Below are 121,896 nucleotides of genomic sequence, written 5' to 3' on the forward strand. Positions count from 1 at the left end.
AGACTTTCAATATATATTGTTGAATATGTATTCATGTATGCGCAAATATGCATATGTTATATACATATATATATATATATATATATATATATATATATATATATATATATATATATATATATATATGTGTGTGTGTGTGTGTGTGTGTGTGTGTGTGTGTGTGTGTGTGTGTGTGTGTATAAATTTATATATGTGAATTACCTTTGAATTTTTTTTCTTTTTTTAAAAACTTCCCAATTGATGTTTAACAGAGCATTAAATCTTACAAAGTAAGTCTAATATATATATATATATATATATATATATATATATATATATATATATTTATGTGTGTGTGTGTGTGTGTGTGTGTGTGTGTATAAATTTATATATGTGAATTACCTTTGAATTTTTTTTCTTTTTTTAAAAACTTCCCAATTGATGTTTAACAGAGCATTAAATCTTACAAAGTAAGTCTAATATATATATATATATATATATATATATATATATATATATATATATATATATATATATATATTTAACTTCTGGAGAAGGTCTTATTTGTTTTATTTCAGCTGCTTTCACAGTTTTAAATTTTTAAAACACCATTTAAGGTCAAAATTATTTGCCCTTTTAAGCTATATTGGAGCTTGGAGACGTGAGTTTCCAACACAATCTCACAGCAATTGGTAACTTTTTAATAAGTGGCTAATTCGTACGATCTAATTCGTACAATTTAGTACAATTTGCTCATCCCCCAATGACGGTTGGGGTTAGGGGTGAGGTTTGGTGCTACGCCTCCTTTTTAAAAATCGTACAATTTCGTACAACTGAACTCGTACAAATTCGCCACTAAACTGGCAAAACGTAAAACACTTACGTTTTCTCGTGAGATCAAGCTGGAGTTTCTGCAGATTTTGGCCCAATTCCAATTTGTTTTGCGCGTTCCTGTGAAGGGGTAGGGGTGTCCAAATTTTCTTTAGCTTGAAGGCGTAGGGCTAAGGGGAAGAGGTAGATAGCCCTTCGAACTGAGATTTTTGAGGACCACACTCGAAACCAAGGGGTAATAAAAAAACCCAGAATGCACCAGCCACAACGGCATCATGACTGCACCTGAAAGTAAGGAGATCCACAAAATTTATTATATTTTTTTTTGGCATTATTACGATTTTTTACAACAAACAAGTATGTGTTAATACATTTATAACCGTGTACATGTTTTACTTTCATGCTTAAAAAAAAAAAAAAACGCCAAAAATAAAAACTGCTAAATTTCGCTATCTATAATCCATAATAAGTTATTATTATGGATTATAGATAGGGAAATTTATCGGTTTTATTTTTGACGTTTTTTTTGTCTGTATAGTCATCCCACAACATTCTGTGACACTCGAATACCCTGTCAGAAAAGTCTTGTGGCTGGTAATGTGCTTTTTACAGTGTCTGCTATAATGCTAATGTTGTTTTCATGCGTTTACATAGATGAATATAGCCACTGTGTAAATGCACAGTGGAGTTACAAGCTTATTGCCACAATAGATTGTTATGATAACATGATATATGCCTTCAATGATTTCCAGAAGATAACTACCAAAAAATAACAAAATTGGAACAACTACCGCAGTCACGATTGTCTAATTTCATAAAGCAAGAGATCTCGATGACATATGATGATGTGTGCAGGTGCTTTAGTGCTGTCCCAATTCTTAGGGGTAAATTTTAAAGCCCTTTCCCTTCACACTCAGTTTTACGGTCCAAGGGGAAGGAGTAGGGGTTAAAAAAAGAATTGGGATTGGGCCTTTGTGTGATTTGAACATTTAGTAATGTAAGTCATGAGACAGTTGTTGTTTAGTTTTATTGGTGAATTCTAAAATTAAATTCAATAATAAGCTTGGCAAGTAGTTTTGAAGAATTTGATGTTTCCCCATTCAGACAGAAGGCTCAAGCATACTGCCCAAGAGGCGTTACAATGATGGCTGCTGAATAAAATGACTTGCCATAAAGGGACTTTGGTATTGCTTAGATATTCTAATGAGTCATGAGTAGGGCCAGACAGAATCTGTGGACACTTTTTGCTATTTCAGCAAAGAGTTTTGTAAAAAATCTGCTAATTGATGCGGAATGATTTTAGGAGTATTTTAGTATAACTAAAAACGTACTATAATACATTTATACAAAAAACAAACTATAATAAATTTTTTTTACATTTATTTAAGGTTTACAATGCAAATCCAGTTAGATCCACTTATTTGGTAAACAAATCAAGTCTGTTATATAATGTATCTAACAAAAGACAGAACATTTTTCTTTATTAAGTGTATTATAAATAAATTAGATGAACATTTTAATATTACAATTATTATATCACACTAATATTGGTGAAGTGCATTTAAAAACCAAATAAATATAAATTCACACAAGTAGATACATAGACTCAATGATGGGCTGAATATCTGGGAAAATCTGCGGATTTCAGATTCCGTGTGGGCCTAGTCATGAGACCGTAGCATTCTAATGAAACACTAGACGCACCTGATCACTGTTACCCTGATGAAAGCTGTTGTTTGCCAAAACGGTTTATCATTTGGGAAATATTAAAATAAGAAAAAAAAAATCACAGAAGGGCTAATAATTTTGACTTCAACTGTACATGCAAATATTTCAATATGCATACAGTAAAGTCTAAAACGAGAACACAAAAAGCATAATTCGTTATTTTAACACATGCACAAGAGATGCACTATGCTCTGTCTGCCTAGTATACTGGCATAAGATAAACACAGCACACAATGTCTGCTGCTGTGCAAAGGAAACCACAGCGCTTTTACAGCTCGCTGCCAGTTTGAATCATTTAAAGCTGCATTCCAGAGGGCCATCAGATATTGATGATAATTTCCTGCCCCCAGTTTGTTTGCGGCTGCTCTGCGACAGACTGCTTGATCAAAGTTTGCAAGTGATGCAAGTTGCTGCTTATGTGAAGCAACCCTCAAGTCGACAGGAGGGCGAATAACACTCAGAAGTTGAGGAACGGTTCACTAAAACGTGCATTTGGTAATTTACTCACAATCCTGCTATATTAAAGCTGTATTTCACTTTTCTTTTTAAATATGTAGACGGCATTGATTTTGTCAACTCCATCTCTACAGGCAATAATGACACTGAAAAAATTAGTTTGTCCAAACTACTTACACTCGCCGGCCACTTTATTAGGTACACCTGTCTAACAGCTCGTTAATGCAAATTTCTAATCAGCCAATCGTATAGCAGCAACTCAATGTATTTAGGCATGTAAACATGGTCAAGATCATCTGCAGTTCAAACCGAGCTTCAGAATGGGGAATAAAGGTGATTTAAGTGACTTTGAACATGGCATGGTTGTTGGTGACAGACAGGCTTGTCTGAGTATTTCAGAAACGCACAAGCATCTCTAGGGTTTACAGAGAATGAAAAAGAGAAAATATCTAGTGAGCGGCAGTGCTGTGAGTGCAAATGCCAAGTTGATGCCAGAGGTCAGAGAAGAACAGACTGGTTTGAGCTGATAGAAAGGCAACAGTAACTCAAATAAAGTCCAATTTCGCTGCATGTAAATATGTGTGACAAATAAAGGCTTCATCATCATCATCATCATCCAAAAACCAATTGTTACAACCAAGGTACGAAGAAGACCATCTTTGAATGCACAACACATTGAACCTTGAGGTGGAGAAGTCCACACCGGATGCCACTCCTGTCAGCTAAGAACAGGAAACTGAGGCTACAATTTGCACAGGCTCACCAAAATTGGACAATAGAAGATTGGAAAAACTTTGCCTGGTCTGATGAGTCTCAGTTTCTGCTGCGACATTTAGATGGTAGGGTCAGAATTTGGCGTCAACAACATGAAAGTATGTATCCATCCTGCTTTGTATCAACGTTTCAGGCTGGTGGCGGTGGTGTAATGGTGTGCGGGATATTTTCTTGGCACATTTTTTGGCCTATTAGTACCAATTGGGCATCGTGTCAACGCCACAGCCTACACGAGTATTGTTACTGACCATGTCCATCCCTTTATGACCACAATGCACCCATCTTCTGATGGCTACTTCCAGCAGGATAATCCGTCAAAGAGAACAAAATAATCACTTTCTAATAACCTGCTGCCATATATCAAAATGTAAAAAGGTCTGATGAAACTTGATGTGATAGGAGCCACCCTGGGCCTTTTTTTTATATAATAAATGACTTGCACCTCATAAGACAAAGACGCAATGCAAGAAAGTTCTGGAAGGTAATAATGCTCAATCACATTAATGAGGGACTTAGGGTAAGGGTTTTTAGAATGACTAAAACAACAATTCAAATATTAATTTCATCTTATTTATCACATGATCTGAAGAGGTTAGATGCAAAAACCTTTCAATACCATCTGAAATGTTCTCCTAAAGTGACCATTTTTGTCAGTCTCCTATGCTTGTGTTCAGTTTATTCACATTAAAGGCAATGTAAATAATGTATTCATCACTATAAAAGTAAAATTACACACAAGAGTTGGAGAACATGCTAATTTTAGAAGAAAATAACAGATGGCTTTTAGAGGTTTTTGCATCTAAACTCTTCATCTGTTAAAACAAAATCTTTTTTGATGCGCATAAAAAGTTAATTCTATTCAGTTGTGAACATACAATCAAAAATGAATTTTACTGCGTGCTTAAACTACTTATTTAAAATGAATTGAAACAACACAATTCTTAATTTAGTTTTTGAGACAACTGTTTTATGTTTACTCCGCTTACAGTAAATTTGTACATACTATTAACTTAACCATTTCATGTTGTCCCAATACAAAATTGGTAAATGTGTTAGGTTATACAAATGTTTTCATAATAGATATAAAGTCATTCCTATTCAGTTGTGAACATACACTCAAATGAGTTGAAATAACATAATTCTTTTTTGGAGACAACTTAATTGTTTCTAAAATGTTCAATCCACTTAAATTTTTAAATAAGTTTACTTAATCGATTTGTGTTGGAACAGCATGAAGGAATTGTGTAGAACCCAGCATTTTTTACAGTGCATGTACATTATCTAATTGTATGCACGTCTTGGCATTTCCAGCAAGCATTTCTTTATGTGATATTCCAAAATGTTGCTAAAATTGCTTAAAGGAAACATAGCAATTATCTTTAAAAAATAAAATACTGCCACACATTAGTCATTAATTTTGGCTATTGTGACCTTCTGGTCTGGTCTTTAGTTTTTTTGTTTTTTGTTGTTTGTTTTTGTATGCGTTTTATCTATTTGTGCTTCGTTTCATTTCATTTCATTTCATTTTGCTTCGTTTTGTTATTTTATTTAATTTCATCTCATCTCCGAATAGTTCACCCAAAAAATGTAATATTTACTGACTACACTTAAAAAAATAACTCATTGGATGAACTCAGTTTAACTGAGGGCAGGATTTTCATCCAATAAATTTATACAGCACCAACTAAAAAAAAAAAAACTATTTACACAATTAAATGCAATTGGGTTGGTGCAACAGGATTTTATCAAATAACAGTTAAAATACATTTCTATTTTTAGTATTTGTATTTTTTGAAGTCTCTTAGTTTTATTTGAAGTTATCCCAAATTAATCAAAAGAGCCATTTTGAAGCATATTTTCTGAGTTACACATACAGTTGATTGAGACTGATCACAGAACTCAGTTTAGAACAGTTACAGCTCACTGAGTTGGACACAATTCCTTCATGTTGTCCCAACAAAGAACGCTTAAGTAAACATAATGGTTTACAAATTTAAGTAGACTGAACATAAAACAAATAAATTGGCCAATGTAACTACAAGAATTGTGTTGTTTCAGCTTATTTTAAACAGGCAGTTTGAACAAGCAGAAGTAGTAATTTTTTTTTAAGTGTACTTACTTGCCCTCAATAATTCAAAACCTTTTTGAGTTTCTTTATTCTGTTTAACACAGAAGATATAAAACATGGAACAACTGACTTCCATAGTAGGACAAATTAAAAGTAAACTGTTACAGATTACCAGTATTCTTCAAAATAGCAGAAATAAACTCAAACAGTTTTGAAACAAGAGAGTAATATTTCATTTTTGTGTCAACTATTGCTTTAAATTTGATAGTTTGAAGTAGAATGATTGAAACAGTTTTAAATAAATGAAGCATTACTGCATTGCGTTTTCAAAAACATGCTAAAGTTAAATCCTTTTACAGTCTAATGACAGAACTTTCATATTTAGCTGACTTATTCCTTTGAGTCGAGTCTAAACAACCACAGCGCAGTTCACTCAGCTTTTTCTCTTCAGATTTGTTAAGCGTTTGCCTTACAAACACAGCTGACCTGTCAGCCCAGACATTACACATTACCACTGAATGAAGTCGTTTACACAACCTCCGCAATTATCCTACACTTTTAAAGTGTGCATTTACAGCCTAGTGTTTTTCGCTGCGTTTTCAATCCCGAGGCCTCCACATCTGCTTCTATTGATAGCTGCCAGTGAACTTGAGAGGGAGAGAGATTGGTTGAACTTTCACTGTGACACTCTTAGTGCTGCTTTTTAGTGGAGCGCTTTGAAAATGAATGAATGCCAGAAGAGTGTCTGCAATGCAGGGGTTTTTAATTGACGATATGGTATCGGAACAAAGAAAGGCTCCATTCAGGTTTTCCTAAAGCAGGACTCAGCGATGCATTGGGTTGCCCATCTCAGCACTTCAATATGGGATGTTTTGGAGCCTTCAACTCTAATTACTTATAAGCGAACATCATTCCGTTCAGAGGGATTGCCATAATGCATGCCGTGTGGCCAAATCTGTACACAACTCCAATAATACTGTAGACTTTACAATGATGGAATGCTAGCAATTTAGCCAGCAGGAGCATTCCCAGTTGAGTCGCTATCAATATCCAGCGAGCTTTTAAGATGGGCCTTTATGGATTGGTGCTGTGAATGAGACCCTCATAATGTGGTTGCAACTCAAAGAAAGGATAGATATTTGTTGTTTTCTCATATTAGTCATCATTCTTTACAACTTAATAATAATAATGAATAATTCCTTACATTTATAAAGCGCTTTTCTGAACACTCAAAGCGCTTTACACATTGGGGGGGATTCTCCTCATCCACCACCAGTGTGCAGAATCCACCAGGATGACATGACGGCAGCCAAATTGTGCCAGACCGCACACCACACACCAGCTGATTGGTGGAGAGGAGACAAAGTGATAAAGACAATTAAGATATGGGGATAGTTTGGAGGCCATGATGGACAGAGGCCAGTGGGCAAATTTGGTCAGAACTAAACCGCTACTCTTTTCGAAGGACATACTGGGATTTTTAACGACAACAGAGAGTCAGGATCTCACTTTAAAGGTTCAGGACACCCTGGAGACCTTTTTTTTTTATATTAACAGATGTGTGTGTGTTGAGCATCAGTTAAGACAATGTTAGCACCTGTCAGCTTTAATTGTGGGGAAAACAGGATAATTTAGAGCTTTTGTCAGCTAATTTCAGCTTCCGGGTTTAAAATGATTTTTGGGGCGGGATCAAAATCGGCGACGTAGCGCAGAACTGCAAGTGCAATGATGACGCGTCGGTTTCTCATTATTATTCATAGCGGAGTTTCCTTATCCTATGAGAAGAGCCGGCTGCTTACTTATTCATGAGAGCACGTGCTCTCCGAAGGCAGACCTGCCAGTTTCAAGCAAGCTGTGAGTGAGACACAGACCAACGGCACGCAGTAGCCGTTCATGAAGGCTCGTATGTGTTTGTTTCCATGATCCACGGGGTTTGTTGCATGTTTTTTCTCCGCGATCCTGTCAGGGCCGATCATACAGCAAAGCTGTGTGTGTGCTGCAAGCATTTTTGTCGGGAGAGCAGCACGAGAATTGAAGAATGGCGGACGTTGATTTTATCAGGAGTTCGTTCACATTCAGACACATTGCCGTGCTGCTGTGTTTGCCTAAATCCTCTATATTACCAGCAGGGCTAATGGTTAAAATAGGCAGGTCAGGAGACCTGCTGCACTGAGTCTGCATTCAAGATCTATAAATTACACACGGGGATCGAGGAAGAATCCTCATTTATAGTGTTTACATGAACACACTTATCTTTATAATGATATAAATTGTGGTTATGTGTATATGAAATTACGAATAACAAATGTAGCAGGGCATTAAATTACTGTTTATTTCTTTGCATTTTAACTTTGTGAACAATAAACTCATGTGTCTCCTCAGGGTTTGTGTCTCAGTATGTGAGCTAACTGTCAACAACAGTTATTCGCTCCCCTTCTCCCCTGCTGGCCACGCCCACTCCTGCCCGATGCTCGCGGAGCTCCACGCCCATTAATCATGCATCTTTTGAAAAAATTCTGAAGTAGACTTTAACCGAAAGTGGGGGGTGTCATGGCCCTTTAACAGTGCTCACGGAGCATTGTAGAGTGCCCTCCACTATACTGGGGCATTAGGACCCAGGTTGAGCACCCTCTGCTGCCCTCTCTAACACCACTTCCGGCAGCAACCTAGCTTTCCCATGTGGTCTCCCATCCAGATACTGACAATGGCGCAGCCCTGCTTAGCTTCAGTGGGCAGCTGCCAACTTGACTACCTAAATTACTTAGTTCAATTTAGTTTGGAAATGTTTTGGCATGACTTTTGTATTGCCAAAGCATTGCAGATTAAACAAAACAATTAATAAAATTGTAAAGAGATATGTATACATACAGAAAAAAACACAATTAGATTTCTGACAAATACATACACAAAATTGAAAATAATAATAATAATATGATTATTAAAAAGATAATGGAAGCACATTAAGTCAGCTTGGGACATGGATTTGAATGAAGAAGTGGCTGATGAGATCTGGGAAGAAGCCCTGTTGAGAATAAAGACAGGTTTGATAAAATCGAGACTGAAATTAAACCAATTTAATGTTTTACATCACCTTTATTTCTCTAAACCTCGATTAAGTAAAATATTTGCACCAGAGCACACGGAGGAAACCCACACCAACACAGGAACAACATGCAAACTCCACACAGAAATGCCTACTGACACAGTCAGGACTTGAACCAGAGATCTTCTTGCTTCTAGCTAACCCCTGAGCCACTTTGCCACCAGTAAAAATTTGATCTTAAGTTAAAGTTACCTGATCAATTTAATGTATTTTAATATAAAAATAACAATAAAAACAGAACAAGTAAAACATAAATACTAATTAAAGCTGCAAGCAAAGATGAAAAGGGCCCTCACACCTGGGCTCACCGCCACTCAGTCAGGATGACAAAGAACAGTGAACAGTAATTTAAGCTGATATACTGTACATAAAAAAACCTAGGACTATATTGGCATGAAGATGTCTTCAGTAGAGGAATCTCATCAAACCGGTGAATTTTCAGGCAGTTCGGACATTGTATGACATTGAGTTATAAGTACCTTCTCCTCCATGGCGAAGCACTGAACTTTGTCAGTCTGCCACGGACACGGACATCTAGACCTTTACAATTTCACATCTCAAAAGCCTTTGGATTTTACTGAAAAAATCATGGATGCAATCTGATCAAATTTGTTGAAGCAGTTTGTTACACTGTAAAACATGTAATTTGCTGTTGCCAGCAGGAGGGGCTATAACTGTAACTGATTATTGGTATGTAAACTTCAGGCTTCAGGTCAGGACTGTTATCAAATGTGTGGATTTTGAGGCAGATCAGAGAATGCATGCCTGAGTTATAACAACTTCATGTTTCGTGCCGAAAAATCGAAGTTTGAGAGGGCGCCACGGGCACGCCTTTTGACAAAAACTTTAAATCTTCAAAATCGCCAATGTCTTTAGATAACAATGCCGTTTTTGGTGTTGATCGAATAAAATGCCCAGGAGGAGTTTGTTAAAATAAAATACCTGCTAAAACCTGCACTATTTCAGCAGAGTAAGTTGAAAATTTCCGACATCGTGTTGGATTTGAGATTCGCTCCAAGAGCCTTTTTTAAAGTATTTGGCATGTTTGACGTGTGTGCCAATTTTCGCATGTATGCGTGAAACATAACTCGGGGGCCACTCTGTCAAAAGTGGCACTGTCGAGTCATTTTGCCACACCCACCTCCGAAACCTTCAACCAATCTTTGTAACTTCTGGCGTGTGTTAATTTTTTAGGCATGTTTATTACCTCAAAATCATGATTTATTCTAGAGAAGGATGAGGAGTAGGAGTAGGAGAAGAACCACTAACAAACTGACACTAAACAATTCTAACACAACAAAGCAGTCATTCGTCAGTTTGTCTTTCAGAAAAAAAAAGATGTTTTTGTTTTTTGACAACACAATAGTAGTTTCAATATTAACATATGAGGTAATCTGGGTGTGATTTAAGTTATAGACACTATGTTCTACTAATTTCAACCGCAGCATTTAGTTTATTTATTTATTTTTTTGCACTTATAAACTGAAAACTACCAATAAAAAAAAAATCAACTCTAAAAAAGAAAGCCCATGCCTAAAAAAAGGCCAATACACTTCTGGTATAATGACTATGAACAGCTCTATAAAAGAGATTCAAGCCTCCCAAAAAAGAGCTCATTATTTGTACAGTACAATCTCATCAATCCCCTGCATCACCCATATTCTTCCTTGTTTATAGCCCTGTTGTTGCCGAGTACAGCGAGCATCCAGATGGCCAGTTAAAGCTGACAGGACTAAATTATGATTAGGTTTGGCATGGCATAACAGGGGTTTGATGCACTCAGAACATCCATAACACCCCCTCCCCGAGAAGCACAATGACAGAGCCCATTAGGCCAATTTTTTGCTCCTTTCTTTTTTTTTCCCTCTCCCTAAATTCCTGTTCTCCGAAAGCATTTGAATCAGGGCCTGACCTCTCCTCCCATTACGGTCATTTAGCGCTGCTTGCTATTGCACTCCAGACAGACCGTCTTTAAGTATTAATGACTTCATCAGCAGTTCTTTTAAATTACCCATTAAGATGCAGTTTTGTCCGATCCGTTACTGCTGGGTCTGCTTCCTCTCAGCAGCAGCTACAGAGGAGAACAAAACCTGATGTTTATTAGAGAGAGACGAGCGCTTCTTTAAGGCTGCGTCTCTGCTGAAGAATTATTTTTCCAATGAAGCGGCCAGAATTTGTACCATGCCAGGTCAGTAATGCAACTTTTACTAAATGATTAGGGCTGGTTTTGTTCTGTCTGATAAAAGCGAACTGTAAAAATGCAGAGGAAAGTGAGCGCTTTGCTTTTCTAGACTAGTTTATGCACCACGTTTTTTCCCCCCTGCTAGTTTATTGCTTTCTCTTTTCAGAAATCAGTAGGGCTCACAAAAAAAGGCATTTCTTTTTCTAAATTACTCAGGAATGGAATGGAAATCTAGCTACTTTGTAGAATGTTTCGTCATTATAGACTCATTATCTCTTTCCTGCTTCGTAGCTTTTATTCAAACTGTACATCACAAATCAAGAATATCTTTGAATATCTTTCAAACTTGTAATATTTGTTTCGTATTTTAATCTGCTTTACCAGAAAATAGAGACTGAAAATGTATATTTATTCACACAAATAAAAAATGACAGTCAGAATTTTGTAATTATACAATTTATGCTATTAACAAACCATTAAGACAGACTTTTAGCTCAATAAAGTACTAATTAGCTGCTTATTATTAGTTAAAAATTAGTGGTTGGGTTTAGATATTGGGTAGGAGTGCTGCAAGATTATGCATGTCCACAAATTATGTGAACAGAATCTGCAAGGGCCGTGAATAACAGGTTATGAAGTTGTAAATAGTATTTAGTTTGTTGCAGAGAGATCGTTTGTGAGCCGCGCAGAAAGTATGATTTGCATGTATGTTTTTATCCTTAAAGTAACAGTAGCCATGACATTAGCACATTTGGCAGTGAAAGTAAAATCGTGCACATCACTTAAATGATCATATCGCATTTTAGAGTTATGATTATGACAAGGATTTGGATACGTCTTCTTTGTGTGCTTGAGAATAAATGTTTAACAGTGTCAGTAATTAGTCTAGCCCAGGGGTGTCCAAATTCAATCCTGGAGGGCCGGTGTCCTGCACAGTTTAGCTTCAACTTCCTTTAACACACCTGCCTGGAAGTTTCTAGTATACCTAGAAAGAGCTTGATCAGCTGGTTCAGGTGTGTTTAATTGGGGTCGGAACTAATATATGCAGGACACTGGCCCTCCAGGACTGACTTTGGACAACCCTACTCTAGCCTATATGACGTTGAATATAATGCAAGAGGGAATCTGATAATGACAAATTGTACCAATGAAAAAAATGGTCTAATATTATTGTTGTGAGAAAAAAAGTGATTCTCATTTTAGCCAGAATCGTGCAGCCCTTAGTAGTATTAAGGATGTAAAATAAGACCATACTTTATAAGTGCTAATAAACAGTTCATATCTTAATAATAGGCAGGTAATAAGCCAGATGGCTGCCAAAATAACACTACGAAAATCGAACAAATTAGTACACATGGGACTGGATTAGGCGAATGTGCAACATTTATATAACATGGCACATAGAAATTATAGTTTAGTAGATTTCAAAAGTAGTCATTTTCCTAAATTAGTTCTTTAAAACCATTCATGGATGGAAGTCTTGCAACTTTGTTGAACGTTTTGTGATTATAGACTCATCAGCTCTTTTCTACTTTTTTTGTAGCTTTTGTTCAAACTATACATCACAAACCAAGAAAGGTAAACAGATGATCTAAAAATACAAACAAACCTGCATATCTTTTAGGCATCTATTGTTTGTTTTGTATTTTAACATGTTTTATCAAAAAATAGAGACTGAACATGTATATTTATTTACCCAATTAAAAAAATAACAGTCAGACTTTCTTATAGTTGTACAATTCATGCTATTAGCAAACCATTAAGTAAGACTTTAAGCTCAATAAAGTCTTAATTAGTTGCTAATTAAGAGTTAATAATTAGTGGTTGGGTTTAGGTATTGGGTAGAACGCAAGGCTGCACGATTAATCAAAATAAGATCACGATCTTGATTCGACCCCGCACACGATCGTAATCCAGCATCTCTACAATTCGACCCCGCACACGATCGTAATCCAGCATCTCTAAAATTCAGCCAATTATATTGTCAAGTTCGGGAGAAGCATAAAGATGGTCGCACAAGTCTTCACATTGTTTTACACATGTTGCTCAGCAATGTGAACACCTCCAAATAGTGTTAAAGAGCTATATACTTTATTTCTGACATTACATTTCTGTCTTAATATAACGATGTATTCATGGCCGCAAATGACATGTGAGCAGACGCGCAGTTTGTTTACTACTGAAAGGATGCCTGCAGTGGCGCAAAAAGGGGGTATGCAGTATATGCGGCGCATAGTGGCCATTGTGCCAAAACTATTTTTGAAACTATACATATTATTGTACATATTAAACAAAATAAATGCATATTTTTGGTTAAAAATGTTTATCCTGCATTTCATATATATATATATATATATATATATATATATATATATATATATATATATATATATATATATATATATATATATATATATATATATAATATAATATAATATATATAGAATGTGTATGTGTGTGTCTGTGTGTGTGTGTGTGTGTGTGTGTATGTGTATATATACATATATATATATATATATATATATATATATATATATATATATATATATATATATATATATATATGTGTGTGTGTGTGTGTGTGTGTGTGTGTGTGTGTGTGTGTGTGTGTGTGTGTGTGTGTGTGTGTGTGTGTGTGTATATGTGTGTGTGTGTGTGTGTGTGTGTGTGTGTGTGTGTATACATACATACATACATACATACATACATACATACATACATACATACATACATACATATATATATAAAATCATTTGGTGAGGAAAATGGAATTAAGAAGAAATTTGGGTAGGAATGAAATGTAATTCTTTGTGACTAAACATGCTTAATGTAATTATACTTTTACTATTTCCGTTGCGTTCAGAACTTCGACATATTGATGAAGAAATTAATATGGGGGGCGCAAAACTTGAACTCGCATACCCCTCAGTAAATGTGCAGTTGCAACCCTGGATGCCTGCATGTCCACAAATGATGTGAACAGAATCTGCAAAAGCCATGAATAACAGGTAATAAAGTTGTAAATAGCTTTCAGTTAGTTGCAGAGCGATCGTTTGTGAGCTGCGCAGAAAGTAGGACTTGCATGTTTGTTTCTATGCTCAAAGTTACGCAGCAATGACACGAGTGCATTCAGCAGAGAAAGTGAAACCAAAAGCGTGCACATCATTTAAAACATCATATCGCATTTTAGAGTAATAATTATAACAAGTAGAGCTGCACAGTTGTGGCTTAAATGAGAATCACGATTTTTTTGCTTAAAATAAAGATCACGATTCTCTCACGATTCTGTAGATGTAAAATATAGCTTGGTATGAGATTACTATTTATTCTCAAACATATGGTCAAACAACAATATTAATATTATGTGTAGGTCTACTGGTTTCTATAAATAATTATGTTCTACATATAGTAATTTTGATGTTGAATTATGTTTGAGATATAGGCCTATGCTTGCAATCTGTCATTGAGAACATTATTAGACCATTTAATACACTGGTAAAATCATTATACGGGCTATTATATAGGCTAGAGCAGTTATACTAACACTGTAAACATTTATTTTCAGGCACAACTGTTTGTTCGCTATGAAAGAAAAAACATATCAGATGCTTGTCGTAGTCATTACTCTAAAATGTGATACGATTATTTAAATGATATGCTTGCTTTCGGTTTTATTTTCACTGCTAAGTGCAGTTCAAACTTCGTGCGCGGCTCTCAAACGATCACTCTGTGCCAAAAACTGAATATTATTTACAACTTTATTACCTGTTACTCACAGAATATGCAGGTTCTGTTCTCTAAAGTATACGCGCGCGCGCGTCTGCATTAAGCAGGGCGTGTGCCCGCACAGTCAGCAGCTTACGTCATGTGTGATTTCCCGGACGCGAATACATCATTATATGAAGACAAAAAATACATTTTTGGGTGAATTATACCTTGTTAATACAGTATGAGACTCTTTTAAAATCATTTGGAGGTGTCCATGTCGCTGAGCAACGTGTGTGAAACAATGAAAAGACTCGTGCGACCGCCTTTTCTTCTATCTTGAACTTGAAAATATGAATGGCAGAATCGTAGAAATGCTGGATTAAGATCGTCTAGGGGGTCAAATCGAGATCACAATATTTTTTCGATTAATTGTGCAGCTCTTACGACAAGCATTTGAAATGTCTTTTGTGCGTGCTTGAGAATAGATGTTTAACAGTGTCAGTATAATTACTCTAGCTTAAATGAACTGTATTTTACTGTAGGACAGTTATGCCGTATGTTGCTGTATTTAAAAGTTGCATTGTGAAAATTACTGTACATTTTACAGTAAAGATATACAATACTGTAAAAACATATAGAGCAAGATAAATGGTGCTGAAAATACAGTATTTTGCTGTAAATGATTTACAGTAAGTTACTGTCAAATTGCTGCAGTTACTGTAGATTCCAAGGGATATTAGTGCATGTAAAATCAAAATTTATGATTATTTTACCAGCGAACATTGTTATTCTTTAGGTCAGGGGTCACCAATCTCGGTCCTGGAGGGCCGGTGTCCCTGCAGAGTTTAGCTCCAACTTGCCTCAACACACTTGCCTGGATGTTTCAAGTATACCTAGTAAGACCTTAATTAGCTTGTTCAGGTGTGTTTGATTAGGATTGGAGCTAAAATCTGCAGGACAACAGCCCTCCAGGAACAAGTTTGGTGATCACTGCTTTAGGTGAACAATTAATTTGTGTAAGTTAATCACTCACATACACACACACACAAAATTATTTTTTTTAAATAATTTAATAATTAATTTTTACAATTAATTGTAGTACATTTTTAATAATCTTTAATCAAATTTTGCCAATTTGCTACGGCGTCTAGACTTGTGGTTTTTCTCTGATGTGGTCAGTTTGACGATTTCAGACACAATATTCTTAACCATGCCCCTTATACCATTAGTTTGCTACAAGCAAATGATCCACAAAAAGAAAGCCCCACCCACTACTCAATATTCCATTTTAGGTAGAAGTACATCAACATATAAAAATAACATCTGAGCAACTTCCGGTCCACACAGTCTTTACAGTCAAAATTATCAAACAACTCAACCTTGATTCCTGTCAAATCGACTTTCGCTTTCAGATTTAAAGGGCTAGCGTTGCACCAGACCCCCGTAAGTGGTGTCGTTTGAAAGTGTAGAATCTATATTTTATGCACATATGCATCACTTTTGTTTTTATTCTACTGTATAAAAGTTATTTACACTTAAATACACTGTATTTTGGATACCCGAGCTGGGTATTTTACATTGGTTCATTTTCATATTTTTTATATGACACATGTACAAGTTATAGCTCAAATGAAAGCTCTTGCCGGTGCTCATACAGTTCTAGCATTCTTTTTACTGAATCATATTCACATAACAAACAGTTGTTGAATGAATTGTGGTGTTTCCATGGCGCAGAAATGTAAATAATACATTTATGATCAATAAGTAGCCCCAGAAAGCACAGACAGCTGTCTTCTCTTACCTTATGCTGTGCCCTTTAGGGCCATTCTCCTCTGTTTTTGAGGTGATGTGCATAAGTAATCCTTTTATATGTCTGATGTGGTCCAAACACAGTGAATTATGTTTGATCAAACAAAAGAATAGTGAAATATATATACAAGGATCGGTCTCTGTGGCTTGTACAGCACCTCTCATAAGTTGGAATGCAATAACTTTTGCATAGATTATGGTAGAGACTTTTTTCTTTTTTCCTATTATTACAGACATGTGGAGGAACCACCAAAATTAATTACAGCAGGCTAGACCACACAGAACCTAAAAGGTACACTTTCAAATTTGAGTTTATAAAAAATTTTTTACAAAAAGCACCTCTTTTTTTAGGTGTTTATTATAACACAGACAACATATAAAGTTATTTTAAACACTTTTAATAGTGTTTTATGAAAATTCAAAGGGTTTTCTTTAAAATTATATGAAATTTTTGCATTTACACCTCTGCATGTGGATTTGGGAAGCTTTTAAATTTGGGTAGGCAAAATCCAGGCGGAAATCCCCAAATAGCAGCAGGGTTTAAGTGGTTAAAGCCACGACTAGTTATTCAACTTCCACTTTTCTCCTATGACAGCAGTCCCAAAACCACTGACTGAGCCGTCTGCAAAATACAATGCTTTATTTATCCCTTTTGCACCACAGATAGAGATGCAGATAGTTTATCCAAACCCTCTGCAAAGTCTTGTTTCATTTCAGGGCCTTGAGAAGCTATTCACAGAGGCAGCATTTAGATGTAAATCTGGCTGATATAAAACCCCGCTATTGTGAGATAAGGGGGTCACAGATGTCATCGCAGCGTCTTTTATGTGATAGCTGTTCAGAGACGACGAGCCAGGATTGAACCCTGAGGTGACATAGCGGTGCACTAAACAGGACAGAATGCATCTGCGTCAACTTTCTTTCCCAGCATGGGCTCCGCACACACACAAACACGCTCACATGTGAAAAACACCCGCGATTCACATCACAATGCCAGTCATTTTTGCTCCTCATTGCACCCGATTTCGTCAGACCTGCATGTTTCATCCTGACCTGCAAAAGGGTTGACTGACTACGACAGCAATGCAGATGAGTGGGTGAGAAGTGCGAAGCTTCTTTTGCATACTCTGCTCTTAAGGGACCTGGAGAACGATTGCAAGTTTGTTTCAGAGCATATGGGTCTTCCAATAAAATTTGGGAGGGAGATTCGGGAGTCTTCTTTGAGATTGAATGTTTTCAGCTATTTCAGCTTTAGTTTAACGGTGAATGGTCTAGTTTATACACATCTAACCGTAGTTTACTTATGGACAATTAAATTTTTTCCTGTATTCATTCATTCATTTATCTTTGGCTTAGGTCCTTATATATCAGGGGTCGCCACTGCAGAATGAACCACCAACTATTCCAGCATATATTCTATGCATCCTTCCAGCCACAACCTAGAACTGGGAAACACCCAGACATACTTATTCACACACTCATACACTATGGCCAATTTAGTTCACCGAATTTACCTATATGTCTTTGGACTGGAGGGCAAACCCACGCAAACACAGGGAGAACATGCAAACTCCACACAGAAATGCCAACTGGCACAGTCAGGATTCAAATCGGCAACCTTCTTGGTGTGAGATGACGGTGCTAACCACTGAGCCACCATGATGCCCCATTTAAATTTTTTGTATTTAATTATTTATCATTATGGGTTTGTACATGCAAACAGCATACCCAAATTTAAAGTCCTCATTCCCTTTGGTAAAAACGTTTTTACACTATACCAAAAGTTTTAAACTCAAGACCTCAAGGGAAAACATGTTGTCATTTGAATCCATAAAATTGTTATTATTATTATTATTATTACATCCATTACATTTGTACTAATTTGCAGTAATTTTGTCAGGTTTGACCTATAAAGCAACTGGTCTATTGGTTTTCTGGTCTTCTGCAGGCTACGTTTAGTTAAATAACATAATAATAATGATATGGGTATATTAGTAGTGTGGATATCAGAGATTGTTTCACATAATATGTACTTGTGTATGTGGTAGTATCATTAAAACCAACTGGAGCAAAATACAATCAAACTGTGAGGTAAAATACTCAAAATGAATGAGAGGATTAGAATTAATACTTTTAAAGTACTATATGTCATTAAATTAAAAAAATAATAATTAAAAATTTAAATCAGGTCAAATTATAAGCCCCTTTAGGCTGTATTTTTTTCCGATGTCTACGGAACAAACCATCGTTATAATATAACTTTAGAATAACCCTATAGAATAACCCTAACCTGCCTAGTTAACCTAATTTACCTAGTTAAGCCTATAAATGTTACTTTAAGCTGTATAGAAGTGCCTTGGAAAATATCTAGTATAATCTTATTTACTGTTTTCATGGGAAAGATAAAATAATCAGTTATTAGAAATGAGTTATTAAAACTATTATTGCTAGAAATTTGTTTTAAAAAAATCTACCCTCCTTTAAACGGAAATTGGGGAAAAAAAATAAACAGGGGGCTAATAATAATTCTGACTTCAACTGTTTATATATTTTTTTCTTTAAGTGCGTGCAGGTTTTCCATTTGTACTACTATACTAAATTCACTGGTCTTTACCAATGTTGCTTCATTTTTTTACAGTTGTAAAGTTCTTATGCTACACGATGATGGATCTTTTTTACCCATATTTTAATTTCATTCATTTATTTTATTAAGAATTTTTTAAATCATCAGAATTTTTTTTAACGATTTATGGATTGACTAGATTCTTAAAACTGCTTGAGTAATAATTATTCATTTTAGAATGTAGATTTTTAATTTCAAAATTGCTCATCAACTTCTTTAAAATGAAGCTGTATAACTGAGCCAAACCTAAATCTTCTAGTTTTAAATGAAAGAATGTAATGTTAAAATTGCATTTCTTTTGCTTTAAGCATGTATTGAAGGGATAAATCAGCAAAAAAAATTAAATTCTGGAATTGGAAAGAAAACTATTTCAATTTACTATGTTTTTGCAAATGTAATGCAGCAGTGTTTTATTTATTTGAAATTAAATTTAAAAATAAAAGTTCTGTTATCAATTACCCACCATTTACTTGTTTCAAACCTGCCTGAATTTATTTCAGCTATTGAACACAAAAGAAGCTGGTTTAAAGAATGATGGTAACCTGTCACCATTGACTTTCATTGTATTCGTTTTTTTTACAATGAAAGTCAATGATTTCAGGGTTTCAGCTTTCTTCGAAATATCTTCTTTTGTGTATAACAGAGGACACAAACTCCATATCCATATCCAAAGATATAGAACCACTTCAGAGTGGGTTAATAGTACAAACATTTTAATTTTGGGGTAAACTATCCCTTTAACTTTAAGGTCACATATATTCTCATATGCAGCTTGAAATTGGCATCAATGAAAAATGATGATGACTCATTTAGCGTTTGTGGCCAAAATTCAGTCCAATAAAATAATAGATGTAATGTGAGAGACTAGAAATCGAAAATCTCAATAATAACAAAACACACCTGATTCAGACCACCAGCTCATTAGCAGAGACTCAAAGACTTGTAATGGGTGTCACAGACAAAGGAAACATACAAAACATGCAGTGCTGGTGGAGCTTCAGGAAAGTGGTTGAGAAACACTGTGCTAAATGACGATGGAACATTATTTTACCTATAATTTCATCTATTTATTTTGAGAAAAGTTTTGTGTATAACAGAGGAAAGAAACTATGGAGCCACATGAGTGTTACTTAATAGTGAGTACATTTTAATTTTGGTAATAAACTAATCGCTTAAACTTTTAAGACTGCCTTTATCTGCTTGATTTAAATTAAACGTTATGACGACTCATGTCCTAAATTCGGTCCAATAAAATAATAGTTATAAAGTGAGAGCATGACTAGAAATAGAAAATCACAGTAATAAATAGTTATGACATAAAGCCGTTTGCCTATTCCGGTCATATAAATGAATAAATATTCCGCCCCAACTTCTTGTTTTAATAGAAAATACATAAACCTTAAAAACCAGAAAGAAGCCCCTGCTCATAATGCAATTTCATACAACATTTAACGGTGAAAAGCACAGTTATACTCTGACATCTCTTCCTATTCCCTGAAATACAGAGCAGGTAGAGCTGAAAGAACAAAATGCTATTTGCTTTTTAAAGGTCAGCTTTCTAAATGTTCCATTTGCACGGCTTATGAAAAAGGTTTCGCTTGATTTGCATGAATATTTAACAAGCCGCCGTAAACAGCTTAACCCGAGTTTATCACGGGCTCCGTTTCTTACATGCATTCATTTACTTGTGCGCCTTAAAATCTCGGCCACGAAATCTCCATTAAAGACATCTTTATACAGTACGCCATGCTTTTAATGTATAAAGTGGCATATTTCATTATGCAAATCAGCAGAAAACGCTGCTAAAACGGATTAAACGGCACATTTCTGAGGTGTGCTTTGTGGTGTGTGGTTGGTTTCCGCACACATTCACCCGATGACAGCCCGACTCCACTTCAGGGGTAACACCCCTGGCCTAAAAAGGCAAAACATAATGCCGTTGCTGCCGGGGACTCTAAGAATAAACCACACAGTCCACTCACAGATAAGGTTACCTTGAAACCCGTCCTCCCTTCTCTCCCATGTTTCCTGACCCCCACAAATACACACATCATAGGCTGCTAACAAACATAAGGACAACCTAGGGCTTGATTTGCTCTTTTGACAGCCTAGCCGTGTGTTTTTTCCCTTCCCTGCTGGTACTCGGTCCCAGTTGGTGGTGTATTGTTTTTTCTCATATGTCACTTTAAGCAACAGGTGCCATTTTTTGCTGCTTTGTAGGAGCCCTGGCACAAGCGCGAGTTTTATTGGGACTCTAACAGGAAAGGCACACAGAGACACAGTGGTGTTTCGATTGGAAAACTATTCTGGACCCGGGGAATTGACTCTTGAGATTGTGTTTTCAGCCTGTTAGTGCATGAGAGAGATGGAAGGTACTGTGAACTTCATTTTCGGTTATGTTTTTATGTGTGTTATAAGATGGTTTAAGTCAAACATATGTTGTATGCTACATAAATGATGCTACTAATTGTATAAATAGTGAGATACCTTAAGTTAAACTGAAAAGATTCTCTCTTTCTCAAATTGTTCCAAACAAGTATAAGTTCCTTTCTTCAATGGTTTTTGATAACCTTATACATACAGTAGAAGATAATGGCTACCATGTTCATTGCTCAGCATTCCTCTTAAACATGCGAATATCGTCTTTTTTTCTTCAGCAGAAGATGACAGAACTACTCCTTTAAATTTTCCCCCGAGTAAAGTTAATTTAGACAGAAGCAATCTGCTTTGCAGGGGAATTTTGTGCTTGAAAGCTTCTAAAAATACATCATATCATATGGCTCTATGGGAGTCAGTAGTCCTTTGAAGCAGGCCTGTGATGTTAGCGCAGCTTTTTTTAAGGGTTTAGGAGTTTTTATAGTTATGAACTGCAGAAGTTCAATCAGCTAGAGAAAATGTAGTTAAAGGAACAGTTCATTCAGAAATGTGAATTACTGTCATTCACAGTGCAAATGATTTATGAGCTGTTTTACTTACCCTCATGTCATTTCTATAACCACTACATCTTTCTGTCTTCCGTGGAGCAAAATAGAAGAAATTGTGAAGATCCTAGTTACTTTTTGTGCAAAAACAATTAGACTGCAGCTTCAGATTGGATCAAATGACAGAATTCAAGATTATCAGTAGAAAACAACTTGCATCTCGGTAGCTCTTTTATATACATTTTGGCATTTGAAGATATAAAAAGCACCTATTTTACCTCTTTTTCAAGATTTAGGATGCATATTTTATGTCTCCAGAATGTGTCTGTAAAGTTTCAGCTCAAAACACTGATCAGATTATGTATTATACCTTTCAGAATGTTGGATTTTCTGCTCTGAACACAATGTAGCTGTTTTTGTTGCCCTTGCCTTTAATGCTAGTGCTCCCCGCCCACCGTGCCCACTGGCCTGTCAGAGTGTGCCTCAATCTCCGCCTCACCTGCGTCAGATAAACAGTGATGTGTCAGATAACACAGTGATAGACATGAAGAAAGCAGATCTCACCTAAGAACTTTTCCAATGATTATTTGATATATCTGCTGTGGAGTTAATTCAAGCCTTTCTGCAACGATGAGTCACAAACAATGTTGCTACAAATTTCATGCACACGAACACAGACAAACACACACACACACAGTGAGCAAGTTTACCTTGGACATTTTTTTCACTGCAAATGTGAAGGGATACACGTTAGTATCCACTGCTGTATGGATATCCGTTATGTTAAAGCACAAAATTAACCTGATTTAACGTCCACAAACCAGGACTGAAGCATCTGACATGCGGCTGTGGTGATAAAAACAGTAAAAGTGCTGTAATTCATTACAAACATGCATTGTTTAAAAAAGTTTTAAACTTGTAAAAATCACTCTTGATCACATTTGATGATGGCTGATGATCACAGAGAGCTGAACAGATCTTTTAATCCCAGTTGCTTTGCGCACATCCTGTCTTTTTGATATGATTATACACGTCACTACACAGACATGTTAATATGCGGCTGTCAATTAATTCAGTGGGTGAGGAAACAACACTCCTACATTATGTTGTGGTCTACCTCAAAATTGGAGGGATTTGGATCCATTTTTAACGTCAGAAAATAAAAATAAAATAGACTTATTGTGTTTATATCATGCCAATATGACTGTGGACCCACTATACCTACACACAGTTCTGTCCGAACAGCTTACAAAAGATGATTTTCATTCTAGGTGCCCTTTAAGATACCGCAAGGCCACTTTTAAGGCTCCTGAAAAGCCACAATCCTCATAGAAAGCTTAAGGTTGAACTGTATCTTACCATCTACAGTATATTTCCACTGACAGCTAATGTCATTTAACTCCTAGATTTAGAAGTGCAATATTCTCAAAGGATTTTCAAACACACTAAAATCCTGTCAGTTTCTGAAGGGAATAAAAAATGTCTGTAAAAAGCACAAAACCTTTTTAGTTATTTTCAATGACTTGCGCTAGACCTCCCCCTAAAAAAGCCAATTATTGACGTCAAGGGCCTGCATAAATGAGCCTCAGTCTTGCGTGAAATGGCTTAATGTTGCAAAGACTTAAAAGTAAATCTGAAATTCTGATTAAACGGTGAAAAGACTCTCAGATCAGCCCGAATAAATCATATTGAAAGTGATACTTCAAAATTTTTTTATTTTTGCTAACTTCATTGTCTCAACAGCTTGCTAACATAGGATTAGTTGCCACCAGTGTTGGGTAAGTTACTTTAAAAGTAAATAAAGTAATAGATCATAAAATTGCTGACTACTACTGGAAAATTGTAATCTAATTCCATTACTAAGTGAATTTTATTTATAAACTAATGTCAAGAGGATCACATGCTTATGATTGCTTCGAGCCAGTCGCGTAATATTCAATTTGTTCACCAATCAGACGATTTCTAAGCCACTATAAATACCCTAAGTTCCATATAACAGCCATCTTCGTTTTAAAGAATCCCACCTTCCACCCCTTCTCCTCCTCCTTTCCTAGATGGGTGGCACAGTGGCTTAGTGGTTAGCACTGTTGTCTCACAGCAAGAACGTCACTGGTTCTAGTCTTTACTAAGCTAGCCGACATTTCTGTGAGGAGTTTACACATTCTCTCCATGCTCACGTGGTTTTCCCCAGGGTTACCAGGTTTTCTCCCACCGTCAAAATACCGGCAACTTAAGCTAATTGACTAATCCAAATCGGCTTCATAGACATGCTCCTAGTTAGTAGTTAGCTCTTAAGAGCAATCACTATCTGTTCATTAGCTACTATAGCAGGGGAGTTCTCATGATCTACCTGAGCCCAAACTCCCCTATCGCCTGCAAATGGGAGGGGGCCCCAGGCTCGAGGATCTTATGAGCTTAGGGCTCTCTCCCGGGACAGCATGCCAAACAAGCTTTATAATCAATCATCAGCTAACTGTGAACTCTTGAATTACTTAATGTAAAAAGCAATCAGATTACTAATTACTTTACTTTGAAGTTACTTTTAAAACATATGAAATATACCTATAAAATACTAAATAAACTGCAGCTCTTTCAGTCATTTAATATTCACTTTGAATCTTTATATGGGTTGATGAGCTTGATATATTCACTTAAAGACTTAAAGAGTTCGCCCAAAACTAAAAGATCTCTCATCGTTCACTTGTTCCAAACCTGTTTATCTTTTTTTAAACACAAAAGAAGAAAGATATTTAGAAGAAAACTGGATACCTGTTATCATTAGCTATATTTTCATCCAAAAATGCAAATTAGCTTTATGCGCAAAACTGGAATATTGCATAAAAGATGTGTGAATAAAGCAGCGTTTCCATCCATCAAGTAAAAGTAAACAAAATATTATAAAAAAATATAAAATATAAATTATATTTTATATACAAAATATAAAAAAAAATTCCTGATTATCTGGTGCCAAATATCAACAGTATAAATGGAATTTGCTTAAGTAAGAGAAGCTGCATGAATCTTGTCTTTATTTAATAAATGTTCTAAAAGACAATCCCGACACGCAGTGAATGTGCGGTGGCATTTGAAGGCGTGAGATACGGAGCACAGACGCTTTTGATTCTGGAGGTCATTAATAACATAATAATACTAATACTGAGATGGTTAAGGCATTTTAGAATGACCAAAACAACATTTCAGATGTTTTACAATGTGATCAGCCAGCTGGTTTGTCCATTCACACATATTTTTTATCATCACATGATCTCTTATATAAAATGACATGACCTTTTTAATGCGCATACTGGAATTTAGTCAGTAAAAGTATTTCCATTGTAATTTATGCTCATCTTTTCTTATAGAATAAAAAGTTTATCCTACTCAGATATGCACATATGTTTTTATGCGCATTTTCAAAATTTATTAGCATCTTGCCGTTTCCATCAACTGTTTTTATGAGCATATACAAAATATGAATTAAAAAAGGTGAATTGAAACGTAGCTAGTGACATCCATAGTATGAAAAAGAACTGCAGTGTTAGGGTGAGTTTGGGTCAGTTCTTGTTGTGTGACTTGCGGTTTTCAACTGGTGCACCTGAAAAATGCGAGTGCGCAATTTGTGCTCCGAATACATGTGCATAAGCCAAGCACCTACATTGGACATAACGAACTTGAGCGAGCAAAAGATACGATATGTGAACGGCTTCATCAGCAGCTAAGCTTCTCTTTACATTTACAAGATGCCTTCACTTCCGATCCTGCACAAAAAATCTATTTAACCTGTTTAGGCTGAGTTGGGACGCCTTGTTTTTGGTTGCCGGTGTTCTCCTTGGTGATGAGTTTTGTCCTAGAAGTGCTTGAACAAGTTGCTGGTCGAGTTAAAAGCAGTCAAAAGTTCTTTAGAGACTGGACATAGACAGCAATATTTTAGTTTTTACGCTCAATGAAATCAACGTTTTTTCACCTGTTGAAGCAGCCTCTCTCGTCAGCAACCATTTCAGCTCTCATTCTCCAGCAATTTAAAAGCGCTTGCTCATTAATTGATGTTGCAGTGGAACACATTATTTAAATGAAGCATTTTTTTTCTTCTAAAAACTATATTTGTAACATAAGAAATGCATATACACTGACTTTGCTAACTCTGATCAAATTACACAAATTTAAAATGTTTGTTACATTACTGTGTTCCTCTAAAATGTAATTAGAATACAGTAACATGTTACTGTGAAACCCGTTACACCCAACAGCAATATGAGGAGCACAATATTCATTCATTCATTTTCTTGTCAGCTTAGTCCCTTTATTAATACGGGGTCGCCACAGCGGAATGAACCGCCAACTTATCCAGCAAGTTTTTACACAGCGGATGCCCTTCCAGCCAAGATGGAAACATCCACACACACATTCACACACACTCATACACTACGGACAATTTAGCCTACCCAATTCACCTGTACCACATGTCTTTGGACTGTGGGGGAAACCGGAGCACCCGGAGGAAACCCACGCGAAGGCAGGGAGAACATGCAAACTCCACACAGAAACACCAACTGAGTCGAGGTTCGAACCAGCGACCTTCTTGCTGTGAGGCGGCAGCACTACCTACTGCGCCACTGCGCCCTGGAGCACAATGTCTTATATTAAAATAAGAAGAGTCAATTCCTGGACCAGCACCATCCACCTATTCGATTTACAGCACAGCAAGGGCTGAAGTGGCATTTGCGCATAATGTTGCCATGGAAAGATTTCCCCCGAGCCTTTTGTGGACCTTATCAGCAATCTTACATTTCTGTACAATCAGATACTAAAGCTTGTAGACAATCTGCAGGGGCAAAACCCTGATAACACAGAGAAAGACGCACCAAAACCAAACCAGATGCAACTAAGTATATGGCGTCTGCAGAAAGCTTCTTGAGTCAGCATTTGGAGGGGACGTCTAATCCTAAGTTTGACAACAGGGACCAAAGTGAAGATCTGCGACAGGTGGTCTTAGCTGACTCCTTTGGTGCGTGACGTCTGTATCCGACCCCCACTTACACACACGTCATTATACATACAAGCCAAGAGTATAAAATACTGTTCTCTGAGCAACAGGGCCAACATAAACAAGACCCAGTGACCTGGTCTTGACTCAGACTCACAATGGATCATCCACAAATACACTACTGTAAACGCAATCACAACGGACTGAGCAAGAATCAATCATTTGCCGTGACTTATATCAACAATATTGGCGAAGATCAATAACGGGGGCTCATAGACATGGCAGAGAGTATAAAGGTTACATGTGGACTCTCTGAGCAGCAATTCAAACTGAGTTGCCGCAAGAATTTATATCCATTTAGAAAAGAGGCTTTTAAAGGGGCTCTGACCAGCAGATGACACAGAGCCAACATTCCTCGTGCGGCCTTGGAGATGTTTTAATGATGAAACATTGCCACTGCAGATGTGCACCCTATATACAGACAACAAGTTCAATTCAATCTTTCTCCCAGGCAATGCATTGATAAAGATTGAAAAAAGCAAACATTCATCTCCTGTCCACCGGGTTTTGTCTTCATCGCTTTTTGTCTACACTGAGAGCGAACGATGTGACAAAACTAGACAACTTCCAATGTAATGTGCACAGTGTCTATTACTGGCCACGATTACATGGCAGTCAAAACATTTGTTAGTAATTGGACTGAAAAGCCTCCCTGTAAGCACATCTATGGATTATTTTCACATCCTAAAAAAATAGGTGTAGCTAAAAAAATATAATGTCATATAATTTGACCCTTATGCACTACCCTTTTGTTATGTTAGGGATGAAAACATCCACTAAATTAAACTGCTGTAAAAATGCTTTAGATAAATATTATCTTCAAATTTAGAAAAAACTTTATTGTCCACACGTGTGGAAATTCATTTTTGGCCTCCCCAACATCACAAATACAAAACACAAACACAAACACAAAGCTTCCTACACCACAGATTACCAACACACAAATCTAGACATGCAGTCTACTTCATGGTCATTTATTCAATATGATAATAGCAGACGGTTTAAAAGATTTCTTAAAACTATTTGTTTTTGCTGTGGGTACTCTGTATCGTCTACCAGAAGGAAGCTTTTCAAATTCATAATAAAGAGGATGAGTTGAGTCCTGAACTATCTGTGAGGCTGTCCGTCTGGTTTGGTTTATAAACAGTTCCACAAGCTGCTTCTGGGGGTCCATTATGATCTTATCAACCGTGTTAACGATCTTTGCAAGTTAATACTTGTTTCTAGCTCCAAGATTTCCATACCAGCAAGAAATATTATAGGAGATAACACTTTCAACCAGACTGGTATAAACCTCCATCAGAATAACCTTACTAACATTAAAACTTTTTAATTTCCCTAAAAGAAAATATCTGTGTTGCCTTTTTATAGATATAGTCTGGGTGTTCACCATAATATAAGCCACTAATACAATCTAATCTTTTAGCATCTAATACAATCTCCACGTTAACGCTCAGTAGTAACTGGATGACATACAGGCTGCCCTTCTCTACTAATAATTAGTTCCTTAGTTTTCAAAGCATTTAGTGACAAAGCACTCTCCTTACACCATGTCACCAGATGTTCCATGTTCTCAAAGTAGGTCCTCTTTAGCTCTTCTTTTTCCTTTGACCATAAGTCCAACCACAGCCATGTCATTTCTTTGCAGAAACCTGCATAATCCGTCTTTCAGATGAGATGTTAAACCGAGGTCCCGACTCTCTTTGGTCTTTAAAAATCCCAGGATGTCCTTCGAAAAGAGTAGGGGTTTAACCCCGGCTTCCTGGCCAAATCTGCCCACTGGCCTCTGTCCATCATGGCCTCCTAACCATCCCCATATTCAATTGGCTTCATCACTGTCTCATCTCCACCAATCAGCTGGTGTGTGGTGTGCGGTCTGGCACAAAATGGTTGCCGTCGCGTCATCCAGGGTGATGCTGCACACTGGTGGTGGATGAGGAGATCCCCCTACCCCCACCCCCCCATTGTGTAAAGCGCTTTGAGTGCCCAGAAAAGCGCTATATAAAATGTGAGGAATTTATATGATTATTATTATTAATAAAGCTCTATGCTGATCAAAAAAATTACAGAATTTTAACTCTTTAATTGTCAAATACACAAATGATGTCACTGATTTGAAGAAGAAACACACGCAAAATGATGTATTTTCAATATAAAAAGCAGTTGTGGACTGGATTTATTTTTTCAACCTTTTATTACAGTCTTAAACGATTAGTAACAACACTGGCATAAATGCATTGTTAGATTTTGATTTTTTTCTCACTAATTTACTGTTGGTGGCTGTTTTGCCCCATTGACTTCTATTATAACCACATTTGATGGTGCATAAATACACAGTCTTTGTTTTTGTTTACTCCATGTAGTTCTGAGAGCTGAGATGCATATTTTGATTTTGTCAGACACACCAAGGTAATTGCATAAATGTCACTCTCAAAGCCACACATAAACATACTTTAATTTGCTGTTATACTCAATATAAACTCCAGAATCTAAGCTTTTTTGCAGCTATCTAAAGAGTTGATGGTGCCAACTGATGACCAACAGTAAAATTACAATGTTTACTTCTTCCCAATAGGAAAAACCACCAACAATCAAAAATGCACAATTATATGCCGTCATGGTTTTGTAATAAAAAGTGTGGTTATAAAGGTCAATGGGGTAAAAACAGACACCAACAAATTAGGGAGAAAAAAAACAAAAAACAAAAATAATTAAAAACAATACATCAAAGGCAATGTTGTTTCACATCTCCAAGACTTTGATAAAAGTTTTTTTTTTAAAGTCCAGTCAACAATTACTTTTAGAATAAAAATGTCATTTTTTGGTGTGTGTTTTTCACCAAATTAGTGACATCATTTGTGAATTTGGCAATTAAAGAGTTAAAAACCTATCTCGGAGGTCTACAGACAATTCCTTTGTCTTTATGCTTGGACGTGCACTGTCAACCCTGGGACATTATATTGACAGGGTATGCCTTTTCAAATCATGTCCAATCAGCTGAAGTTACTTCATGTAAATGGGGTAAAAAAAACATGTACATTTTTAAGGTTTTTATTTTTAATAAATTTGCAACAATTTCAAAAAATTTTTTCTTACAATGTCATTATGGGATAATGAGTGTAGAATTTTAAGGAAATAAATGAATTTAATCCATTTTGGAATACGACTGTGACATTAAAAATGTAGTAAAAGTGAAGCGCTATGAATACTTTCCGGATGCACTGTATGCATCATTGGATATAACATTCGCTCATCTCAGATGTATAATTCAGGCTTAACTCTATGTTCACCAAAGCAAAGGTGTAAAACAACAAAGATGTCAACCCAATCAGCCACTTCAACAAAAACAGGAAAGATAGTTAATATACATGGTATGGATTCTTATAGTTGCAACTTTTTGTACTACAAACTACTCTGCTTTCATTATTTTTCTTCGGTTTGCATTTCTGAAGCTCTGTTTATCTCTACAGCACGGTCCACCACCACGACTACCATAGTAGAGGCCAAAAATGACGTGAGCTCACATTCAGTACGTTCGTCCAAGCGCACCATGACTGATGACCTCTACTCCACGTTCAGCTCCCCCATGGCCTGGATCCTCGTGCTGGCTCTTATCATAACCTGGTCAGCCGTGGCCATCATTATGTTTGACCTGCTCGACAGCAAGGGTCTTGAAGGTAGGTCCAGCTCTCTTATCATTGCCTAATTCACTTCGATGGGGAGTAATTTCGGAACACTCGTCCTGAAGAGATTGTAGGTTGGGCGAAGCAATCGATTATTATAAAGGCTCCCCTATTGGGGGGTTTTAAAGCAAAACATTGGCTTTAAGGTAAAACAGGACACAGATGAGGAGTAATTGGATGCTTGAATGTGTCTTCACGATGTGATAAAGCTCCGAGTGTGTTTTCTTGTTGGAAGTTTATCAGCTGTGCCACAGGACAAACTTGTGAGGCTTCTAAGAGCGGGAGGGAGGGATATTGACTTGTTCCTGATAGCATTGACAGTGACAAGGATAGATAGGGTGTCCCGTTGGCCGGGTCGCTATCAGTCACCTATCATGTGGAGTGCTGAAAAAGTCCTTGTAGGACAACAGTTTACCTTGTGCTACCACCTGATGAAACATAGTTGATGCAATTTGAAGGCAACCAAACTGTTGTTTATTGTGCAGAATTGCTTGAAGTTCTCTGCGTGATTCTGTAGCTTAATAATGGCAATTTTAAACTGTTTAAAAAATTGTCATTGTTTAGACGGATTTATCACAGCCATTAAGATCATATCACATCTCATTCACAAATCATTCCATCAAAAACTTTAAAACGCAAACACATTAACCCATTTTGAAGGTATTTCACAGAGAAAGCAATAGACTTTCATATCATGTAGTTCACTACATGATTGCACCCATTAAGAGTCACAATTACATTATTTCTAATAAATTTCCCTCCTTTTTCCACCCTGTCCATCACCATGTGTCATCCTGTTGCCATCCAATAAAAAGCCCATACATTATACTGTGACGACCCCTGTTTACCACCTGGTAAAGACTCTCTGCCTGCAGTTCAGTGCTAATGCCTGTTTTCATGTGTGTTTGTGTGGTGTGGTTGTGTGGTTTTCCAGCATGCAAACAGGGAGCAACTGTCACTCTCATCGGCAACATTCATACGGACATGCAAATTTACTGAACCATCTAATCTGTCTGTCATGAACACGACATCACTTCCACTAGACTGTCATGCACTCCATTCAGTGTGACAGCAAACCTTTGACTTCATCGTAATGGTAAAGGGAGGTGTGAGACTGAGTTCTCTGTGGAAGCAGATGCACTTGCTTTGCAGTAATAAAAAAGGCGATTGCTTCAGATTTTAGGCATCTGATCAGATTTTACTCCCATTTCAATGACCTCCGCAAAACGCAAAATCCACCTTGGAATGCTTATGTTATGTATGACAAAGCATAATTGTATTTTAGTTTCTCGATACATAACAAGCAAAGATAGCATTTTATTCTTGATATCTATTAACAGGGATGAGCAAAAATATATTGAAATGTATTTTTAAATAAAATACCAAATACCTCAATTTTACGTGCATCAAAATAAGCTACAAAATACAGCAGCCAGAAATGTATCAAAATAAAATACTGCATTTTGTTTTTTTGAAAATACTACAAAGTACTTTTACAAGGGAGCATGACATTTCTTCGCAAACCATCCATCAACAGGTCTCTTCGATCAATCCTGATCAAATAAACGAAATAAAGCAAAACAAATAAAATTAAATTAAACAAAAACCTTAATAAAATATTACTAAAAAATAAATGTAATAAAATAAATTAAATCAAATAAAGCTAAACAAATTAAATATAATTAATAAATGAAATAAAGCAAAACAAATCAAATTAAATTAAACAAAAAATTAAATTAAATAATACTAAAAATAAATTTAATAAAATAAATCTAATGAAATAAAGCAAAACAAATCAAATAAAATCAAACAAAACAATTAATAAAATAAAATAAAATTAATTTAATAAAATAAAATAAATGAAATAAAGCAAAACAAATCAAATACAATCAAATAAAGAAAAAAAATACTTAAAAATAGAATAAAATAAAATGAATGTAATAAAAAAATAAATGAAATGAAGTAAAACCAATCAAATAAAACTAAAAATAAATAAAGGAATAAAAAAATAAATAAAATTAATTTAATAAAATATCAAAACAAATTAAATTAAATAAAAAAAACTAATCAAATAAAACTAAATAAAACAAAAAGTTACAAAATAATAATAATAAAAATTTAATAGGATAAATGAAATAAAAGCAAAACCATTTAAATCAAATAAAACAAACAAATAATAATGATAATAATAAATAAAATAAAATAAAATAAAATAAAAATTAATTTAACAAAATAAAATAAATGAAATAAAGTAAAAACAAAATCAAATAAAACAAAAATAATTAAAAATAATTACAATTGAAAATAAAATTATAATAATATCTGCACCTCATTCACCTACTGTACATGTTTCAAAAAAAAATAAATAAATTGTGTTTCTTTTTGATTTTAGTATAGATTTTGTATAAATTTTATACAGAAAGTCCTGTCCTAAAGACGATCCCTTTATTCACAGTAAAAATCATTCCTTTAGAGCGGCAGCGGTACATGGGCGAGGGTAATGGCCATATTAAACTCTCACCCACTGTATATTGAGCTGGAAGATAGTACTATAAATTTCTCTAGCTCTATCTTTTGTGAAACTTGCCATCATCTCATAACAGTCTTATATTTTAAAATGGTAATACATAAAAAGGGTATTTGAAGTTTTTGTTCACATTATTTGCTAAATTAATCTAGTTGATTAAAAAGTAAAAATGAAAAGTCACGATTGCTGAAATCTACTAAAATCTTCCATAAATCATGTTTTGTTTTGTTTTTTGTGGGCCACATTTTTATGATGTCATCATTTAGACTTCTTACAAAGTATTTTACAGTATTTTAAAAATACAAAAATACAAGACACTTATTTATTTTGGTACAAAATGTTCAGCCATTTTCATAAACCCTATAAAATACAACTTACTGTTTTGTATTTAAAATATGTATTTGAAATACCTGTATCATAAATACTGCCCATTCCTGACTATTAATAATACTGAAAATCGTTTCAAACTAATTTACTTTAAAGAAAGGCTGTTGTTTCACCTGAATGCATATTCCTTTGCAAACAAAAAAAGTTTAATCGTCTCAAAATAAAATATATTCCCTTTGCACAAATTAAACTGTACTGTACATAATTATCATCACAAAACAATTACAAAGAAAAATCTCTTGTATACATTGAGCTACACACTAAAATGCAACAAGAGACAAATACAACCTTCTCAGCAGTTATATTAAAGTAGAAATATCTGCATTTCAAATGTGATTTGGATAAACCTCATATCACAGCATGGCTTGATATGAGTGGCATAATGCAGTATGTCATCATCTAAATGCTCGCGGCACTGATTTCATCATCCTTACTAGGATGAAATAAAGGCTATGAACAGCATTTTAAACATCGAAGTGCTTCAGAAAAGAAACATAGATGCTGCAAACATATTAACAACAATCTCATATTCCCAGAGCTCAACTTTTTAATTCAAAACGGTATATCATCTGAGGAAACTTTAAAGCATGATTTTATTTGAGCCAGCATGACATTAATAATCTTCGTGCCAATTGCTCCCTTCCACCCTATGATTTCCAACATCCATGTGTTGACGTCTACTTTGCGATACTGCTTTCAGTGAGCCTCAAATTATTCACTTCAATCAATTCATTTTATTCTAACATCGATAACTACGCTTTGAAAGCATTGTAGCGTGACTTCGTTCATTAACGGTGTGGTATTGAACGGCAACTCCTCCTTGCCATGCAGAATGATTTGATTCTTTTTTTTCCAATTAATAATGCACTGAGCAAAAACAGTGATATTTTACCTGTAGAATATTAATCCAGTATTCTATGTTGCAGATTTCTCGTGTTCTTTTCAGGAGAAGGGATATAAACTTTAATTTCCCTCAATGCACAGCTAAGTCTTCACGATGTGGAATCATGGGGAGGAAGTTGACGCTTTGGTCCATCTTAACACAGCCTTGCATTTACAGAGTCTTTACCGTTTGTCTTCAGGTGGTCTATAAAATGGTGGTTTTCAACTGGTTTTGCTTCAAATCCCAGATTTGACAGTGGACGCCAAGCGGAGATCCAAGCCAGTCTACAAAAGAAAACAACAAAACACAAATAGCTCATTCATATTTATTTTACAGTGTGTAGTTTAATGGGTTTTTTTTTAAATGAAGAGACATAGTTTCTGTCATAAAGGCCTGCATTAAAATAATACTATAGTTATTTATAGTAAATACTATAATGTTTTTAAATTATACTACAGAAAGGTACTTGAAGTAACACTTTAACTGCCTGCTCAACCAAATAGTTGACCATATTTTGACTGACTATATCTTATTGAAAGGAGAACCTAATTTACTAAACCTAATTGAGGCATCTCTACCATTTGGTTTAAGTATGTTATACCAAAAAAAAATCCACTAGTTGTCACTAACTCAATCAACAGCACTCATCACAACATTGCTTTTACCATTGAAATCAAAAACAAGAATATCTGACATGTGAACTGTTTTTGATGAAAATTTCCAAGGTAGGCATATTTTTTTTTTACATATTACAAACAAGACCTAACTTTACAACTTGGTGCCATGGAAAATATTTAGTATATTTGTAACAATTTTTTAAAAACATGCTTGACCGAATAGTTGATTTGTCACTTTATGGTTTGCATACAAAAGCAAAACTAATGTTTTCATATTCTGCATTACTGGAGTCCGAATGGACTGTTTGCTGAGAAATATTAACTTTTGAGGATTCACAGAGTATATATCACACAGCTTGTTATTTATTCATGAATATACTGAGATAATTTCTTAAGTATATATATTTTTAGACCCTTTTAGGACATTTAGGAGTAAAGAAATGCAGTCCAAAAATTATCTATTGTTTTTTTTTTTTCTTGGTGTGGCAGTTAAAGGGCTAATCTGTCGTCTTTATTCTATAGTTGCTATGGCAACACAACAACTATAGTAATGTAAACCACAATATATGTAGTCTTCTACATCTATTGAACTTTTGGCTCGAGACCTCTGACCTCATTCACTTCCATTTATTTGTAGACATTACAAACAGCCCGTTATGCTGATGTTTTTTACTTTATATTTATATGCAAGTAATTTGATCGTTTTCTGCCATTTATTATCCCTAATCATTTCTCCCATAGTAAACTGAATCAGAACTTAATTCTAAAACAAGCATAAAAACAAGCACACTTCCACATTGCAGAATAGGGTATGTTAAACTACAATACACCACAGTTTACTGTAGCAATACCTAAAGTATGCTATGACCATTCTTCTGTTAACTATAGTTAATACTACAGTATGCTGTCTCAATATTTTAAATATAAACAGTATAAAACATTTAAGTATGGTTAAATAACACTATAGTGTTTAATAGAAATTACTGTAGTATTTTTTTCGTGTTTATTTCAGCCCAAAATGAAAATCCATCAAATTCTCATTATCATGTCATCCCAAACCCATAACAATTGCTTTTATCTAGAAACACAAACTAGTGTATTGTTGAATGAAATCTGAGTGATTTCTGTTCCTCCATTTATACTCTATTCACCAAAAAATCAAATGCTTCACAACATTCATAGACAGACCAAAATAATAAAAATAATTATAATCCATACGATTTAAGAACTACAGGTATGTAAGAGATTCATCTAAGATACATGATTTCTTTGCATGATTATCAGACTTTTTTGGCATATAAACATACACATTTATCAAACCTAACAGATTCACAGCTATGACACTGGAAACTGGAGCGTGCCACATGAGATGCAAGAATAAACTTTATTGGTTCTTGCGTGTCAAGAAAGCATGCTTGAGCTTCTGTGATCAAACCTGAATATAAACAAAAACAAAGTCAGTTCTTAATATTAACAAAGTGCATAGAATCACCAAGAGGCGATACTCTAGTGCGATTTGGGAAACAGCCACTAGATGACGCGGCGGCCATTTTGGAATGAAGATCCCAATAGAACAACAGCCCATTATAAGTCTGTAAATAACCTATTAAAAGTGAAGATGATTGTGATAGTAAGTGTTGTATTGTCATCTTTCAGGTTGTATCTCAGCTTTATGCGCTTTTTAAGTGAATAAATAAAAAACAAAGCAGCTGCTTGCCATTGCAACAACAATAAGATCCAATGGACAGCCAATCGCTTTCAGTCCAAAATGGCAAAATCCGGGGCTGTTGCTGGGCGCTGCTGCTGCAAGTGCTTTATTAAGTGTCGGGATTCTAAGCTCTTTGATATTAATTCACTGTCTCTTCTGTTCGGTAGGTCTTATTTTTGTGCTCTTTTTAATTTCAGTCTTTGCACTGTAACAAAAATTATTGCTGCCTAAAATGTACCGTTTAAACCAAACAAACATTTCTAATGAACTCAACTTACATCAACTAAACTACTGACTAAGTATATTGAGTAAAACTTTGTATAACTACAAATTTAGCTTAAACCTGAGTAACTTCAAGTAAGTTAAAGTAACATTTGCTGTCATGACTTTTGTCATATATATATATATATATATATATATATATATATATATATATATATATATATTTTAAGGGTGTCACGATCCTCCAAATTCTCGATTCGATTACATTATCGATTCTAAAGGCACGATTCGATTCGATTATGAATAATTAGTTAATTAATTAATTACCAATTAATTATTTGTAGCCTACCGTTTAAACTACCTGACCTGCATGGACTTTGTTTTACCCATAAACAAATCATACAGTAAATGAATAAAGGCAAGTTACACACATAATTACCACCTGTCAATCACTTTTTCTGCGGGACTCGTGAATAGGCAGTGATCTGTGTCGTTATAATGGCGTCGGTAAAAAAGACGCACAACCAACAGGAACCAGCCAACAGTATCTGAGGTGTGCGCTAAAATGACTAAGTACAAGTGAGTGAAAGATTGAAGCAGTCCTCTGACTGCCTGGACCTGCTGTCTCGAGCGCATGGCTGTGAGTGCGTCTGTGTCTGTGTGATCACGTGATGTGCATGTTCAGAGGTAGAGAGGAAGGAGAGCTGCTCAGAAATGCTACACGCCACTGTGGATGTCAAATCGTTGCCGTTCTAAAATGTCATTTAAAAACAAAGACAGTGTAAACAGGGTCTGAGTGTGTACTTTTCGCGAGCGGATTTGCAACGGGGGCGGGCGGAGGATCACGTTGGCCGGTGTTGTCTATCGGAGGAACCGTACGTTATACATACATAGCAGAGCTTGCAAAACTGTGTTTTTTTTTTGTCGACAACACGAAAGTTGTTAACATAACTCACTGGAAATCCAAAATGCTTACACACCAGCGACTTCATTGAAAGAGGAGAGGGTTTAAGTTCTGTCGACGGGTCTCCTGCTTCCAACACAATCTCACGGCAATTCGTAACTTTTTCATTTAGTGGCTAATTCGTATGAATTCGTACGATCTAATTCGTACAATTTAGTACGATTTGCTTATCCCCCAATGACGGTTGGGGTTAGGGGTGGGGTCAGGTGCCACGCTTCCTTTTTAAAATCGTACCATTTCGTACGACTGAACTCGTACGAATTCGTACGAATTAGCCACTTAACTGGCAAAACGTAAAATACTTACGTTTTCTCGTGAGATCAGGCTGCCTGCTTCTGCAGTTTAACAAGCACTTCAACAAAAGCGTTTTTTTTCCCGCTTGGCAAGCCAAGCTGACGTGACATGGGGGCGTGGCAGCATCAACGATTCTATTTTTTGATTCGATAATCGAAATTGAGCATAAATTTCGATCGATTTCGATTAAAAATCGAAATCTTGACACCCCTAAAAAAAAAAAATATATATATATATATATATATATATATATATATATATATATTTTTTTTTTTTTTTTATTTTTTTTTTTTTTACAGTGTATGAACGTTGAAGCATCATACTTTCAAAGGAGCAGACTTTCAATAAAGCAATAGAAATTTGTCATATTTATTTAAAAAGTCTTAATTTGTGTACAGACCCAAAAATATTACGGCAAGATAAGTATTTATTTTTATTTTTGAGAAAACAACCATTTTTTTGAAGGGATGGGGGTGGCAATAAGTGTCTAATCTGCACCAGTTGAGAGCCACTAGTCCACAAAAAAAATTATATTATATATAAAAATGAGTACATTGAACATCTAACATTTATATTGAATGGCAACAATACTTTGATGGGATTTTTTTTTAAATGGATGAAATACTGTATATCAGGACTAAACCAACACTTGCACATAACAATAAATGCTGCCACATGCACAATAAACCAATAAAAACCAACACTTTGCTCAAACATATAATACACACACATATAGTACATGACTGATACACACATGTATAATTCCCTTTACTGTTGGAGAGCTGAAAAAGAGGAGAAGCGAGCAGAAGACCGAAGTGAGAGCGAAGGGTGAAGCTTCACTCACTTTCAAGATGGGATTCAAAGACCACTGTGTTCCCCAATGCAGTGACTGAGACCCTCTATTGGGAATCATTCCCCCTCATGCCTGTGTTTCTGAGATCTGCAATAGTTTAGTGTCTTCTTTTTGCCCTGGAGCCTTAGTCAAATGAATGCTCCATCAATGCAATAGAACATTTTTAAGGGACAACGTAACAGAACATTCTGTGAAATTAAACATGCAAAAGGGCTATGAATAAAGACTGAATGGGGAAAAAAGTTAGTTATGATTGTCAAGAATATCTTAGTTTAGATCGAAAACTAGATCAGGATTAGTGATTTCTGCATTGATAAAAACAGCAGGCATAAGATAAGATTAAATCCCACGCAAACAAATTTAAAGGACTGTGTAAAACTGCACTGAACTCTGTAGATTCTTCTCAAGATGTACACAAGACATTCATTCAGCTCATTGTGTCTTGTGTAAGGCTTTCTGCCCTTTAGGTTGATTTCAGTTGTTTATCTGTGTATTGTCTGGATATATTTCACAGCTCAGAAAATGTTCTTTGTCTTTAGTTATCTGTTATGTAGAAAGTCTCTGATAAAGTTGGGAATAGGGCTGTGCGATATGACAAACATCTAATATTATAATACAAGTCTTCTCATATCATGATAAAGATATATATAGTGCTCAGCATACGAGTATACCCTATTTTAAAAATGAATATATTTATCCATTTCTCAGTGAAAATAGGCAATGTATTTTGGTGCATTTGAACAAAACAGATCTATTTAAATTCAAAAGAGTTAATAAATCAACATCTACTGGAATAATACTAATTTTTAAAAGATAACATTCTTTGAGAATTGAATAGTGGTCTTAATTTTTTCAGAGATGTATACAAGTACAGTTGAAATCAGAATTATTAGACCTCCTGTATATCCCCCCTCCCCCCAATTATCAACACATTTCTACACATAATAGTTTTAATAACTAACTTCTAATAACTGATTTATTTTATCTTTGCCATGATGACAGTACATAATAATTTAATAGATGTAAAATGGCTTCAAAATTATTAAAATCTGCTTTTATTCTAGCTGAAATAAAACAAATAAGACTTTCCCTAGAACACAAAATATTATAGGAAATACGGTGAAAAATTCCTTGCTCTGTCAAACATAATTTGGAAAATATTTGAACAAAATTTAAAATGAAATAACAGGAGGGCTAATACTTTTGACTTTAGCTGTATACAATATTTCAAATGACTGGTCTTATTTTGATTTGCTATCTTGACACATTTAAGAAATCTAGAGGAGTGATGTAAGATTATACGGTCTGTCTATAAATGGACACATAAGCAGAAGCCATCAACAGCCTCCATCTGCTGACTCCATATTCCAGTCTAAAGATATTAAATGTATAGAATTTGAAATGTTATTTTCTTTACATGAGTTTACATCTCACATTCAAGCACTCAAATATGTACAATGCTGTCAGTTTTAAGAGAGAGCGAGAGCTTAGAGGGCAATACTGAATTTCCATAAAGTGGGTTAAAAAGTTAATCAAACAAATGTCACTGAATTCATCAGTATTGCATTAGCATCTCTATGTAAAGGAGATGTCACAATTGCTTTACGAGGCTTGAATTTTAATTGAGCTGGAAGCAGGCATGAGAAAAGAGAAAGTGTGACAATTTGATTTGCTGTGAATCACTAAATGCTGTAAGAAACATAATACACTGACTGACGTAAGACTTTCACGCTACATACTGTACATATCCTGCCTTTCTGTACATGTTTATTTGACACAAAATGTTAATGTTTGCATTTGTCATTATCACTTTAAAATGTCTCTTCACACCTTCCTTGTGATTTCGTGTCCAAAGTGTGACTGTGTTTTATCTATACTGGTGGCTAAATGTGTCTGTTTATCCTGCCTATGGTTCCGAGCATGCTCAGTGAGGATGACCCAATGACAGAACGGTAGGCGCGTTTCCATTACGAATGTGCACAAAGCTTTAATGATTCTTCCTAGATATATACCAACGCAAAAAAATGACACAGTTTACATTGCCCAAGTATTAAGCAAGTAATAAGCTAATTAGCTAATAAGCTAATAAGCTTATGATTTATGATTGGAACAAAGCATTTCATAAAAAAAATGAAGTAGGAACAGTACTGCTCTAAAAAATTATATAAAGTGCTCAGCATATCCGATTACACCACATTTTGAAAATGAATATTTTTATCCATTTCTAAGTGAATACAGGCAATGCATTTTATTTATTAAAAATAATATTTTAGTCACCAAACATATTTAGAATTAAAAAAAAAATTTATACAATTAAATTCAAGCAAAATATTGCAAAAACTTTTTATAACCTACAAAATTTCAATATTTTTCTATAACATAAAATGGGGTGTACTAGTTTTTGGACTTGCTGGATTTGACTTCTGTACTGACTAATCTAACGTATATGCACTAATATAATATTGTATAACTTCTTATTAAAAATATGAATTCTTAAGATAGATTTGTGAGGGGTCTACTTATATATACTGATCACACGTCATGTATTTCCTGGGAATGATATTTCAAAATGGGCTGTTGACATGGAAGTGAACCAGATTTGTGGTAAAATCTCAAACAATACAAATATAAAAATAAAACAAAACTAAAAAATGTTGCTGAAATGTCCACCCTGATCTTTATAATCCTGATCATTTAGATGTTGGGCTGAAGCAATTAATATTAGTTTACAGAGACGAAGGGCAGAGGGTTGCTGAAAAACTACTGAGAGATTTCAGCCTCTGTCTGGGCTTTCACTGCCTTTCTACGCCTCCCTTTCTTCATGTGTTCAACACTTTTTCCCTTTTTTTTTCCCTTTTTTTCACTTTTCATTTAATTTTATTACACATAACTTAATTTGTAAACTAATTACTTTTGTTTTCTTTGCCTATATGGATTTCTTTGGTTGTTATCAACATCTAGGGAAAATTTTAAGTCAACAGCACCTTTAATAATATGTTTTCTCAGAAAAATTGTGACTTGTTCAATACTTATTTTCCCCACTGTATGTAAAGCATATATAATGTTTTAGGTATATATGGGATTATTATCATTATTAGGTATATACCGCAAATACGGAAACAACACCTGTGGTTAAAAAATAATAATTATGTTGGTGATTTTTGAGCTGTGGCTTGTCTACTTTGATTCTTTTTTTTTTCATTATTTGGTAGTGCACCCACATTAGGACTACTGAATTAGGACTGTTTTTGTCGAACAAAAGTTTTAAGTAAACAAAGCCCAAGGCTAATACAAGTTATATCAGGTCTATGCTGTTTTAGAACAGTGTTCAATAGGTCTCTGGCCAAGTGGGTGAGTTAAAAAGTTAATCAAACTTCTTACATTTTGGTCGAAATGCTTAAATTTTTCATATTTTCTCTCCCATATCACTGCTTTTGCGAAGTTTTCTCTTCTTTGAAAGATACTTTTGTTTTAGTTTTCCATTTATACCATAATATTTTCCATGACTTTCCAAACTCCTTCCTTTTCATGTCTGTTCTGCTCCTTTGAATCTAATTTCCCAGAACATTTTCTGTTTTTATTCATTCATTCATTCAGCTTAGTCCCATTATTCATCAGGGGTCGCCACAGCAGAATGAACCGCCAAGTTATCTAGCATATGTTTTTCACAGCAGATGCCCTTTCAGTTACAACTCAATACTGGAATGTTTTTTAATCAATTTAAGAAAAAACTCTGTCTCGTCTTCAGGCCAGAAATATGGTGACATCTTTAAAGAATGACTTTTTAGGTGACCTGTAAACAGGGAAAAAAAATCCATTCGTTTTTTTTTTTTTTTTTCCCTTTGTAATAAAATTGTCTGAAAAACAACATCATTTGAGCTCAAAAACTTTATCAGGCATATTTTCGACTCACAATCTTAGTTTGCGGAACATAATGTGATAAAAAGTCTGTTATGTTTCTTGAAATCTAATTTTCCCATCTTTATTCAGACTTTAATCAGTTTAAAAAAAGAACTCGGTATCATCTTCAGGCCAGACATTTGGTGCCATCTTTAAAGAATAATCATATGACTTTTTAAGTGACCTCCATATGCATAAGGAATAAACATATTATCATTTTGCTAATTCTTGTGCGAAAGTGCCTAAAAAACCACAATTTGTTAAAAAACTTAATTAGGCATTTTTAATTCACAATTTTAGTTTGTGTAATATAAAATGTCTGTTCAAATCAAATCAAATTTACCCATATTTATTGCAAATTTAATTGGTTTAATAAAAAAATCTGTCTTATCTTCAGGACAGACACAGTGCCATCTTTAAAGAATGATCATATGACTTTTAAGGTGACCTGTAAACATTCAAAATGTGTATTTAAACGTATTCCTTTTTAATAAAATTGCCTGAAAAACAATCTCACATGAGCCTTCAAACTTTATTAGGCAAATTTTCAACTCACAATCTTAGTTTGCGTAATATAAAATGGAATAAAAAGTCTGTTTTGTCTCTTGAAATCTAATTTTCCCATCTTTATTCGGACTTTAATCAGTTTAAAAAAAGAAATCGGTCACATCTTTGGGCCAGACATATAGTGCCATCTTTAAAGAATGATCATATGACTTTTTAGGTGACCTGTAAATTCGAGAAGAAGAAAATCCACTGCCATTTTGCTAACACTTCTGTGAAATTGCCTGATCAACCTCATCATGTGTGCGTAAAAACTTCATTAGGCATTTTTTCAATTTACTGTTTAAATGTGCTCAATATAAAAATGTAATGGAAACGCAGCCTATGTGTGTGTGTGTGTGTGTGTGTGTGTGTATACAGTATGTATGTCGCTGTCCCACACCTGTGCTTCTGTGTCTCTCATCCAAACAGGACCTCAGCCACATCGTGTCAGGAAAACATTAAAGGAAGCAGGCAGCCTTAGAGGCAAGCCATCTTACAATATATCTTACATCTTACACATACGAATGGAGACTATATAGTGGATCTGGTAGCCAACAAATGTGAAGTACAGCAGTTGCTTACAATTAATAAACCAAGGTCATTGCTAGTAATGTGGGGAATTTCAGTGTAATTTGAAGCATTTCAGTGTCATTTGAAAGCAGTCATCCTGAATGGCATTTTTAAGTAGCATTAGGGCACGAGGTGAATGTTTTGTAGATTTTTAAAGGTGATAAGTGTCACCTTTACAGTGATTTCTTCACAGTAGAAAAATAACTAATTTCCCAATTTAATCTGTGGAAATAGCTTTTAATACCTTAAAGTGTTCACATATGACTTCTCCGAGAAAACTAAGAGTTTTGTTGTATTCAAAAACATAAATAAAATAAATAATATTTAATCATTTAAATGATATTTTACAGCACATACAGTTAAAGTCAGAATTATTCAACCCCCTGAATTATTAGGCCCATTTTTTTCCCCCAATTTCTGTTTAAAGGAGAGAAGATTTCTTCAACACACTTCTGAACATAATAGTTTCAATAACTCATTTCTAATAACTGATTTATTTTATCTTTGCCATTATGACAGTAAATAATATTTCACTGGATATTTTTCAAAACACTTCTATACAGCTTAAAGTGACATTTAAAGGCATAACTAGGTTAATTAGTTTAACTAGGCAGGTTAGGATAATTAGGCAAGTTATTGTATAATGATGCTTGTTCTGTAGACTATCGAAAAAAATAAATCTTAAAAGGGGCTAATAATTCTGACCTTAAAAATGTTTTTAAAAAAATAAAACCGAAATAAACTTTTAGCCGAAACAAAACAAATAAGACTTTCTCCAGAAGAAAAAAATATTATCGCACATACTGTGAAAATTTCATTGCTCTGTTAAACATAATTTGATAAATATTTAAAATAAAAAATCAAAGGGGGGCTAATAATTCTGATTTCAACTGTGCATTTCACATTTAAGGGGTAGTTCACCCAAAAATGAAAATTTTGTCATCATTTACTCTCCCTTGACATGCTCCAAACCTGCTTGAGTTTCTTTCATCTGTTGAACAGAAAAGAAGATATTTTGAAGAATGTTGAAAATCAGTAACCATTGTATTTTTATTTCTACAATGTTTGTTTGTTTAGACTTTATTAACCCCAAAGGGGAAATTCACATCACAGCAGAGCTTTCCATATACTATAAAATACATTACATAAATGAAAAAGGCAATAATACACTGTAAAACCCAACAGTCCACTTTATCAAATTAAATAAGTGGTTAACTCAAAATTGACTGAAAGTTAATTCTACTCATTTGAAAAGAGTTTTGAACTCAGTGTTAAAGCTATTGAGTTAATGAAATACCTCTACTTCAACTTAAATGGAGTAAGTTCATGGTACCCAGATTAGTTCTTTAACTCAAATGGCTTGCAGCAATCGAGTTTTACAGTGTATAAATACATTCATACTGCACACTTTAGTTTCAAACAACGAGTAATCCATATCTACAGTATTAATGCTATTAAAATTTAGCATAATTCATCTAGTATGACTTTAATTATACAATCTGATCCCTGGTGGTCTGATCCTGTATCGTTCCCTGTAACACAGAGGCTGAATTAATTTTAAGCTAAATAAGCTTGCACACGTTTAGACTGTATCCAGGGTTCAAAAACATTTTTACTACTAAAATTCCATTATTTTCCAGAACTTTCAAGTACATTTACATGACGTAATGTTTCACGTAATGTCTACATACAGTACATGGCAAATAATAAGAAAAACAATGACATTCAAATTCCTTACAGCAAATCATAGAACATTCAACAATCTATTTTGTTTAAATTTGTTTTTATATAGATTTTGATCATGCTTACACAGCACTAACAATGTGGGAGCAAGTTTTTGGCCAAGGACATAAAATTAGACAACTAACCAATATTGAAGTTAGGGCTGCACAATATATTGTTTCAGCATCGATATCACAATGTGTGCATCCGCAATAGTCATGTCGCAGGATATGCAATGTGGGGATTATAGTTTAATATAGTGTTTAATCATAATGGAGTAAAAGTTTATCATTTGCATGCCTTTTAAAGAGATAGTTCTCCCCAAAATTACTTGCCATTTTCATTACACCCATTACTTGTCTCAAACATTTATGAGTTTTCTTTTTCTTTTTTTTTTAATGAACACAAAAACAATATAATTGAATAGCTCTTAAACTATTGAAACAAGTCAAGTGAGTAAATAGTGAGTACATTTTAATCTTTGAGTAAACCGTCCCTTTAAGGCCTGTGACTGTGTGAACATTCCAATATTTCAAATTTTAAAACATCCGGCTACAAGAAATTTTTTGTAACTTTAATAAAGATGAAATAATATACAATGAAGACTATGCAGTGTTGATCATTCAATATCTGTACTTGAAAAGCGAATACCTGAAAACTATCATTCACTTTTATTTTTATTATGTTTTATCTATGCTTGTATTTTATATTATTCAAGATTCACTCCTCTACAAAATCCCCCCAATCAATCCAAATAAACCTGTTAAATCATCTGGTGAAATTGTATTCACATCGCAATTATATCACAGAAATCCAAAATCTGGTAATGTCAGATTTTCCAATATAACACTCCCCTAATTCAAGTATACAGATATTTGTTAAACTAATTTCCATGACTTTTCCAAAACTTTGTGGGTTTTTCTGTTTTTCCAAGCCTGGAAAAATGCCATGTCAAAATTCCATGACTTTTCCAGGTTTTTCAAGGCCTGTGTATCAAAAAGGGGATGACAACCGTGGTTCATCACTGACAATCATTTGATCATGCGCAGTCTCTTCTATAGTGAGTAATACACCCCCCACAACAGAACCTGCCCTTTTTATACGCTTATTTAATTAGTGTTTCTCCTTCTCGTCTTAATAAATGAATGCGATTCTGACCCTTCTTGTACAGCTGAATTGTATTTTAAGACCAATTGAACTTATTTTTATTCAGATATACACCCAGTTACTTGCAGTAAATGATGAAAGGGAAATCAATGGTTACAGGTTTTCAACTTTCTTCAAAATATCTTCTTTTGATTTCAACAGTATAAAGAGGTTTGGAAACCCCTGCATGCGAGTATAAATAGTGAGTAAATGTTCCTTTATGGGGGAAATATCTCTTTAATCTTATGTGATTAACATAATGAAGCAATTTAACAATTCATCACCAACCTACTGTAATAAACGCAACTAAAATAGCTGTGATGTTCATCTATAACTCCTTTATGAGCTGATTTTAACACCTTCTTGCGAATGTTTCAAAACGCTACAAATTAAAGTAACAGGCTGTCAGAATATATCATAATCAAATACTAATTTATTCTGGTGGCGGCGGCGAACATGAGAGTGTTTAGAGGCTATAATGGAGGTCTGAGGAGTCTGGAGTCTGTGCTCGCTGTCACGTCACCCTCTGCATAATGGCTTCTGGTAAAACGGTTTTGACTCGGGTCATGCTGTTCGCCTGCTGATAACCACCACAGACACACAGAAACTACACGGAGATGTGTGGAGTCTGATGAGTATTCCTGACGACGGGCGCTGGAGAGCGGGAACACCCAAATATCTCCAGAAACGAACACAAGATTTACTGACTTTGCAATTTTTATCTGTAGACGTATATACGACCATATGGGTTTTTTTTATAGACATGGGTGCTTGCTAGTCTTTCTCACTGCTACATTTGAAATCATCAATTTTTCTCGATGAAGATGTCATTCAGGATGAACGGTACACTGAAAATCAGGAAGTAGCATATACAGTTTGTGGCCAAAAGTGTGTGAAAACCATATTCAGGATTTCTGCAGATTAATAATCTATCTATCTACAAATCTATCTATCTATCTATCTATCTATCTATCTATCTATCTATCTATCTATCTATCTATCTATCTATCTATCTATCTATCTATCTATCTATCTATCTATCTATCTATCTATCTACAAATCTATCTATCTATCTATCTATCTATCTATCTATCTATCTATCTATCTATCTATCTATCTATCTATCTATCTATCTATCTATCTATCTATCTATCTATCTACAAATCTATCTATCTATCTATCTATCTATCTATCTATCTATCTATCTATCTATCTATCTATCTATCTATCTATCTATCTATCTATCTATCTATCTATCTATCTATCATCTATCTACAAACTGATTCTATCTATCTATCTATCTATCTATCTATCTATCTATCTATCTATCTATCTATCTATCTATCTATCTATAAACTGATTCTATCTATCTATCTATCTATCTATCTATCTATCTATCTATCTATCTATCTATCTATCTATCTATCTATCTATCTATCTATCTATCTATCTATCTATCTATCTATCTATCTATCTACAAACTGATTCTATCTATCTATCTATCTATCTATCTATCTATCTATCTATCTATCTATCTATCTATCTATCTATCTATCTATCTATCTATCTATCTATCTATCTATCTATCTATCTATCTATCTATCTACAAACTGATTCTATCTATCTATCTATCTATCTATCTATCTATCTATCTATCTATCTATCTATCTATCTATCTATCTATCTATCTATCTATCTATCTATCTATCTATCATCTATCTACAAACTGATTCTATCTATCTATCTATCTATCTATCTATCTATCTATCTATCTATCTATCTATCTATCTATCTATAAACTGATTCTATCTATCTATCTATCTATCTATCTATCTATCTATCTATCTATCTATCTATCTATCTATCTATCTATCTATCTATCTATCTATCTATCTATCTATCTATCTATCTATCTATCTACAAACTGATTCTATCTATCTATCTATCTATCTATCTATCTATCTATCTATCTATCTATCTATCTATCTATCTATCTATCTATCTATCTATCTATCTATCTATCTATCTATCTATCTATCTACAAACTGATTCTATCTATCTATCTATCTATCTATCTATCTATCTATCTATCTATCTATCTATCTATCTATCTATCTATCTATCTATCTATCTATCTATCTATCTATCTATCTATCTATCTATCTATCTATCTACAAACTGATTCTATCTATCTATCTATCTATCTATCTATCTATCTATCTATCTATCTATCTATCTATCTATCTATCTATCTATCTATCTATCTATCTATCTATCTATCTATCTATCTATCTATCTATCTATCTATCTAATCAAGTGCCTGTAAACGAAACTATTCTGGCCGTACAGAAACATGTGTCTCAAGATGCCTTGTTTAAAACATGCTCTTAGGAGGCATTCACCACATCAGCCCTGAAAAAGCAGTGAGCGAAGCCATGGATGACTCTTCCGACTGGATTACATCCATCTTGACTTTTATGACTAATTTGGTAGCGCCGGAAGAAGAGGAGGATGAAGGTATATTAATTTGCCATGGGATTTTTTTTTTCACAATAGCAGCAACAAAGTGTGTACTGTGAAAATAACATAATCTCTAAAACCACAGACTAACCACAGCGGTTTGATCTGATGAGCCATGTGTATAAATAGGTCTTTTTGGAAATAGGAGCTGGCTTTTATGGTCACGTTTTTTTTCCTCTCTGCTGAATAAACCTGGTTTGGTCTCCCAATGGGATTGGCAAATAGCACTGATTATGTTTGTGCACATCTATGTTTATGCAATCTATGGTCTGATATAATATTATAAGATCTGCTCAATGATGAGTGTTGTTATTGAGGAATATATTTAAGGATGGGTCACTGTTTTACAGCTTTACACCACTATGAAGAGTTTTGAGAAAGAGGATGAGGGATTTCTGCAAGGAACTGTCCACCTAAACTCTGTGTGATTCTACAAAATGACAATAAAAATCAAACAAAATAGTATCACATCTCTGTCATTAATCTTTGTTAAATCATCTTGGTTTCTTTAGTATATATTAAGTTACTTTGTGTTGGATTCAAAGGGAATTATGCACAGTAATATAATATTATTGAAAAAAAGTTCATGTGTGTTTATGTAATTCCTTTAGGACAAGTAATGCTTCTGTACAAAATTTCCATTGAGTACTAAAATAATTGTTTATATTCTGTATGTGGGGACTAAAACAAATAAAATAATTAAATTTACTTTAATTAACTAAGTACTAAAATAGTAGCTCATATACTGTATGTGTGAAATAAAATTGATATTAAGTAGTTAAAACATATAAAAATAAATGAATAAAATAAATAAATAAAATGTAATTTAATTAAATTTATTGAGTACTAAAATAGTAGCTTATATTCTGTATTTAGGGAATAAAATCAAATAAATTGTAATTAAATTAGTTAAAATTAAATATAATAAAAATAAATAAATAAATAAATAAATTTCAATGATTAATTTAAATTAATTGAGTCCTAAAATAGTAGCTTACATACTGTATGTGGGAAATAAAATAACATTTTATTTTATTAAATAAGTCAAAACAAACTAACACAAATAAATAAAATATAAATAAATAAACAAATATTAAATAAAAAGTTATTTTATTTAATTAACTGAGTACTAAAATAGTAGCTTATATTCTGTATGTAGGGAATAACATGAAATAAAATGTAATCAAATTAGTTAAAATAAAATTTTATAAAAATAAATGAAAATATAAATAAATAAATAAACTTCAATATTCAAATGAATTTTTTTATTTTTTTAATTGAGTCCTAAAATAGTAGCTTATATTCTCTCTCTCTCTGTGTGTGTGTGTGTGTGTGTGTGTGTGTGTGTGTGTGTGTGTGTGTATAATAACATAAAATGTAATTAAATTAGTTAAAAATAAATGAAAATATAAATAAATTTACTTTATTTTAATTGAGGACTAAAATAGTAGCTTATATTCTGTATGTAGGGAATAACATGAAATAAAATGTAATCAAATTAGTTAAAATAAAATTTTATAAAAATAAATGAAAATATAAATAAATAAATAAACTTCAATAATCAAATGAATTTTTTTATTTATTTAATTGAGTCCTAAAATAGTAGCTTATATTCTCTCTCTGTGTGTGTGTGTGTGTGTGTGTGTGTGTGTGTGTGTGTGTGTATAATAACATAAAATGTAATTAAATTAGTTAAAAATAAATGAAAATATAAATAAATTTACTTTATTTTAATTGAGGACTAAAATAGTAGCTTATATTCTGTATGTGAGGAATAAAAAATTAAAATGTAATTAAATTAGTTAAAAATATAATAAAAATATTAATAAATACATTAATTAATTAATCTAAATGAGTACTAAAATAGTAGCTTATATACTGTATGTGGGGAAATAAAATGTATTAATTAATTTAGTTAAAATAAAATAATACAAATTTATAAAAAAAATAATTTAATTAATTGAGTACTAAAACAGTAGCTTATATTATGTATGTGGGTAATAAAATAAAATGTAATAAGAGTAGGTAAAAAAATACATGAAAAACAAATCAATAAATAAAATAATGAATAAAATGTAATTTAATTTAATTAATTGAGTACTAAAAGAGTAGCTTATATTCTGTATATATGGAATAAAATCAAATTAATTTAGTTCAAATAAAATATAATAAATTTAAAATAATTATTATATATATATAATATAACATAACATAATAAAATATAATATAATATAATATAATATAATATAATATAATATAATATAATATTGGTCAAAAAACTAATCAGGACTTCAGGGCAAAATAAAACTACTAAAATGCTTTAAGTAAAAGTGCATAACTTAACTCTTATTTTTAGATAATATATTTTAAAACTTTTTTCTACATCTTTTTTTTTGTTTTAGCCAGCAACCTTTTAAAAACTGAAATAAATGAAAATAGTCAAATAACAAACCATAATATTAATAAATTAATACCATAATTAGATGATTATAATAAGCCATAATTATAATCATCTAACTAACTATCAAACAAACAAGCAATAATTCTTAAAGGTTTAAACAATATAATATAATATAATATAATATAATATAATATAATATAATATAATATAATATAATATAATATAATATAATATAATATAATATAATATAATATAATATAATATAATATAATATAATATAATATAATATAGTTTAAAATCTTTCATCTTGTACAGCTGCCATTTGTTCTTGCTTTAAACATAGAAAATATTATACAAAATAAATACACAAAAGTACTATTAATTCAAAACAGTTCAATGTTCAATCTGATCCTGCTTTTTTTAAATCACATTTAAATTTTACTTTCAAGAAACTGTCTTTTAAAAGAAGACTATAACATCTTTTTAAACACACCTCTGCAATGCAATCCAAAGGAACAGATGATGGATTTTATGTCATAACAAAGCAGAAGTCAACAGAACTTAAAAAAAGTAATTATCAGGAGAGAACAATAAATCTCACTCACACACACAACAACCTGAGACATCTTTACCTCCCCTCTTTCATTTTGGATGCTAATTGGCCACTGTGGTCTCATTGAGAGCTCCAATGGCCTGGTGTTCAACCACAGATGCACTTAAAAGCTCATTCAAAATGTTTATAGGTGCTTTATGTCCCCTTTATCCTGATTTTGTATCAAGTTTTTGTGACTCAGTGTCTGGGAAAGGTGCTATATAAATAAACCTTTACTTACTGACTAAGTTTAAGTCAATAGAGTTAATTTTAATCAACCTTAAAAAATGTATCCCATCAACTAAACCAACCAAATGATAAGGCTGGTACAGAATAGTACAGTAGCAAGTTAGCAAACAAAGCTAACTGACAGTTTTGTTCATTTTCCTTTTTTTTTTTTTTTTTTTTTAATATTTTTAATAATGCGTAATATTAACTACATAAGCTTTGGTGCAGGTGTGTATATTTATTGGAATTTAAATAGCTCACCCTCATTTACATTAATTAAAATACACAGTTTAAAACATACACATTTTTGGACATGGATATTTTTGTCCATATTATGTTATTTTATGTATCAGAGTATTTTAAGTTTGAAAAAAATCCATAAAATGAAATACATTTAACAATACAAAACAAAACAAAAGTAAGATAAAACAAAAAAAATAGTAGCTAATATATGTGGGAAAAAATTAATATGTGGTATAATTAAAATAAAAAGAAATAAAACAAAAGAATAGTAGCTTATATATGTGGGGAATTACATTAAATTAATATGAGGAATAATTAAATTAAATTAAAGATAAAACAAAAGAATAGTAGCTTATATATGTGGGGAATTACATTAAATTAATATGAGGAATAATTAAATTAAATTAAAGATAAAACAAAAGAATAGTAGCTTATATATGTGGGGAATTACATTAAATTAATATGATGAATAATTAAATTAAATTAAATTAAAGATAAAACAAAAGAATAGTAGCTTATATATGTGAGGAATTAAATTAGTTTTAATAAAATACATTTAATAATGTAAAATTAAAAAATTAAATAAAATTATAAATGAACCAGTCACAACCAGAAATTCTGTCCTGATGACTAACAAGACAAACAAGTAATTGTAATTAGAGATTAGTTTTTAGTCATAAGCATAAATAAAAAGTGACCAAATGGTTTGTTGTTTTAAAAACGTATAATACTGATATAATAATGAATTATTCAATTATATATGAATAAAATTTAACTATAAATATATAATAATATAATATAATATAATAAAATATAATATAATATAGTATAATATAATATAATATAATATAATATAATATAATATAATATAATATAATATAATATAATAAAAAAAATGATCAGGGCTGAAATTCAAAACTGATTTTGTGCGTTTCAGGGAAAAATAAAACTAGTAAAATGTATTTAATTTAATAATAATACATAAATAAAAAACACATAAATAAATATACAGTAACACTACATAAAAATAAATGTCACAAAATGAATGTTGTTATTTGTATTTATCATTGATACATCCAAAACTGTAATTAACAAAACTAAATCTGCGTAGCATATGGGAAAATAATTACTATTTTACTTTTTTTTTTTAAATAAAACAAAACACCTGCACCAATTTGAAAAAAAGAAAAGACAAAAAGCATAATTTAAATGGTTAAACATCTATAAATGCATGAATATTTGGTAATATTTGTTAATTTGGTAATTATAATTTTAAAAATAAAAATATCTTTATGACATTTTTGAACATATACATTTTAGTCCATTATACACTTTAGGTCCATGGTATGTGTAACTTTTTCTAAAGAGTTAAAACTGACAAACATACAGCTACCGTATTTGCTTTAATCATCAGTCAAATCTCCAAAGATGAATCAAGCTTATGACAATTAAACAAGGCCCATGAAGTACTTTAATGAATGACATTTACTTTAATTAATTATCAGTGACCAAGAATCTGCTATCAATTAACTAAACCCCCACAATGCCTCAAGAGTCATTACACAAATGTTTCAAGAGCTAAAACATACAGAAAATACAGTACAGTACAAGTGTCTGACACCTTCTGAATTACAAAAGAAATATTTGTGTAGCAGTCAGAGCACAAATGAATACATAAGCACAGAGAACACTTTAAGAAACATTTATAAGGAGAACTCAAAACACACACTGAGAGAGAGACAATTGTGACATTGCCATTTGCCAACCAATAACACGCTTGGCTAGGATTCCTCATAAGTCACCTTGAGGTGCTCATTTAAAATAAATGCGTGCGGATTGACTGCTACATCGCTTCAATAGCTCCAGTTATCAATGAATGCTTTTCACATTGACGGTTACATCACACACCAACAAAATATATCATCTGCAATGTATACAAACTGATAACAACACTGTAAAAAATCTATACATTAGCCGTGTTTTTGAACTTTATGATTTATTTTTTTTATGATTTTAGTTTATGTTTTTAGATTGCATTATAGGATCTTAATCTTGCTTTTAACAACTTTTAACCATAAAAAGGTTGAAAAGGTGACTTTTAATAACATTTTTAATACCTTAAAGTGATATATTGTTTGGGTTGGTGTTGTATGTTGCACTACAAAACCTTTTAATAAACTGCCAGGACATTTTCTGTTATTTTACAGGCTTAGACATGATATTTCAAGCTACTAAAATGTCAATAAAAGTCACTTTGTTAAACTGTAGAGTTAAATTCATAACATCAAACATCATTAGAGCAGAGATCAAGCTTTCATAATGCAATTCACAACCGTAAATCAACAGAAAAACACTTGTGTTTGGAAAATATGGAAACAGATTAACTTTTTGTTTAAAGTGCAGACACACTATACAGCTGAAGGCAAAACTAGCACTAAATGCTATGGAATAAAATCACTGTCATAAATATTTTGTGCGTAAATAAAATTCATGCATCCGTAATTATAAAATCGTAACGGAAAACGGAACGTAGAAGTAATTTTACGAGTGTACAATTTCTAATTCCTAATTTTGATTCTGTAAAATGTCCAAGAAACACAGCGAAAATGGACCTCATTACGTCTCAACCTTTATTACAGCTCATGACAGACATTTCTCAAAGAGGGAATAACAAAACTTTTACCTGAGACGGTGTGTGGGGGTTCTGAGTGCCCAGGAGGCACGCCGTTGTGATCGATGACTCTTGCTTGTTCATTAATGCCTGTGACAGCAGTGACGTAATTTTGACAGTGGAGTGTTGCTGTTTGATTGGTACTCGTAATCAGGACTTGTGTCCGTGGTGAAACTGTGTTTCGTGTTTGTAAAGTACACACATCACAAATTTATCTGTCATATACAAACAGACAAAGAAAAGGTTTTATCTGTGTCTGTTTTAATCGCAGGTTTTGGAAATGTACCCTCGTAAAATTACGAGTACGTTCAGTTTTCTTTTCTGATTTTATAATTACGGATTTGTGAATTTTATTTACACACGAAACATTTATGACAGTGATTTTATTTCATAAAAAGTTTAATTCAAATATTCATCTCGTGATTTTTATTAGAGCAAAGACATTTTCAAAGTATTTTCTATAATATTCATTTTCTTCTAGTATTGGTGTCATTTGTTTTAGTTTGGCCTTTAATAAAAGTTGTTTTTAAGGTCAGTATTATTAAAAAAGGTCACACTTTATTTTGATGGTCCGTTTGTTACATTGCACCTACATGTCAACTAATTCTCATTAGATTATTAGTAGACTGTTAGGTTGGGATTAGAGTTGGGGTTAGTGTAAGTTGACATGTACTTGCAAAGTTTTGTATTGTCAGTTAAATGTCTGTTGAAGGAGCGGTATCAACAGATATTAAGTAGACAGTGTACCAATACTCAAATGGACCATCAAAACAAAGTGCTACCTTAAGAAATTATATAAATAATAATAATAATAATATATAAAGAATTTTGCCTTCAACAGTAAATTTATATACTACTGGTCAAAAGTTTGGGGTCCGAATGATGTTACACAAACCAAGACAACACAGTACTAATAAATGTTATTAAATGTTTTAAAATAAGCTTCTCCTGCTCACCAAGGCTGCATTTATTTAATCAAAAATACAGTACAAATTGTAACATTGTGAAATGTTATTGCGCTATAAAATACCTGTTAAAAAGTAGTTTATAATTTAATTTAATAATAAATTATTATTTCAGTGATTTTAAAGATGAATTTTCAGCTTCATCACTCAGTGTTCAGTCAAACAATCCTTCAGAAATCACTCTAATATTAATAATTATTGTTGTTATTAGTAGTATTGTAATTACTATTGAAGGTAATAACAAAAGCAGCTAACGACTGGAATATTCGTTTCATTTTAAACTACATAAAATAAGTAATAACTAAATATTTAATAAATATGTATTTAACCATTTTTACTTTTCTTTTACATTAAATAAATGCCGCCTTGATGAACAGAATAATTGCATTTAAAATATTAAATAAAATTATTAATAATAATTATAAAAAAAGACCCTTTGACTGGTAGGGTATTTTTTTTTATCCTGACCTTCACAAAAGGGCTAATGATATCGTCTTCAACTCCAAGTGTACATAAAATATTAACTTTAACATGAATTTATTGTTAAAAAATATAAGAAGTATAATTTTACTATTCATAAGTGGTAATTATAGGTGGTCCTTTCGTCATTTCATTGTCAGCTAAACAGCTCTTAAGGAAAATAAACTTTTTAAAATAAGAATAAAAAAAAATAGATTTTGTGGTTAAACCATGGTAACCAGTAATCAAAATGGTAGCTTAACAATGGTTTTGATTTGCAGTAAAAAATCTTTGCAGTGTGGTTAGACAAATAGCATTCAATACAATCAATACACCAATAAAACCTGGGTACAATTTAACCAGAGATTGAACCCACTCTCACTTAAACACAAAATACAATTGTCTTAAATACAAAAAAAAAAAAAAAAAAAAAATATATATATATATATATATATATATATATATATATATATATATATATATATATATATATATATATATATATATATATATAATTAAAAAATAAAACAAGCCAATCATAAATAAAAAAAAATGTTATCTCTGTATGATCCTTGTCACTTCAAGGCCTCCACTGTAAACAATTAATAAATGAGCTCAAAACTTTTATTTTATTTTTGTAATTTCTTGGATAATTTATAGTCAAAAGTGACAACAAATAAAAAGAAACGTTTAATTGACTTAAAAAATGTAACCATTGTTTAAATAAGAAAAAAAATGTTGCTTTTAGTTTTTTACCCTAAAAACAAAACATTTTATGAGTTTTTTTAAGGCAATCTCACAAGAACGTAACTTTTTGATTTAGCAGCTAATTAGAATGACTTTATCTTAACTAATCTTATTCATACATCTTTAGTATGATTTGTTTAAGCCCCAAATGATGATTGTGTTTAGGATAGTGGGTTAGAGGCTGTTTGTGCCTCATTGGCTTCCTTTATAACCACATTTTTTGATTGCAAAGCCTTGACTCCAAATAACCATGCATTCTTGATTGTTGGTGGCTTTCCCTGTCAGGATGAGGTACGATTTATTATTTTTACTGTTGACCATCAGTTGGCACCATTAACCCTTTAGATGGGCCAATGAAAAAATGTTTCTGGCTTTAATATGGAATTCTTTGGAGTAAAACAACAAATTATAGTGAGTGTGCATTAATACACTTACAATGTTTATGTTCTGAGAGCTGAGCTGCTTATTTTTTTATTTTCTCAAACATAATAAGGTAAGTGTGCAAAGGTCTCTCAAAAAAAAAAAAAAAAAAAGCCAGAAACTAAGCTTTTTTTTTTTTTTGCACTGTGATGAACAACAGTAAAAAAAAAAATTTTTTACCTCTTCCCAGCAGATAAAGCCACCAGCAATAAAGATAGCATGATTATATGGTGTCATGGCTTTGCAATCAAACCATTTTGTTATAATTGAAGTCAAAAGTGCAAAAACAGCCACCAACAAACCAATAAAGTTGTGAATTTGCAAACAGTGCTGATTTTTTCCCTAAAAAATTAATTCCCCAGCATTTCCCTAAAATGTGTCAAAATAAGATTTGCCATAAAAAAATCATTCCATTTTCTGAAACACAGAGACAATTGTGGTTGAATAAAGCCTCAGAATCACACCAGATCACCACCTTAAAACATCCACAAGAGCACACAAGGGTTAATATTCCTACATAATTTCTAATTGTGTGGAAAAAAGTTCTTTAAAGCACAAATAAAACAAAAACTTGAGGGGCAACTACATGAATGTTTTTTGATTTTTAGTTTTATCTTAAAGTCTATTATTTTGGCTTTGTTTTAAATCATTTTACTTTTTGTAGAGCACCACAGCTCTATACAAAACCAGCAATAATTTATCCTCTTCATTCTAACCCAGATGGGTGTATTTACAGATCACACTGCAGAAAAACAGGCTCGCCAGATCAAATCGCTCGACAGTCAAACAAGCTGATTAATTAATCATTTTACTTTATTTACAAATGTAAATGCATCACCAGTTATAAAGGTGGCTGCATAATTAACACTTTCTGAGTGTTCTTGCATGCAAATGAAATGTGTGGGGGTGAAAGACGGAGGTTGCAAGAAAACACTTCTGCGTATGCATGTTTGTTTATGTGTGCGTGTGTGTGTTGATGCTGGCATGCCTTTTTTTGCTTCCACAGAAGATCTTAAAGGCCAGAATAAAGTGCTATGAATCGTAGACAAGCCTTTTCCTCTCTTTGATCCACATTTATAATTTATTCAGCCCTCATCAATGTTTCAAAAGATCTATTTTGTAGGTTCTTCTCTAACACTCTTGTCTTTTGTATTCCTTCCTCCTTCACCAATTTAGGCGAGCGTCATTTTGTGAAGAAAAAAGGTTAGTATCAAACTCTGTCCTCCTTCACTTTCATTATACACAAATAAGAGACGCATTGGTTAAAAGGTGAAGGCAGACTCATATGGTATAAAGGCAAACCTGTGTTTTAAAAAAAATCATTATACACACTCTTCTTTTGAGATTAGGCCTACATATTTAAAAAAAAAACTACATGTTATTTTTAGGCACCTACACTACAACTTAGGTACCTATACACTACAATTTATGAATTACACTTTTAAAAATTTTTTTTTAAAAATGAACTAATTAAAATTGTAGGGGGATTTGCTGCATAGATATTTTAGAGTTTATTACAACTTTTAACAAAAAATATGGGTTGAATTTCAGTTAAAATGGTAAATTTCAGTGAACTGTGCAGTAAGTTGCCTTACAATCCTAAGTTGTCAATGTTTTTTACATTTACATATAGTCATTTAGCAAACGATTTTGTCCAAAGGGACTTAAAATTGAGGAGGTATTCAGCAATTCAACAACAAGAGGCAATACATACAATAAGGTGGTTTTGGTATCATTCACCGGGGTTCAGGGGCCTCATGTATCAATGCTGTGTACGCACAAAAACTTTGCGATTGGGCAGCTGAAATGCCGGTTGCGCTGCCTTGATAAGAGCGGAGGGGTGCTGCTATACTGCCCTAACAAAGGGTTCCTCTAATACATCTGTGTCTCCCACAGACACAGATACTACTACAGACAGAAAAGTGTTGACTACAATTGGGGCAACTCTCTCCTCAAAGGGTGTTAGTTGAGCATTCCCTGTTACCCCGTCTGTTCGGTCCACACTTTGACGTTGCACGGCTGTTCTCCTCTTAACCTGCACCTTTACATCGGACCATTTCTTTTTTAATTTGTTCACAGTGCGATGTTCAGACCCCACTGCGTTAACCACGTCAGCTTAACTCTCCCACTTTATTTATTTTTTTTTGTTTGTTTTGTTAGTAATTCCGGAAAACAAACTTGCAAATAACACAGTTTTTCTCCGGTCTACCTCTGATAGGAGCACCTCCAATTTACATTCTGTAAAGTTTCTCTTCTTGCTTGCTTTTGCCATTATTTTTTCACTTGGTTTTGCCAAAATTGAGTTATTACCATATTTATTAGGGGGAGGAGACAGAGAGGGGTTTTGTGCTCGTGCACGTGCGCTCAGTTTCACGTTAATTCGGGATGTACAAAGAGAATATGCGTGGGATTCTGCGTACGCAGTGTTTCTAAATTTTTTACTGCGTACGTACATTTACAGCTTTGTCCGTCCGCAATGTTTTAGTGTGAATTCAACGCAAGCATTTGTTCATGAGGCCCCAGATGTTTTGGGAAGAGATGGATTTTTAGTTGTCATTTGAAGGATACCAGTGAGTCTGCAGTCTGAGTTTGGAATCGAAAGGTCATTCAACCAGCGAGAAACATTGATTGAAATGGTTTTGGAATATGACTTATAGCCTCTCTGTGATTTTTTTAAAACTGTGTTATATTAGATCCCAAAATATTTTGTCATTATTGATTGTAACAATTTTATCTCATTATTCACACCTGCTATTGCATTCATCTTATGATATGCACTACACAAAAAATAACAGACTAAAATATCAAAAAAGATTAAACTAAAAACAAAAAATAATTGTTTTGTAGACATGTTTTTAAAGAAATTTTCCTAGAAAGTTTAAGCTTATTGGTCCTCAACTAAAAGAAAAAAATATGCTGAAATAACAAAAGCAAATTCCACACTCTAACTTTAAGTACAACTTAACTGTCATTATCATTTAAAGTAGAAATGCAAGAAAATATGGAATTTTTGTCCGACACCGATAACCGATTTGAAGAGCGATAGCCGATATTAGCCAATAGAAATAAATAGTAAATTTTCTGCATGTTTGTAAACATTTACATTCAATAGCTGATTTTATTTTTAGAATGTTACCTCCAGAAAAGTTTGAACTGATCTCAGAACTTTATTAACCAACTATTTTTTAATATAAATAAAATTAAAAAATATTTCAATATGGCCACCAATAAAAAAGCATCCTTAATTCAAGGTCTCCTTATCACAGAAAACAACCTCAATAAATAAATACTTAATCGTTTTTCTATCAAGAACCTTGCTTTAATCAACATTAAGCAAATCCTGCATTGTAGATTATATTTAGTCATATATCATTTATTCTGAATGTCCACAGTATAGAGCCGATTTAAAAAAATACAATTTCAAGAACTAGTGACATTTTCAATGTGAAAAAGTGACGTTTTCACTATCTATTGAATACACAGAAATAGAGTAGAGTAGATAATCAAGTACTAACAAGTAACTTATAACTAAGTGTTTGTCTCTATTTAACCGGTATTAGCGTAATAACAAAAAGAGAGTACATTATATAATAAGTACTAGTATCTAAGAATTAAGTATTACCTAATGAAAGGCACTAGACCCAAAAAATAAGTACTGATAATGTTCAGATTAATCTGTCTATCATTAACAATACCACATTCCAAGTCTCTTAAAGGGGACGTATACAGTATTATGCCAGTTTTTACAATATGTAAAATAAGTCTTTTATGTCCCTAAAATACGCATGTTTCAGCTCAAAATACCCCACAAATAATGTTTTGCAACTCTTTGAAGCTGCCCCTTTTGGGTTTTGATGCTGATTGTGCTATTTCGGTGACTGTCACTTTAAATTCAAATGAGATTGTGCATGCAGCCCTCTTCTTAAAAAGTGGAGCTAAAATGCCTGTGTGTCAGCATAGTGGAAACAAGACTATATATGCTAATGAGTGAGATATCACTAATGGGTGGGATTTTCCCCATCTGATGATAGGTAAAATGTCAATCAAAGTGTTTCTGTAGACTAATTTTAGTATTAATACATGAATGCCATTAGAAGCTGGCTATTTTAGCAAGTGGTTACAACACAACTGTGTTTAAACCCGTTATAAAGGTGATTTTTGCATAATAGGTCCACTTTAAATTGCCTTGATTTCATTTTGATCCGCATTTTGAACTTCAGCAGATTGTCTTCACATCGTCAAAGTTTATTTTTCCCCCAGTACTTGAGTTTTTTCCCATCTATATTGACCTTGTAAGCTGCATGTCCTTTTTTTCATGGTTTTCTGAAGCATTTATTAAAGTGGAGCACAACAGCACTTGGGTGTCAAGTGGTGTTTGGTGCAAATAGTCATATTCTGTCTGTCGTTTTGAAAACTGACACATTGCTGAACTAAATAAATATGCAAATCTCCTCACAAAATGCTACTCACATTAGGCCTGTGAGACTTTCAGCTGCTAATTGAAAGAGTATTAAAAGCAATATTTAAAAGGCATCACTTCAGGTGCCTATGAGGGGGAATATTTTGACAGGCTCCTGAAAAAAAGTCTTAAATTAAAAAAAAAAAAAAAAAAGGAAGGAGCTGTGGGTTTTTGCTGGATTTGAAGGACCACGTTCAAATTAAAGGGTCCTGAAATGCCCCTCTTTCGGTTCAAGTCTACCCTGGATTTTTAAAAGGAAATGCATTATAATGGGCGTGGAGCGCTGCGACCAGTGGGAGGAGTGGGTGTCACCGGCAGAGCAGGGGAAAAAAAGAGGGAAGCGAACAATTGTTGTCAGTTGCCTCACATAAAGAAAGACAAACTGTGAGGAAACCAATTATCTTATAGTTTATAAAGATAAAATGCAAATAAATAAACAGTAATTTTATATCCTGCTACATTTGTTATTTGTAATTCCATATACACACAACCACAATTTATAATATCAAACAGATAATCGTGTTTATATAAACACTATAAAGGAGGCACTCCTCTTCTCCTCAATCACCGGGTCAGACACAGTGGATAGCTTATAGCAGTGCAGCAGGTCTCTTTCCCTATCTATTGCAACCATTTGCCCAGCCCTGTAATCTGAAGGATTTTAAGGCGAACACAACAGCACGGACATGGGCGATGTGTCTGAATAGTAACCAACTCAACTAATAAAAGATAAAGTCCGCCATTCTCCAATTCTCGTACAGCTCTCCTGACAAAAATGCTTGCTGCAAACCAACAGCTTTGCTATATCGACCCTACAGCATCACGCGGAAAACATGCAACAAACACCGTGGATCATGAAAACAATCACACACGACCCTTCATGAAAGGCTAAATACTGTGTGCCGCATGCAGAGTCCGTGGGCGCAATCTCACCCAGTCATTGGCTCTCACAGCTTGCCAGGTCTGCCTGCCTTTGGAAAGCACATGCTCTCATGAATAATAAGGAAGCAGGGTCTTCTCATAGGATAAGAAAACTCCACAATGAATAATAATGAGAAACCGATGTGTCACTTTACTAGCAAATTTGCGCTACCGATATCCGTAAATACGTCACAAATTTGATTCTACCCCAAAAATAGTTTTAAACTCTGAATATGAAATTAGCTGACAAAATTATCCAGTTTTCCCTGACAGGTACTACTGTTGTCCTAACTGATGCTCAACACACAAACACACCCACACACACAAACACTCCAGTCATCAAAACACCCTTGTGCTTTTTTCACAAATGTTTCTTATGTTTAACACTAACAATGTTTTGAATTAAAGTGATTAATTACTGAAAAAAAGGGAGTAAACCCATTGTAACTTGGAATTTAGGTTGACTTAACTTATTTTTTTATATGTTTTTGAGTAAAGTCAATTTATTGCTTTGTAAATAAGTGAGTAAACCCACTGCTTTTAATGGAAAAGTCAATTAATCTTTATTAATTTCAATCAATTTTTGATTTTTTAAACAATATTTTTTTAAATCACACCTGAAACACAAACAAAATGTGTTTTTTTTTTTGTTTTTGTTTTTTGAAGCAATAATACTGTAAAGTTAAAACTATCAGTTCATAATTGATATATCACAACCACAGTACAGGATTTTGCAATCAACCAATTTCAATTTATTTCTAAATTTGTTCTTATCCAATAGTCTGTAATGTGGATACATTTCTTAAAGTTTCAGACCCCAAAGGTTGCATGTTCAATTCAGGTGAAATATGAATACGAAAATTTAACAAGAGTGAATCACTGAAGGTATTGCAGCTTAAAACTGTAGTGTGTAAAAATGCATATCCTACCCAACATCTCCTTTTGAGATTGATATAAGCCTTATGGATATGAAATGGCATCATAGTAAATAAATGATGAAACTATATTAATTGGGGGTAAACTATCCTATCGCTTTAGTACCGTGTCTCAACTGTGTAGGTTGGGTGTAAGTAGTACTTAGTTACTGTAATTAAATTACTTATTCACTGAAATATAAAGTAAGAAACTATTTTTATTTTGAGGTCATTTAATTACTTATACTAGCCGTATATGCTGTAAAAATGTAACATTTTTGCATAAATCAATTTAGAGAAGCATGCAGAGAAATTTAGGTAAACAAATATATTTAGCATTTATAGGTGTGTTTTGAGATTAAATCAATCAGAGTCTCATCTCCTATTCCCTTTAAGAGCCAGTTGCGTAGCGCCATGACTGCATTTGCTATTTACATGACGTAAAGTAAGTGGAAGTGGAAAAACTGAGCATTTCACTAGCAAGAAAACAGTTGAACAGAGCATCTGCAGCGCGAGAATGAGAGATAAGGCATCTCATAATTCTCTTTCACTTATGCTCTCGTGGATAGGGACACCTTGTACGCACAGACATCAATTAGCCTATAAATAATTAATTGCGTTTGTTAAGTGCAAAGATTTGTTTCAAAACTTTTTTTAAATTCAGTTCTAATTTCCAGCAAACGAATAAATGAACAATAATAACGAAGTGTGGTCAAAATACTGAGTTATGTCCTATTACACATGCTATGCCCCATATGGTCTAAAACCTGCAGGTGGACAAATCTAAGCTTGTTTTTAATAAAACAAATATAAATATGCATATAATAAATAATACTGCTAATATTAATAACATTATACAAAAGCAAATTGAATGAAATGATAAAGCCTCCCGAGATGAAGGATTCAAGGCAGTGGTTTTTAAATTTATGTAGGCTAGAAAATAATGTTTTATAATATTTTAATCCTTTATACACTGTTAGACATTTCAAAGGGTTTTTACAGTAACTTACTGGCAACACTGTTGCCAGTAAGTTACTGTATTTTAGATTTACAGTATACAACTGTAAATCCGTTTACAGCATGTTACCGTAGTGTCTGAAAATGGTTAACTACTGTAAAAACCTAAGTTAACAGTTAGCTACTGTAAACCTTTTAATTTTGTCCTAAATATTTTATAATATAATTTTATTAATATTATTTTAATACTATAGACCTAAAAAAGACAGAATTACAAAATATTAACAAAATAAACACTCTTTATTTAAAACATTGGAGATGCTTAAAACAAGCTTAAAAATGTGTAAAAACATTACATTTCAATCATTCAAAATATTTTATTTTAAGAAAAAAAAACATTGAAAATGACAAAGCACATTAACATACATGTACAAAACTAATTTAAGTGTCTGACCTGCATATTGTTGAGAAAAAAAAAACCAATTGTACTAAGTACTACTGACATTAAACCAGACACAATTACAAAATATTCCATTCTTTAAAACATTAATAATGCTTAAAGCATTTAAGGAAAATGTGTGAAAATTACATTAAGCAATAAAATCAACACATTAAAAATAAATAAATCACACAAAGCACTAGAACATACATGTACAATAAAAATTTAAACTTCTGAATTGCATATTGTTGGAAAAATAAATATTTGTAACTATTAGCCGACTCAGAAACAACCCAACTTTAAAATATTACTAGTTCTGGTGTCAAATGCTCAACAAGGTCTGAATTCACATGTTCAAATGCAATTCATCTTTATTTCTATTGCACTTTTACAATGTAGATCAATGATGTCAAAGCAGCTTAACATAGAAGTTCTTGTAAATTGAAGCTGCTTCAGTCCAGTTTTCAGAATTGAAGCAGTAAATGTCACTGCTGAAAGTCCAAACACTGAAGAGCAAATCCACCGATCCACCAATCGTAGCCAAGTGATCCAGTGGCGACAGTGGCATGGAACAAACTTCAACAACTGACGAAAGTGTAGAATAAAATCCCTTGAGAGATACCAGGCTCAGTTGGGCACGACCAGTTCTCCTCTAGCCAAACTTGTGCAAGGCCGCAGTCTAGGCACCAGAGGCTTGAAAGTTCACCAGTGGGTGGTCAGGCTGGCCCATTGGATCAATGCGGAAACTCATTGATCACGTGTGTCTTTTAGGATTCACTCCTCCATGACCACCACAGCATCTGGTCAGGATTTGGCCCAGTCCAGGATTATGAAGAACTCTGGATAAGGACAAACAGACTAACATAAGCATAGAAGAAGCTTGTTTAAAAAAAAATAAATCATATACTGGTTAATTATTTTGAAGCATGGCAGGTAGGTTGGGGTAGTTTTCAGCTGGTACTGAGCAACTGGCTCCTGCTCATAACCTGCTCACTACCATGTTTAAAAGATAACTAACCAGAATGTCCTGTTTATTTTTTTCCCTAACAAGGTTTTACAAAAACATTGTAGCATTTGTGATGGGTTGATTCACTGCAGGACAGATTAGACTATTTGTTTTATGTATTCCTAATAAACTAAAACTGACTGAATACTGATAAAACTATTGAGAGTGTCTCACCTAATCCAAGTTCTCAGTTAGCTGGTGAAAGAAGGATAACTCACTGTTGTTCATGGTTGTCATTCTCTTCACTACTTCTCCTGCTATCTTCTGGCTCACTCTGGTTGTTGCTATGCATTTTGTTTCATCCTCTGGAATTATTTATACAAAAAAATTGTATTATTTTATTTATTACAAAATATTTAGGCAACATGAAATGGGGAAAAAGACATTTAATACATAGACAAATGCATGTATCCCAATACTAATTATTGTATTTTGAAATGTCTGACCCATGACAGACCTCAATCTGCTCAAAAATATTATAAACAAAGATGAAAAAAACCCTACTAAATGGTTTAATAAAAAAGGGAAAACGATTTTTTTATTTAGCTAGCAACTAAACATGTGACACATTTTGTATTAAAAGTAACGTTACTATATTGAGAAACAAATAGATGTACAGTACTTACTGTTGTATGAGGTCCAGTTTGCACAGGCAGGCTCCCAGTATTCTATATTGAGACCATAAAAAAGCCAAAAATACAGATAAGAATACCATGCTACAATCCACAACCTCCACACAACTTTTTTTTATTTGTTTACCTTGGTTGCTTACTGGTCTTGCTTATTTTTTAAGCATAAGGCTGTGCTGATCAAGATGTTCCTCCGAAATGCTGTTTGTTTCTTCAGACAAAACCTGCTGCTGTGCCAGTGCCATATCTAAACAGAAAAAAATATAATGGTAACAATTATGTTAAACCAAATGTCAAGAGTTGTGATAAAAAAACAATTAGCAAACAATAAATAGCAAAAAGGTGGTTATTAGCATAATGCATAGAGGTAAAATTGGTTTTATATTAGCAGATTCAGACTTCCCCCTTAATAATTTAATTTCATAAAAGTATTATTTGCAAACTCTAAATAGCGAAATCATTTTAGCAGCTAATGACTATCAAAGTACAACATGCTCACGGTCAATTAAACAGTGTTAATGTTGATTTCAAGTCATACTGGCATGCTAATTCTGATCGAATATTCAAAGTAACATGGTAAACAGTATAGAGTCTTCTAAATGAACGAATGTGCGAATATAAAACCAACTTTACCTCTATGCATATTGTAACGTTATAGATTTACGTTAACGTTCTTATAGGTTACGTCGCGATGTTATTTTCTCAAGCTAACGTTATAAGTTACTCTAAACCAGAGAAAAATAAGTTCACAACATCTAATATATATAGTATAAATCAATATAAGTTAAACGTTGCACGTTAAAATGAGTTTGAGTCCAATTCAGTATAAACTTAGCTCAGTTTAGCTAACAGTTAACATTACCATTTTAAGATCACTTCAGCCAATGTTGCCGAGCAAACAAATGCTAATAGAGGTGCTTAAATCAATGTCGAGTGTTGTCAGCACAGACAGACGCGCTTTTACCTGGATTATTTGTTGGTCTTTCATTCATATTCTTCTGGGGGAAAACACTCTCTGCCGGACCGTTGTCTCGTGCTAAGTGTCCTCCAAAACTGTCTGCATACCTCTGGTTCCCTCCTAAACCAAAACCCGCTGCAACACCGGTTCCTATGTAAATAAATAAAAAGATATGACGAGAACACTAGCTAATAGTCATAAACAGTCTTATTTAAAGTAATAGTAGTGTTAATGTAATAAATTAAATAAAGGTAACATCTTAATAGATGATATATTTCTCAAATGGGCAAAATAACGCCAAGCCAGAGAAAATAATAATAGCCAACTTTATACTTTACTTTGTTCTATTCTCGTCCACAAAACATTCTGTAAAATGAAACACTGCCTCAGCTTACCAGAGTAAAGTTTGTTAAATCCAGTATGTTCTTCAGGCACACTAATAAATTGTCCTCCAGAATTGCTCCAGGGTCCTCAGGCAAAAAGTGGTGCAGAGTAGTCGAATCGCCGCAAGGTGGCGTTGAAGCAGTTGTGGAAAATACAGTATAATACACGAATTTTTACAAATACAGTACATCGCTGTATATGTTGTTCGACGTCACACTAAATTCCCATAATGCAACGGTAAATACAGTTATTTACCGTAAAAGGAATTTGCAGTATTACACTGGGTGAAATACAGTAAATAACTGTGTAATTTACAGAAATGTCTAACAGTGTATTTATATCCTATATATATATATATCCTTAATATTTTAATTCTTTTTCATATGTAAAGATATTTGCGTATTGCTCTACATCTTGTGTATTAAGCAGAGTGTAAGCGAGGTGCACTCTGCGCCGGACTTTAGACCGGCTTTGTTCTGGTCTAAAGAACAGACTATTACAGTTTCTCAAAATAGCAACGCACCAGCAACGTGCCAAAACACGCCTGCTTTTTAGACCAGAACGTCTATGGGCGCACATATGAGCGCAAATGCATTTGCTATTTAAACAGCCTGGCGCAAAATGTCAAAACGACTCTTTCACCAAGCTGAAACTAGCAAATAACACTTGCGTCGCGCCCTGTGCCACATTGCACGGCGTATGATAGGGCCCCTTGTGTCTATTGCCTCTTCATGTTGAATCACTGAATGCCTCCTCATTCGTAAGTTGCTCTGGACAAAAGCGTCTGCTAAAGGACTAAATGTAAATTAGATACAAATAGTTTTTTTTTTTTTTTTTTTGCAGAGAATTACTGTGAAAAGCGATTTACAAATAAAATTAAATAAAATGAAATCGAATTGAGTAATTCTGCTTGCTAACTAACAAAATGAATGTTTTTAAAATACTTACTAAATGCTTATCTAAAGGTCAGATTTGACTCAGATTTAAATAATTAAAATAGTTTAATGTATATATGCATTGAAATGTATAAAACTTTAAGAAGTATTGAGTCAAGTAATTAAATTCCTTATTAAGTATTTCAATTACTTCTCAGAACTAGTCATTCAATAAGTAATCTAAATACAGTTTTAATTATGTAATTAGTGATTAATTACCTTTTTTTTTAACCTAACTAACCCAACACTGGTCTCAAAGCACTGATGAAGCATTTTCCTACACTATTAAAAAAGGAGATTTAGATGATTGCCTCATTCTTCACCACTCTATGCATTAAACCTCACATTAACTAACTAACTTAATCAAGAGTTTTTTCTTATGTTATTCTCTGTCTCTCTCTCCTCCAGGAGAATTCCTGCCACCAAGGAAAAAAGGTTAGCGTCTTGAAGAGCGCTTGATGAGATTGCATTCATTAGGGAATACATAAACCATCAGCATAACAGATAACGGTTTGCTTGAATCTGTAATTAACGCATTTATATTACGGCTGCATTAGGAGGGCAAGCATTAGAGTATTTTATGGAGAATGGGCATTATGTTTGTCATTGATTGCGATTTTACATTTGGAGCCATTCATAATCATTTCCCTTTGTTTTCACACGCACTAATTGTGCTCCCCGTGCTAATCAAGCTGCATGTATTTGTCCATTAACATCTTCATGGAATCATCATTAAGCCGTCTCCGAATGGTAAAGCTATTGCAGAAAGCATCTAAACACCATTATCACTTTTAGCTAATGCAAATGTTTGTGAATGAAAATAGCTCTGCATATGCACGTAATAAAAGTCTGGATTTGATTATATGGGTGACGCATTTGCTGTCATTTGTTACATTAAGACTTAAGGGAGCTTTGCAAGCCTCTTGTTTTGCTTTAAAGGCGAAGTACTGTACGTAATTGCTGACACAAGGAGACCTAAGAGACCAGGAAATTAGCTGTAAGCGTTTAAGACGTATAGACATTGTCAATGGGAGAGTATGATAAACCATAATTATAGTTCTTTGAGGGTGCCATTCTGTTTTGCTTGTTTTGTTTTCTATTGAAGCAAAAAAATAATAATAATAAAAGCAGGGATGACATTTTTTGTGTATGAGTAAAACCCAGAAATAAGTTAGCATTTTAGTACTTCAACTTCCATCACGCTGAAGACAAAGTGCTTTAATGGATTTTTGAATAAATGTCAAGAAACAAGGTCTGTACTAAATAAAAACCTACAGAATTATAATTAATAGAAATCAGAACTATTAAGGCTTGTTTATCTTGTTTATCTAACTCAAACTTTTAGAAAATTCTTATTTATTAGCATTAATTTGAAAGACTAAAATAGTTGCTGCAAGCTGTGGTGACAGATGTCATAATAAACTTTGTTGGTTAGTTTTTGCACACAAATGTTTGAAACTTTTCTTGCTCAGTCACAGCCAGAAACACATGAATATGCTAAACATTCACTCTAAACTTAGCAGTCACACTATAAATACTTTTAAAGGGATTAGTTAACAAATAAGTAAACCTAATGCCTTAATTTTTAGGCAAATAAACTGTGCGCATAATAAAAAAAAAAAATACGCTGTCAACTTAACAGTTTCATGTTACAATGGGTTTACTCAAGTTTTTAAAGTCAACTTGTTACTTTTATGGCAACTGGTTTACTTACTTTTTAAAAAGTAAAATAACTAAATGCTGTTACAGTAAAGATTATTTGTATTTAATTATTTACACAGAACTGATCAAAGTTATGGCAAATATATATATATATATATATATATATATATATATATATATATATATATATATATATATATAAATATATATATATATATATATATATATATATATATATATATATATATATATATATATATATTTGCGTTGAAATGTGGATATTTAGACTAGAAACAAGAAAAAATGAGAGTAAGAAATATATATATATATATACACACACACACACACACACACACACACACACACACACACACACACACACACACACACACACACACACACACACACATATATATATATATATATATATATATATATATATATATATATATATATATATATGTATTTCTTACTCTCATTTTTTCTTGTTTCTAGTCTAAATATCCACATTTCAACGCAAAAACAAGATTATTTTACATCCCACATTGACAGATAATTTTGCTTGTTTTAAAGACAAACTCTTAATTTTGACAATATTTTGACATTTTTTACTCAATCTAAGACTTTTTAGATATTTAATCTAGAAATAAGACATGGCAAAGTAAGGAAACCAAAATTTGCATTGTGGTTATGCAATTTCAGTACCTGAATACTGTTAAGACCCCACAGAAACCCATCAAATAGTGCTTTTCAAACTATCTTGTGCAACTCGTAAAATTTATTGTAGAAAAATAAAATAATGAAATATCAGATTTTTCTAATATCGTGCAGCCCTAGATCCAGCTGTACAAAATTTGAGCACTTGGTAGAGGCTTTGGAACACAATTTATAGTCTATTCAAGACACACATTTTACTAATACGAACTACTTAATTAAAATGAGTTTAAACAACAAAATTCGTAAGTTTTTCGGTACAGCTTAAGTGTTTTATGTTCAATCCACTTAAATTTGTAAAAAGACTGTGTTAATTTAAACGATTTGTGTTGGGACAATTGTGTGTTTTTACAGTGTTGCACATTGTTTGCAGTGTTGTCTTTTATTAGTAAAGCGGATAAACCACGAGTATTATTTATATTATTTATTAAATTTGCCATCAAATGTATTTTATTAATGTCAACCCAAACCCTAAAGTGAACCGTCACAGTAATGTAAAAACAGATCTGGAACTGGAGTCTTCTATTAGTAAAGCTGATTAACCACAAAAATTATTTTTATTTTTTATTAAATTTTCCATTAATTTAATTTTATCAACATCTACCCCTACCTTCACAGTAATGTAAAAACATATCTGGATCTGGAGTCTTCTCTATTAGAAAAGCTGATTAACCATGTGGATGCATGATAACAACCTTCTGAGCCTATACTAGTAGGTGCAGAAGGCCCCTACTGGCCCATATCTATCAGCTGATAACCACTGATAATACCCATTCAATCGAGTTATAACATTTGAAGCGTGTGGGTTGGAGGACAGGTTGGTTTATCAATGAGATAATCCTGAATGATTAACTTGAATCCATTATGAATCTCTTTTGAATTTACAGTTTTTTTCACCCATTATTATTTACCAAATTCTTTGTAACCATTGGCATGTCTCCTGAGCATGCAACTACACTAAAAATATGAATAATTGGATTTGCAATTTTTGTTTTAAGGTATCTGGTTGCAAACAACCTATATGGGCTGAATTTAAAAAAACAAAGTTAATAAAAAAATACATAAAATTTAATTTGTTTAAATTCAGCTCATATTAATAGTTTGCAACCTCTTACCTAATTAAGTACTGTACTAAAAAAAATTTGTAAATCCAATGATTCATTTTTTCAGTGCATCTAATAGCACTGTAAAGGCATGCTGTCACTGTAAAATACATAGTATTATTCATTATGTATGGTACGTCTAATTATATGTTATGCGCTGGCTTGTGCATGTCAAGCCAAATAATATTTGTCTGCTGTCAAATGCTGTGCGGCTGTGTGCTTGGCCCAACAACACCACACAGAGCCTTCACTGACACTTCTGACAACCTAATAATATAGTTACAGAAATATGGGCCAAGGAGATGCTAGAAGAGGAAGGGGAATACTTGGAGGACGAAGAGGAGGAGGAAGAGGAGGAGATGGATACTGATGAAGAGGAAGAAGACTATGAGGAAGAAGAGGAAGAATATGACGAGGAGCTCGAGGAGGAGGAGGAAGAGGAGGAGGAGCTTGAGGAAGAAGAGGAGGAGGAGCTTGATGAAGAAGAGGAGGAGGAGCTTGAGAAAGAAGAGGAGAAAGAGCTTGAGGAAGAAGAAGAGGATGAGGAGGATGAAGAGGAGAAAGAGGAACCTGGGGTGAAGGTGGTGGAGGAGGAGGAGGAAGATGAAGAGGAGGCAAAAGAAGAGAAGGAGAAAAAAAAGGAGGAGGAAGATGAAGAGGAAGCTGAAGCAGAAGAGGAGGAAGATGAAGAAGCAGCAACAGAAATTGCTGCTAAGGAAAAGAAGAAAGAGGAAGCTGGAGCAAAGGAGGAGGATGAAGATGAAGAAGAGGGAAAAGAAGAAAAGTCTGAGGAAAAGGAGGAAGAGGAACCTGAAGCAATGGAGGAGGATGAAGAGAAAGAGGAGGCTGAGAAAAAGGAGAAACAGGAAGCTGGAGCAGAGGAGGAAGATGAAGATGAAGAGGAGGCTAAGGAAATGGAGGGAGATGAAGCTGAAACAAGCAAAGAAGAAGCTCCTGAGGATGAAGAAGAAAAGGAGGAAGAAGAAGCTGAAACAGACAAGGAAGAAGCTCCAGAGGATGAAGAAGGAAAGGAGGAAGAGGAAGATGAAAAGGAGGAAGCTGCTTCTGCTGCACCCGAAAAGAAAGCTGCTCCGATCCCTGCAGCTCCTAAAGAAGCTGAGGAAGCTGATGAAGAGGATGATGACAAAGATGCTGAAGCTCAAGAAGAACCACCAGCTGGTAAAGTCACTCCAGCTGAAGAAGACGAAACAGAGACACCTATCGCGGTGACTCCTACTACGGACGATGACCAAAAAGATGACCAAATTGAGAAGAAAGAGGATGACGATGATGTCCAAGATGCTGCTATCGCCATTGCTCTTGGTATTGTAGCTGAGGTTGAAGAACAAGCAACTGGTGAGGAACCTATACTTATTAAAGCTGATGGTGATGCAGCAATATTAACAGCTGTAGAGGAGAGCGCTGCTAAAGCTGACGACTCACAAGATAGCTTAAGCACTGCTGGTATCGCATCCGATGATGATGATGACGATGATGATGAGATAGCTAAAGAGTTAGAAGATGAGACTGGTGTTGGCCTGAAAGATGCTGACTCTGAAAAAGATACACCAAGTAAAGGTGAGGGTGTTATTGAGGAACCTGATGATGGTGTTGCAGATAAGAAAGAGGCAAATAAAGAAAGAGAGGATCAGATAAATGCTGAGGATGAAGATGATGATGATGATGCTGATCTAGTAACAGCACCTGTAGTTAGTCCTGAAGCAGGTGGAGATGAGAAAGCTGTGGTGGCCGATGAAGATGGCTCTTCACCAGAGAAAGGTATACAATACCTGATTAGTTAATAATGGTAATTAGTCTGAATTTTTTTTTTTTTTTTTTTTTAATGTCAAGATGAATCCATGTCATGTAATACAGCATACAGTGATCTTAGTAGTGGGAATCAAGAAAAAGAGTTAAGTTCTGTAGATTTAAAGTACTCAAACTCATACCAAAACACTTGGTCAGAATGTCCTGGACTTTTTATTTCTGTGGAACTGCAGCAATTTTACTGAACCTAGATCTGGAAAGACTTGTGTAGTTGAGTAGACTCCCAAATGAATGACTCAGAGATTTTATTTAGTGTATCAAAGCATACTGTGCAACCCCTTTAAATCTGAAAGAATTACTCACAGTCAGTTTTAGTCAATAAAAGCATAATGCACTGCCAACATAGTCAAACTGGTTGGTTCTTTATAGAGAATCAAAAAGACATGCTGTACATACTTCTGAAGAAATGACTCCAAGTCTATTCTTTTTGAAACATAAGACACAACCAGACTAGTCTGATTTCCCAAAGGAATGACTCTGAGTTAATGGCCATCCACAAGTCTTTGAAAGCAATGGAGAATGTAATACTATGAAAATGAATAGACTACTCAATCAACAGTAAAAAAAAATATAATAATAATAATAATAATAAAACTATAAGCCAAGTACTCGAAATATTTGATTTATTTTTAATTACTGGTTTTATATATGTGTAACATTATAGGCCAAATATACTCATATTTCTCTGTCAAGTTACTTTTACTTAATATACTTATTTCACACAAAATATCATATTTTACTCACCCTTCACTTGTTCCAAACCTGTTCCGAGTTTGTTTCCTCTGTTCATCCCAAAAGAAGAGAGATACGTAGTTTAAATAGACCTTAAAACTGCTAACCACTGACTTCTTAAGTAGAAAAAACAAATACTACGGAAGTCAATGGTTACAGGTTTTCAGCTCTCTGTAAAATAACTACTTTTTTGTTGAACAGAAGAAAGAAACTTATGTTTTTTTAAAGGGTGTAAAAATATATTTTTAAAGAGAGATGAACTCCTAAAACCATTGTCTTAAGTATAAAAACAAACACTATGGAAGTCAACGTAACAGGTTTTTAGCTCTCTGTAAAATATCTACCTTTGTAATGAACAGAGGAAAGAAAGTTAAGGTTATTTTAAAGAGATATTAAAAAGATATTTTAAAAAGAGATGAAAACCTGTAACCATTTACTTCTTAAGTAAGAAAAACAAATACTATAAAAGTCAATGGTTACAGGATTTCAGCTCTCTTTAAAATATCTACTTTTGTGCTTAACAAAAGAAAACAAACCATAAAGCTTTAAAACCACTTATGGAGTACAATTTCATTTTGGGGAGAATGTTCCCTTTAAAGTAACATCTCACTTTTTAAAAAATATGCTCATTTTACAATTCTAGAGTTAAACAGCTGCAATGATATCATGACACACATGACAGTAGTCACCAGCTACTGTAGGTAACTAGGTAAAGGCAATATCATTAACCCAGAATAGAAATCTCAACCATACACAACATATAAACTAAGTATATGATGTATTTAGAGAAGAGTCTAAACTTTTTTTTTTTTTTTAAGTACAATGCTATTGGTCTAATCCGATTCAATGATCTATGCTAAGCTAAGCTAAAAGTGCTCAGGGAATCGGTTGAATGAATTCAAAAATGGCAAAACTCAACTGTTTAACTACTTATGTTACAAATATATATTTTAGAATAGTGTAGTGTTCCTTTAAGAGCAATATTGTGTATACTTAAGATACACATTTCAGACAGCTACACAAAAAGTAGACTGACTTATTTTTAAAAGTATACGAATAAAACACTTGAATAAACTTTTCTTTAGTAAAGGTAATGCAATATGATTTCTTTCTAATTCTCATATTTAATTGCTGTCATTTATCTTGGAAATATTTATAAAATCTTTTTATACTCCATATATGTCTTTTTTCTTGTTTCTTTTAACTAACAGTAATCATTTAGACTTATGGTCACACAAACACAGATTAACATACATATCCGAATGCGCTGGCAGGAAAGGAGCACATTTGAGTTAGTGATTGAAGTCTAATTCATGCTGGGTGGATCAAAGCACAGCAGCTGGTGCATTGCTGCTCAGCTGCCAGTGAAACGGTTCGAATCCATGAGAGACTGCTTTCATGTTAGCTGTCACAGGGCGCACGTCTCTAAAGGGGTCATTCAAGGGCATCAAAGTTCTGGCCGATCAATGAAAACATGAAAACACAGATTAAGCCAAATGAAGAGAGCAAATCTAGGGAATATAGTCAAGAATTAGCTGGTGAAGAGGCGACACAGGGGCTCAGTGGTTAGCACTGTCAACCCACAGCAAGAAGGTCGCTGGTTCGAGTCTCTGCTGGGTCAGTTGGCATTTCTGTGTGGAGTTCGAGACATGCGATATGAGTGAATTGAATAAACTAAATTGGCCGAAGTGTATGTGTGTGAATGAGAGTGTATGGGTGTTTCCAAGTTGGGTTGCAGCTGGAAGGGCATTCGCTGTGTAAAACATATGCTGAATAAGTAAGCAGTTCATTCCGCTGTGGCGACCGCTGATGAATAAAGAGACTAAGCCAAAGGAGAATGAATGAATGACTTAGCTGGAGACTGTAATGTATGCTGCGGATAACATATGCTAATAACAAAGAGCAGCTTGAGTTTACCTTTCTAACTTAATTTAGCTTATTTGTCGATTCACTCAGCACAAAACTAAACCACCTGTTTCTGCTCCTAACCCGCCGCTGATGCTGCTATAATAAATTCTGAAGGATCGTCCCAGTACAAATGAAAAAATGATTTTGCATGCTAATTAAATCTGATTATAGCTCTATGTCAGACACTAATGCAATCTACCAATTGACAGAGGAAAAAGTTGAGCTCCTGCAAAAACTGCTTCTCAAAGTGATAGAATAATAGGTTAAATAAATTGTTGACCATTACGGCATTGTGTGTGTAACTCATCTATGTGATACAACAGCTCCTGAAGCCAAAGACACTGATGAAGTGGACACAGAAGAAACGGCTGAAGGTATCGTCTATTTTTAAAATGTTCAGTGTGAAAATCACTGTCATCCTACACTGAAAAAATGATTCATTGGATTTGCTATTTTTTTAAGGGATGGTCCACTTAGCTCATGTGTAATGTAATGTAGATGTGTGAACATAAACAACATCTCTGAATGTAACATGCTCAAAGTTCAATGCAAAGGGAGACAAAGCCTACAGCGAACAAAGTTTCGGGACTACAAAAAAATACATACAGCTTAATGAAGTCATAAACCCTTCAGGCTATTCACATTTACCATGCGCTTCGAAGGGCGTGGCCATAAGCACTGTAATGTAGCAGAGAAAGCAAAAATGCCGTCCAAACACAGCTATTTCCACAGAGCTTGCACTGTTTCTGTATTTGGGTTTTTAAAGGACACAACACAAAAAAAGAAGTGCTTACAACTTAATTGTAATTATGTTCCAGAGAATTATAAAAAAAGACATAGCTAGCATTTGACAAAGGAGAGCGTCCAGAATCTCTATCAGTTTAGTGCTGGATTTGGCTAAAAACTCCATTATAGCATAATACCATAATAGCAGAAGCTGATATTTGATAATACGATACTTGAAAAAATAAAATTTTTTCTACAAATGAAGCATGAGCACACATTGCTTTGCACCCTATAAACACAGCCAAGTCTTAAAAATTCACTCTTGGTCACCCTTTTAAGGTAACTGGTTACAAACAAATATGAGCTGACGTTATACAAACAAATTAAGTTGAGCATTACTAAATTTAATTAGTTTAAATTCATCCCATATAAATAGTTTGCAATCCCTTACCTTAAAAAATTGTAAATCCAATAAATCTTCTTTTCAGCATTCTAGAAAATGCAGAAAGAAGAAAAAAATATATATTTTTAATAACTGAATTTTAATGGTTACCGAAGATGAAAAATCACAAAGACTTCTCTGTTCGGCGAAACTTTTAAATATGTGTTCTTTTCTTTCAAAGACATAAAAACCCTGAAAGAGGAGGAGAAAGATGAAAAGGAAGAAAGTGCAGAGCGAGAGGAAATTGCAGAAAAAGCAGCAGAACCAGAACTGGTCGCTAAGGGTAAGAGACATGGAAACAGCATGATAAAACGGACCAAAATTAAAATAAGAAAATAGTTTTATCACTAATGAGGTGTATGGTTATTGATGGTGGATGAGAGGTGTTGTAGAGCATGTAGAATTGTGGGGATGGTGGATGAGGGGGGAAGAGTCTATGAATGAGTGTGTGGTTGAGAATATGAGGGCTGAACAGAGCCTTAGGCCTCAAACTTTGATCTCCAAAGACTTCCTTATGGCTCATTTTTCCATCTACTTCACAATATTATAGGATGCTGCTGCTGCTGCTATGTGTCTAGTGCTTGATGTTCTGCTCTGGTCTCTGCTGTAAAAAGACAAAAGACAAAAAAGAAAGGTGTGCTAAAACTTTGAAATCAATAGACTGAAGAGTTTTCACCTGTTTTGTTAAAGTGATCATGTATTTAAAAGTATGTTTGTATTTTTTTTTATTAAATACATTTTAATATACACTCACCGGCCACTTTATAAGGTACAACTGCTTGTTAACGCAAATTTCTAATGAGCCAATCACATGGCAGCAACTTGATGCATTTAAGCATGTAGACATGGTCAATACGATCTGCTGCAGTTCAAAGTGAGCATCAGAATGGGGAAGAAAGGTGATGTAAGTGACTTTGAATGTAGCATGGCTGTTGGTGCCAGACGGGCTGGTCTGAGTATTTCACAAACTGCTGATCTACTGAGATTTTCACGCACAATCATCTCTAGCCTTTACAGAGAATAGTCAGAAAAAGAGAAATATCCAGTAAGCGGCAGTTCTGTGGACAGTCTGAATCATCTCAGACTGGTTTCTTGAACATGATAATGATCGCTGTATTTAAATGGCCTCCACAGTCACCAGAAGTCAACCCAATAGAGCACCTTTGGCATATGGTGGCACGTGAGATTCGCATCATGGATGAGCAGTCGACAAATCTGCAGCAACAGCGTGATTCTATCCAACCCAGTACTAGTAAGGTGTACCTAATAAAGTGGACGGTGAGTGCATTTAAAAACCCATTCAGAATTAAAGTTAATTTATTTTAATAAACTTTTTATTTAATACAGTATACAGGCCTAGAGAGCACAAATGACCTGAAATACTTTTTAACTAAATTCCCCATACATTAAAATACAAAATACATAATTATTTATTAGTTTTCATTTATTCAAAATTATTATTTTAATAGCCTATTATAGGTTATAGATTGTTTACTATGAAAGCATTGAAAAAATAAAATGGGGGAGGGGAAAAAAGAGAGATACCAGTATCAGCCTCTATAAATGTACAGTATCTCGCTGAACACTCCGAAAATAATAAATAATGCACAGAAAGCAGAAAAAGGTGTAACCTCTGCAATGTAATAATGAACATTAAATAAAAGCACAAGAATCTCTGTAATAAGATTTCCTCCAGTGAGATGTATCCCCTCCCTTTCCAATTATTCCTGCTATTTGATTTATTGATATGGTGTTGAACTAGAATTTTTTCTGAATTCCTCCTGAGGGCAAAAGATCCTGCTGGGTATCAGATTAAAATCTGGAGAGGAGATTGGGGATAAAGCGATGTGTGTATTGCGAGATGGAAACCTAATCCTGTGCAGAGACAGTGTATGACACAGCAGTATCACAGCAGACTCAGAGCTGAGATGAGTTCAGAGAAAGGCTGCTTCTTCAGTCTGGGAAGAGAAGAATGAGGTGTACATAACAGTAAAATATGGCCAGACTGAGGCTTACATGGTGACACAGCACTAGATGTACACAGAAAGTTTCAAATGCATTCGGTGAAGGAGAAAAGGTCAAAAAGTATGCTCAACCAACCTGTATCAACATCAAGATAGTTTACATGCATTGTAGGGATACAAATCCAGTGTTAGTTTGTAATGGAAGCATTCAGATTAATAAAACGTGTCGTATATTATAATACTTTGTGTTGTCATTTTGGTGGTCAAAAGGACATCAATGTGTGGAGGTCAAATGGATGTCAAGATTCTGATGTAAAATCGATTAGCATTGATAAGCATGTTCTACACTAGTGTTTCTCAAACATGTTACTAAAGGACTACCAGTTCTGCATATTTTCCATGTCTCCTTAACCAAATACAACTGATTCAGATCATAAGCTCATTAGCAGAGACTGAAAACCTGTAATGGTGTGACAAGAGAGATATCCACACATACAGTGTTGGTGGTTTTCCAGGAATGTGGTTGAGAAACACTGTTCTACAAAGCCTAGCAAACACAAACTGCATTTAAAACAACATAAAAATACACAATAAAAATGTTAAGCGATTTGATATCAAAACAACATCAAATTGACATCTAAAATTGGTGTCAAAAACATATAAAAAATGTCAATTTAATGTAATTTTAACAGCAATATAGTTTACATGCATTATAGGGAAACAAAATTCAGTGTTAGTGATTGAAGTGTGCAGATTAATAAAACTTTCATATATCATAATAATTTTTGTGTCGTTATTTTGGTGGTCAAAAGGACATCAATGTGTGGATGTCATATGGACATCTATATTTTGATATAAAATTTATCATGAGGCTCTACACAGCCTAGTAGACAAAAATGGCATTTAAAACAACATAAAAATACACTATAAAAATGTCAATCAATTTGATATCAAAACAACATCAAATTGACATCTAAAATTGGTGTCAAAAACACATTAAAAATGTCAATTTGATGCAATTTTAACAACAATATAGTTTACATACATTTTAGGGAAACAAAATCCAGTTTTAGTAATTGAAGTCTGCAGATTAATAAAATGTTTCATATATTACAACACTTTTTGGGTAGTTGTTTTGGTGGTCAAAAGGACATCAATGTGTGGATGTCAAATGGACATCTATATTTTGATATAAAATTAATCAGAACAGTATGTTCTACACAACCTAACATGCAAAAACTACATTAAAAACTACACAAAACTACAAGAAATGTAAACGGATTTGTTGTCAACTACCTTGATGCCAAAATAACATCAAATTGACATCTAACATTGGTGTTAAAAAGACATAAAAATGTCAATGTTATGTAATTTTAAAATCAATATAGTACATGCATTGTAGGGAAACAAAATCCAGTGATAAGTTGTGATTAAATCTTGCAGATAAATAAAACTTTTCAAATAATACTTTGTGTTGTTGTATTGGTGATCAAAACACATCAATGTGTAGATGTCAAATGGACGTCTATATTTTGATATAAAATTGATTAGTATGTTCTATACAGCCTAGCAGGCAAAAACGAAATTTAAAACAACACAAAAGTACACAATCAAAATGTAAATGGATTTGCTGTTATCTAACTACCTTGATGTGAAAACAACATCAAATTGACATCTGACATTAGTGTGAGAAAACACACATAAAAAAATGTCAATTTGATGTCATTTTAACATTAAGCTAATTTACGTGCATTGTAAGGATACAAAATCCAGTGTTCATTTGTAATTTTGTTATTTTGTTATTTTGTAAAATTTGTTAATTAAGTTTTCAGATAATAAAACGTTTCATATATTATAATATTTTTTGAGTTGTTATTTTTGGTGGTCAAACGGATATCAATGTGTGGAGGTCAATTAGACGTCAAGATTTTGATATACAATTGATTAGCGTCGATTAGTATGTACTACACAGTCTAGCAGGCAAAAACGACATTGAAAACAAAAATAAACAACAAAATGTAAATCGATTTGTTGTCAACTGACTTCCTTAATATCAAAACAACATCTAATTCGCATCTAACATTGGCGTCAAAAAACACATCAAAAATGTCAATTTGATGTCATTTTAACATCAATATAGTTTATATGCATTGTAGGGATAAAAAACAAGTTAATTAAATATTTTTTGGGCGGCAAGGTGGCTTAGTGGTTATCACTGTCACCTTATAGCAAGAAGGTCACTGGTTCGTGCCCCGGCTGGGCCAGTTGGCATTTCTGTGTGGAGTTTGCCTGTTCTCCCCATGTTTGCGTGGGTTTCCTTCAGGTGCTCTGGTTTCCCCCACAGTCCAAAGACCTGCGCTATAGGTGAAATTAATAAGCTAAATTGGCCTTTGTGCACACACGTAGCAGATTTTTTTGTTATTCCACTAGGTTAGAGGCGGGTGCTACCATGTGTATGTTTGTTCCAGTCAGTGCAGTTGAGTAAGGGGTGTGTGACGCTGAAGATGTTTTTTTTCTTATTTACATATTTCTCTTTAGTTATTTAGAGGTGGGGGAGGGATTAGTTAGCGGGGGTTTAATTTGTTATTTTCTTTGATTTGGCACCGCTTATTCTCCTTCCCTCCATCAGGTATTTTTGTTTACTTTTTGCATTTATTGTACATATTTGTAAATATACTTTGGGTGATTTAAATATTCACTTCTTTATCTTTATTGTAATAAAGCGAACCAGTTTTTTTTTGCCACGTCGTTGTCTGTGTTGATTCATAGCAGTTAACATCTCAGAGGAATTCTTAAAATATTGGGTTGTCATAATTATGTTAAGCCCTTTTTCATCCTCTGAGCCACACGGGGCGTAACAGTGTGTACGCGGGATTGTATCGGTGTTTCCCAGTGCTGGGTTGCGGCTGGAAGGGCGATTCATTCCGCTGTGGCAACCCCTGATTAATAAAGGGACTAAGCCGAAGAAAACAGAATGAATACAACATTTCTTATATGATAATACTTTTTCTGTCATTATTTATTTATTAATTATTAATTATTTGTTAATAGCGTGAATTGCAAATTAAAACAAAATGTGACCAAAAGTTTTTTGATTTAAACATTTATACAATGATTTGACGTTAACCTTGACTAAGTTTACTTTTCTAGTTAGGTCTGTCACTTCACCTAGAGTGACTTTGCAGCAGCAGATTGATTTGTATTCAGTCTTCTGCTGTTTGTGCAATAGAACATATTAAAAATGTATGTCAAGTTTGTGGCAATTTATACGCACTGAATTTAAAATGGCTCAAGCAGATCTCAAGCTGACCACTGCTTTTATGAACCAAAGTCATTCCTTTGTGATTCTGCCTTGACTTCAGTTTAAACATAGCGTACCCTCTCCATTTGCTCACTTTGTGTTATAGTACAGCAGCTCTAATGTATGATTTGTCTTCAATGACAGAGTTATTGCTCTGCTTGCTCAAGGTGATAGAACTCCTATCAGATAGATATGTTAAAGTTAAAATGCTATAACATTAAGCAGTGCTAGCAATGTGCTAAAAATGCTAGTAACATAATAAAAATGCAAGCAATATGCTAAAAACGTTAGTATCTTGCAAGCATTTTCTTTCTTTATCCATGCTATAAATGTGCTAAAACATGGAAGCAACTATATGGTAAATATATATGCTAGCAACTTGTTACAGAAGAAAGAAAATCAGACATGTTCTTAAAAAATGATTGGCTCAGCAATTCTTAACTGTGCAACATGCGATGTTAAAACAAAGTTAACAACTATGCAACCAGTTTGCTAAAAACATGCTAACAGCTTAGCATCTGTAACTATTTTAAACTTCAACATTCTAAAACTAGAATTGTCATGTCAACATCAATGTGTGCCTCATCCAATTAGCTTTCATCTTAAAACAAAAAATATGTAGATTTTAAAAAAAGCTATAAAACATTTAGCAAGTTGCTAGAAAATCAGGAACATATTAAAACATGATAGCAGTGTGGTAAAAAGATTAGCATCTTACTGTCAAACAAGTAAATCAAGGCTAATAAATGCTAGCAACTTGTTACACATATAAAAAAAGTCAAAACTGTTTTAAAGTCCTCTGGCTAGTGGAAAATGCCAGTATATTGAAACATGCTAGCAATATGGTAAACATTATTGTTATCAAAGTTTTTTCAAACATGCTATAAATGTGCTAAACATGTAAACAACTAAATAAAAGCAAATAAATGCTAACAAATTGTTACACATAAAAAATAGTAATTAAAAAATGTGCTTAAATCAACTGGCTAGTGAAAAAATAGCCTAGGACATGCTATAGCATCATGTTAAAATGACTTTGTTTACATTTATGCTACCAATTAAAAAAAAACATGCTAACAGCTTAGCAATTCATCTTCTACATTCTAAAACAGATTTGTCAAGTCAACATCAATGTTTGCCTCATCAAATTAGCTTTCACTATGACAAAAATATGTAGATGTTAAAAAATGCTAAAATATTTAGCAATTTGTTAGCAGTGTGCTAGAAATGTCAGTACAATATTAAAACATGCTAGCAATATGGTAAACATTATTGTTATCAACATTTTTTTTAAACATGCTATAACGCCTAGGACATGTTAACTACTTGTTAATGCTTAAAATGTGCTAAAAATGCTAGCATCATGTTAAAACATAACTGTAAGTTACTTAAATATTTAAATAACCATGCTAACAATTTACTAAAACATGCTAGCAACTTAGCACTCTATGTCTCCCTCACCAAACTAGCATTTATCTTATTGCAAAAAAGGGTACAGTTCATCATGATGCTTAAATAATAATAATGGCAATATGATTTTATTGTAACATGCTATAATTGTGCTACAACATGTAAACTACCAAATTAAGGCTAAAAAATGCTAGCATCTTCTTACACATAAAACAAGTCAAACATTTTCTAAAATCAACTAACTCGTGAAAAATAGCCTTGGACACATTACTTGTTAATGCTTAAACCATGTTAAAATGCTAACATCATGGTAAAACATTAAGTTAATACCTATGCTACTTATTTGCTAAAACATACTTAAAGCATATCTGTAACTATTTCAAACTTCAACATTCTAAAACTTTTTCATGTCAACATCAATGTTTGCCTCATCAAATTAGCTTTCATCTCATAACAAAAATATCTAGATGTTAAAAAAATGCTATAAAACATTTAGAAATGGGTTAGCAGTGTATTAGAAAAGCCAGTACAATATAGAAACATGCTAGCAACATGGTAAACATTATTGTTATCAAAGTTTTTTTTTTTTTAACATGCTATAATGCTTAGGACATGTTAACCACTTGTTAATGCTTAAAACGTGCTAAAAATGCTAGTGTCAGGTTTAAAACATAACTGTAAGTTACTTAAATATTTAAATAACTATGCTAACGGTTTGCTAAAACATGCTAGCAACTTAGCAATCTATGTTTCCCTCACCAAACTAGAATTCATCTTATTGCAAAAATGTGTACAGTTCATTATGACACTTTAACTTAATAATGGCAATATGATTTGGGTGTAAAATGTATTGTTGTTTTCACCCATTCGCACATAAATATTAGGTTTATTTACAGCGTTTTTATAATCCCACCTATTTCACATTAAAAATATCACAAGGTTTTGTTTAACTGATCTTTTATTTGTATTGACAAGGTTAACTCAAATAGATTTGGCTTGTTTTGACTTTACTACTTGGTACTTTAGTTCTTTAAAATGTTGTGCTCTGCAGAAAATTACAGCAATAACATCAACCCATTCCATTTATTGCAAAGCGCAGGCCAGAAAAACACGAATCTCTGCCCTGCCTGCAGGCAAGCAGCAGATACTCTGTCATTCCTCTATCAAGAACATCATTAGATATGTTTCACACAACAAAATAAATCCCTGCTGAGAGAAAGAAGCCTGCTGGTAAGGGAGAGAGAGTGCGAAAATGTGGGACTTGAAGAGATCCATTTTGACCCATGGGGTTGTGAACAGTCTCCACCGAAAGCACAAACAAACTACAAAAAAAAACAAGATCTGAACATCAAAGTTTGCGTTCAGTCGATGTGTCTGTGTGTGTGTGTGTGTGTGTGTGTGTGTGTGTGTAAGCTTGTACATGTCTATGTCTTTTGTCTCTCTATTTTCTTTCTGGGCTTTAAGACTCACCTTTTGTTTTGTTTGTTATCTTTCTTAAAACAGCCACAGCCGAGGAGGTGAAAGAAGCAGCAGCTGAGAAACCTGTGGCAGAGGCGGAAAAAGAAGGTCAGTAAACAATTAGTGAATTTTACTGTTTTACAAATTTTCTTTTCTTTTCTTTTTAGTTTGAAACATGGATTTTTTTTAGCTTTCTCTAAATAAAAAGTAACAACTTTAATTTGTTTTCTTTTTACATTTATTTATACATACAGACAACAGTTTGACAATGAGGATGTATTAGTTAATATTAGTTATGTATGAAAACGTAAATGAAAAAGCTTATTTTTTGACTGTCTTAGTCCAATCACTGTAAAATAACAAACACTGTAAATCTCTCTTTAATTAGGCTAGAACACTGCTTTATATTATTTATTTATTTATATCATTTATTTATTTATTTGTGAAAATATGTTTGTACTTTAGTTGTCTTTTATTTATTTAATTTTACTTTACACAATGAATCCTCATTGCACTTAAGTTAACAATGATAATGACACTTGTTGAAAAGCTTTTTAAATAATTAATTGAGGAATTATAATGTTGTTTCGTTATTTCATCTTTATTTACAAGTAGCAGGGTATTTACAGCTACTGTACATTTCTGACTGTTCTCATCCGCATAGTAGCAAACTGCTGTTTATTTTATTTTATTAAATTATGTACAAGTATTGTTCATTATTTGTTCATATTAGCTAAGAGTGAAAAAAATTTTGTATCCTATTTTTGTTTTGTTAAAAAAAAAAAAAAACTCATTACATCATCCGTTCACCAATTCAACGTTGTTATATAAAGTGTAACCACAGATACAGGGACACTGGAGCATTCTAAAGTCACGTCGATCAGCTGGTTTGTCTATTAACTACCATACAAGCGATCTGCTGATGAATCGCAGCTTTAAAACGCTCCTGTGATCCAGCGTCAAATGTTAGCAAATGGACGTTTTTAAAATTTCAGTATCGATTGGTACCGAATTCCAGTATCGTGCCACCCTTGTAGATAAATGGGTTTTTTCATGTTATTTTTAATGAATTTAAAAATTAATTTCTCCTTCGTTTTGTTGTTCCATTGAAAAATGAGTTCATTTGCTCCTGAAAATTTTTAATTTCCTGTTTGTTTGCACTGAAAATAATGACAGTGCTGTTAAATGCATATAAAACTAGGCTATATCAGCATAAACAGTGCCTAGTTACACTAAACTCTAAATGTTGTTTAAATGCAAAAAAAAAAAAAAAAAAAAAAAGATGACTATGGAATAAATGTAAACAAAAGCAATGAAGTTCCAATGGCAAATCAAAGTCATAGCAGGTTATTACCCCTATCTTACCTTGCCCTGCTGATCTTAATCAGCAAAGAGTAAATGCATTTTATTAGCTAATAAACTTCTGCATCAAAGGTCAGTGAGAAAAACAAAGGAAGAAAGAATGGCGTGCTGTTTTAATAACACCGATCATGTACTCGGCTGCAGGGTTGACTGATATCAGAAATGGCATTAGCATTTTAGGTTAAAGGCATTTTGAATGACACCTCCCCGTAATTCCCCGCGAGCATGTAAGCAACACAATCAAAACCGACTTTCTGAATTTCAATACAATTATTATTCAAAGAGACTTCTTGAAATTCTTGCATGCAGCCGCTAAAACACATTTCCCTTCGTCTCGGCCAATATCTTCAGATGATTGTTAATCTCCATTTTGTTTGGTGAGCTTGTCAACTTTTTTCAGCCGGCTTCCTTCGTGTTGTATTAATCCAATCTCTTTACCGATGGGGTTGGCATTTAATCAAAAATTAATTCTGACAAATTTATGCAATCCGAACTTATAATGAAGGTGTCATATTTGTATCCCTGTGATTTACCACCACCTCTTTAAAAATTAATTTTAGTAATAACATTTTGATTTATGGACGTAAAACCTGGCATTGGCCTCCGATGGCATAAGCACATTATGGGTTTTAAAGATAATGACATCAATATATTAAGCTGTAGGAGACATTTATCACTGTGTTTAGCTGCCAATGTGATCTTTATCATCCTGTGTTGATTTAAACGAGGCTAATCTAATACATCCCTCATTAGACTGTCTTTTTTTTCATTTACATCAAAATAATGCTCATATGTAATCAATTGAGGGCAGATTTGTTTTTGGTATTGACTGTTCTAGCAAAAATAAAAGGAAATGAATCACTGTAGTCAATGACAACATTCACTGTTTTGCATTTGTTTGTATCTAGACAAGCAAAAAGAGCCCTCTACCTGTCCTTGCATGCATTCACAAATACATAAAGAGCCTCAGAAAGCCCAAGACAGTAAACCAAAAGACGAAAAAGGTATTTGATATTGACTTGCAAGGTCAATATCATGCATGATGTTTTAAAATAAAATTTAAGAGCCTGGCCGCATTTTCGATTTTTCTGAATAACACAGTCATTCTACAGCAAATCACACTGGCTATGATAATTCATAGATGTACTGTAGTCAGAGTGATGCCAGTATCTTTGTGGTTTCTGTTGTAATAAATACTGTTTTCTCCATGCAAGAATAACTAACCAAGAGGTATTTTGCACTGTGTTCATGCAATAAATGGCATGCTAAAAATGTTATAATTGACTGGTGAATGATGTGCATCTAAAACCTAAATAAAATAGAAGGTAGGCAAGTGTGCGCATGAAAAGATGGTGAACTGTTCATACTGTACACTCAATTTATTTATTTTTTTGTTGCTTAATCAAAGTGCTTATTTAAAATGAGTTGAGAAATCACAATTCTTACGATTTTTTGGGACAACTAAATTCTTTTATGTTCAATCCACTCAAATTTGTAAACAAAATTAAGGCAACTTAACCTATTTATGTTTGGACAACATGAATGAATTGTGTGAAAGACTGGATTTTTATTCGCAGTGTATATAAAACATGCATGGAATATGAACCATATGGTTAGTTTCTGTATCAGCATCTAGAGAAAATCAAATGTGAGTTGCTAACCTTATAGATACTTTAACTGCACAGTAAAATCCAACTGTGAAAATCATTAAATGAAAAATGTACATAAAAGTTCCTTTGACTTAATGAAAAAGAGTTTTGGTAACTCTTGAACTGATTATATTAAAGAGAAGTCAAACCTAATAAGTTATGAATGAATGAATGAATGAATAACATTTTTTTACTTAATCTAGTAAACTTAAATCAAGGGGCGACACAGTGGCGCAGTAGGTAGTGCTGTCACCGCACAGCAAGAAGGTCGGTTGTTCGAGCCTCGGTCGGGTCAGTTGGCATCTGCCGGATGCTCCGGTTTCCCCCACAAGACATATGGTGAATTGGGTAAGACAAATTGTCCACAGTGTATGTATGCGTGCGAATGAGTTTGTATGGGTTTCCCAGTGATGGGTTGCAGCTGGAAGGGAATCCGGTGCGTAAAACATATACTGAATAAGTTGGCGGTTCATTCCACTGTGGCGACCCCTGATTAATAAAGAGACTAAGCTGAAAAGAAAATGAATAAATGGACTAATGAACTTAAATCTAATGCTAGAAGCAATAGCAAGTCATTTGAGTAGCTATATAGTTGTTTGAACATATATATAGTTAGCTATATAGTTGCTTGTTCTATTAACTAAATTCATTTCAATTTGATAACTGAACTTAAAGGGACTTAAAGGGCCTTATCATACACCTGGCGCAATAAGGCACAAGATGTGTTTGGCACAATTTGTTATTTTCAGACCAGCTCAACAATCATTTACACATTTTGCTCCAGCTTATTTAAATACCAAATGCATTTGGTCCATTTTGTGGACTTATGGGTGTGCTGGTCTGAAAGGAGGTGTGTTAAAGCAAACTGTTGGCGGGTTGCTATTTGAGGAACTGAAATAGACCGCGCCACTGACCGAGTGAAACGTAGTCTTAAGTCCAGCGCAGAGTGCGCATTGGTCATGTGCCTATGCACGTATAAAGTACTTACACGTTGCTTAATACACAGAGGATGTAGAGCAATACACAAATATCTTTACATATGAAAAAACATTAAAGGATTAAAATGTTACAAAATTATTATTTTCTACAAAAATACTAAAAAAACACTACCTAAAATGCCTTCTTCATGGCAGGGGGCTTTTTCCAGTTTATTCATGACAATTTGTATAATGTTATTATTAGTAGTAGTATTATGTATTACAGTATATGCATATTTATATTTGTTTTATTAAAATCAAGTTCAGATTTGTACACCTGTCGGGTTTTGGAGATGTCTGCATCACCAGGGCATAAGTATAGGACGTGTATTAGGATATAACTCAGTTTTTTTGACCACACTTCATTATTATTGTTTATTTATTCATTTGCTGGAAATTAGAAACGAATTTGTTAACAAATCTTTGTGCTTAACAAATGAAATTAAATATGTAGGCTAATGCATGTCTTCAATGGAGTGCGTACAACACTGTTTCCTTATCCTTGAAAGTAAAGGAGTAAAGAGTAAAAAAGAAAGAAAAGAGGCTGAATGGAGGAGGCTCCTTCTTTATCCTCACATAGATGGTTTGTTTAACTGTTTTCTCGCTAGTAAAGCTTTCAGTTTTTCCACTTACAAAGTCCGCTATGTAAATAGCAAATATGCCATGGCACGACGCAACTGACTCTTAAAGGGAATGGGAGATGAGACTCTGATTGGTTTAAAGGATGTTATGGTCAAGACACACCCTTACCCCATTAAGAAAATAAACACAACCCTGTTAGACCATGCGCTGGGGCGCAAACCATATTTTTCCATCCTTAAAATAGCAAAAGTGGATTTGGATATGCCCTTAATGCTTTTGCTCCATGGCTTTAGACTTTGAGCCTAGATCATTAAAAGAGGCCAAAAAGTTACTAATATTCTAAATGTTTGACAACATTAACACAAATAATTTATGTGTAAGATTACAGCACTCGAACCATTTTGTTTCAAAACTTAAATGGTTTGCCACAATTAGTTTACTCAAACAGTTTTAGTTAACTTATCTGGTTTAACAGTGTGCCTCTTGATGCCTTATGTAAACTCATGCAACTAAATACCATTTACAAATCAAAAAAGAGCTGGGTTCCACACAATTCATTCCAATACTGTCCCAAGACGAATTAAGTTATTTAATTGTTTTTATGATTTTAGTGGACTGAACATAAGAAATTAAGTTGTCCCCACAAAAAAAATAAGAATTGTGTTGTTTCAACTCATTTCAAATATGTAGTTTGAACAAGCAGCAAAAGTAATTTTTGAGTGCACATTGTCACTGGCCACTTTATGCAAATGCAAATATCTAACCAGAAAATAAATTTGTTATTATGTTTAAACAGAGCATTAAAATTGTCACTCACAGTAATTGAGTTTAGTTGACAGGCAGCTAAGGCTGGCCTGAGTTTTTAAGAAGAACTGCTTATATTCTGGGATATTCACATACAATTATATGAAGGTTTGATAGAGGATGATCATAATGCGGAGCTGCAGTTTTGTCTTGTTGAGTGGTGAATGGACAGACTGGTCCATGCTTACATATAGACAGCAGTATTACTGAACTGGTGATTCATGGCAGGATTGACCAAAGCTTTTATGACATTTCTGAATGACGCAGCAGAATAAAGCACAGCAATTTTTAGGTCTGCAAAACATATTTAACACTAAAGTAGATCACAGCAATCTACAGCAAAGACAACAACCTACAGTTTACTTATCTTATCTGATAAGTCTCGATTTCTCTGAAGATGGGGTCAGAATTTGGCATAAATTAAAAAAAAAAACTTGATCAATCCTGCCATGAACCACCAGTCCAGGCTGCTGGTGGTGTAAAGGCACAGTGGCACCAACTGAGCATCATTTAACCCAACAGTCTACCTACGTATTGTTGCTGACCATATCCATGCATTTATCTGGTGATGCTACTTAGAGCAGGACAACTGACAAGCTGAGCTTTCACACTCAAATTATCTCAAAATTATCTTGCTTGATAATAATGAGTTCACTGTAATTAAATAATCTCCACAATCACCAGATCTCAGTCCAATGCAGCACCGCTTAAATGTGGATGAACAGAAAATTTACAATAGGCAAAATGTATTTATTTATAAAGCACATTTAAAAACAGCCACAAGACTGAACAAAGTGCTATACATAAGACAGTAACATTTAGTGAAAATATAAATGCCATCGTATTAGAAATCTCAAAAAGATGAATGTTTTAGAACCTTGTTGAATCAAAGACATAAGCCAGTTGTGAAAGCAAAAAGAGACCCAATCAACTAGCAAGTTGTACCTAATAAAGTGGCCAGTGTTTTACAATGACATTTAGTTGGATTCAAAGAATGGAATATGGAAGAATGAAAAGACTGTACTCAAGTTTAAATTTTGCAGATCTCTCTAACCATGCATGAATTACTATACTGCACTTTAGAAACTAAAAATGAGAATGGAAAAAAAAACATATTTCTATTGTTGTATATTAAAGGTCCCGTGAAAGTTTTTTTTAGATGTTAGTATCAGTATGTTAGTTTTAAAGATATAAGCCGGTGTGCTCAAAAACAGTGACAAAATTTGCATTGAAATCTTGCAGTTTGTCAATTCCACCAAAATGGATCAATCGTTTTTTTGGCATCACCTCATATTTCAGTTTGTCATCAAATCTTCTGATCAATCAAACGCACTCTAATAACTTGTTCTGCCCCATTCAAGATGCTTCTCATTTGAGTTTCATTTATGCATTTGAGCTCAACATCTCACTAGCAGAGCTGTGATAAAAAACAAACACTATTGGCTGTTTTTTTTTTTTTTTGGAGTGACTTTTACTGTATATATCCTGCCATGTCTTCATGTTTCATTTGAGATTATGTCAAACATAAAATAACAAAATGGACATTTTAAAGCACTTCACGGGACCTTCAGCAGTCAGTTCTGTGCATCCAAAGTCACCATCTAGTGTAATATTAAAATGAAGCACTACTCCTTTTTCTTTCAGCTGAACCTGACAGAGTGAAGAAAAGAGGTAAGTGCAAAAAAGAGGTAGTGCAAAAAAGGCTGCAGCTATACTGCAAATGTTTGTAACGCATTTATTGACAGTTAAATGAGGACAATAACAATATTGTGGTGTCAATACAGGAGCTTTAAAGATAGTTGGATGATAGTAAGATATAGATGAAATCTTACCATTTACTCACTCGCAAGTAGTTCCAAACTTTTTTTTGTCTTTCTTTTTTCTACTAAACCCATAAGAGAAGATATTTTGAAGAAAGCTGGAAACTTGTAACCATTGACTTCCACACTAGAAAAAACAAATACGCTGGAACTGAATGGTTACAGGTTTCCAGCTTTCTTTCAAATTCAAATATCTTGTGTGTTCAACAGAAGAAAAAAAAAAACTCAAACAGGTGAAGCGAAAGGTGAGTAAATTATAACAGAATTAAACATTTTGGGCAAACTATCCCTTTAAAGCCCATTAAAATAAAACCAAAATTTAAGTAGAATTAGAAATGAGTATATTTCCTACATTTTTAGAAATAAAGGTACGTGAGCTGTCACTACCTTTTGAAAAGTTTGTACTTAAAAGGTCTATATAAATAACTCAATGGTACCTAAAGATACAAAAGTGTTCCTCAATGTACAAATGTCTACCTTTTAAAAGGTACCAACCCAGTGACATCTTGTGTACCTTTATTTTCAAGAGTGTAGTAGCAACCCACATATTTAGACAGTATATAGTCGTACTGTAGATATGAGGCCCCAGAATTTAACAGGCATTTAATAGTTCTATGACTAAGTTAATATCAAATAACTGGTATTTTAAACACTATATATGTCTATTTTTGCTCATACAAGCTTAAATTAATAGAATTAGATCCTTTAATCTCCTCTGTGGTCTATAATAATACACTCATCTGTTTAAAAAGACATCACTGAGGATTTTATATCAGTTAACCGCTGTTTTTTTCCTCACACTTGCAGCAGCTTTGGCAAACACAATAGTGCCCCCTGGTGCATATCTGTTAATCTAAGTTTTCTTTTTCAACCAAAACCCCAACCAATAAAGCATATATTTTCATATCAAGCCTGGGAAGTATAATATCAACTATGATTGCTGATACATATGGCAAATGTTTTTTTTTTGTTTGTTTGTTTTCCCCAGAATCAACGCACAGCATCAGTAATTTAGTCATTACAAATCAAAGTTTAAACTCTAAACAAAGCAGTTTAGGCTGATTTACATCTGACTGTTTTTCATTTCACAGCTAAAAGAGTCATCATAGAGCACAAAAGTATGTGAAGTATTGTTTTGTTTGATTGAAGCTGGTTTAGCTCAAGGCAACTGTCAATTTCTACATGCAAGCTGCTTGCTTTAACAATACAGCTCTCAACAAGCCTGTCCAAAACTATAGCAACTATAAGTAGTCAGACTAATACATTGATAAAGCATATTTGTGTATGCTTTAAAAACTTGTTAGTAAAATAATTAAAAGAGGCTTATCCAAAAGCCTTATTGAGCATGCAAGATGCGGGTTTTTCAAATTCAATTGCATTATGTTTGTATTTCCATAATCATAAATGTCCTCTAAGTTATATACTACATATACATAAAGCTATATACTACAAATACATAAACTATATAAAACATATACAGTTAAAGGCAAAACTTTTAGCCCTCCTGAGAAATTTGTATTCTTTATCAAATATTTCCAAAGAGCTATTTGAAAGATTTTTTTTTCAAAAAAGTTTTAAATATATTAGTTTAGTTAGTTAGAAGTATAAACAATTTCTATTGTCTTTGCCAGGATGAAAGTTCATCATATATTTCTAGATACTATGAAAGTACATACTATTTTGCAAGAATACAGCAGTTCAGCAAGTATTCAACTAGCATCCAAGTGCAATGTAAATAATTAACTAAGACAATTAGGTTAACAAGGCAAGGTTAATTATGAAAGTAAACAGAGGTTTGTTCTGTAGCCAATACAAAAAATATATAATTATTATGGCTAATAATATTGAACTTAAAAACCGTTTCAAAATATTTAAACAGATTATATTCCAGCCAAACTAAAAAAATAATAATAAACAAATTTTATAGGATATACTGTGAAAAATGCCCTTGCTCTGTTAAATATTGCTTAATATTAAAAAAAGCTGTATTTGTATATAGTAATAAGGGCTAATAATTTTGCCTTCAACTGTATAACGTATATCTGAAAACTAATTTTATATTTATTTAATATAGAAGCTGACACCAAGAAAAAGGAGACTCTGCTTAAACAGAGAAAAGGTATCCATCAGCTCCTTCAGTGTTATTGTTTTCACTCATATCTGCAAACACACCTATTTTAAATATAGATGTGTGATGTATTTGTATAACCATGTTTTCTTTTTCGTTTCTATTTCACCTCCTCACTAACATCGTCAGAAAAAGAGGCTCCAGTAAGAACAAGACTAGAAAAAGCAAAGAAAGGTAAAAGAACAAAGCGTTCCTGCTTATTTTTATCATCCTCCCCTGAAAGACACGTTTCAAACAATACGGAGTGAATGATGAATATCACAGACTCAAGTTTGCTCTCTGATCCTCAGCTCCAAAAGCAAAGGCAGCAGCTGTCAACATACCCAAAAAGAGTAAGTAAATCCACATGATCTAATCATGCTTCAACTAAAAGGAATAGGTTATCAGCAAATATACATTGTATATTTTTTTCATCTTCATAAGACACAAAAGGAGATAATTTAATAAATGTTTTGAAATGCTCTTTTCCATATAAAACATTGATTTCAACCATCAAACTAACAAAAAGCACAAAAAAATGATTATGTTTTCAACAGTAATGGCCGAAAGTGATGCACTCAAATATATTCGTCCCACTGTTTGTTTAAACTACTTATCTTAAGCTGAGCTGAAACAAAACAATTCCTGAGTTTTTGGGGGGAACTTAATTGTTTAATGTTCAATAGAAAAGTTTTTTTTTTTTACAGTGTGCATTTTTTAACAGTGCAGATTGGATATTTTCACAGTACTTGCTTTGAGGAATATGCTATATACAGCAGAAAACCAATAAATAAATAACAAAGTTGGTTAAGGTATGGGGCGACGCAGTGGCACAGTAGGTAGGGCTGTCGCCTCACAGCAAGAAGGTTGCTGGGTCAATTGCCGTTTCTGTGTGGAGTTTGCATGTTCTCCCTGCGTTCGCGTGGGTTTCCTCCGGGTGCTCCGGTTTCCGCCACTGTCCAAAGACATGCGGTACAGGTGAATTGAGGAGGCTAAATTGTCCGTAGTGTACAAGTGTGTTTTTGTCCTAAGCAACACCTCGATTTGATATTTTAGAAACGTCTATTTTTTGCACCTGAACAATAAGATAAACTACGGTTAAGGTACACCTCATGTGTTTTATTCAGTGGTAAATGCTAATAATGTGAGTTGGAATGCCATTTTACATGACATTTATAGCCATACTGCTGAAAACAGCAGCAGATAGTTCACCTCAGATCTTGAAAATAAAACAAATCGTTTGAAATTATAGAACTGAGACTCCGAGTCCAACACATATCAGTGAATCAGTATCTACATTTAATAATGTTAAAGAGGTTTAATATGTATTAATTAGATTATAAACTTTACCATTTGATGAGTGAGTGCGTATTCTGTGCTTCTGAATGGCTGTATTTAAATTTCGTCGTATTTCATCTGGTGAAAACAGAATAAATTGCTTATCACTGCAAATCTCTTCACGTAGCATGTTGTTATGACACAGGGTTACAATGTAACCTGGTCACCTAATGTTTACATTTGTAATATTTATTTTATTTGCTAATTAATAACCTCATGTGGAACTCTGAATCTGCGTCTCTTGCAGAGTCTGCTACTGTCCACCAAAGTTCACATTTTAGTCACGGGCGCATGCTTTGAGAGCCTTCCTGACTGAATGATTGAAATTTGGAGTTTTCAAGCAATGCAACTCGGGGTGCTGAAATATAACCAGCTAAACTGACAGTGGGCAGGTTAAAAGAACCAAAAAAAAAAAAAAAAGACAGCATTTCGGCACGTAAACAATCATTTTCAAAGCAGAATATCTGACTACAGCTTTGTTTTTCAGATAAACAAGAATGTTTACTTGGCATGTTTCTTAAATGTAATCAAACGTATTATGGCATTTTTAAACTTTAGAGGAGCCAAAAACTTAAATACAGCATGTTTAACTTATTTTAAAAAGTAATCAGGTTAAGTAATTCAAAGTTATACAAAGTTTAACATAATATTTTAGTCAGTTTGACTGATGTAAGTTGAGAGGACTAGAAAAGTTCACTTGATTAAACTAAAACATTTTAGGCAGGAAGAATGTTTTTTTTTACAGTGCATATGGGTTTAACTATGCACAAATGTAAAGTTGTTAATGTATATATTGACTACATAATAATAACCAGTTAATAATATTTAATTGGTTCTCCTTTGTGTTTTATAAGTAATCATTCCCTTTGAGAATGAACCATGCAACATATGTATAAATTAAATCAATATAATAAATATGTTTGAATAAATGAACCAAAAATATAAAGAACATTTCCACAATTTGTGCACTTTTTTATTTATTTGGCATTTAGTGGAGCCTGACATGCCTAAGTCACTATTAAATGAGAAAGAGCATCATGAAATCCTGCTCAAAATCTCCTTTTGTGTTCTACTGAAGACATTTTTTGATCAACATGAGGATGGGTAAATTATGACAGATTTTTCTGAACTATTTCTAGAAGTTGATGTTTTAAAATTCAGTTTGATCTAAAAATATGACAGCGGTGCTGTCTTTTCTTCTTATAACAGGATCCAGACCCTCAGAGGACATGGAAGTGTCAGCAGCTCCAGCTCCGATACAGGAGCGTAAGTGCAACTCAGAGCCTTGAGCCTTTTTATTATTACACTGCATTACATTCATATAATGCCACATGACAGCAGCAATAAGACGCAATCTACAATCAGTCCGCTGTAACTCTGAATCTTTCTGTCACAACTCTATATAACAGTTCCTATGTGCCGACCAACTCCTGTGTACTGCCCAGCGCCCCCTGGCTGGTATGGTGAGTAATGCAGTCACCTAGAATCACTATGCACTCAGACTTGTTCAAACTACTTATTACAAATGAGTTGAAACAACACAATTCTTAAGTTCTTTCTTGGGACAACTTATTTTTTTTATGTTCAATCCAATATAACCACAATCAAGTTAACTTAATTAATTGTGTTGGGACGACATAAAGGAATTGTGTGGAACCCAGTTATTATACAGTGTGTACTGTAATTTGAAAGCATCATTTAATAATACCCTGACATTTATTTCATCCTACAGTTCATCATATAGTTACCAGTAGCCCATTACCACCATCGGCTATTCCAGGTATCCAAATCTATTTCAATTCAAATGTATTCATCAAGATACTCGTTGTGTGTTTTTGCTTTTGTCGTAGGGTCTGCACCATATTGGAAAAAAAAACGTACATTGCAATATTTTCATTCACTGCGGTATATAATGCGTTATAAATGCAATTTTAGCAGATGACTTAAAAAGCTTGTAATGAAATTAATGAATTTAGATCGATTGGGATGATTCTGTAGGGAAGCATATTTGCATAAAATATAATTAAAAAATGTCAAAGTTAAATAAAACAGAGAAACGATGCAAATAAACAATGATTTATGATTTTACCAGCAGTATTTTCAAACGGTATTCAGATCCAGAAATAAAAAAATAACTGTATACTAATATAAATATGAATAATATGAATAATAATAACATGAATAATAACAACAACAACACAGTATCATTTTATTTGAGTAAATAATAATATAAATGTACAATTAATCTTTAAGCTACAAACAATTATTCTGCCAAAATGGCTTACAATTGCTTCACATTCTTATAGTTTACACTTAAGGTTAAAATCTGAAATGTTGTTAACTGAAATGTCTCATCAACTATAATCTCAACTACATCGCAGATCCCTGGGATTTGACTATTGCAGACTCACACATTGCTATATAGATTCAGTAGATGTGTGCACCTACACTGGTCTCACGGTTCGATTACGTTTATCATGCCATCGATTTGGTTGAATTCGGTATCTCTGTGAATCACGGTGAATTGACGATACTTTCCATACACAGTGTTATATTTTATTCACAGCACAATAATTCTTGTATTAAAATGTATCATTTATAAATGAATTTTCTGTGTATTTGTAATACAATTGTGTCCTTTAATACAAGATATATGAACCGTACCTTTAATTTTACCGGCTTAAAGAAAACACTCTTTTTGAATATATCAAAACTACAGTACATGCACAGAACAACATGAGCATTTACAGCAAATAAACAAACATAAATATTTTCCAACTTGCTTTTTGAGCATTGTCGAGCGAGTTGTTAAATGCTTAAGATTGGTCACGCACTTAACAGAGAGGGCTGCGATTGGCTCTAATCCTCTATAAGTGCACTTTAAGTGCAAAGTTCAAGCTAGGTGAACTCTGACCTGCCAAATTGCACCACATGACCACTTAAGACCAGTCAAAGATCAAGACCTCTCCGTAAAGAAATTTAAAATATGGACAAATCGCTCGCTTTTTAAAATGTCTACTCACCTTGCTAAATCAAGCCCCTTTTCGCAGCACCGTACTACAGAATTTTGCATGCTCGAACTCGAGTGTGACTGCGCCATTACACTGATAAACGGCAATGGCGATCACAGCTGATCCCTGATAAGGTGAAGAAAACTGGCTCAGCACACACTTGTTTCTGGATCCACAAGTATCACTGTAACAGCCGAGAGGAGAGAAACCATGTAAAGAGTTTCTGTATTTTTTAAGTAGTTGGAGAATTTTAATTACTCATGCTTGCCTCCCTCGCCATAGTAAACTATCATAATATAGCGTATATGAGATAAATGACGTCAGTGCTTAATAACTGGTTAGGATCTATTACTGAAACAATACCGAATTGTCGGCGTCTGGATCGTGGTGCACCAAAGAAACAATTAATTAACACCCCTATTGTGCAGCACTATTATGTAGTGCCACAAATCTAATTATTCACAGAATTACATTTTTTTTTTTACACTACAGTTTTCCATGTGTTTTTCAGAATCAGAAATTCCTATTTTAACAACTCATCAAGCTCCCACTATATTGAAAGGTGCTTGTCTTATAACGTATTTGGAATTTTATTTTATTTATGACAATATTGTCTCTTTTAAGTATCTAATTTAAAGTTTTGTTTGCTTAAGACCCAGAAGATGCAAAGGAAAAGCCAAAACAAGCTTCTAAAAAGAAAGGTAATTTCATGAATAGCACCAGTAATATGAATTGGCAACACAATCTCACGACAAATCTTAACTTTTTGTTTTGTGGCTAATTCGTATGAATTCATACAACTTCATTTGTGCAATTTAGTAAGATTTGCTTATCCCCCCCAATGACGGTTGGATTTAGGGGTGGGGTTGGGTATTTTTGTACAACTGAACCATACGAATTTGTACAAATTAGCCACTAAACTGACAAAACGTAAAATAGTTTCAAATCCTCCTGAGATCAGGGTGGATTGGGATATATTTTGTTTACTAGTTACAAGCATGTTAGCAACCCTGAGACAAAAATTAACCCCTGACTTCAATTTCAGAACCAGCTCCTCCGAAAGAAAAAGCCAAAGCAGCTCCAGCTAAAAAAGGTAAGAACTCATTTAAAATCAAAGGAAATATCTGAAACTAAATGTTATTAATTATGTTGGATTGATCATTTTTAATACATTTTAATGCATGTTTATGAATCTGCATTCATCTTTGTTTTTGCACTGTTTGTTACTAAGAACCCACAGTTACTAAACCTAAAGTAAAACCTACAGTGGCAAAGAAAGGTAAGGACAATAGAAAAATGGCCAAAAAATTACATTTTAGATCTATTTTCATACTAAATAAATCTTTTTTGTGTGTGTGTGTGTGTGCCTAAGAGCCAATAGCTGTGAAAGCGAAGCCTAAAAGGACAGGTAATTATGGTTCAGGAACTGGTTTGAATGTAGTTTTATATTAATGAGATTTAACTTACAATTTCCTCTTTTGCAGAGAGAGTGATCACTAAAGAAAGGGCAAAACCTTCTTCTAAGAGAGGTACAGTTCACGTTGCATATTATATATTTCACATACACGCTTTATATGTCATACATATTAATGCATTTATCCATTTATTTATTTACACTATCATTAATAAAGTTTACTAATTGATGCAAATGATTTCTTAAATTGACTAAAATGAACTTAAAAATCTCAACTAATACCAATTTGGTTGTTAAACAAAAAAAAATCTGAAATATTTGTTCTCTATCCTCTTTAGAGCCAGCAGTAACAAGGAAGGCAAGAGTTACAGCAACCAAACACAAAGGTAATCTCACATACTAATTACACAGTATATTTAGTATTTATTATTTAAGCTAATCTATTATCATACCTAAACCTAAAAGGGGTCCTATTCTTCTTTTTGGATAATATCAGATGTACACAAAATGTCTCTGTTAAGTATCAACTCACCTTAAAGATAACTTGGTAACATGTTACAATAATGTTCCATTGGTTAACATTAGTTATTGTATTTATCAACATGAACCAACAATGAACAATACATTTATCACAGTATTATTATACATGTGTCTTAATGTTAATTAATGAAAATAAAATTTTCATTATTAATTCATGTTAACTCACAGGTATGCTATATGAACAATATCACACGAGCAGTGCGATGTGGCTACTGCTACTCATGTGATATTGCATTTATACAACAGTTTGTCAACATAATCGTTAGTGTATAAATGCGCAGTACTGTTCTTTGTCATAAGTCGCCGTATCAGTTTAAACTTAGTAAAGTTGAGCTTCTTTGGTGATGATGTATACAGTGCTAGGTTTTAAATTTAGCGGCCCTTTGCGCTGTACATAAAGTGAATGCAAAGCATTGAGATTCAGGCCATTAAACAGCAGTTTAATGTTCTCTCTGAAAACACTCGATTGATCTCAGTTAGCAGATCAACATTCACCACAAGATCGCCATCATCGGCACCATTATTTGTAACTTTAGGTAGGTTTGCAAACATGTGTACTTTTCATTGCGTCTTCCCCAAAATAAACAAAACTTCACAAAAGCCCCTGTCATCTCAACTAAGTGCGGCTGGAAATTGTGAGCTGGTTGCGTCGAGTGCGTGTTCCTCCATTGGGAATAATAAACTTACCTTAGTTAATAATCTCAGTCACTGTTAATCCAGTGTGTGTGTTTGTGAATATTATTCTCGGCGTACAAGCTCAAAAATTTAAGCTAGCGCAAAGTTGGCATAACTTTTAGTTGCAGCAGTTTTTTTCTGTGCAGAAACGTGGTGTAGAGAATCCTTTACGATTAATTAACTGTGATAAATTAAAGTGCGGTTAATAGTAAACGGGTTAATCTTTGCATCCCTAGGCTGGAAGAGTGCTGTCACTGGCAGAATTTTGCATGGCTATCAGCCAATCTGATTCAGACAGAACTTTCGTATAAACAGCTGCAACAAGAACAACTTCAGAATTTATTAATGCATTAGTAAATGTTGAACTATGATTAATAAATGCTGTGCAAGTACTGATAGTCATGTTAGTAAATACATTAACTAATGCACATCAGTGTAAAGTGTTACCAATAATTTATTATATCATGCTATTAATGTCAGTTTCTGAGGTGTGGCAAAAATGTCTTCGTTTTTTTAAAATGCAAATTAGCTGCTTTTCCCTGCCCCCAATTTCAAAAAAGGGTGGAGCTTTTACTACTCTTGGCTTGGTTACTCCAGCAAAACAAAACAAATTTGTGTTTATTTTAAAGCTTTTTCAGGTTTAAATCTATTTATATAGTTTAATATATTTAATACACAATTTTCTCAGAACAAAGAAATGAAGTGAATACGCAGGAAATCTGTCAAACAGTGCAACTTGTGAGTATTTTAGCATTATTTTCTGTGCTAACAGTAAAACATTCACATTGTTATGTTAAAAGCACACAAAAGACACAAGTTCACCTAATGTTATGAATTATTTTGACTATAATGGCGAATGTAAACAGGTACAGAACAATGTATCAGTATTAAATCTGTGAAACAGCATCTATTGAAAATGAAAACATCACTTACTAATGCAACTCAACTAAGCCTTGTCCTCTTAGGTGGAAATTATTTAAATCCTGGATGTTGTATTGTGCTTTTTCAGACAAAAACTCAGAACTACAATGAGTTTGAGGGAGCTCAGAAATAGCGCTTCCTAATATAGAGAATTATTCCCTTTGGAGTAGACTTTTTTTTTACTTTGGAGTAACTTTGCTCAAGTTTTTCATAATCAAACAGCAACACTTCAAAACAAAGGAAGTCGAAAGTCTAAAAAAATAAAATACGGCCCTTTTAAAGTTTAGGAAAAGGGAAAAACTTGCTTTTTTACTAGTTCCTGTATACTACTCACTGAAAGAGCTTCAGCTGAGTGTTTAGAACTGGTAACAGCTATAAATATTTCACACTAGATGATATTTGCCTCGCTTCTATTGGCAAGTGCCTGTTAGCCACCCTGTGGCAATGTCATCATGTTTTCTGCCTCACTGTTTTATAAAGTGCTGGACATAAAAACAGGACCACAGAGTTTTGCTGAGAGTACAGTTTAGCGATCCCTCCTACTTCTTTCACCTTTAGCTGAATTCTGCATTGCTCCTCTACTTCTGTAGATTTCTGAATAAGGGCAGATGAAAACAATTATTTACTTTAACATTTCTCAATATGCCACTTTGTTTGATACCACAAAATCCCTGAAACACCATTAGATAAAATCCAGTCTTATGAAACTTGTCTTTAAGAAGTGAAGTTTGGATATTGATAAATATAATTAATGTCATAATACATAATTTTTTGTGTGTCTACATGTGAAGAAGAAAAATCTGCAAAGGTAGTGAAGCCCACTGCACAGGGTAAGTTGTTTCATTATATACTATCAGATTTACTGATGCTCATATTTAATTGGTTTAGATATAAAGACCCCCTGATATAATATTTTGATCAGTTAATATTTTTATTCTTATTTGATATATACTGTAATGGCTAGTCATTTTAATTGTAACCAGCAGGTACAGGAATAAAATAGTGGAAAAGAGTTTTGCTGAGAGTACAGTTTAGCGATCCCTCCTACTTCTTTTACCTTTAGCTGAATTCTGCATTGCTCCTCTACTTCTGTAGATTTCTGAATAAGGGCAGATGAAAACAATTATTTACTTTAACATTTCTCAATATGCCACTTTGATATGAAACCACAAAATCCCTGAAACATCATTAGATAAAATCCAGTCTTATGAAACTTGTCTTTAAAAAGTGAAGTTTAAATATTGATAAACATAATTATTGTCATAATACATAATTTTTTGTGTTCATGTGAAGAAGAAAAATCTGCAAAGGTAGTGAAGCCCACTGCAGAGGGTAAGTTATTTGTTTATATATTATCATTTACTGATGCTCATATTTAAGCGTTTCAGATATAAAGAACCTCCTGGTATAATATTTTGATCTGTTGATATTTTATACTTTTATTTAATATATACTGGAATAGCTCATTTCAGTTGTAACCGGTAAGTACAGGAATAAAAAAAGTGGATAAAACAGTGATGTTTAAAATTGGATTTATCTCCAAAAATAAAATGTTAAAATATCAACCCATTAACTTTTAAAATGGCCTTAAATGTCGAGTCAAATCAAAGTGGTGCAAAAAGTGACAACCCGCAGTGATAAGTGCATTTTGAGAAAAAAAAGATGTATATCTTCATAAGATTTCCCCCTCATTTCCAATTAGTAATTTTAATAAAAGGTCATGCGTTTTTGTGATGTCTTTATGCAAAATTAAAAGCATAAACAGTTCAAATATAATTTCATAACTTTTGCTTTTATTTAATAAGTGTCGATAATTATAAACACAATTGTATGCATGCATAAACAGTGCATTCAGAAAGTATTCATAGTGCTTCACTTTTTCCACATTTTTTATGTTAGTCTTATACAGTCTTATGGATTAAGTTCATTTATTTCCTCAAAATTCTACACACAATACCCCATAATGACAATATGAAAAAATTATTTTTGTAATTGTTGCAAAATTTTATATATATAACACATGTACATAAGTATTCACAGCCTTTGCATTGAAGCTCTAAATTGAACTCTGTTGCATTCTGTTTCAACTGAACATTCTTGAGAAGTTTCAGCAGCTTAATTGGAGTTCACCTGTGGTGAATTCAGCTGATTGGACATGATTTGAAAAGGCATACACCTGTCTATATGAGGCCCCAGGGTTGACAGTGGCCTCCATTATCCGTAAGTGGAAGATGATTGGAACCATCAGGACTCTTCCTAGAGCTGGCTGGCCATCTAAGCTGAGTGATCGGGGTAGAAGGGCCTTAGTCAGGGAATCAATAACTCTATGGTCACCCTGTCTGAGGTTTAGCGTTCTTCTAAAGAGAGAGGAGAACCTTACAGAAGGACAACCATCTGTGCAGCAATCCACCAATCAGGTCTGTATGGTAGAGTGGCCACTCCCCACCAGGAATTTGCCAAACGGCATTTGAAGGACTCTCAGACCATAAGAAACAAAATTCTCTGGTCTGATGAAACTAAAATTGAACTCTTTGGAGTGAATGACAGGTGTTATGTTTGAAGAAAACCAGGCACTGCTTATCACCAGGCTAATACCATTGAAGCATGGTGGTGGCAGAATCATGCTGCGGGGACGTTTACTAGTCAGGATAGAGCAGTGGTTCCCAACAGGGGGGTCGTGGCCCACAAGGGGGCCTCAGCGAACTTTGTGGGGGGGTCGCATCATATTAAAAAAAATCTTTGCAGTCGACAGTTAGGAGAATGATCATGTTGTCTCAGTTTGTTTTATCCCCTAGCTCAGTGGTCCTCAACCACTGGTCCGTGGATCAATTGGAACCGGTCCGCACAAGAAATCATTAATTATTGCTGTTTTATTTATTATCTGAGTATGAACAATCTTTCATTTTGAAAAGTCTTTTATTTTGAAAAAGACCGTATTCTCTCGCTTAGGTATCGGTCACTTGAGCGCCCAAATTTAACCCAAAGCAGCAAAATGAGCAAAAAACAGACGTCTTTAGAAAATTTCTTTGCTAAGGAGAAATGGCCCAGTGAACGACCCGCGAACTGCCAAAAAATAGATCCGCAACACACTTGTCAACAAATCAGGTAACTCCAGCATGGCTTTGCAAGATTAACTGATGGAGATTGCAAATGACAGCTGCTTTTTAGCGGCCGTTCGCACATCGCGTATTTTTAGAATCTGCACAAGTTTGTTGTTTCCAATAGAGGTGCGTAGCTTGTGCGCACAAGTGGCGTGACACGCTCACATTAATGAACCCCGGGCCGCAAGCGCACTGCGAGTCACATGACAAGAATTCACCAATCAGCTTCAGCTTGTATGGAATATTCACATTTCGGTAAGACAAATGCTGCTCGGGTCGCCACAGCAGAATGAACTGCCAACTTATCCAACACATGTTTTACGCATTGGAAGCCCTTCCAGCTGCAACCCATCTCTGGGAAACATTAGGCTGTTATTTGTGCATAACCATATCTAGATATAGACATAAATAGATATAAAACATAACGTTTGCTTGAAAACTAAAATTTTTGTCATCATTACTGAAAACTTATATGAGCGATTATATCATTAAATGTGGAGGGGGGCTTTACTATATTTTCTGGAGGGTCTCAGCTAAAAAAAGGTTGGGAACCACTGGGATAGAGGGAAAGACGAATGCAGCAATGTACAGAGACATACTGGATGAAAACCTGCTTCAGAGTGCTCTTGACCTCAGACTGGGGCGACGGTTCATCTTCCAGCAGGACAATGACTCAAAGCACACCGCCAAAATATCAATAGAGTGCTTTCACAACAACTCTATAAATGTCCTTGAGTGGCCCAGCCAGAGCCCAGACCTAAATCCTACTGAACATCTCTGGAGAGATCTGAAAAGGTCACGCAATGCCAATGGAATGGGCAAAAATTCCCAAAGACAGGTGTGCCAATCTTGTGGCATAATATACAAAAAGACTTGAGGCTGTAATGCCAAAGGTGCATCAACAAAATATTGAGCAAAGGCTGTGAATACTTCAGTACATGTTTTTACATTACTTTCTTTTTTCTTTTTTATAAATTTGCAACAATTTCAAAAATCCCCCATTATGGAGTATTGAGTGTAGAATTTTGAGATAATAAATTAATTTAATCCATTTTTGAATTAGGCTGTCACATAAAAAAAATGTAAAAAAATAAAATAAAATTTTTTAAAAAGTGAAGCGCTATGAATACTTTGCGGATGCACTATACAGTATATTAGCAGTGCCTTACTGTATAATAGATAATGTTTATGTTTGATCACTAGTCAAGAAGAAGTCTACCTCAATGCTTAAAGCCAAGCAAGCCATTAAAGAAAAAGTTGCAGGTAAGTTTTAATCACTATTTTAATCAAAAAGACTGAAAGACTGAAAAAAGAGACAACAATCTGTCATTTTCATGGCTAACAAGATTGGATCTACAGGAGGTTTCTACAATAATTTATTCTCAAACAATGACACATTCAAATAAAAATTAAGGGAATGTTTTTTTTTATAAATGTTTTTAAATCATTAAGTTTTCATTCAAATTCCATTGTTATGTGAATACGGGTACATGTTTTCTTTATTCTTGTAAACGAACTAGATAATCACTATAAGGTGGCTCAAGCTAGTGCTGCACATTATATCATTTAAGCCTTGATAAAGCAATGTGTACATCTGCAGTGGTCACATTGCATGATCTTCAATGTCAGGTATGGGTTATTGTTGACCAGGAGCTTGTTGGTTAATGGCAAAGTTTAACCATTGTGGATTTAAAATTTATAATTTGTAGTAGTTTTATTTTTTTTTTCCGGTAAACATACCAAGTGAGTTTAAAGCATTTGGGCACAAGAAACAATACCATTTGTAGCTAATGAAGGCTAGATGTAGCTAATGAAGGTTAGATTTTTAAATATTTGTGTCATACTGTGCCAAAAAAAGCCTCATTCGCACAGAGACTCGCAGCGGCAAAGCAAAAAGCAACCATTAATTTCAATGAAGAGTGCAAGACTTCCGGTGAACTGTCTATGCGAGCGACCATTGACGACCAAGTGGGCGTGTCGAGCGATGCTACAAAGTTAAGAATCCTTCAACTTTATGCAAATGAAGAGTGACTTGAGCGACAGCCAATAGGAGCACCAGTAGAGCTCACATGATTCTCCCTTACTCAGAGGCCACTTGTATTCTCCAAACTGTAGACCAGGGATCACCAAACTTGTTCCTGGAGGTCCGGTGTCCTGCAGATTTTAGCTCCAATCCTAATCAAACACACTTGAACAAGCTATTCAAGGTCTTACTAGGTATACTTGAAACACCCAGGCAGGTGTATTGAGGCAAGTTGGAACTATAAACCTTGCAGGCACCGGACCTCCAGGAACAAGATTGGTGACCCATGCTGTTGATTTACACAGACCTGCGTTTGCAGCAGGTCGCCACTCAGAGCGACAGGCAGCTACAAAGTTGCTGCTAGTGTGAATGAGGCATTAGACTTACCAGAAAAAAGTAGCAGCTAAAGCACTTTTTTTTTACTCATTTATGTTTTTTTTATTCTAAAATCTTGTTTGAATTGAATTTTAACTAGTTTATATTAATTCCTCCAAATGCAGTCCCCCTTTAAAGTCACCCTAACCATTTTGAAATAATGAATTTTGCACAAATTGAGATATTCAATACATCTGCACTGCAAAAAAACTGCTTTTCTTTTCTGATTTTTTTTTCTTACTTTTAGTCCAAACATCTAAAACTTCTTATATAAATAAGCTTTCTAGACGAGCAAAGACTGTTGTCTTGTTTTCAAAAATAATGAACCAATATTAAGTGAGTCTTTCCTTAAAACAAGCAAAATAATCTGTCAATGGGGTTTGCAAAAGAATCATGTTTTCCTTTTGACATGAGATTATTTTTCTTACCCCATTGGCAAATTATTTTGCTTGTTTTAAGGAAAAACTCACTTCATTTGGGAAAACAAGATGATATGTTTTGCCTGTCTTGAAAATGCTTGTTGATTTAAGAATTTGTAAATATTTGGACTAGAAACAAGACAAAATCTAAGTAAGAAAAACATTTTTTGCAGTGTAGTGAAATGTATTTCATATCCCAATACAGTTGAAGTCAGAATAAGTAAACCCCCTGAATTATAAGCCCCCCTGTTAATTTTTTTCCTCAATTTCTGTTTAATGGAGAGAAGATTTTTTTCAGCACATTTCTAAACATAATAGTTATAGTTACTCATTTCTAATAACTGATTTATTTTATCTTTGCCATGATGACAGTAAATAATATTTCATTAGATGTTTTTCAAGACACTTCTATACAACTTAAAGTGACATTTAAAGGCTTAACTAGGTTAGTTAGGTTAACTAGGCAAGTTAGAGTAATTACGGTTATATAAGTTATTGTATAATGATGGTTTGTTCTGTGGACTATCAAAAAACAATATAAAGGGGCTAATAATTCTGTCCTTAAAATGTTTTTTTTTTTTTTTTTTTATTAAAAACTGCTTTTATTCTAGCCGAAATAAAACAAATAAGACTTTCTCCAGAAGAAAAAATATTGTCAGACATAATGTGAAAATGTACTTGCTCTGGTAAACATAATTTGGGAAATATTAAAAAAAAAAAATTCTGATTTCAACTGTATTTCAGAAAAAACAAAATAATGCAAAGTGATTTATTTTCCAAAATCGTGCAGCTCTAGATCAAGCCATCAAAAAAGAAAGAAACGAAAATTGACTCCAGTTGGCACAAGAAAATTGTATCTGTCAGGAAATATAAATAAAATCATGACAGAATTTCTTTATGACGAATAGTGCATTGACTGTGTAATCACATAACTGAGCATGTGTTCCTGACTCATAAAGAATAGAAATAACTATGATTTTCAACATGACTTAAAAAGACAGCATGAACACCTGAAGTGTGATATTATTGTAAGTGTCACATTCATGTGTCAATGTGAAAGCATGGTAGATTAAAGGACCGTAAGGTGACAAGTCCTATTTTCCATTACTTCCAGAAAAACCTGAACCTGCTGAGAAGAAAACATCTGAAGAAACCAAAGGTAGGAAAGAAGCACACAGTTTTGCTCAAGTTTCTGACTATGTAGGCTGTGCATTGAAGAGATAAGTCAGTCAAAAAAGCAAAAGCCTGTCATTATTTATTCACCCTCATTCACCCACACACAAAGATGAACTCAAGAATTGAAGAATAAGAAAAATAACTATTTTAGCCATTTCATTTCAGCCATCTGACTCAAGAGTTTTTGTATGGCAGTTAATTTATATTATATTATATTATATTATATTATATTATATTATGTTATGTTATGTTATGTTATGTTATGTTATGTTATGTTATGTTATGTTGTGTTATGTTGTGTTGTGTATTATATTATATTATGTTATGTTATGTTATGTTATGTTATGTTATATTATATTATATTATGTTATGTTATGTTATGTTATGTTATGTTATGTTATGTTGTGTTGTATATTATATTATATTATGTTATGTTATGTTATATTATATTATATTATATTATATTATATTATATTATATTATATTATATTATATTATATTATATTATATCATGTTATGTTATGTTATGTTATGTTGTGTTGTATATTATATTATGTTATGTTATGTTATGTTATGTTATATTATATTATATTATATTATATTATATTATATTATATTATATTATATTATATTATATTATGTTATGTTATGTTATGTTATATTATATTATATTATATTATATTATATTATATTATATTATATTATGTTATGTTATGTTATGTTATGTTGTGTTATGTTGTGTTGTATATTATATTATATTATATTATGTTATATTATATTATGTTATGTTATGTTATGTTATGTTATGTTATGTTATGTTATGTTATGTTGTGTTATGTTGTGTTGTATATTATATTATATTATGTTATGTTATGTTATGTTATGTTATATTATATTATATTATATTATATTATATTATATTATATTATATTATATTATATTATATTATGGCGAGGCAGTGGCGCAGTAGGTAGTGCTGTCGCCTCACAGCAAGAAGGTCCCTGGTTCGAACCTCGGCTAAGTTGGCGTTTCTGTGTGGAGTTTGCATGTTCTCCCTGCCTTCGCGTGGGTTTTCTCCGGGTGCTCCGGCTTGTCCCACAGTCCAAAGACATGTGGTACAGGTGAATTGGGTAGGCTAAATTGTCCGTAGTGTATGAGTGTGTGTGTGGATGTTTCCCAGAGATGGAAGGGCATCCGCTGCGTAAAAACTTGCTGGATAAGTTGGCGGTTCATTCCCCTGTGGCGACCCCGGATTAATAAAGGGACTAAGCCGACAAGAAAATGGATGAATGAATATTATATTATAATTTTTTATAATACAATTTATATTATTCGTTCTGTAAAATATGGAAAAAAATACAGCTTTAAAGGGGCTAATAATTTTGATCTTAAAATGTTTATTTTAAAAAATGTAAACAGTTTTTATTCTGGCCAAAATAAAATAAGACTTTCTCCAGAAGAAAAATATTATCAGGCATGAAAAATGTTCTTGCTCTGTAAAACATCATTTGGAAAATATTTTAAAAAGAAGAAAAAAATTCAGAGGGGGGCTAATAATTCTGACTTCAACTGTATATGCAATTTCACCAGATGACTTGAATAGTTCTATGCAAATAATTTATTCATTTAGATTGATTGGGATGATTCTGTAGGGAAGTGAATCACACATGAAATGTAATAAGCAAAATTACAAGCATAGATAAATGCAATAGAGCAAATAAAACAGTGGAATAAACAGTGCTTTTAGGTTTTCAGGGTATAGTCAAATCATATTCAGGTTGCAGGTAGAGAAATTCAAAAAGCAAATATGAAATAACACTTAAGACTTTTGCTCTTTAAATAGCTCAATAAAATACATTTCCATTAAATTTTAAAGTTAATTAGTTTAGTTAGGCAAGCCACTGGATAACAATGGTTTGTTCTGTAGATACAATAAAATATATTATTCTTAAGGGGGTAATGAGCTGTTTTTTTATCTTTCATTTTTTTATACATACCACATTTAATAAAAATGTACATCATTTAAAATAAACGCCATTGTGAGCTCATAAATGTGTTAAAAACAAACTCTGCTGGAATCCATCTAAAAAGTGTGATTAGCTATTTGGAAATTGCTTATGGTGAGCTTTCCAAATCAATCACTTCTAAGCTTCTATTTCAGTTAGAATATAGGTAGGCGGCGAGACATTTCTACGCTTTGGAATGGAGCCTAAGTGTTCCATTCCTTTACAGGTTAATCTCCGCTAATCATAATTCTGTCCTCGTTTATTTTGTCTACAGAGAAACCAGCAGCCGAAGCACCGGCAGCAACCAGTAAGTTTAGATGTTTTCTGTCGTCTGTGAGGATGGTGTGAAGCTTCCATTAAAGCATTACATTAAGTGTGTGTGCAAATCGATAATGCATCCATTTGTGTAAGCAGTTTACAGATTACATTTTGAAATACATTTTCTAAGCATCATCATAGTGATCCTGCATATATACCTGCATATTGTAGAAATTGGGAGAACTTCAAAAACCTCCAGGCGACACTGAGGTACAATTCTATATACACCAAATATATTAACATCACCATTTCAATAACTCAGACACAACTATTCACTGTAAAATCAACGAACCACACTGTGACTCTTCTGTGGTTCCTGCTTATACCAAAGAGATTAAGCTATTTTTAAACAGCATTAGTGAAATAGAGAAATTAAATGCAGCTATTAATAAACTAATGCTGCTGGCTGCTTGGCCTTGCGTGAACTCATATTGTCACTTTTCCACTAAAACACCTGACCAGTTTTTTTTTTATTTTACAACACAAATTGCTTGACTTTTCTTGTTTAGAGACTGAAGGTCAAATGTACTAACTGTTGTTCTATTTCAGCATGTTATTACAGCAAAAGCTCTTTTTCATGAACCACTTGCAGTCCAATTTAACAAGGGCTGCAATAACGAATCAAATCGATTAAAATTGATTACTAAATACGTTGGCAACGAATTTCAAATTCAGTTCGTTGTACATTTCAGAGACATTAGATTATTAAAAAACTTTAGTTGAGTTTGGAGTGGAGTGAATACAGGGCTCAACACTAAGGACTGCCAGATGGCCCGTGGCCAGCGTGAGAGATGTTCGGGACAGTAGAGAGAATCGTTACTGGCCCGATCAGTGCTGCCTTGTCACAAAATTTTAAGATGCCTGCGACTATTTGTCAATTGTGTACAAATACAGTCTTGGAATCGTGAAACAATTTATGCTTTTAAGACTTTGAATGCTATTTTTCTGTGAAGTCGTAAACACCATATTGCTTTTTGGTTCCCTTTATCTGATTGGATGTTGTGAGCACGTTATTTTTTTCCACAACCTGGTAAAAACCAGTACAGTGAAGAGATGGCAACATCAAATTATGAGGCTAGTTTCTAACGTTGTGGAAACAGATATTTACATGGGTACAACACCTAAAAACAAAAAAGTGATGTCTTGCATAGTTTTCCATCACTTTTAAGTCAGCCACCTATTGTTATGCAATAAAATACCTACACATTTTCCATACTGCTGTATTTTACTGCTAAATATTTTAACATTTTTAAAGTATTTAAATTCTAGATTTACAGACATTATTTTTGACACATTATTTTAAATATGTGGCTAAGAAATAGATGTTTTTTATTTATTTATTTTGGAGGGGCCAGTAAATATTTTGGCAAGGCAAGTAAAAATCAGTAGAAAATGTCCTTAGCGTTGAACATGCTCTGCCTCTCTCGCCTCATAGACAGGACGGAGCAAAAAAAATGAGCGGAGGTAACGTTAGAGAAACCATACATAGCGAAGGCAGAGAAATCTGTCTGATCCTAGTCATCCAATGTGTGAAAGCATTTCACACTAAATAAATAAAATTTGTGTGTAAATGAACAAATATGCAAAAGTGATGATGAAAGCACCACGGCAATGACTTATCACCTAAAACTCAAGCATGTTGGAGTCTTTGATGAGGAGAAAGGGAGCACCAGCAGGGTAAATCACTACAGAATCCTACTTTTGTTCCATTTTGAAGTGAGGAACGTAATATCCCTGGTTCTGGTGTTTACTTGTTATCCAGCTTGAGAAGCATGACATGAAAAATCCTGATCGAGATCATTTATACGCCTTTTAAAACCACAAACACTCACTTATATATTTTGTATTAAAATGGAAAAACATAATTAAAGGGATACATCTCTTATACAGCGCTATTGTGGCTGCAGTGTGTCACGTGGCAAACATGACGCGTCGCCACGGAAACATTAAGGTTGAGCATTCTAAAATAATGATCGCTAATAACAAAACTCGCTTCCGGGGCCAGATAGAATATTTTTAACTCACCAGTGAAAGAGTTAATAACAGAAGAAAAGCCAAAATGGTATAGTTACTTTGCACTTTGCATTGCAAGACTAAAGAACTGTTTTTATTCACTCACCTTTTTCCTAAAAAAAAGTTTTTCCTACTTATAATTTCATCTTGTTTCCAGTCCAAATATCTAAAAAATCTTAAGTCATGACTAAACAAGAAAATTGGCATGAGAAAATTAAGTGAAAAAACTTTATTATAACTTTATTATAATACTTTATTATAACTTATAACAAAAGATTATAACTCACTAAAATTATTTTTCTTACCCCATTGGCAAATAATTTTGCTTGTTTAAAGCAAACAGTCACTTATTTTGAGGTGGGTTTTTTTTTTTTTCAGAAAACCCTACCCTATTTCCTACCCTATTGTAGAATCAGCAGCAGGTTAATCTGCCATTCACAAGTCTTACTTGCAGAGAAACCTCCTTAGGTCTTTGGATAATTATGCATTCAGACGTTAATGTCCAAACACGTCTTTATATAAGTTCAGGATCGTTGTTGCAGATGAAATATAAAACAGAAAACTTGATTGTAATATTTTCCAGTGGGCTAGATATTAATTATCAGTCATACAAACATTTTTACCGAAACCTGTCTACTTGACGTTTGGTCTCACGCGTCCATCATGTTTATAGTTTGTTTACACTTTTCACCCACATTAGTAGTTCTAATCAAATTCACGCCCAACGCCCAATGTACTGTTGGCAATATCAGTGGTTAAAGTATGGATCGTTCTACACCTAAATGTTTTACTAGAAATAGTAAACCATGCGGTAACCTTTGGCATCCTCTTTTCAACATCCTACGATTTGGGACATACCAATTCTATTTTGAAATACTATTTAGGATAGATAGTATGGGAATTGGGAAGCAGCTAATATTTTGTAACTCCCTTTTAGGCTTTTTGTGGCTAGATTGTGCCATTTTAGTGACTGTCGATTTAAAATCAAATCAGATTGTGCTCTTTTCAAAATAGGGTGGAGCTACAAATAGTGCCACAGTGGCAGATTGAAAACAGGACTAATGTAACCTATGTGAAAAAACTGAAAAACTCTAAAGAATGGGCTAAGACGAAGGCAGTCTATTGAGACAACAGTGTTCAATTGAGCATTCTAAAACTGTACTTGTATAACACTTCTAAGTAGGACAGCTGCTTCTCACTTAGGGCTGTTTATGCTAATGAGGTAAAGATCATTACAAAAAGGTAAAGCTTTCCCCATCTGCTGATATGTACAAAGGGAGAATGTCAATCAAAGTGCCTATTAGAGGCTGGATATACTCACACACTTTTGCCACAGAACTGTGCTTAAAGTTGCAGTAAGTGATATTCCACAATGCTAACAGCTTAGCATAAACCTCTGAATCACAGTCCCTCCCCTGCCGTCTAGAGCCACACCTCCTGAAACACAAGCAGCGCAAAAGAACCCTCTCTCATGTGTTAAAAGTGACTAGTGCGTGTCCGGTGTGCAAGCCAAACTGACATGATACTTCAGAGCAAATATTTAGAGTAGCATGGTAAACAGTATATGGAGAGACTAGGCGGACTAGGATTTGTTGTTAAACTAATAAAATCTACATCATCGATGTTATAAAAGGCCCCTTATGAAACTGAAAACAGTCTTTCATCGAAAGATTTTAGTTTTTAACACTTCTGTGAAGATATAACCCATTTACATCGGCTTTACGTGAAGCTAAAACAGTTTTAAAACAGAACATTACCCGTCTAAGAGAAATCTCCAGCGTGCAAAGGTAACTCAAATATTGATTTAGGTTTTTAAAAAGTTTTGATTAAACTATGTTTTTACCGGAGCTGCGTACAAACGGCTGCGCAGTTGTTCAAATCTGCATTTGCTGACAGACAGATTGGGCTACTTATCGCAATTATTAAGAGGTGTCGGTCCGACTCTATTTAATTGAATGAACATTTGTTTTGTTTTATGCCTTACCCAAAATTCTAAAATACATATAAATACATTTAGATCATTTACTGTAATCATTACTATTAGACTGTGAAGAGACTTTCAACCAGCACAACAACAAATGCTTCTGAAGACAATCACTTACTGCACCTTTATTTCTATCTATTTCTATTTTATTATCCATATAAAATCCCATCAGTCACTATTTGAAAGCCTGCTTTTCATCCATTTCAAGTAACTTTTGAAGGTCATTACTTTAAAATTCAAGTCCTCAGCTCTTCCTCAGTGAGTATTTGCAGATATCAGGGTCTGCCGCATGTAAAAACTGTTCCTCTGAGAACTGAGCTTTGTCATGTCACCTCTTAACAACTGATAACTAAATGTCACATTAACAGATATTCAATCCTTAACTGAAAGTCCTTGTCCGTCACTTAAAGATTTTCCATTACAGCGCTTAATATTATATGCTGAAATTAATCTATTGTTACTCAATTTCTCTCTCTCTCTCTCTCTCTCTCATTAATTAACTTTAATTAGAAGAGTTGAATGTGGAAGAGAATGTGACGGAGGGCAAAAAGCCAGGTAAGTGAAGCTACATCTGCACATCCTTACTTTAATCAACAGTATAATGATTTTTGCTGTAGAAATTGGATACTGTAACAGGTTTTCAGATATTGTTAATTAATTAGTATATTGTTATGTTCAATTATACACATCATGTAACTTTAAACTACCAAGGCTATATTTATATGACGAAGTAAAAATTGTCATAACATCATTACAATTTTAAATTATAGCATTTCTAAATGAATAGATCTGATGACAACTCTGATTTTCACCTTTCAAAAAACATCTCAAATCATTATCAAAGTTTCAAACAGTAAAACAGCCATGTTATTTTGTTCAATAAAGATGGAATATAAATGAATAATTATTGTACAATCTTAAATTGATTATAATTATTTTACAATTTATACTATATGGTGCTTAAGAATCCGGACAGTTTCACAGTTTTCTTTTTAATTTTACTTTACATTTATTATTATATAAAATTATTTAACAGTAATACTGACTGATTGAACGATTGACCTACTGACTGATTGAACGATTGACTTACTGATTGAGTAATTGATTGAAGGATTGACTGACAAATTTAAGCATTGATTGACTGTTTGAACGATTGTTTTACCAATTAAAGGATTGATTGACCAATTGAAGGATTGATTGACCGATTGAAGGACTGATTGACCGATTAAAGGATTGACTGACTGATTGATTGACTTAACGATTGAACAATTAACTAAACAATTTACTGACTAATTGAGGAATTGACTGACTGACTGAAGGATTGACTGACTGATTGAAGGATTGACTGACAGATTGATTGATTAAAGGATTGACTGACTGATTGATCGACTGAATAACCGATTGAAGGATTGACCGACTGATTGAACGACAGAAGGATTGTCTGACTATTTGAACAATTGATTTACTCATTAAACGATTGATTGATTGAACAATCGATTGACTGACTGATTGAAGGATTGACTGACTGATTGATTGAATGTTCAATCGATTGATTGAACAATTGGCTGGCTGATTGAACGATTGGCTGGCTGATTGAACGATTGGCTGCCTGATTGAACGATTTACTGGCTTATTGAACGATTGACTGACTGACTCTGTTTGTTGTATTACAGGCAAGATACCATACTTCCAGTGTGTTTTAATGAGTTCGAAATCCGGTCAGTATCCACTGCGACCCATGTCCCCTGCTATGAGTCCAGCTATTAACCCCACCATGATGAGAGCCATGATGGAGCAGCGGGCAGCATTACTGCAGCAGAAAGCCAGAACAGGCGGTCAGTAGCTGGACGACAGACCTATCCAGCCCAGGCATTAAAAACTGCTTATGAACTGCTGTTGAGACAGAGCTGCTGCTGTTGTGCTCTCAAGAGCAATCCACTTAGACCATTACAGATACTTTAAAAATTATGGTTTTCCAGTCCTCCATCATGTGGCATTTGAATTAGGTCATTTTTTTTTTTAATTTTGCTAAAAATTAACATCAAAACTAAATAATCAATGTACATTTGGGAATATAATTAACACATAAAAGCCTGTCAAAAAACGTGTTAGTGGTTAGATTTGTTTTTTATTACTATTATTATTATTGTTATTATTATTAATAATCAAGATCTTAAATCATCTGTTTACATTTGTTGCAGGGAATATGATGTATGTTTTTTACTCAGCGCCAGAGCAAATTTAGAACTGCTTAAATATTTAAGCATTGCTCTAATTACTCGAGATATTTATTTTTCTATGTCAGAGTATATGATCCCATTACGGAAAGAAATCTAGCAGCGCACATTCACTAAGGGCCCTTATCTTTCGGTCCAGGCCATTTCCTGCTAATAAGATTATGTGTAGTGTGTCTGGGTTCTACCAGGGTCTGCAATCTTTCTGCATTTGTATGCATGGCCATTAGAAAACAGGAGGACGCCATTTGGACCGAATCCGATTCCTATCTTAGCCTATGAGAAGAGCTTACATCCTCATAGAACTGAAAGAGACATTAAGAAATGAAGGCACACGAAAGCCAACAGTCACTAAATAATAAAAGGCTTTCTCTGTATACTTGACTGAGACTTCTCGAGTATATGTCTTGAGTTAATTGAAACTCTTTACTGGGAGCTATTAGATTTACTGAAGTGAATTTAATAGTGTATGTCTTTGTTGAAGATTTATGCACAGGTTAAGCCAAAAGCAATTTTGCTACTTGTGTACAGTTAATGCATACAGTGTTTTACAGTATTTATTATATTATTCTAGATCAGTGGTCTTCATCATTTTTTAAACTGCAAGAATCTCTTTGTGAATTGGCCGAAAGTCTAATGTGTATGGCACAATACAGTATTGGCATACGTTGTTTTGTTTATCAAGTGAAACAGCCGTTATTATTAATAATATTTAAAATTAAAAAATGAAATAAATTAAATTTATTTTGATAAATGGTGAAACTTTCAGAATTTCTGTGGCCCACAATACTAGCAAACATATAATCAGACAAAATAACATTAAGGCTACGATATAGTCAACCCCACACCCTCTTTTTTATGTGTTTTGGGTTGGTTTATTTACTCAGTTTTACTTTAATAATTGTGTTTTTGTTTTTTTTTTGTATTGTACTGCTTTTATGTTAATGCTCTGTATTTGATATTCATCTGCATTATTTACAAATAAGAAAAATCTATAAAAGGTTTAAATATTAAAATGCAATAGATATTTAGAATTAATTAAAATATAAACAATGATTATTATCAATATAAATAAGTCATGCTCCATGTTCTTGTAGCTTACTTTAAATTAGGCATGGGATGATAACCGGTTTCAAGGTTTACCGTGGTTTGGAAAAGTCAAGTTTTAAAACCGCCAGAATTCTGGTATATCGTTTCTTACAGCATATGTACAGTTTTTTTTTATGTGTTTTTTGCAACTATTTTATTTAGTTTTTTTAGAACAACAATATCTCCAGCAGTAAAGGACCTTCTACATCAAGTGCTACTAGTCTAAAATATTTGAAATGTTTCTTAAAATAAAATATATTGTTTTTAATGTGGTAAAAAAAAATTGTTGTTTTCTACACAGACACTTAAAAAAAACTGAAAGAAAGAAATGCACAATACTGTGCAACCCTGAAACAGTGATATTTTTATCCAAGGTTATCACACCGTCACAATCTTATACCAGCCCATGCCTACTTTAAATATATAAAATTTTTTATATGTTGATAAGACAATTAATTAAGCATTATAATAATTATATACAATTATAATTAATAATCATTATGCTAGACGGTGCTTACAGAATTTGCCAACTAGGATTTTTGAAGGTAAAAAATTATGAAAAGATATGAAATCCATTGCAAAAATAAAAAGGCATGTAAAAATATGCTGAATCCA

General features: G+C 33.6%; 1 protein-coding gene and 2 long non-coding RNA genes across 30 annotated transcripts; 2 read left to right on the forward strand and 1 right to left on the reverse strand.

Moving 5' to 3' along the window:
* The first annotated feature begins 21,310 nt into the window (after nt 1–21,310).
* On the forward strand, nt 21,311–120,906 carry trdn (triadin). 27 transcript variants are annotated; one of them, XM_068215682.2, is made up of 34 exons: nt 21,311–21,633; nt 30,697–30,903; nt 31,725–31,763; nt 44,240–44,293; nt 49,640–49,765; nt 59,671–59,697; nt 70,505–70,531; nt 73,855–75,354; nt 78,366–78,416; nt 79,392–79,493; nt 87,389–87,451; nt 89,614–89,709; nt 94,362–94,388; nt 95,629–95,655; nt 96,612–96,656; nt 96,795–96,839; nt 96,956–96,997; nt 99,192–99,248; nt 99,392–99,445; nt 99,715–99,762; nt 101,505–101,555; nt 101,647–101,694; nt 102,039–102,086; nt 102,225–102,272; nt 102,366–102,401; nt 102,478–102,522; nt 102,746–102,793; nt 105,335–105,373; nt 105,837–105,875; nt 108,848–108,907; nt 111,576–111,620; nt 113,918–113,950; nt 118,469–118,513; nt 119,632–120,900. In XM_068215682.2, the coding sequence occupies exons 1-34, from the start codon at nt 21,618–21,620 to the stop codon at nt 119,799–119,801; spliced, it is 3,408 nt and encodes a 1,135-aa protein (XP_068071783.1). In that variant the 5' UTR covers nt 21,311–21,617; the 3' UTR covers nt 119,802–120,900. The 27 variants fall into 27 exon arrangements, with proteins under 27 accessions (XP_068071783.1, XP_068071793.1, XP_073789674.1 ...); XM_068215692.2 differs by having other exon boundaries at nt 73,855–74,931; XM_073933573.1 differs by lacking the exon at nt 105,335–105,373 and having other exon boundaries at nt 73,855–74,931.
* LOC137488680 (uncharacterized) lies at nt 66,027–69,257 on the reverse strand. 2 transcript variants are annotated; one of them, XR_011007841.2, is made up of 6 exons: nt 69,173–69,257; nt 68,784–68,927; nt 67,950–68,066; nt 67,817–67,858; nt 67,409–67,495; nt 66,027–67,023 (listed from the first exon to the last, which is right to left on the reverse strand). It is a non-coding gene; the product is annotated as an uncharacterized lncRNA (long non-coding RNA). The 2 variants fall into 2 exon arrangements; XR_011007843.2 differs by having other exon boundaries at nt 67,365–67,495.
* LOC141379413 (uncharacterized) lies at nt 80,704–85,535 on the forward strand. Its single transcript, XR_012396016.1, has 3 exons — nt 80,704–83,259; nt 83,459–83,576; nt 84,036–85,535. It is a non-coding gene; the product is annotated as an uncharacterized lncRNA (long non-coding RNA).
* Nucleotides 120,907–121,896: the final 990 nt, after the last annotated feature.

Source organism: Danio rerio, chromosome 20 (assembly GCF_049306965.1).
Source record: "Danio rerio strain Tuebingen ecotype United States chromosome 20, GRCz12tu, whole genome shotgun sequence".
Classification (NCBI taxonomy): Eukaryota; Metazoa; Chordata; class Actinopteri; order Cypriniformes; family Danionidae; genus Danio; species Danio rerio.

Excerpts from the sequence above, each read along its gene's own strand:
- trdn (XM_068215682.2), top strand. Across the intron at positions 89,710-94,361 it reads TAAACCAAAAGACGAAAAAG|CTGAACCTGACAGAGTGAAG; the intron begins GTATTTGATATT and ends TTTTTCTTTCAG. Across the intron at positions 105,374-105,836 it reads AGTGAAGCCCACTGCACAGG|AAGAAAAATCTGCAAAGGTA; the intron begins GTAAGTTGTTTC and ends GTTCATGTGAAG.